Here is a 130,226-nt window from a genome sequence, read left to right as displayed (position 1 = left end):
ATAAAGTGTTCTGTACAGATAGATATCCCTGTGAAGAGGGGGAAGTACCCTGTGTTGGTGAGGTTGGGAGGGAAGGGAAGCCAAATCAGCCTAGTTCAACTACTGTTATCTGATTTATTGGAACCGTTTTAAGTTAGCATTTTTTTAAAAAGCGACATCTTCAATTTGAACACATTTTCTTTCCCACATTTACTCTTTTTTAAAAATTCTCCTTCTGTTTCTCACCCCATCTGATGGTCCAGCACTTGACTTCCATTAAAAGGCATGCTGCTTAGGGGCAATTGGTCAACTTTTTCCTTTGTGGAAGTCTTTGTCAGAGATAAATTCAGGACAGGACAAGTTGCTAGATATTTGTAATGGGAATCCCCCTTTTTCCAGGCCTACGACAACTTGCCGTGGATAGCTCGCCCCAGGACAATTCAACAATTCAATTTAATTATTTAAAATAGTTTTTTTTTAAATATATTTTTGTCATTCACATTTCATTTGTGTCTCCTTTGGCAATCCTTTCTTTAATGATTCTATTCAACTATTTCTTCAATATTAACTCTTGTCCTCTGACGAGTTGCCCATGGTGAATTGTCACATGGTGACTTCTTGTTCCATTCCGCCCTTTTCCTCCCCCATCTCCTCAAACGTATGTCCCATCACTTTTCCTTCAAAAATCCCAATTCCAGTAGAGATAATTTCTTGGAATAAACCATTATTAGGTCAGTTTTGATGAATGTGATTCAGGGTTTCCATTCATCCGATTTCCATTCATCCATTCACTCTTGGGAGCTAATCCAGCTGGCTGCTACTATTTTCTATGCGTTTAACCCCGTTTGACTTGCATCAGCATCACACACTTAAGGGATTCATATGGTTTCTCTGCGCTACAAACAACCTCGCAAGATTGTTTAGCAGTCGCGATCTTAATGTAAATGGAGAAGGGAAATATATTGCTCTTCATACCACCTCCATAATGAGCCCCAGCAATATTGCAGGTTCAGTATGAATGAATGGACACTGTGACATCTAGGGAGAATAACGTGTAAAGTTCTGCGTCCAAAACCGAGCGTTTCTCCTCTCGTTCAGATGTACCCAGGTATATGCCTCTTCGTGACAGACAGGTGGGAAACTCCAGCAGGCCCGTGTAGGGATACTGGTTGAGGAATCATCTTTGGGCTTAAGGAGCAGAAAAAGGCTCCATTCTTTTTTCCACCCTATATATAACTGACAAAATGCGCTCTGCTTTCATCTAAAAAGCTTCTCCATAATTTCAAGAGTGAAAGTGTGATTCTCCAGCCCTTATAACTAGAAAAACGGTCATTAACGTGGAATCAGAATTTGCACACAACATATGTAGGCTGAATGTTAATACCCTCAATCAACATTGCCCCATCAAATTGCAACCTTCCATCATCTGCTCAATTGTCTTTGTTCAGATTTGCTTCTGGAAGCAACACGGCTTTTTATTCCCCTAACGAGGGCTACCCCAGTTATGAAAAAAAGTGTTTGTAGCTGTTCTGTTAGGTCTATACCCTAGGATTCTTTTAGGGTTGGTGCACATCTGTATTTTGGGATGTTTTTCTATATAGGAAATGCATGGCTGAGACAAATGCAGGTACTGACAAATTGTGCATGGGCTCCAAGTTTCTGGAGTTCTCTTTCCACAAAACAGAGTAGCTATTTCACTTTTCACATTTCTCCAACTATATAGTTAGTGGACTATCTCAACCCTCTTCTTTGTAAAAAGTTCCAAAACCCCAACAAGCACCAGGGCATGGGGGGATGCTTCCTCCTTGCCCTTGAAGGGTTTATGGATGGTAGTGAAGGCCTGCTTATCTTACAAGGGAAGAAATACAATTTTCCCCACAATGGGTGGTGTTGGCAAGGGAAGGGAAAAAAGAGAAGGATGAAAATTCTGTTAAGGATGCATAGCTAAAGGTGTCCTAAGAACAACATTTCTTAGAGGAAACATTTTAGTTTGGAACAGAATTGGAGGTTTTTGTGTTATAACGTGCCAAAGAGGAACAACTAAACTATTTCCCCAAGTTTGGACACCCCTGAGCTAAACCATTGAAGTTTTAATTTGGAAATGGGATTGTTTGTGAGTATATTCTTAGCTTGGTCTATTGTGGAAACCAAGCCTTGGTCGTGGTTTCTTCTGTAAAAACGGCAGCTTTGATCATTCATTGAGAAAAGAAGAAAAGGGGGGAAAAGATAAGAGGGGAAGGAAGGGGGGGGAAAAGTATTGAAAGTACCCAGTTACCTCTTGCTCCCTCCTGGCTCTTTCGCAATACGTTTTTGAGTCAGTGTTCCTCAGGCGACTCTTCTTAATATTAGTGGCTTAAACAAACGGTACAATCAGCCACCATAGGTCTATCTATCCTTTTTTTAAAAAATATATATATATACCTCTTATTTGCTCTGTGATGGACTCCTCGCTCCAGGTTACAGCCATACAGCCGTTTCTTAAACCTTCATCTTAAGAATCAAGACATTGGGGGGGGGGGGGGATTTTTAGAACCGATGTAATTGAGGACATTTGCATTTTCATCGCTGTCCCCCTTTTCCACCAACCTCCACCTAAATCGTGTGACGGATCCTCCTGTAGACGGGGAGCTTCGCACCCACTTGGGCCTCATACAGCATTTGTTTAGGTTGACTATGGCACCTCATTTTTACAGACTGCCGCTCCAAATTCCTTCCTTCGTGAACTAACCCTTTACCACTGGTAGGATATGAGACAGCCTTGGTTAGAATATTTCTAATCCGAAAGGTACTCGATTTTTGCAGGCCACTCAGAAAGGGCTTCATTTAATCGCATACATCTTGAGTGGCTTGGTTCAGTCTTTGCCATGTCACCCATTTGTGTGTTTCCATCCAGCTGTTTCCTTTTTTTTTTCTTCTGAGCGTCGGATAAGATTCAAATGGTGAGCCTCCTACGGATGGGGGGGAGGCGCTATTCATTTGCTAATTTCAGCCATATGGATGAAAATATATATACATATTCCAAGGAATCAATGTGAAAAGGCACCATTTAGACTACGACGGCCTGAACCACATATATTTGGATCTTCTCGTGCAACAGTAATAATGTTTATAAAATAAAGCTGGTCTTTAAAAAAAAATCTTAGTGTCTGAAATGTAGTGCCAACTTCGTTCTCTCACCTTGCAGAGATTATAATTCTTGGCAACAGTGTCTACGCCCCCTTCCTTTTTTTTTTGCCTACTAGAGATCATTATAACATGGGGTACTGATTTAGGAAATGGTGAAAACATTTCAGTCCTAAATTTCTGATCTTTTGAGCGGCTAGGTCCTGCTCTAGTTCTCCCCCGCCCCACCCCCAAGCTTCCTTTTCCTCCTCCGTTTTATGAAGTTAAAGCCAATGAAGCTTGCTTGCAGTATTTTGTCCAATTGGTTTAAAGTGTTGCATCTACTGAACCCCCCCCACCTTCCCCCAATTCTGTTATGAAAGAGAAGCCTTGGAGTCTTAATAGGATGGCTGTTCAGAGGGAGGGGTAGGTTTGAGGCAGGAGGGGCCTTAATCTCCACCAGCTAGAGCTGTTATCTTCTCCTTTCACCTTCAAGGTGTGAAAGAGAGACCACTTTAGACTCCTTGGAATTCGACATAGTGTTTGGTGGTGGCAGTATGGTTTGGGGCAAAAAGATTTGGTTTTCGGACTCTCTAGTTCAGAGGTGGGGAATCATGTCCCTTTATGACTTGTAGATCTTGGCTCAGGATTCCGGGAGACATAAAATGGCCACCATCCCCCCCCCCCCCCGCTCTAGTTAGGCAACGTACTTGTGGTTGCATGCTACCTGTTGGCTTTGTCTTCTTCCATTGACAGTGTGTTAAATTCCTAATGCTGTGAAAACAAGGGCGTGTGTGATAGAAGACAAAGAGTGTGAGCGGGAAAGAGACAAGCCCTGAATAGCGGCAACCTTCCCTTTCTTTCTCCTTTCTCCTCCCACCATTTTAGCGCAAGGGGTAAGAAAAGCAGTATTGAAACATGTACTCCGTTTCTCAAGACTCCCCTTGCCCCGTTTTCCCTGTGAAAGAGAGGGCCACCTGCAGTGCTCCTTTCCTGGCATGGCTTGTTGTTGGACCAACAGCTCCTTATGTTTTAGCGCTACCAGATACTTCCTGATCTCTTTGACCCAAATTTTGAAGCCGGTCAAAGTTTAAAAAGTCAGCTCCTCTCAAACTCCAAAAGGGAGCATTTATTGCAGATTTGCTTCTGAGTGCAAGAGGGGGAGGACCTACTTGGTTTCTGTTTGTGGAGGAAAAGTGCAATGCCCTGGGAGAGATTTCTGGTCAAAGAAGGGACAATCTGGGTGTTCCAAAAAGAATGGTCATTAGTTGATTCAGGTTACATGCCAGATTAGCAGGTGGCTCTTCTCTACTTTAGAGATGAAATGTGGAATGTTTTATTTAGAGAATTGTTGGATTGGGATCCTTTCCTATCACATAGTCTTATTTCCCAACCCAGATGAACGATGGGGAGTTGCACTTGGGATGCCTGCCCAATCCCACTTTCTTGGAAAAACAAGCAAACAAACCAGTCATTAATTTATCTTGAATCTGTGAATGACCTCTGTTTCTTTCTCCGCCTGTTCTTTTCTAATTTCTGTCGCGCACGCGGGTGTGTGTATGTGTGTATATTTCCCCCCTCCCCCTAATTCCAGGGACAATCTTGATCTACATCTTGAGCAACAAAAGCAGCAAAATCAATTTTGAAATGGTGAGAAGCTAAGAAAAACAGCCCTCCAGCCCAGGGGTTTCCAGAGAATCAGAGACTCTGCGCACTGCCCCTTCCCCCGCCCCTCTGCCTGTGAGGCTGCCTGGTCCCAGCCCTTTTTAAAAAAATTTTATTTTTATCTTGCATGATAAAAAAAAAAAAAAGCAAGGTGCATGTACTAAGGAGGGGAGTCCACAATGGGTCTTCCAAACTTCAGGAACAAAGGTGCTTTCACCTCCTACAAGCGTCTGCTGTGGAGTGGCAGCCCGCTCACCTCTCCCTGATTTAGCTAATCTGCTGCTTCACGGAAGCGCCTTGCCGGTTTTTTTCTCATCACAAACAATCACAAACCCTGGGAATGTGTGGCAAGGACTGGGATTCCTGGTTCTGAAGTGATGTTTGCCCATTGCCTGGAGACTGCCTCCTTTCTTGCTCTCTTTTTAGCTATGTTTAAAGAAGAATGGTGACAAATGTTATTTATTGGCAGAAATTATTTAATATAATTTCTTTCTCTCTTTTTTTGTGAAAAAGGAATGACTTTGTTAGAACTGTCTTAATGTAAATTGGAAAGTCATCTTTAAGAAGAAGAAAAAAAAATCTTAAAAATTAAATGACAGTTGTTTGGCTCCGGTGTCATTTTTCAGAGTGCTTGAGCAATAGCTCAGAATTAAAACATTTGGTGGTTGAATTCCTTTACTTTGGCCACCTGATAAGGAAGGACTCATTGGAGAAGAGCCTCATGCTGGGAGCGATTGAGGGCAAAAGAAGAAGGGGACAACAGAGAATGAGGTGGCTGGATGGAGTCACTGAAGCAGTAGGTATGAGCTTAAATGGACTCCGGGGGATGGTAGAGGACAGGAAGGCCTGGAGGAACATTGTCCATGAGGTCACGATGGGTGAGACACGACTTAGCAACTAACAATAACATTCCTGACTTTTCCAGGTCAACAGGAAAAAGCCTTAAATATCTCACCTATTTGTTTGGGAGTCAAGCGATAAAAAAAAATTGTGATGCAGCTCAAAAATAAGTGGTTCCTAAAATAGCCAAGTGCTACATTCAGTTTTTTTAATTGTTATTATTTCAATTGGGAAGACTTGCTCAATAAAACACTCTATAAAAGTGAGGTTAGGGTCGTTTTGCAGGCAGAATGCAAGAATTTGTGATAACAAAACACGAACCTTGGAATAAGAAAGTGGCTAGACATGGTTGAGAACTCCGTACAGAAAATGCAGCATGAATGCCACCAAATCGGGGAACAGCTAAGGAACAAGGGCCGACTTAGAAGTAAAGCCACAAGTGGATGTTGAACGCCCCCTCCCATGGGGAATAAAGAGGAGCGAAAAGAGAGGGTGCAGACTCAGACAGTGAGGAGGTTGGGGAAGAACATGGGCCAGTCATGGAGTCTAGGAAAGGCTCTGATGAGGGCTCTGTGTTGAGACAGATGGGGCCAAGACCGTCCGACTGTTATAATCTGTTTTCAGAGTCGGATATCAGTGGGGCAAAAGAACAGTTGGAACCTGTTCCCAGTGTGCGCGTGCACAGAGCTGCCAGGAGAAGGGAACAGCTAAGGAACAAGGGTCGACTCGGTAGTAAAGGCACAGGTGGACTGTGAATGGCCCCTCCCATAGGGAGGAATGGAGTTTGCAGGAGACAAATTAGTTCAATTCATTGAAGATCTGTTCCTCACTTCTTGCCAAGTAATTGCTGCTACAGTGTGGCATTTTGAAGATATCGGCCTGGCAACTTTCCAAGCCTGATAAAGGTCTGTAGTTGTGAAATCTCTTGGAAGACTGTTGGCTGGCACTTTGCTGAAGAGGAATTCCCTTTAACCAAAATAAAGGTTTTATCAGGACAAGGACTCTGCTTCGTGATCTTGGGAGGCCTAGGTCTGAACAGCAGCCAATTCACCGCAGCCATCTTCCCTTGGCCAATCTGGCATAGAGATCTTGGTGCAACCAACTCACCACGGAAGAATTCCACGTGGGATAACTCAATGTGATAAATATCTGCCACCATTTCCTTGACATTATTTCCATTGACAAAAAAATGGAAGTCATATAGAGAAATAGTGGTGGATAATACCACGTTGAGTTAACTCACATGGATTGTCCTTCATCTAGTTGGCCACGCCAAGTTGTCCTAGAACCAACCCCCCCCCCCCAATCCAACAGAAACGCCAGGTTTTTGGAGTGGACATGGCAAGAAAAGAATGGTAATACTGAAAGGATCATTTTGGGGTGGCCATTGGTCACTCTTAGCACTGGATTCGTTTTTAAAAATTCTGATAAACTGAGCCACCTCAGGATCACTATATGTAAGCTGATGGAGTAGGTTATATCAGAAAATTCTACATTATTAATAATTGGCCACAGCTAAGTCTTCAGAAAATACAAATTTGACAGCTGTCAAAGCTTGGGGAGTTCTCTCACTAGTAAATTTCGGAGGGAGTTTTAGACAGTTTCATTGAAGGAGATTTTTTTGGAACTGGTTGCGATTCTCTGAAGAAGTCATCCTGAATCCAGTGGCTGAAACTGAGGGTGGAGCCGGGAAAGAAGAAATGCAAAAATTTGCTGGTGGACAAAAGTGCATTTAAAATTTGTCTGTTTCTTTAATAAATCTAAAAACCGTAAGGTACGGTATGGTCAGCCTTGTACACCATTTAAAACTGAGAAAGTGCTGAGTCATGTTACATTTATTTCTTGCCTCTTTTTCAGCCCAGTCTACTTCACAGGATTATTGTGAGGAGAAGAGGAAGCACTGCAAGCCCTCTGTTGGCTTGCTAAACAAAAGGCTGGATATAAAACCAACACTCCACTGTGTTGCAGTCTAGAAATAAGGGCATTGTCGGCAGGTGGGCTCCCCCCCACACCTCCTTAAACTGAGGAATGACACCTTCAAGGCTCAGATAAAATTGTCACACCTCTGCAAAGAAAAACAGGCAATCCTTAGGCCTAAATACAGAGAGTTGAGGTATGGGGCAAAAGGCCTGTAGCTGGAGCCTTTGCTGGGAAGGTTGGACCAATTCAGGCCAAAGTTGTGACTGAGGTAAAAGATGAAAATTGACCAGGCCTAGAAGTTCTTAAAAGGAAAACAACCCAACATTTAGTGAGGTTCCCTTCTGTAATTTAGTTCTATAATTTCTAGTTTCTATAATTTAGTTGAGAACCTTGCTTCCATATTTTAGATAGAAATCTCTTTTGCCTGTGTGGTAGAAGGCTACAGTCCTGAAATTTTAAAGGCTGGTGATTTCTTGAAGATAGGAAAGTCACATTGCAAAGAGCATCACAATTGCTTTGGATGGTGAGAAGCGCAGCCTATAAATTTAGCCTTTTTGAGGGATGCAGACTTTCCACAGTTACACCGCTAGCACCTTCGCTAAAATAAGGCCACTTTAAAGAGTTTTTAATGTTCTCCTATTTTCACTAATATTTGTGTAGCAGTTAATTGGTTTTGGCTTCGCTGTTGTGTGAAGCTAGCCATTATTTATCAACTGAGGTTTACAGCTTAGTTGGTTTACAAGTTAACAATGAAAGGTTAACCCATTTCCTATCTTTCCTATCTTCAAGAAATCACCAGCCTTTAAAATTTCAGGACTGTAGCCTTCTACCATACAGGGAAAAGAGATTTCTATCTAAAATATGGAAGCAAGGTTCTCAGCTAAATTTTAGAACCTAGAAATGATAGAACTGAATTATAGAAGGGAACCTCATTAAATGAATAGATGTGAATCCAGTTCTTGCCATTTTGGGGGAATCCAGCAACTACCTGAGGTAAATTAGCCTTAGAAAGCAAGGCTGCTTTGTGGCCACTCAAGAAGAGGGAACAGCCCAGCTGCCTTCAGCCCATGCCCAACCTTTCATGCCATTAATCCTGGTTGACTTTAGTATCTTTTAGTCATCAATAGTATATATGCAAGTTAACCAAAGACACATAGGATAATCCTGGTAATTTTAGAATAGAATAGAATAGAAAAGAATAGAATAACAGAGTTGGGAGGGACCTTGAAGCTCTTCTAGTCCAGCCTCCTGCTTAGGCAGGAAACCCTACACCACTTCAGACAAATGGATATCCAACGTCTTCTTAAAAACGTCCAGTGTTGGAACATTCACAACTTCTGGAAGCAAGTTGTTCCACTAATTAATTAATTAACTGTCAGGAAATTTCTCCTTAGTTCTAGGTTGCTTCTCTCTTTGATTAGTTTTCACCCATTGCTTCTCCTACCCTAAGGTGCTTTGGAAAATAGCTTGTCTCCCTTTCTGGCAACCCCTGAGATATTGGAACACTGCTATCATGTCCACCCTAGTCTTTCTTTTTATTAGACTAGACATACCCAGTTCCTGCAACCGTTCTTCATATGTTTTAGTCTCCAGTCCCCTAATCATCCTTGTTGCTCTTCTCTGCACTCTTTCTAGAGTCTCCACATCTTTTCTACATCGTGGCAACCAAAACTGGATGCAGTATTCCAAGTGTGGCCTTATCAAGGCCTTATAAAGTGGTATTTAGAGAGGACTTGGAAGATTTTAAATTGGGTTTGCTATATGCAGAAACACCTCTGTCGTCTCATTCCAGAACTGGAAGTGGGAAGTGGAGAGATGGGGCCTTTTAGTTTATTTTCAGCTGTCTTCTTTACTGCTAACAAAGCATACATGTTCATAAAGACACAGAAAAGGCAAAGTGCCCTGCTTATTTCTCATCCAGGGCAATGATGGGTGTGTGACAGTTCAGCCACCTTATCGAAGGGCATGGACGTGGTTATCCATCTGAGGGCTTGGTTTCCTTAGCAGTGGAAATGGTTTCCTATCACCCTTTACATTTTTTTTCCAATTGAGCAGCCATGGCATATCATGGTGAATGATGGTCTATCACAGGAGTCAGCAACCTTAAACACTCAAAGATCCACAAAGGTCCTAACCCAAACCCGTTCAATTCTGGAGCCAACTGGAAGTCCAATTCCCCCATCATAGAGTTGTCTCCTAGTGCTGCATCCTTTTTCCTCTGCTGACTGAAAATCCGGTTCCCTCACCATAGAGTCTCCTCCCTGCATGGCGTCCTTTTTCCTCTACCTGTCCTAACTTAAAGCCCTATTAACTGTGGAGCCAACTGTGACAGGAAGCCACAGCAGAGGGATGAAGGAGCCACATGCTGCTCCAGTGCCACAATTTGCCAACCCCTGGTTTTATCATTTATATCCAAGTAGGCTTGACTTTGCATAGATTCTGTGCCCCATTGTTCATTGAGAAATTGCTCGTGTGGCTTCTCTACAAACCCAGGACTGGTTTTTGTCCCCAGGCACAAAACCGGTGGTCCAAGTGATTGATTAATTGATTATGTACCACCAAGTTGTCAACTCCTAGCAACCACATACAGATTTCTCTGTGACAATCTTAATGTGGTCTTTCAGGTCTTTTGATGGTATCCCCATCGCCACTGAAACCGAGTTCCACCTTGTTCCTGGTTCATCCTTTGTTCCACCTTTCCCCATGTGGCAGGCTTCTCTAGAGAGCTAGAGCTTCGCATAACAGATGGAAAGTAGGATAAATTGAACCTGGGGCCTTGAGGTAAGTGAAATCAGTGAATAGATTACACCTGTCTAATATATTGATTTACTATCCAGAGGTCTGGCAAACCAGTAGTGGTGGCGGCGGGAGGCTCCGCCCACCCGGCCGGACGCTTCTGCGCATGCGAGCGCTCATAACACGAGTTAACCGGTAGCAAAATTAATTGAAACCCACCACTGTTACTATCTACGTCGTAGTGCCCGGGAAGATGCAAGGATGGCTGATGAGAACTTTTTTCAGGAACAGGTTTTGGCAGGTTAAGAAGATGACCTTCAGATGGTGGAGGAATTTTTTTAGTCTCAAAAAAAGCAGAAGAAAGCTAGAAGGAGACCCCACAGAGATCATTTCCAGGCGGGAAGGAGATCCCAGAGAGATCACTTCCAGGCATCTGGCTGATTACCAGAATTATCACAATTGGTGCTTCTTTCTCAGGGCAGTTCACTATTAATTCATAGGTAGCTAAAGTTACGCAAAGTCATTGGAGCTTACACAGCTATTCTTCTATTTTACCAGCAGGGGGTACTGCAGCTTTGTAGATGAAGTCTGATTATGGTTTTAACTAGATACTGTAAAGCAGCCGTTCCCAACCATTCTGGGATCAGGGACCAATTTCATGGGAGACAGTATTTCCATATATGAGGAGAGGGATGACTCTACATGCAGCCTAGATCCTGGCGTATGTGCAGAGGAAAGCTTCATTTGATCACGGGCCACTGATCTGCAGCCTGAGGGTTGGGCACTCTTGCTGTAAGGCTACTAGGATGGATTGAGGTGGTTTATTTGCATTGATTATACATGTCACTGAAATTATTAAGTAGGATAGGTTGAATTATCCCTGGTACAGGCAGAAGAAGAACATCATGGCTTCAAAATCTAAGGGACCAGTTTGGACAAAACTCAGCAGCACTTTTTTGTGCAGCTGTTGATAAAAATAGGATCACCAACATGATCGCTGACATCCTATGATGGATATGACACAAGAAGAAGTGAGTTGGTTTTTCCAACTTCCCGTATTCGCAGCCATTTTACCTGGGGGTCAAAGTCCCATCTCACCCACAGAGCTGAACCTTCAATATATATATATATATATAATTAAAAAAAAAAACGAGACAAACATCCCTGGAGGTCTTTTGCTTGAAAATGTGCATCTTTGTGATAAACCAGACAAATACTGTAACCCATGTTAAAGAATGTGCTTTTAAAAGACAGGTATATACAGCCTGTGTACAATCAAAACTGCTTTCTTGTTTTCAATACAACAGCAGAAGGAAATAAGGGAAACCTTGCCACAGATAGTCAATAGTTAATAATGTAACCCTCCAGACGTCATAGAATCCATAACTTCTGCAATGTCACAACTTCCTAGTTTGAAACTTTCCTGCTTCTTTTCAATTGTTTTCATTGTTCTGGTCTAAACTGTCTACTTCTTTCCTCATTTTGCTTTTCCACTCAGTTCAATCATGGTTTGTCATGCACTTTCTAAAACCACTGCAATTGCATGTACTGAAACAGGATTCAATTACTATATGTTATAACCGCTAGGCCTGTGATGGCGAACCTATGACATGCGCCTTATAGTCTGAAAAATACGGTAAGTATGACCACAATATGCAAAGAATGGTGCAATGGTGGCAGAACAATCAAGGAAGTTATAAAGGGCTATGTTTCAGACTTTTTCTGTTCTTGCAAACTTTTCACTGGGCAACTTTTACTTCCTAAGGCCTCCACAGAAAGTTCCAAGTCAGAGAATAAATGTCTCATTCATTCTTCATAGCCAGACATCTCCTGACGGCACAGATTCTCCTGTGTCCTTCCTCTGTGGGAATCTTAACAACAGCCCTGTAAAACTTGACACTTAGAGCCCTTTGCCAGCTAAGCAGCCCCTGGGTCTTGCTTTCTTGTCTGTTCAGCAGTTCTTGGCTCAGTCTCATTCAGCTGGTGCTGCTGACTTTGCTTGCAGTTTGCACCAAGGCTAAAGTCCAAATGAGTCGCATTACCAGTTTTGGGGAAGAAGCAGGAAACAAAAAGTTGTCCTACCAGGGAAAACACAAAGGCGTGTTTCAGATGCATCTTGGGATCGCTGCTTACCGAAGCAAATTTGAAAAGCAGTTGAAATGGGTATTTTTACAGAAAGAAAATTAAAGGTTTCCTCTCCCTGATCACCATTCCAAAATGCTTTCTGTGTTCTGGGTTCTAATCCCCTCTAACTGAAGCTTTATTTTTATTCTGCGTTTATTTTTTTCCCTAAAATCGAAACTCTGTAGCAAGAGTGGCGACGTATTTATGTTTGTTTTAACCTCTTGAGGGCTGCATTTTCTCTTCAGCTCACACTTGCGGAGACAACAGATTGTATGTCAGGCTATGCTACTTTATAATTGATGGGTTTAGCCTGTGATCCTGGCCATTGTCATAAAGGTAAAGATTCCCCTTGGACATATGTGCTAGTTGTTCCTGACTCTAGGGGGTGGTGCTCATCTCTGTTTCAAAGAAAAAGAGCCAGTGCTGTCCGAAGATGTCCCCATGGTCATGTGGCTGGCATGACTAAATGCTGAAGGCGCACGGAGCACCGTTACCTTCAAAGGTGGTTCCTATTTTTCTACTTGCATTTTTACCTGCTTTCAAACTGCTAGGTTGGCAGAAGCTGGGACAAGTAACGGGAGATCATTCCGTTACACGGCGCTAGGGATTCAAACTACCGAACTACCTTTCTGATCAACAAGCTCAGCATCTTAGCCGCTGAGCCACTGCGTCCCCTTGTCATAGTCATAGCATAAACGAAATCCGTTGCAGTTTTTAAATGTACTGCTGATAGATCAAGAAGGAAGTTACTGGGCAGATAGAAACCATGGTCTGCAGGTGGATATCCAATTCCCTGCATTTTGCATAGGCACGGCTACCTTTTTTCTCTTTTTAAAAAAAAATTCTGGAGAAGCAGAGAAGGGATAAGGAAAGGCCCATCAAAGTTTTAACAACAGGTAGTCCTCGACTTAAGACCACAACTGAGCCCAACATTACTGTTGCTAAGTGAGAAATTTGTTAAGTGAGTTTTGCCCCATTTTATGACTTTTTTCGCCAGGGTTGTTAGGTGAATCATTGCAGTTGTTATGTTAGTACAGTGGTTGTTAAGTGAATCTGGCTTCCCCATTGATTTTGCTTGTCAGAAAAAAAATGACCTCCCAGACGTTACAACCGTCATAAATATGAACCAGTTGCCAAGCATATGTATGTAAGTCACATGACCACAGGGAATGCTGCAACAGTCATAAGTGTGGAAAATGGTCATAAGTCACTTTTTTTAGTGCTGTTGTGACATTGAACAGTCACTAAACGAACATGTTGTAAATCAAGGACTACCTGTTGTGGGAAACTGAGACTTGGCAATTCTAGGTCAACTCACAAGCCAACTGAGAAGGTGAACAGGACAAGATTTCTCAACACACTGAGATGCTTTCAAAACAGTTGAAGTGCAGGGGGTTGGACTAGAAGACCTCCAAGGTCCCTTCCAACTCTGTTATTCTGTTTTCTGTTTCAGTTGGCTTTTGTCCCCATGAAACTTAAAACATGCTGCATATGTTCAAAAGGGGGGGAAATGGTCCAAAGTGCTTGGCACATGCTTAAGGATACTAGAGCTTTCATAGATAAAAACTGGTTGCAGCCTCATGACAGAAGGTCAATCAGGAAAGATTTGGACTTAGACTGTATGCCTTCTGAGCAAAACAAATATCACCTTATACAGAGATTTCCTTTGTTCTCCAACTTGCTTCTATCCCATTTCCCAACCTGCTGCAGGTCTTTTAGCATAAAGTTTAAGCAAACACCCAGCGGTTTTGTTGATCTATTCTAGATCATGGCCAGGAGGCCTCAGAGATCTGCCTTCTCATCTTACCCTCCAGTGCAAACAACTTGTTAACTAAAGGAGGACGCATCAGTCCTCATTTGCTCTTCTGAGTCCCTTTCAGTAGCTCGCACAAAGGAAACATAATTCGTCCATCTGGCTTTAGCACACTGTCTTGTCACTTGGTAACTGGTGTGTGTATGTGGGTAGCTAGGATGACACAAGAGCAAAGGAACTGAGTTCTTAGATCACTTGGCAGCCATGAAAAACCCTTTTTCCCACAGACTGGGGAATACCCGTTTTCCTTATTTATCAGTTGTGCATAATCTAATCTCTCCGAAAGCTGAAATTCCCAGGGAATAAAGCTTGCTTTTAAAAACAGGGAAAACACCCACCCTTCTTCCCATTTCATTCTCATTTAGCCAGCAATGGTCCTGGAGAATATCCCTCCTTGGTGGCTATTCTTTTCCTTTTGTTACTCTTTGGTGGGAAACAAATTTATGTGTGCTATTCTTCATATTATTGAAAAAAGGTAAACAATAATGTTAACCTCTTTTCCATTATTTTTAATTATTTTTAATTACTTCCTAATATCCATCCATCTCTCTCTCTCTAACTCACTCACTCACTCACTCTCTCTCACATATACACACACATATTAGAGAGAGGAAAGAGGGAGAGGGAGAGGGAGAGAGAGAGAGAGAGAGAGAGAGAGAATGAATATATATCCGTAATGGCACGCAGAGCCATTTCTTAGGTCACGCAAGGCATTGCCCTGTCAGCTCCAGCACGCATGCGTGCGTTGGTTAGCTGATTTTGGCCTTCATTTTTGGCCATTCCCTGAAGCCTCCGGAGGGCGGGAAAAAAAACCAATGCGCAAAACGGAAGTTTGGAAACAGACTTTGGGCGCTTTTTTCTCCCTCCAGAGTCTTCAGGAGGCTTCCCTGTATCCTAACAGAACACACAGACCCAAGGAGTTTTAGGGGTGTCTTATCTCCACAGTATTTGTTTCCAGAGATTAAGTCATCTGTGTACTAAGTTTGGTTGAAATTACTCGAGGTGTTCCAGAGTTATTCTGGAACACACATACACAAGCATGTTTATATATATATCTAGAAGATAAGATTGTATGAATATGTTAGGCACTTACAGAATTCATGAATTGTTTAAAGTGGCACAAAGCTCTGGGAATCTTTTTTTTTTTAATTTGATCATTAAAAGCCCTTATTGTTAACATTTTCTGGCAATATTCCCACCTAGGACTTCAAGGGAAAATCCAAAAGCACAATGTATGAGGAAAAAGCGGGCGTTTCATCTCCTGCATAATGTCAATGAGACATCGCAAAAAAAAAAAAAGGATAGTTACCTGGCAAGATGAACTTGGGGCGGGGAAACCATTACAGATGGTACCTTTGTGGCTAAGGTAGAGTGTTTAAGTTACGGAAATGTTGACTCCCTTACAATAAGGAAGTACAAATGAATAACTTATTATGATCAGTGACAAGAACTGTAAACACATTAAAAATAAAGTAAAAAAAGATAAAATAAGGGTAATCTTCAACTTACGACCACAATTGAGCCCAGAATTTCTGTTGCTAAGCGACACATTTGTTAATTGAGTTTGCCCCATTTTATGATTTTTCTCACTTGTTGTTAAGTGAATCATTGCATTTCTTAAGTTGGTAACATAGTTGTTAAGTGAATCTATTCCCCATTGATTTTGCTTGTCAGAAGGTTGCAAAAGGAGATCATGTGACTCTGGGATACGGCAACCATCATAAATATGGGCCAGTTGCCAAGCATCCAATTTTGATCACGTGACCAAGGGGATGCTGCAAAGGTCATAAGTGTGAAAAATGGTCATAAGACATTTTTTCCAGAGCTGTTGTAACTTTGAATGGTCACTAAAGGAACTGATGTTAAGTAGAGGACTATGGGTATTAGAATTGGAGATGGGTTCATCAATAGATTATAAATGTCTACTTAATTTGATAGGCAGCATAACAAAATTTAGCCACATTCAAAAAGACCAATCTGATAAGGGAGAATTCATGTTTGCAATCAACTTGCAAACTTTTTAAAAATAGAGAAAAATAATGATAATAATATCTTTGGGACAATCAAATAGTGCGACCCATTTAGCCTTGGAGGAAATATTTAATAAAAATATTGAATACCTGCAGCATGTTGATAAATATAAATGTGTGTGTGTGTGTGTGTGTGTGTGTGTGTGTGTATGTATGTATGTATGTATGTATGTATGTATGTTGGTCTTGTTGTATTCGGGTCTTTTCCCCATGTAAGATTGAGATTGTCTCGCAACTCACACAAGCACGAAGCTGAAAACACCAGCCTGAAATACGAGACATTGTGATCTTGGAACTTTAAAATATATTGCTCACTTAGCTTTTGTTAGCACTGCTAACGTCGTCAGAGTGTAAAAGCCATTAAAGAGATACCTGCCTTTATACAATGTTAATCAATTTGGCCATTGCGTGTGTGGGTGGGCCTATCACGCAGGTATCCTTGTATAAGGCAGGTATCTCTTTAATGGCTTTTACACTCTGATGATACAAAACAAGTCCATAAAACATAGATGTGATTTGGGAAAGATGATATGGAAGTAATGGCTATTACGTTGGAGGAGAGAGACTTGAGTTCAAATCTATGTGTAGTCTAAATCATATTGAGAATCCTTGAACCAGATGCACACTCTCAGCCAAAGCTACCCAATAGGGGAGCTGTGTGGCTAAATTGCTAGGATAGAAACAAATAGAGAAAGGAAAAGGTTGAGCGTGTGTGTGTTTATACACACATGCACGCACACACACACACTCACCACTTGTGAACGAGATGAATGGCTTTTTAAAATAAAACCCTGTTTCAAAAATTGGACACAATGCAGAATGCATAAAGATGTACTCCATGAATCTCACAGGAATCCATCAGAAAATCCTTCCAAATCTTCTTATCAAGAAGGTTTTGGCAAATTACGCACTATGCTGATTACTCAGAGTTTGGATTTTCATCTTGAGTCACCAAAATACTTTAAGAGTGATTGGCAAAGGAATCTTGTCTACAAATCATCACAGGAACCTCTGTGCATTTCATAGGGAAATATGGACTTAGTCTGAGCAGTCTGTATTTCTGTATGAAATGTGTAGTTTGAGAGCTGTTGGCAATGAAATTTAATTTCAATGTAGGCCAGTTTGTGTACATTGAAAGTGACAATAAAGTTAGTCTAAGTTCTAAGTTCAGTCATTGGCTGCAATAAGATTGTACTTTTGGTGACTTCATGGAATTTGTTTTTGTGGCTCGTATAAGATGTGATTAGATGTGATACTGATACTAAAATCCTGCTTTCCAAAGTTATGTCATTCCCCAAATCTTGCTTCCAGAACCCTGATCAAAATCTATGTAGTTTAAAGGTAACTTGTGCCAGTATTAACACCCATTTTCTTAAGTCATCTGTATCATAAAAAGGTAAAGGTTCCCCTTGCACATATGTACTAGTTGTTCCCGACTCTAGGGGGCAGTGCTCATCTCAGTTTCAAAGCATAAGAGCCAGCGCTGTCCAAAGATGTCTCTGTGGTCATGTGGCCGGCATGACCCAAGGCCAAAGGCACACAGAACGCTGTTACCTCCCCACCAAAGGTGGTTCTTATTTTTCTACTTGCATTTTTTACGTGCTTTCGAACTGCTATGTTGGCAGAAGCTGGGACAAGTAATGGGGGCTCACTCTGTTACGCCCACTGCCAGCAGTTCGATCCTGAGCAGCTGAAGGTTGACTCAGCCTTCCATCCTTCCGAGGTGGGCAAAAGAGGGCCCAAATTGTTGGGGGCAAGAGGCTGACTCTGTAAACCGTTTAGAGAGGGCTTTAAAGCACTGTGAAGCGCTATATAAATCTAAAGTCTAAGGGCTATTGCTATTATTTATGGTTGGCAAAGGACTAAGCAAGAGATTGCCAAGTGAAAACTCACTAATTTTCTTCTACTTTTTTCCCCCAATAAAAATCAGCCACGGGATACATATAATAAAAATATAATAACATTAAACATAATTATCTTCCTCATCATAATACTAATAGTTGTCATCTTGTTTATACTTCTATCTTAACATATTTTCTATTCTTTAGTCTTCCTCTTTTATTTCCAATTTCCCTCTTAGTCCTCTAACCATTGATAAAACATTTCCCATATCATTTAATATTCAGTTTGTTCTTTCTCTTTAATTATTAATGTTAATCTGTTCATTTCTGCACATTCTAATATTTTCTTGACACCTTCTCATCAATAGGAATCTCTTCATTTTTCCAATGTTGTGCAAATACAATTCTAGCTGCAGTTAATACAGGGATAATTAAATTGTTCTTTGTTAATGCTCAAAGCACTTCCTGTTATCTCAATAATCTCTGCCATAACTTGCAAAACCAGGTTGCTGAGCTCCTGTAAAGCTTGAGCTCTCCAGGAACTCATGGCTAAAATTCATTGTTCAGGTCTCAATTCCCTGTTAGTCCTTTAATTGACGTTCTTGACACCGTGGAAAGTTGACTTGGCAGTTTATATAACCTTTCCGAGACTTGTGAAGACGAGTCATATTTAAAGATCATATGAAGGCATCTATGAATTAGGCGACACGATGGCTCATTGGCTAAAACACTGAGGTCGTCGATCAGAAAGGTCAGCAGTTCGGTAGTTTGAATCCCTAGCGCCACGTAACAGAGTGAGTTCCCATTACTTGCCCCAGCTTCTCCCAACCAACAGTTCGAAAGCATGTAAAAATATGCAAGTAGAAAAATAGGAACCACCTTTGGTGGGAAGGTATCAGCGTTCCGTGCACCTTCGGTGTTTAGTCATGCCGGTCACATGACCACGAGGATGGAAAGAGCCGAGGTGGCGCAGTGGTTAAATGCAGCACTGCAGGCTACTTCAGCTGACTGCAGTTCTGCAGTTCAAATCTCACCGGCTCAGGGTTGACTCAGCCTTCCATCCTTCCGAGGTGGGTAAAATGAGGACCCGGATTGTTGTTGGGGCAATATGCTGACTCTGTAAACCACTTAGAGAGGGCTGAAAGCCCTATGAAGCGGTATATAAGTTAATTGCTATTGCTATCTTCGGACAGCGCTGGCTTTTTGGCTTTGAAACGGAGATGAGCACCGTCCTCTAGAGTCGGGAACGATTAGCACATATGTGCGAGGGGAACCTTTACCTTATGAAACTAAACCAAAAGCAGACAATAATACATGGCAGACAGCAATATATAGCCTGAAAATAAATAAATATATGGATATTTATTCACTTATTTGACTTCGATAGCCATCCATCTCAGCAAATGACCCTGGACAGCTCGCAATTCGAAACATAAAAAACATTTTAAGACAATAAAAACAGCTAAGAATTATTTAAAAAATTTTTTTAAAAAAACATTAAAACATCTAGTCTTGATGAGTTGAGTTGGGCTGGTTTGCTGCCACTCCTTTCCTCTTCCCTCTCCCCATTCAAAGGCCAGGGATCAGCTGGAGCGAGGAGACCCTAAGGGAGAAAGTACAGGGCTTGTGTAATGAGCCCTGGAAAATCATGCTGGGCCATTCGTGTTCCATTGATTCATTTGTTCCATGCACACAATCTGGCAAACTTCTCAACTGGAAGAGCAAAGTGGGTGGGTGAAAACATAGGAGGCAGCCAAGGAGGGTGGCAGTATGCTGGGAACAGATGCCTTGGAATCAATCAGTGTGACCACCTGGGCCATTTGATTCCTGCCCCCTGCTTGACCGAAAGCCTGGATTGCAATCTATTTGGGATGTATCCAGAAGTCCAGGCGAGATCTCCTGCCCATTATTAGCAGAAAGAAATGTGGTTTTTTTGTACAAAGAGGGATACGGGATCTCGCACTGAACCAGATTTCCACCAAGGGTTGCATAATTGATGCTCATGTCTTCAAGGTTGAACGAGTCTCACATATTGGGATAGGCAACCGAGGAGCTCCCTGTTGTGGCCCGCCAGTGGCCAGCAGATTTGGATAGTGAAGAGGTTGGGGAGGAACCTGGGCCAGTCCTAGAGTCTGGGGAAGGTTCGGATGAGGGCTCTGTGTCAGAGGCAGAGAGGGGGCCAGGGCTGTATGCCAGTTAGCAGCTGCCTTCAGAGTCAGACAGCAGTGAGGCAGATGAACAGCTGGAGCCTATTCCCAGTGTGCGCATGAGCAGAGTCGCCAGACAAAGGGAAGAGCTAAAGAACAGGGGTCGACTTGGGAGTAAGACCACAGGTGGATGATGAATGGTCCTTCTCAGAGGAAATAAAAAAGGAACGAAAGGGGAGTGGAGTTTGGAGGAGACCATTAGTTCGCTTAATTGGTTGGTGACTCTCCGAGGCTCTTTGCCAAGTTTTGCAGATATTGGCCTGGCAGCTCTCCAAGCCAGATAAGGTCTGTGACTGTAAATCCTCCCTTGAAAGACTTTGTTGTATGTGAATGAGGAGAATTCATAGGAAATTAATAAAAGGGTTTTTTGTCGTGACAAGGAATTTGCTTCATGCTCTTGAGAAGTCAAAGTCACAACACCCCCTGTGGCTCTATCCCCAGTCCTTGGCATAGCCCTTCCCTGGAACCCATCCGCAGAACTGATGAACATTAGCAACACAGTTTCTAACATTTTGAATAGGATGAAGCCTCTCAATTTGATTTTTTTTCTTAAAAAAAGAGAGAAATTTCTGGGATGATAAAAAAAAATATATGCATGATGCAATGTACATATATGCATGATGGTTACAGGGTCCCAGGGTCTTGCGATCCCCCTTTTTGCAATCTTCTGACAAGCAAAGTCAATAGGGGAGCCAGATTCACTCCATAATTATGTTTTCCACTTCACATCTGCAGTGACTCACTTAACAACATTGGCAGAAAGGTTGTAATATGGGACAAAATTAATGATGAACCCTCGCTTTGCAACATAAATTGTGGGCTCCATTGTGATCCTCATTCAAGGGCTACCTGTATGCACACACCCTGTTTTTGCATACCCTTGAGTGTTGTTCTGAGTGGTTTGCCAGTCATGGAGATTCTCTCTGGAGGTCTGCCTCTTTGTGTGACTCAGTTCTTGCATAACCTTCTCTGTGCCGTACACATTTGCCTTCATTGCTTTGTGCATGTGGCTGTACCGTGTTTCCCCCCAAATAAGACAGGGTCTTATTTTCTTTTGACCCCCGAAATAAGTGCTTGGCCTTATTTTTGGGGAAGTCTTATTATTTTTGAGGTACAGGAGGCAGCAAGTGTGGTCACCTCATGGCTGCTGCTGTGTTGCAATATTTTCAGGAAGGGCTTATTTTAGTGCATGCGCTCAAAAGCCCTATTGGGCTTATTATCTGGAGAGGTCTTATTGTCGGAAAACAGGATAGGTAGGTAGGTATGTATGTACGAACATTCATACATACATACATACAGAAGAGACAGGGGGAGGATGGATAGATAGATAGATAGATAGATAGATAGATAGATAGATAGATAGATAGATAGATAGATAGATAGATAGATAGATAGATGATAGATAGATAGATAGATAGATAGATAGATAGATAGATAGATAGATGATGATAGATAGATAGATAGATAGATAGATAGATAGATAGATAGATACCGTGTTTCCCTGAAAATAAGACAGGGTCTTATTTTCTTTTGACAACCCCCCCCCCAATAAGCACTTATTTTTGGGGAAGTATTATTTTTGAGGTGCAGGAGGTGGCGAGCATGGTCACCTCATGGCTGCTGCTGTTGCAATATTTTTTGGGGGGAGGGCTTATTTTTGGAGGAGGGCCTATTTTAGAGCATGTGCTCAAAAGCCCAATTGGGCTTATTATTCGGGGAGGTCTTATTTTGGGGGAAGCAGGCTAGCTGTTTCTTTGTCAGCGTCCAAAATCCAGGACAACTTTTCCAAACTCCATTGCTCTATATATCCGCCTGCCAGGCCTCCCAAATGACCGTTTTGTAATCTGGCACAATGAACTATGTGAGTCTGTGAATTTATGCAACTCCCCAGTTAATGATTTCAATGTTTTGGCTCCGTGCCTCAGTTCCTGGAACTCAGCCTCGCTCCCGCACTCTGGCCGTGTAATGCAAGAGGTTTTCTGCAGCCCCTTAGTTGATTTTAACCTGTGTGTGAAGTCCTGCAAACACGGGATATGCTGGATAGTTGCAAAACAAGCGGCTTGGTAAAGGGTCAAATGCTGCTATGAACCCTAAGCAGATGCTGTTAAGCTGTTTTTTAGCAGCCGCCTCTATCCCGACACACAGTTATGACCTCATAACTCTGAGAATAACCGGCCACCCTACATTGCTTGGAGATAGTATCCCACGCATCTGGAGGCACATATGCCTGGTTTTTTGGCCATTTTGGGAGCCATTTTCAGTCTGTTTTTGGCCTGAAAAACAGTCTGAAACGGCCTGAAAGGTGGCCTGAAAACAAGTACCCCCCCCCAAATGGCCTTTTAGCTGTTTTTCAGGTCACTTCAGGCTGTTTCTCAGGCCATTTTTCAGGCCATTTTGGGGGGGACCAAAAACAGTCTGAAAATGGCTCAAAAATGGCCTGAAAACACCCCCCAAAATGCCCTGAAAATGCCCCCAAAAATTGCCTTTTTAGGCATTTTTCAGGCCATTTTCAGGCGCTTCAGCGCCCACAAAGACCAGTTGCCCAGTGCACATGTGCACACTGGAAACCAGAAGAGCAGGTGGCAATGGCACATATGCCCACAGAGCATATGTGGGCTTCAGCGCCCACAAAGACCAGTTGCCCAGTGCACATGTGCACACTGGAAACCAGAAGAGCAGGTGGCAATGGCACATATGCCCACAGAGGGTGCTCTGCGTGCCACCTCTGGGATGTGTGCCATAGGTTCGCTATCACAGATCCATGGGGTGTTTCTACTATAAGAGCCCATGGCCTTTCTGGTTTTCTTTCAGAGTGTTCCAAATGGTTTTGCATCTCTTTGGTTGGCGAGATGCTGTACTGCAGGTTGGGGTATCCATGTTTGAAGTCAGAGAACCTGCATGGGATGGCAGCATCTTGCCCTGAGCAGCTTTTGAAGCCGACGCCTCTCTCTTAACCACAAAAGTGAATGGCTGGAGGCAGGAAAACCCATTTCCAACTTCTGTGTTACTGTAGTTCAATCAGAACAGGTCTGGAAGAGACCTTGGAGGTCGTCTAGTCCAACCCCCTGCTCAAGCACAAGATCCTACATCCGAAGGTGCTTTCTCAAGAGGCAACTCAAGAAGCTTCTTGGAGGAGAAGCGAAAAGTCTTCAAAGCAAAATCAGGATGTCCAGTTGCCTCTTGAAAAAAGCACCTTTGGGACAACCTGGATGATGGAGAAACTCCTTAGACATACAGAGTTCCTATCCCCGTGATGACGAACCTATGCACGGGTGCCATAGCTGGCATGCAGAGACCTCTCTGCTGGCACACCAGCCATCACCTCTCCCTTCAGCTCCACCGTGCATGTGCATGCGCCTCCTACCGGCCAGCTGATTTTGGGGTCTCTGCTGCACATATGCAAGGGGCAGGGCACATGCAGGAGATGTGCACGCATGTGCGGGGGGAGGGGGAACGCATTCCCCCCGCAGCCTGTTTTTGGCTCCAGGAGGCTGCAGGGAGGCCAAAGTGGGGTGTGGGGAGGTTGCGCACGCATGTACAGGGAGGCAGGGAGAGGGGGGGTCGGACATGCATGTGCGGGGTGCGCAGGGGGATCATGCACACATTGCATTATGGGTACAGGCATATGTGCGCACGCCCTGTCACGCACACGCACAGTTTTGGCACGCGATGGGGAAAAGCTTAGCTGTCACTGCCCTGCCCCATTTCAGACAAGTGGCTGCCCACTCTCTTCTTAAAAACTTCCAGTAATGGAGCACTCACAGCTTCTGGTGGCAAGCCGTTCCACTGGTTAATTGTTCTTACTGTTAATTACTCGAGGACGCAACCTAGCGACCAAAACTTTGCCTTTAAGTAAGACGTAACCGATGGAGAAGATGCCCTCCCTTAACCCTAGTTACTCTTCCTCTTCTTCCTCGCGTTACCCTGGGCTGCCGCTCTTTGGGTTGTGAGCCTAGGGGTTTCGGAGGCAGCGGACGCAACTTTCATATGGAACTGGCCGGAGTGGGAAGGGCTGGGTGACCCGGGTCCGAGCTGCCCATTTCCTCTTGCGGCTCTTGCGTTCTCACCCTCCCAGGAGGTCGTGTAAAACCTGCCCGGCCCGGCCCCGCTCCGCAAGAGCTGCGCGATCCCCGTCCCCGCCGCTGGTTTTAAAGTTGTTATTGTTTTTTCCTTCCTCCTCCTCCTCCCGCCGCGCTGCTCCTCTGAGTTGCTCCCCCTGCAGCTGGCAGCAGGGAGACCGAAGCCGCAGGCTCACACCGGCGCTTTCCGTCCGGAACAGCGGAGGTTTCCTCCGCCTCTGCGTGCCTAGCAAGCCCCGGCGCCCTCGGATTTGGCAGGGCTCCCCGCGCCCCACTCCCGGGTTTCTGGAGCACGTCGGGAAGACCACGAACCCGGCGCCCGCATTTCTTCCTTCCTTCCTCCTTCCCTCCCTTCTTCCTTCCTCCCTCCCAACTCTTTTTCCTTCATTCTTTCCTTCCTTCCTCCTTCCCTCCTTTCTTCCTTACTCCCTCCCTTCTTCCTTCCTTCCTTTCTTCTTCCCTCCTTCCCTCCCTTCTTCCTCCCTCCCTTTCCTTTTTTCCTTCTTTCCTCCCTCCTTCCCTTCTTCCTTCCTCCCTTCTTCCTCCCTTCCTTCTTCCTCCCTTCTTTCTTTCCTTGTTCCTTCCTTCCTTCCTTCCTGGAGCTGTTATCAGGCCTTCGCCAGGGCCCCCCAATTGCTCCGGCCGGAGCTCCTTTGCACCCGGGCTGGAGGGAAACCACCTGTTTGAAGTCGAGAAAGGTGCGTCGGTGAAGTCACGTGCCTCCTGACCTGGGTCAGCGTCCTTCTGAAAAGCAGTTCTTCCTGCGCCCGCGAGCCGAGAAAGGTAGGCACTTTCCTTGCCCTGAACGGGGTGGCCCCGGGCGCTGGGAAGGCACCTGAAACCCCGCCTTGAGTTACGCAAGACCAGGGAAGGGGCGACCCTTCGCTTGCTGGAAAAGGGGGGAAAGTTTCCTCCTTCCCCCATTTATGTACTATTATTTTTTGGAAGGCCATTTGAAGGGAATTAAAAATCCTGGGGATTCACCCTCCTTCCTACCGCGTCCGATTGCTTCTAACCACTCGCTAGCCGAGGTTAGAAACAGAAGCCCAGAGTAAGTTGAGTTGGAAGTGGTGGATGGGTAACATAGCTACAAATGTATTTTCTGCGATGTTTGAAAAGTATAGGCTGGATCAATTTTGCAAGCAATGTTGTGTATTCTGTAATGTGAGTGTTCTGCCGTTTTGCCTCGACGCTTTTGCTACTGTTGACTCTGTTGTCGGTTCTGTTTGCTTGGCGTTAGCTCTGTAAACAGCAAGGAGGCATTCTGCGCTCTCTTGCATGGCGAAGGCATCAACCACGCAGACATACCTATTCTTTCAATGTGGCCAAGGAAAGGGAGGAGAGGGTGGGCAGGGGCGAATATTGGAAGACGCGGTCTGTACATTTGACAGCTGAGAAGGACCTTTCTGTAACTGAAGGGAGGTGGAGCAAAGGAGGACGAATCTTTCGTTCAAACAAAGAGAGGTTGCACTTGAAATCAACTGGAAACCACGATTGTAGTCTGCCTTTTCCATAACTCAGCGGGAAATGCTGGGTTTTAGCTTGAGTTGCTAAGACTCTACTGAGGGGAACTAGATGTTTTGGCTCTGGAGAGGTTTTACTATTTGCAAGGCAGTAGAAGGTACTTCAATTATTTTGCAACCCTTCAGATCCTCACTTAGGTGAAATTAAATTCATCCACTCACTCGTGAAATTAATTCTTCTGCCTTGTACTGTACTCTTCAAACTGTTTTGTTTGTAACTTGGGTGAAAAAATAGAGAGAAATCTTTAAAGATGGCAGGAAATTGGGCTAGTTAGTTAATGTCCTAGAAGAATATATTCAAAACAAGCTTGAAATCAGGCTGATAAATAGAGACAAACACAATCTTCTGTATTTAAATACTTATACAAAAGTAACTATGTAAATTGTAATAGTTTTTTTATATGAGTCAACTGCGGAAAAGTTGATTAAACAACAACAGCATAAACACAAGTTATAACTGTGGCTTAAGTATCTCTTTGTGTTGCTTAGACCCCACTTAAGTAATTACCAATTCTGGACAGTACATTGAAGAAGGAATTTGCTGAAGTAGAATCAGAGATGAATAGGGAGGATCTGGGGAGCGAAGAAATGGAAATGTTTAGGCATGAAAAAGGATAGGATAGCACTTGCCCAATACCTGTGAGAATTTCACTAAGAAGAAAATCACAATACAGTATAGTATGCATTGTTTTAGAGTGTAGAACATGGAATTACATGATTCAATATACAGGAGAGCAAATTTCAATTAAATGTGGGAAAAATATTCAATCAGGATAATTCAGCTCCAGGAAGGTGGTAAGTTTCCTCTTCCTCTTCCTCTCCCCCGCTTCCTTCCCTGTATCCCAGACATGTCCCATAAGAATTCTAGATTATCTACTTGATAATATATATGGGAGTTGTCTGCCATCAATATTCTATTTTTCCCTGTTGTCTCATTATTAATTTTTAGACAAGTATGCAGTAGAGAGATCAGTATATCTCTCAAATTATTACCTAGCTGGAGGATCTTCTATTTGTTTTATGTCCCTAGATATGTTGGACTTCACTTCTTATAATTTGTCAGTCTGCATGGAAATGCACCAATGGTGAAATTCATTTTTTTTTTACTACCGGTTCTGGGGGGATGGCTTGGTGAGCAGGGCAGGGGAAGAATGCAGCAAAATTCCCATTCCCTTCCAATCAGCTGAGACTCAGGAGGCAGAGAATAAATGGGGCAGGGCCAGCCAGAGATGGTATTTGCCGGTCCTCTGAACTACTCAAAATTTCTGATACCGGTTCTCTAGAACCTGTCAGAACCTGCTACATTTCACCCCTGAAATGCACTTTCGATTTAACCACATGTCCTTAACATGGCTGGGATTTCTATTCCCTCTTGAAATAACACATGGCCATGTTTGCTGAGGGATCTGGAGAACCCCATACTGGGAAAATCCTTGCAAACTAGTCCAATGCTGAGATAGTGTGGATTTCCTGGGGCAAACATCACCTTGACCTCTTTTTTCCCAATGCTGATAAATTGTTCTGCACCACCAACCATTCAATCAATCAATGCCAGCAGCTGATTCTTCAAGTGCTGAATTTCTAGATTGGGGGGAGGTTCCCACACAGGTAGAGATGACACTTCCTTATTCTCTACAACTTAAGCACTGCCACACCTCCTGAACTGATTGGTTCAAAATTGGGAAAGAGTCCAGCAAGGCTGCATACTGTCGCCCTGCCTATTTAACTTATATACAGAGCACATCATGAGAAAGGCGGGGCTAGACGAATCAAAAGTTGGAATTGAGATTGCCAAGAGAAATATCAACAACCTCAGATATGCAGATAATACCACTCTAATGGCAGAAAGGGAAGAGGAACTAAACAGCCTTTTGATGCGGGTGAAGAAGGAGAGTGCAAAAGTTGGCTTCAAACTCAACATTAAGAAAACTCTGGTTTCTCTTCAGATCGTATAAATCTTTCGCCTTTTATTAAGAAAACTAAGATCATGGCATCCGGCCCTCTCAATTCCTGGCAAATAGATGCGGAAGAAATGTACGTAGTGACAGATTTTATTTTCCTGGGCTCCAAGATCACCACAGATAGGGAGTGCACCAAGAAATTAAAAGAGGCTTGCTCCTGGGGAGAAAAGCAATGGCAAATCTAGACAGCATATTAAAAAACAGAGATATCACCCTGCCAACAAAAGTGTATATAGTCAAGGCTATGGTTTTCCCAGTTGCAATGGATGGCTGTGAAAGTTGGACCATAAGGAAGGCTGAGCGCCAAAGAATTGAGGCCTTTGAACTCTGGTGCTGGAAAAGACTCCTATGAGTCCCTTGGACTGCAAGGCCATCCAACTGGTCAGTCCTAGAGGAGATCAACCCTGATTGCTCTTTAGAAGGCCAGTTCCTGAAGAGGAAACTCAAATACTTTGACTACCTAATGAGAAGGAGGGACTCCCTGGAAAAGAGCCTAATGCTGGGAATGATGGAGGGCAAAAGAAGAAGGGGACGACAGAGAATGAGGTGGCTGGATGGAGTCACCGAAACAGTTGACGTGAGCTTAAATGGACTCCAGAGGATGGTAGAGGACAGGAAGGCCTGGAGGAACGTTGTCCATGGGGTCGCAATGGATTGGACATGACTTCACAACTAAAAACAATACCTCCTGTATGTATCCTGACACCTGGAAAGGGGCCAATTGAAATACTTTAGACCTTTCATAAAAAAACCCATTCTCTACACCAGTGTTTCCCAATCTCAATACTTCAAGATATGTGGACCACAACTCCCAGAATTCCCCAACTAGCTGTGAAGCCTGCTGGCTGGGGAATTCTGGGAGATGAAGTCCACACATCTTGAATTTATTGAGTTGAGAAACGTCACTCTGGGCATTTGCAGTAAGTAACTATTTTCTCCTTCTTGCTACGTCTGTTCAGTGTTTGGAAATTATCAGCCTGTTTCAAGCTGGATCCTTCCCCCTCCCTAAACTCTTTTTTTTTAAACGATGTTCTCTTCTTTATTTTTTTTTCTTAAAGAGTCCCCCCCACCCCTTCTCCCTTCCCAGATTTTTCTGCAATTTGTCAGTGCAGCTTGTTTGCTGAAGAGGTCATGAGACTTGTCTAAAAGTGGAGCAATTTTCATGCTTTTTTCTTTCTTTCAGAGTTTGGTTTTGATTAGATGTCACAAGTCCTGCTTTTCCTTCCAAACTTTTCTCCGTGGGTGGGAGTTTTCTGATGGCTGCATTTTGCTGCCTGGCTTTCTGGGCTGCTCTGAAGAGAGAAGAACAGAAGCCTTGATCCGTCTGTTGGAAGAAATGTCCTTGTGGGTTCAGTTCCAAGTGTGGAGAAAGACACTGGAAACATGGAGGCTGTTTGGAAAGATGGTTTTTAATGGTGGACAGGACTACATGAAGCCTTGAAGATGTTGGGTGAAGGGAAAAAAAGGAAGAGATGCTGAGAGTGCCTGAGTTTTGTACCCTCATTGAGCTTTTGAATTTGAGCCTGTATTCTGATTGGTTGTCAGGCTCCCATGGGGCCATGCAGGGGCAACTCTGTAGGCTATCCTGAGTCCCAGGCTTGGTTGAGTCTTGCTGGGTGATGTAATCTTTATTTGAAAAGTTACAGCATATGCTGCACATTTTAAAAAATTTTTTTATTGATTTCTAAGACACCCCTCATGCCACTCGTGTTCTTTAGTTGATTTTGGATGACAGCTCCCCAAATTCCCAGTTGCCACATCAACAGGGAATTCTGAGAATTGCAATCCCCAAAGATCAGATGGGGAGTGTTTATCATGCTGCTGGGAATTAGCCTTGAGCTGAATCTTCATTCTGTGTCCCTTAGCTAATGGCTCTAATTATTCCCTAAAACTCAGCAACACTTTTGTCCTAAAAGTTACAGACTGGACAGACACTTGTCTGGAATGGGGTCTCCTGCTTGAGCAGGGGGTTGGACTAGAAGACCGCCAAGAACATTTCCAACTCTGTCATTCTGTTATAGTGCTAATCAGAGGTGGGACTGAAAATTTTTAGCAACCGGTTCTCTGCCCCATTGCTATGGCCGTAGGGGTGTGGCCTAGTCAGCTTCCTGCACCACGGCAAGGGGGAAGCTTTTGCCCTCTCCAGGCTTTTTCTGAGCCTCCGGGAGGGTGAAAACAGCCTCCCCTGGATGTCGGAGGCCCTCTGGAGCCAGGAAATGGGCCCATTTCCAGACCCTCCAGTACTTCTAGGAGGACTGTTTTTCACCCTCCCAGAGCCTCCATGTGAGCTCTGCACTTACCTGGCATCCAAAACGGGCCACGCAGAGACTCCTGGGAAGGGCGGGGGGTGGAGCCAGCCAGTTGTCATAACTACCGGTTCGGTGAATCAGATTGAAATGAACATCCAGTTCTCCCGAACCAGTCCAAACTGTCTGAATCCCATCCCTGTAAGGTTATACCTCCCAACGTGCTGTGATTGCAACTGCTGGGCTACTGGACAGTCTAAGTGAGCCCCAGGTTGGGAAAAGAAGTCTGTCCTGTGTCCTCAGCAAGGCTAAACATGTTGATATAGTTAAATGTCTGAATCTTTTCTCTGCCTTCCCCTCCCAAATACCTCTCTCTGGCTGTTTTGAATTGGGAACATCCAGGAAGAAGCTCCCCCCTTTTTTTCCCCAGATGAAACCTCGGTGGACAATTGTTCCCATTGCTCAAGAATTCACATCAGTGCTACAAATTGGCAAGGGGGAGAGCAGCCTTTGGGTGGGGAATGGAAATGTTTACATGGAAAGTTCAAGGGAACAACCAGTGAGTCGGTTGTAGCCAGGTAATGAAATCCAGAACCCTCCCACCCTTAAAAATGCCCCGTACCAGAAAGAAGCTTCATTAGATTAGGAGCAGGGAAAACAATGGGCAGTGGGTATATTTACTGACATTTGCTGTTGAGTAATTCCCACCCTCTCTGTAGCTCCCAACACTCGTCGATTCTGGGAAGACCAGGAATGAGCTTTGGTTCTCAGCCAGAGAGGGAGAGGAACGTGGCAGTCCGGCATGGAATTTGGCACTGGGGATTTGGCACGGAGTGATACAAAGCGTATCTGGCCAAAGTCCTTCCAAATAAAAATCTTCATAATACTGCAGAGGGAGAGGGAGAGGGAGAGGGAGAGGGAGAGGGAGGGAGGGAGGGAGGGAGAGAGAGAGAGAGAGAGAGAGAGAGAGAGAGAGAGAGAGAGAGAGAGAGAGAGAGAGAGAGAGAAACATCGCTGTTCCTCTTCTCCTTTCCCCTCCTGAGCAAAAGTTGGTTCTGTGGGCAAAAGACTTGGGGTCTGGGGTCATGCAGTGACTTTGACCTTTACTTATTAGATGTGGAGAAATGATCATACTTTATTTATTTGTTTATTTATTTGTCAACAAGTACAAGGAAAGAAGTATGAAAAATGGCACACAAATAAATGGATAAAATTAAGCAAAACAGTAGGACAGTAGGCACCCTGGTGCGCTTTTGCAGCCCCCCCCCCCTTTAGGGACTTCTTAAAAAACGTGTAAGGTCCACGGAAGACAGCTGAAGGTAAAAGGTATGAGGGGTTAGAGGAACTAACAACAGGATCAGGTAGGGTGTTCCACACATTTACTACTCTATTGCTGAAATTGTTTTTCCTGCAATCAAGATTAGAATGGATTAAATTTAGTTTGTATCTATTGATAGCCCTTGTGTTGTTGCGGTTGAAGTGAAAGTAGTCATTATCAGGTAGGACGTTATGGCAGATTATTTTGTGCTCTAAGCTGAAGTCAGAATGTAGACAGCATAGTTCAAGGTTATCCAGGCCTAAAATTTCAAGCCTGGTGGTAGAAGAAATTTTATTACAAGCAGAGGAGTTTGAGTCCTTCTTGTAAAATACCTCTGGACCCTCTCTAATGCTTTTAATGTCCGAAATTCTTGAATTCACTGAGATGGTGCTAGATTTCTGGAAGCACAGAGAGGAACCTGTCCCACTGTATATTGTGTGGAGAGGGTTTCCTCTTTTAAATTCTTGGGAGTAATTAGTAGTCAAGATCTCACCTGGAAAAACAACACGTCCCTGGTGATTGGAAAGGCCCAAGAGAGACTTCATTTCCTTAGAAGTCCTGCAAAAAAATCAGGTGGAACAACGGCTGATGACCTCTTTCTATCGGTCCATCATAGAAAGTGTCCTCACATATTGTATTATAGTATGGTATGCTGGTTTAACAGCTGCGGACAGGAAGGCACTACAGAGAGTGATCAATTCAGCACAAGAAACCATTGGTTGCCCTCTGACACCACTGGATGACATCGCCAGGTCTCATTGCTTTAGCAGAGTAAGGAAGAGACTCAGAGAGGATTCACAGCCTGGTCAGTGTCTCTTTGCACTTCTACCATCAGGCAGAAGACATCAAAGGATAGCCAGCCGGAAAAATAGGTTTAAAAATGGTTTCTATCCTTGGGCTGTCAGACTCTTAAACACAACCACAACCACTCCATGCACATGTAGAAACGTATGACTAGTTTTTCTTTTCCTTTCTTTTTCTTTTCCCCTAATTACTTGCATTGGGATTATTCTTTATACTATTTATGTTGTTTGTATCTGTTGTCATGGATTGCACCAGTGAGGCTAAAGCCAATTTCGTTGTATACATGATGTACAATGACAGTAAAGGCTCTCCTATACACATCGTGCTAAGCCATGGTTTTGTGAATATACCACCTGGAACTAGATTTACAGAGTACATGGGGATTTACAGATTTACATTACAGAATACATAGGGAAATCCTTTGAATTTAATTCCTCTTAAGAAATAATTATAAACAACAGATCCTCCTGTGTTTTCTCTTCTGCCATTCACAGGACTAAAATTACTGTATTTTTCAGATTATAAGACGCACGGGTATATAAGACGCACCAAGATTTCAAAGAGGTAAGTAAGAAAAAAAAGTTTTTGTCCTCCCCAGCCCCCAAGAGCACTTTGCAGGCTTCAACAGAGCTAGGGGAAGGCAAAAACACCCGCGTTTTTGTGAAAAAAGGATGGAGAATGGGCCATTTTTTGCATAAACAGGGGCATTTTTACCTTCTTCCAGCCCTGCTGAAGCCTGCAGAGTGCTACTGGGGGCTGGAAGATGCACCAACATTTCCATGCTCCTTTATGGGAGGAGAGGTGTGTCTTATACTCTGAAAAATATGGTATTTTTGGGAAATGTTCTTGAATTGTTTGACTAAGATGGATTTGGCAGAATGGAGGAACTGTAGCAACTCCTCTGGTGATGTCCTGCTGTCAAATAATTGTCTTGTATCTTTGATAGCTCTATGGCTTCCTCAGGTCCCTCCAGAGACCGAGAATAGCTTGTGGTCAGCCCAAATAATCCCTATTTTTGTACACCGTAGAGGAATGCAGCTCCATTGTAGAAGGCTTGGTGGTGATGATGCATTGATGGCAGTTTTCACGTTCAGCTCTGTTTAACTTGCAGTGTCAGAGAGTTGCCTGGTTCTGCAGAGCTGCCCAAGCTGGGTGATATGACAATTAACCTTCCCTGGTGTAAGAGTGACACAAAAAGCAAAACTCTTCATATGTTTGAGAGCCCATGCCCCGTTTTGGCTGGCAGGATGCTTCAGGAGGCGTCGAGTTGAAATGCTTACAAAAGTCTCAAGTGGCTAGAATGGTTTAACGAATTTGGAGTCATTTGTCTCTTAAAAGAGACATTTCAGCCTTTAGTCTCCAGATCACTGAACTGCGTCAATGTAATAGTTCCTCACTCAACTTGAATTCAGAAAGTGGCATACAGAAGCTGCCTTCCATATTTACACGGAGTTTAGTTATATATTTTGGGTCCATAACTATGTATGATTCCTAAAAACAGACCTTTAGAAATGATAGTTGGATGTAGGGCTGGTCCAAATCAGAGGTGGTGTCAAATTTCCTAAAGATGCCCTAATTGATTCATAAACATCAGTCAAGTTATCAAAACAAAACCAGTGATTTATTAGGAGCTTCATTAGGCAAGATTTGTTTGCAGTCAAGCCTGTGCTTTGTTTGATTTACTTCTGAACTTTATCCCTGTTCCTCCCCTCCCCTCAGTCTGTGTCATAGATCACATTCCCCTGCAAGATGCACCCCTTCCAAGCTGGTTGCAGTAATCTGAGATCCGACTTCGGCCGACAGTATGCGTGGAATGTACTCTGCCCACCTTGTCCCCCATGACAATGCCGGGAGTTGACAGGTGGGTTGCTCCCAGTTTGGCCCGGTTCGGCTGAACCGGTAGTGGCAGTAGCGGGAGGCTCCACCTACATGCTTGGATGCTTCTGCGCATGCACAGAAGTGTTGCACCCACAAGCGCGCAAACACAAGCAAACCGGTAGTAAACTGGTTAGCAACCCATCACTGATCCAAATGGCCTGATTCAAACATTATTGCAAACCATATTGTGGTTGGCTAGTTTTTGGCTTAGTACACTGGGCAATTCCAATGTTTATGGCTTGTAAAACTTTGCTTTAAAGCCTGTAGTGTTGTGTGGATACAGTGAGTTGTGATTTATTCATTACATCATGGCAAAAAACATAGTGAATGCATCAAATCATTTTCTTTATTTTTCCAGGCTCTTCTTTGGCTTAAAAGTAACTGGAAAAGTTGTCAGGTCTTCATTCACTTCTGCTAAGTTAGATTTTCTCAGCTTCAGAGATTTGGGTATGACAGCCAATTTACAGTCATCTGTGAATTTTGAATCTCTAAGGAAAAGTTGTGTGAATAGGTAAAATAAATAAATACATTGCAGCAATCCATTGGTCTGGTATCCTGTATCACACTTGCAGGTGAAGATTCTGTTGGGACGCGTTGCTTTTTATTTGGTTTATAAATAATATATAGTGTCTTGAGTGCTGTGCGCCTTGCCATCTTGTAATAGCATCTCCAGATCAGATTCCAAGCAGGTGGCTACCCTTGCCCCTTCTCTTCTCCTTCCTTCCCTTCTTTTTCCTTCCCTTCCCCTTCTCCTTCCTCTTCCTTGCCTTTTCCCCTTCTCCTTCCTCTTCCCTTTCACCTTCCCTCCCCCTTCTCTTCCCTTCTCTCCCCTTGCCTTCCTTTCCTTTCCCCTTCCCCTTCCCCTCCCCCTTCCTTCCCCTTCCCCCCCTCCACTTGCCTTTTTCCCTTCCCCTTCCTCTTACCTTTCACTTTCCCCTCCCTTTCTCTTCCCTTCCGTCCCATTGCCTTCTTTTCCTTTCCCCTTCCCCTTCCCCCTTCCTCCTTTTCTTCAGCTTATTTACCCTTAACCCATTTTCCCTCGCTGACCTGCCTTTCTATTAAATGTGTTCACTCCAGGGCATTGAAATGTTTGCATGTTGGCACACGTGGGCATTTAAGATCCTCAGATGCTATTCATTAAAGAAAGAACAAGGGCAAATCTAAAAACTGCGTTCTTGGTTCTTCTGGCAGGTTCCAAAGGAGGAAAGCAAGCACCCTAGTTCACTCTTGTCGACTTTGGGTTATTATACCAAGGCCAGCTCTCATGTTACCGGTGCTAATTAATACCATCCCTTTTACTACCTGCCTTGTGGAAAAGACGCATGAAGCCCTAAGACCAGGAAAAACACTTCTGAACAAGGCCACGAAGCTTTCCCAGCAGTAGAGAACTACCCTACTTAAAATTTGGAGTTTGCTTTTCCTTCCTCTACAATTAGCTTTTGAAATTACCAGCTGATGACATCCACTCCTCTGCAACCCTAGTTCAGAATTTCCAGGAAAGCTCTCACTGTCTACATGCTGTTGAATTACAGTTTGCAGTATTTCTCTCCATGGTCCATGCTGGCTGGGGATGCTGGGTGCTGTAGTCTGGCAGTACAAGGAGGGAGTGGCTGTGAGATTCTTCATTCTTGTTCTTAGATGCATTAAAATGCAACCACCTTGCCAAGAAAATGTGTCGTTATGAATCATGAATTATACTTCTTTGGAACCAACTTGGTTGTTTTTCTCCTGCCTGTCATGAGAGCAAAGGAAATACTGCTCAAACTTTTACGAGCTGAAAATCTTCCCCCATTGTTCACTATAGATCAGTGGGGAAATCTAATTTGTTTTACTACTGGTTCTGTGGCTTGGTGGGCGTGGCTTGGCGAGGTCATGTGACTGGGTGGGCATGGCTCGTGACCCGTCAAAACCGCGGTCCACTAAAGTGCGCCCAATCAAAGCACGTACGTGACGTCATCAGCAGCGCGACAAATAAAATTAAAAATAAATTAAAATAAAATTAAAATAAAATTAAAGCAAGCCGATTCACATAAAGGTAAGGGTTAGGGTTAGGTTTAGGTTTAGGGTTAGGGTTAGGTTAAGGGTTAGGGTTAGGTTTAGGGTTACGTTAAGCGTTAGGGTTAGGTTTAGGGTTAGGTTAAGGTTTAGCGTTAGGTTTAGCGTTAGGTTAAGGGTTAGGTTTAGGGTTAGGTTAAGGGTTAGGCTTAAGGTTAGGTTTAGGGTTAGGTTTGGGGGGGGTTAGGTAAGGTTTTTGCGTTAATTTTAAATTTACCGCTCACAGCGTGCCGTTTTCGTCGCGCTGTGATGACGTCACGTACGCGCTTTTGTCAAGCGCGCTTTAGTCTACCGCGGATTTGTGGTGGAACCGGCATGGCTATGTAATCATGTAACTGGGGGATCAAAAGAGAGAAATTCTTTTCATGACCTAAGCCTAAGACTGAAAATCAGGCTTGTCAGATGTAACATCTTTTCTATCCTGCTCTACGGAGTAGAGAGTTGGTCTCAGACAGAAAGCCACTGGAAGGGACTAGAAGCATTTGAAATGTGGATTTACAGGAGGCTTTTATGTATAAGCTGGGTTGACAAAATCAGAAATGAGGAGGGGATAAGCCACCGGGGAAAGCCAAGGGAAATAATCAAAACCATAAAAAAGCAAAAGTTAGAATATTTTGGATGTGTGATGCGACACCCGGAAAAATACGGTTGTCAGTGTTCCAAATAGCATCCAAAATAAAATAATAATCCGAGGCAAGAGGTTCCTCAAAATTTATTAAGAGAGCCATGTTGGCACATCTGGAAAAACCCGAATCTGAAAGCTTCCAGTTTTCCCCACCCAGTTGAAAGTTCAAGATCCTGCCCCAACACCCACAAGTTCATCACCTGGTCCAATCTTCCACTGCCATGAAAACAGATTCCTCCCATCCAGATCCGGCCAGGTGCAGAGACAAAGATGACCTTGGCTTGCTAAGAAGAATGTTGTTATAGCTACATATCACCCAACTTCATATAATCCCCCCTCCCATTTTCCCACAGTAGAAAATGTGGCAGGCCTGAAGTCCAAAAAGAAAAGATGGCTTGCAGGCATGACAACGGCATCCTTCCCTTAATCCTCCAGAGAAAGATTGAAGGCAAAGGAGGTCCAGGCAGAAGAAGAACATAATGGCTTCAAAATCTAAGGGACCGGTTTGGACAAAACTCAGCAGCACTTTTTCCCGCAGCTGTTGATAAAAATAGGATCGCCAACATCCGATGAGGGATAGGGCACAAGAAGAAGTCAATTGTCTAGCGCTTGAGATTCTATGGAAGCAATGCCCTAAGTACTTTCCTGAGAAAATTCATGAGAAACCTTGATAGAAACTTATTAATCCTAATGAGTTTGCTAACTTTGGGTAGGGTGAAGTGCAGTTCACAAAAATTGAAAGGCTATGAATTTTTAACCTGTTCAAACAACGCACACGTTGTTTTCGAAGACCAGCAGAGAGATCTGTTTGGGAATGATTACCAGTTTGGAAGTAGAATCAGCGATCCATCCACTGCCCTAGAATATTGTTCTCTGGTCAGACCATGCTCTGTCCACATGGATCAGTTAATTGGGTACCTGGTCTTCCAAGCTACATAGGAAATCCATTCTAAACAAGGATGTACACTCTGAGGTTTCTGATCCCTTTCAAAAACTGTCACTAAGTTGTAATTTTAAAGGAACAGAAGAAAAAACAACATTAAGTACATGAGGACTACTCAAGTGTCATACTAAACCAAAATTACTTTATATCTAAATATAGCAACACCTCTTGTTTCACATCTCTTCTAATAATCTTTCGTTGAAAGAGTTAATATATCAGAGTTGCTTAGATGGGTGGCATATGATAGGTAAGTAGGTATATAGGTATATATGTTTTTGTTGATTTTCACCGGTGTAGGTATGCTAGGTGTAGGTATACAACAAAACCTACATACATACATACATACATACATACATACATACATACATACATACATACATATGCTGGTCTTAGGGAGGTCTTATTTTCAGGGGAGGTCTTATTTTAGCACATGTGCTCAAAAGCCCAATTGGGCTTATTATCCAGGGAGGTCTTATTTTTGGGAAAACAGGATGGATAGCTAGATAGCTAGCTAGAGACAGACAGACAGACAGACAGACAGACAGACAGATTCTATGCCCTAGAGTTGGACCCAACTAAGAGGAAACCTTTATTTTTAATGAAAATATTAAGCATTACTGTGCTTAATATACCTTAAATAGAATATTAAGAACTGTGGTGGCACAGTGGTTAGAATGCAGTATTGCAGGCTAATTCTGCTGACTTCTGGCTGCCAGCAGTTTGGCAGTTCGATTCTGACCTGCTCAAGGTTGACTCAGCCTTCTATCCTTCCAAGGGGGGTAAAATGAGTTTGGGGAACAATATGCTGACTCTGTAAACTGCTTAGAGAAGGCTGTAAAGCCCTGTGAAGTGGTGTATAAGTCTAAAGGCTATAGCTGTTACAGTACAGCAGTTATTCTGTTTAAATAGCACGTAACAATGTAAAATTTGCCTGCTTTTAATTCAATCCAAACTTTTCCATGAAGGGTGACCATTTCATCTTCACCAGGTAACCAACAATCTAGAGGATGATACTAAACATGTGAAGACAGGACAAGTTGTCCTAACAAAAGAAATTGCAGTTCCTGGATTCTATTACATTTTGGCCCCCAAATTTACTGTTTCACTTATACTGAATATTTTCTTTTGGACTATGGCCACAGGAATTGCACAGGACAAGTGTAGGCACTTCATTTCCATAACGTTTAAGATTTCTCTGATAAAGAGAGCAAAGTTGTATGGAAATGCAAACACAGCCTACCTTTGTTCATAGCAGTAATTGTCTTCTACGCAGTAAACATGTGATTTCAGGGATGAAGATTTTATAACAGCTATTTGCACATGCATGTGTATACATTTATCGACACACAAATGCACACAGGTCAAAGTATTTTCAGAATAGAATAAAAAAAAATAGAATTGGAACAGTAGTGAAATTCAAATATTTTTACTACTCCTTCTGTAGGCATGGCTTGGTGGGCGTGGTGTGGCTTGGTGAGTATGGCAAGGGAAGGATACTGCAAAATACTCCCCATTTCCTCCCAATCAGCTGGGACTCGGGAGGCAGAGAATAGATGGAGTGGGGCCAGCCAGAGGTGGTATTTACTGATTCTCGAAACTACTGAAAATTTCCGCTACCAATGAATACCACCTCTGAATTGGGGGGGACTTTGGAGGTCTTCTAGCCCAATTCCCTGCTTAAGCAAATGACCCTAGACCATTTCAAACAAATGGCTGTTCACCCTCTTCTTAGAAACTTCCAGTGATGGAGCACTCACAACTTCTGGAGGCAAGCTGTTCCACTGGTTAATTGTTCTCACTGTCAGGAAATTTCTTCTTAGTTCCAGGTCCACCAATAACAATAGCAATAGGACTTAGACTTATATACTGCTTTAGAGTATATAAGCTTTAAAGTCCTCTCTAAGGGGTTTACAGAGTCAGCCTATTGACCCCAACAATCTAGGACCTCATTTTACCCACCTCAGAAGGATGGAAGGCTGAGTCAACCTTGAGCTTGGTGAGAATCGAACCTCCGGCTGTAGGCAGAGTTAGCCTGCAATGCTGCATTCTAATCACCAGGAAGGAAGGAAGGAAGGAAGGAAGGAAGGAAGGAAGGAAGGAAGGAAGGAAGGAAGGAAGGAAGGAAGGAAGGAAGGAAGGCAGGCAGGCAGGCAGGCAGGCAGGCAGGCAGGCAATAGCACTTAGACTTATATACCGCTTCATAGTGCTTTACAGCCCCCTCTAAACGGTTTACAGAGTCAGCCTCTTGTCTCTAACAATCTTGGTCCTCATTTTACCCACCTCGGAAGGATGGAAGGCTGAGTCAACCTTGAGCCTGGTGAGGATTGAAATTGTTCAAGCTGTTTTAACTTCAGCTGAGGCATTTTCGCCTCATAGAGTTATAAACATCTCCACCCATTTGGGTGTCAGATTTTCAGAGTTTCATCCAAGAATTTTTGTGGAAAGAAGTTAGGTGCAGCAGGAGGGAAAGATGGACCAGATAGCATTTTAAAAAGAGGAAGGCTGGAAAAGTTGGAAAAAAGACTGGTGCCAGAAAGCACTGGGGGGGGGGGACTTCACCACCAACTGATGTTTATCAGCTAGTACAATGTTTCTCAACTGAACACGTGCTCCACATATCTTTGCCAAGGGTGAGAAACACATCCTTGGCAAATACATGTGGCCTCTCCTTTAAAAAAAAAATGAGGTAGCTTTATAGAGAGAAAAATTGAATTTAGAAAGGGGATTAAGTTGCGTAGTTTACGTGTTGTTTTTCTGCATGAAATTTCCTTCTTCAGAAGATATTATTGACTGTTGCAGAGAAAATGGGGATCCCAAACTCAATCTAGAAAGAGTGCAGAGAAAAACAACAAAGATGATAAAGGATCTGGAGGCTGAACCATAAGATGAACAGTTAAGGCAGGGGTCCCCAAACCTGGCCATTAAAGACTTGTGGACTTCAACTTCCAGAATGGAGAGATTGCAAAGGAAGGGATTACAAGAGAGTAAAATATGCTGGTTGGAGAATTCTGGGAGTTGAAGTCCACAAATCCTTAAGTGGGCAAGTTTGAAGACCTCTGAGTTAAGGTAACTAGGTATGCTTACTCTAACAAAGAGAAGGACTAAGGGCGATAGTCTTCCAGTACTTGAAGGGCTATCACAGAGAAGAAGGGGATTGACTTGTTCTCCAAAGCACCTGAGGGAAGGACAAGAATGGGTGCAAGATAATTAGAGATCCAATCTGGAACTAAGGAGAAATTTCCTGACAGTGAGGACAATTAATCAAGGAGTGGGTTGCTGCCAGCGTTGCTGCTAGTTTGCTTTGCATGCATGTGCACACCATCCGAACATTGATCATGCATGCGCAGTTCAATGTAAACCATTAAAATCTAATAAAAAGCTTGCTGATGATGGCAGCAGAGACCAGGGAATGGTTCAGGGGCATGGCCAGCCTAGGTTGCTGCCAGTTCTGTGACCGAGGCCAAAATACCACTACTGGTTTGCCTGAACCAGTAACAACCCACCTCTGTTAATCAGTGGAAAGACTGACCTCCAAAAGTTCTGGGTGCTCCATCACTGGAGGTTTTGAAGAAGAGACCGGACAGCTGTTTGCCTAGTATGCTATAGGGCAGTGATGGTGAACCTTTTTGGCAATGAGTGCCGAAAAGGGAGCATGGACACAGCATCGAGTGCCAAAAAGGGAGCATTTTGTGCACGCTCATTTGGGCCGTGACAAGGAATAATAGCTGCCCAGTGGGCATGCGCGCACCAGAAAATAAACTTCTGATTTGTGGCACACACATGCACCCCAGCCAGCAAGTCTTCCAGTTACTGCTGTGCATGCACACATGCACAAAGGCCAGCTGATTGTTGTGTATGCATGCACGCCAAAAACCCAGAAGAGGAACAGGCAACGCTGCACGTGCTAGGCAACATGGCTCTGCTACTCCGGGCACGCATGTTATAGGTTTGCCATCACAGATATAGGGTCTCTTGCTTGAGCAGGGGGTTGAACTAGAAGACCTCCAAGGTCCCTTCCCATTCTATTATTCTGTATTCTGTTTTTCTTTTTTGCTCCATATAGGAAGTGGTAACTTCTGTGAAAAGGTACTTTAAGATGGGGAAATGGCAGTGGTAGGAAGAAAGATGAAAATAATATTTAATGATGCTCCATATGCTTTATTTCTAGATTAAAAGAGAACCGTCTCAGACATCTAGTTGGCTTTTTCTGACTCCCCCCCCGCCTTCAAATTCACTATTCATTTAAATTCTAATTTTCTTCTTGTAGAGGTATCACATTTCTTCTATATTTTTATGAACGTTTATACATTTACTACTACTAATAACATTTTTAATTCTGCCAAAGGATCAGGTTTGAGGCATCTTAGAAAATAACATACTTACTGTGTTTTAACTTTTGAGTCCTATAAAAGCTGGTTTTGTGACATATTTGCTAGCATTTCAAAGCTTCCTTTTGTGCTGTACCTGATTGACAGGCCTCTTTACCTCTGGATTTCACATAAATTGAGCCCTTATTTTGTTCTGTTGAACTCTTTTTCTAATAACAGCTTTGCTGGCACCAGGGGGGAAAGTCTTCATTTGGTCTTTGAGTAATTCTAGGACCCAGCAAACAACATGTCCACGCTCTCCAATCTAATTGGGAAGAACAAAGTATTATATTCTATTTTGGGTCATGTTATAAGAAAAATGTTATGTTTTGAGGATAATTGTGTTTAAATACATGTCGTGCTTGGTGATACTCTTTGTAAAACTGTTCAGCTGGGTTCATGCATTATTCTATGCCACAATGTGATTGGTTTAGTTTTGCCCAAGAACAGGGGTGTCAAATTCAATTTCATTGAGGGCTGCATCAAAGTTGTGTTTGACCTGGAGGAGCCAGGGTGGGCGTGGCCAGGGTGGGTGTGGCCAGCTTGACGTCAATCGTGTCAGGATGCCTGTGGTGGGCCAATCGTTCTACTAGCAAAAATGGGCTACCAAGCTTCGTTTTTGGCTGCAACAGCCTCCTGCAAACCTCTGCTAGTGAAAACGGAGCTTGGGGGAGCTGCGGGCAGCCCTTGTGAGCTCCGTTTTCAGCTGCAACAGCTTCCTGCAACCCTCTGCCAGTGAAAATGGAGCTTGGGAGAGCTGCGGGCAGCCCTCGTGACCTCCGTTTTCAACTGTGACAGCTTCCTGCAACCCTCTGCCAGTGAAAACGTACTTGCCGCATGCGGCCCTCCCAAGCTCTGTTTTTCACTGGCAGAGGCACTGCGGGCTAGTCCATCACTGTTTCCAGGGCAGCCCAGCAGGCCAGATCTAAACACCACATGGGCCGGATATGGCCCCTGGGCCGGATATGGTCCCTAGGCCTTGAGGTTAACACTCCTGCCTAGAATATCGTGCCATACAGGTGGACCTCAACGTAATGACCCTTCTGATGATCTTACTTTGAGATGATTTACAACCCAGAATTGGAATCAAGATAGGTTCCTCCTTTGCTCATGTGACTGAATTTTGGGCATTTGGCAACTGGGCTACAATTATTTAAAGCCATTTATCCCATAGTCATTTGACTTCATTTTATGACAGCTTTACCAAAAATTAGAATTTACTTATGGTTTTTTGGAAAGCCACTCCCATAGAAAACCATTGGTTGACTTAACAACCATTGTGTTCACTTAATGACCGCTGCAAAAAAAAGATGATAAAATGTGACAGTTCCCATTTTACAACTGTCCCAACTTACAACGGTAATGGGGAGGCTCCAATATATTGTAATTGTCAGTCAATCACTTACAGTTTAGTATGAGATCTATTGTGGCTTAGGCAAGAATTAAGCCATAAATTAAATGCAGACAAATTCTGGCAACATTTCTGTTAACTTCACGCTATTATAAAATGGTTTGTTTGATATTGATTTCAGCATTGTGTGCCTACACAATTGGGACTTATTCACAAAGCCTAGTTAAAGAAACCATGGCTTCATGCAGTGTATAAACCCGGTTCCATGTGAGACACTTTTATATAGATGACAAAGAGAGAGAGAGATCAAAGATAGACGGATGGATGGATGGACGGACAGATAGTTAGCTATGTTAGATGATAGACAGACAGAAGATAGATATAGATAGAAAGATAGGTAGGTAGGTAGGTAGGTAGGTAGATTGATAGATAGATAGATAGATAGATAGATAGATAGATAGATAGATAGATAGATAGATAATGATAGGTAGGTAGGTATGATGGATAATAGACAGAAAGACAAAAAGACAGATATAGAGTACAAGGATATAGAATATAGATGGATGGATAGGATAGATAGGACAGATATAGATATAGAAAATAGACGACAAAGAGAGAGTAGGTAGGTAGAAATAAAGATAGACAACAGATAAAAAGAGAGAGATGAAAGATAGATGACAGCCTATGCCGATGACTTAATATTTGTTCTAGAGAACCCATTAGAATCCAGCTTGAAATTAATTCAAAAATTAGAAGAATATGGTGAAGTGGCAGGACTAAAGATCAATAAAGACAAAACAAAAATGATAACCAAGAACATGACAAAAAAGCAAGAAGAGGAACTGGCAACCAGATTGCAAATAACTAAGAAAGTGAAATCTGGGTGTCGGCAAAATGTTCCATAATTAAAGATGATAATCATAATAAATTAGTGATACAAATGAAAGATTTAGAAAATTGGCAAAATATCCAGTTATCATGGGACGTATAGCAACAATTAGAGCCGAGGTGGTGCAGTGGTTAGGGTGCAGTACTGCAGACCACTTCAGCTGACTTGTTATCTGCAGTTCAGCGGTTCTAATCTCACCGGCTCAAGGTTGACTCAGCCTTCCATCCTTCCAAGGTGGGTGAAATGAGGACCCAAACTGTGGGGGTGATATGTTGACTCTGTAAACCGCTTAGAGAGGGCTGAAAGCCCTATGAAGCGGTATATAAGTCTAACTGCTATTGCTACTGCTAACAATTAAAATGAATATCTTACCAAGAATCCTATTCCTGTTGCAAGCCGCACCTATTAATCCAGGTAAAAAATTCTTTCAAGAATTAAATAAAATAACTGCTAGGTTCATTTGGCAGGGACGAAAACTGAGGATTAAACTAAAGTCAATGCAAGACAGCAAGGAGAGGGGAGGCTTAGCATTACCAAATTGTGATTTATATGCATCAGCAGTAACAATAACATTGGTGAAGGACTGGATAGAGCTAAAGGATAAAAGAATTCTGACCTTAGAAGGTCATGACCTGCAGGCAGGCTGGCATACATTCCTATGGGATGATAAAAATAAAACGCACAAATACTTTCAAAATCATTTAATCAGAAGAGCGTTATTGCAAAAATGGCTCAAAATCAAAAAAAATCCACTATGTGAAAATCCCAAATTCGCTATCACCGACAGAAAGGACTCACCCAAATTTTACAGATTGGAACAAAATCCTAAAATACAGAGACTTAATTGATAGACAGGGAAATTTAAAAACAATTGAGGAGTTGGCAGATCAGAACATGAAAGATGACTGGCTAACTTACCTCCAAATCAAAACTAAATACAATAAAGATATTAAATTATATGACATCAAAACAGAACCACACGAATTGGATAAAATTATTCAAAGCCCAGATAGAAAGATGATAGGGAGAATATATAAATTCCTCCTGAAGTATAAAATGGAAGAGGAAATTGTGAAAGAACAAATGATAAAATGGGCACAGAACTTTGGCTATAATATTGAATTAGACAAATGGAAAAAAAATTGGGGAATAAATTTAAAAATGACACTATCAGTTGCATACAAGGAAAACCAGTACAAAATGTTTTACAGATGGCACCTGGCACCAACAAGGTTAGCTAAAATTTTAACAAATACCTCCCCAAAATGCTGGAAATGCAAATCAATACATGGAACATATTACCATTTATGGTGAACCTGTGAGGAGGCAAAAATTTTTGGAAAAGGATCAAAAATTGGCTGGAGGCAATAACGGGGGTTAAAATAGAATGGAAATCTGAAGTTTTTTTTTATTAGGAATTATGTTGGTGAAATACAAAAAAGAAATCCAGTATTTAATACTACATATAATTACGGCAGCAAGGATTGCCTTTGCCTAGAAATGGAAAAACAAATTAATCCCAAGCGAAGATGAAATAATAAGAAAGATTATGGACTGTGCCGAAATGGATAAACTAACTAATTTAATCCAGGGAAAGGAAGAATCAGAATTCTACCAGATATTGGATAATGGTATAGTTGGATGGAGGAAAGAAACAAAAATCAATGAAAGAATATAACAAAACTCAAAAATAATAGTTATGAGTAAAATAAGAGGGTTAAGAATGGTAAAATCCAAATGAAATACAATAGAAGGGGAAATAATATAAAGTGAGTGGTATCGATTGATGATTACTATTATAAACAACAGGAAGTTCCTGTTCATACTGTATTGTATAAATGTGGTGTAACTCTAACTTTCGTGTGGGTGTATTTTACATGTTTGTCATTAAAAATCTTTATTAAAAAAAAGAAATAAAGATAGACAACAGATAAAAAGAGAGATATGAAAGATAGATGACAGATCGATTGATGAGATTCTATAATCTCATAGGTGTAAGCATTTACATTTTGGTGAGAATACTCCTGATTGAACGAAAGCAGCACTGTCCAACTTTGGCAACTTTAACACTTGTGAACTTCAACTCCCAGAATTCTGGAAGTGGAAGGCCACAGGTCTTAAAGTTTAAAGTCTTTAAAAGATGTTGAGACTCTAGAAAGAGTGCAGAGAAGATGATTAGAGGACTGGAGGGCAAAACATATGATAAATGGTTGCAGGAACAGGGCATGGCTAGTCTAGTGAAGAGAAGGACCAGGGGAGATATGATAGCAGTCTTCCAATATTTGAGAGGCTGCCACAGAGAGGAGTGGGTCAAGCTATTCTCCAAAACACATGAGAAGGAATAATGGATGGAAACTGAGCAAGGAGAGTTTCAACATAGAAATAAGGAGGAATTTTCTGACAATGAAAACAACCAACCCATGGAACAGAAGTTGCCTTTAGAACAGTGTTTCTCAACCTTGGCAACTTGAAGATGTCTGGACTTCAACTCCCAGAATTCCCCAGCCAGCATTCTGGGAGTTGAAGTCCAGACATCTTCAAGTTGCCAAGGTTGAGAAACACTGCTTTAGAAGTTGTGGGAGCTTCATCAATGGAGGCTTTCAAGAAGAGACTGGACTGCCATCTGGCAGATATAGTACAGGATCTCCTGCTTGGGTGCAGGTTGGACTAGATGACCTACAAGGTCCCTTCCAATTCTGTTAATCTGTTAAAAGTTGCCAAGGTTGGACACCCCTGAGCTAAAGAGTAGGACTCCAGACTGCTTGTTTCAGTTATAGCAAATTGTTTGATGAAAGGGCTTGCTCACAGTCCATATTGATACTCGCATTTCCTGGGACTTTTTCTGAGTATTACATGAGTTGTCAACAGGGCTAGGAATAAGAGCCAGCCCTTGTTTGGGTCTCCCACCAGTAGAGTCTACCAGGGCAAAGTTGACTTCTGCCAACCCCAAATCAGATTGATCTCTACCTTGTGTTGGAATTGCAGAAACCAGACAACTCATCACAATAGAAGTAAACTGAGTGTCAAATGTACAGTGTGTAAAAACCTAATCTGTGAGGGGGCCTTGATCCTCTCTGACTTTGGTAGTTTTCTTGCAGATGTCTCATTACCCAAACTAGTTAACATCATCAGTGCTTCTGATCACTGATCACTGTTGATGTTACCTAGTTTTTAGTAATGAAACGTCTTCAAGAAAACAGCCAAGCTCAGAGAGCACCAAGGACCTTTCATTTCAACCCCGAGCTACAAATATTCTCCTTTATTGGAACTCGCTCTGTGTTTTAGTCTGCAGTTTCACAAAGATAAGCTTTTTCCAGATGCAGAAATGTTGAGTTACCTTGAATTATTTTCTTTTAAATGCAGAGTTCTGCTGCATATCGCCTAGGCAGTGTACGTGCTACATTTCTACCAAATCTGGTATTTAGTTGTGTTCTTCAGCTTTTGGGAAATCTTGACTGGATTATTTTAATTTTGAAGCATTTATTTGCAACTGTAGGTTTTGGCAAAATTCATATAAAGTTGCAGCACATGGGTGTGATTTAAAAGAGGAATAGAGTGATTAATTCTTATGGACGACCTCCAATAGATTCTCAAAAACCAGAATGTTTTCTGATTTATAATGGTCAGGGCCCTACATACTTAGCAATTTTAATTTTTGTTGTTTTCCAAATGGCATTGGAGCAATTTTAAGGGGGTCTTTGATCCACAGCTGAAAAGGGGGAGGGGAAAGAGTACATGTAGGGCCCATGAGCTATTGTATGCTGTTTTATAAATAAATAAATGTTAAACAAAGAACAAAGAAGCAGCAAAGGATTAATTGTTATGAAGCTCCAAATTAGTCACTGAGCACTCCATCAATTGAGGTTTTTAAGAAGAGACTAGACAGTAACTTATCTGAGATGGTATAAGTTCTCCTGCTTGGGGGCTGGACTAGAAGACCTCCAAGGTCCCTTCCAGCTTCTATTTCATTCCATTCCACTCCATTTTTTGTGAGGGGGCGGGGTTTCAGGAGGCCAAAAATGCTGTATTCAATGTACAAGACGCATCCATATTTTCACCCTTTTTGGGGGGGGGGGAGGTGCGTCTTATACTCTGAAAAAAACAAACCTTACTTGGTTTTCTTCTCTCCTGTATAGTTTCAGCCTGTAGCTGGTGCTGTGTTTGGGATTTCTCAGTCCCACTTGGAAGTGCTGCATATTGAACCTGTTAGGTTAAAATAGAATAGAGCTGGAAGGGACCTTGGAGGTCTTCTAGTCCAGCCCCCTGCTCAAGCAGGAGAACCTATACCCAGGATGGGCAAACCTATGGCACACGTGCCGCAGGTGGCACACAGGGCCCTCTCTGTGGGCATGCGAGCTGTCGCCCCTGTTCAGCTCCACCGCGCATGCATGTGCATCTCCCACCGACAGCTGATTTTTGGGTCTGCCACGCATGCATGAGCGGTGGGGCGCATGTGGGAGATGCATGTGCATGCATGGGGCATGCACAGGGGGCTCATGCACATGCACTGGGGTGAAGTGTGTGCGGGAGGCATACACGCATGTGCAGGGGATGGGGACATGCAGAGGGGGGTCACAAGTGCATTGCATTATGGGCCTGTGCAGATGCTTTCGGCACTCACCAAAAAAAAAAGTTAGCCATCACTGACCTATAACATCTCAGACAAGGGACTGTCCAGTCTCTTCCTAAAAACCTCCATGTCAGCATTCCAAATATCCCCCAGAATTAAATCAGAGTCCAAGGCAAAGGTTGCTCTAAGTTCCAATTTATTAAGAGAGACATGTTGGCACATCTGTGGGAAACCCGAATCTGAAAGCTTCCTGGGTTTTCCACCAAGTTGAAAGTTCATGATCTTGCCCCCACACCCACAAGTCCATCACATGGTCTTCCATTGCCACACTGGCATTTCCACCCATCCACTTCCAGTCAGGTGCAGAGGTGCAGAGACAAAGGATGACCTTGGGCTACTTGAAAGGCATGTTTTATTTTGACAACCACCCATTCTACAATTCTACTCCTTACTATTCCCACTCCCAATTACCCCACTAATGAAACAGCATAGTAGAATAATAGAGTGTGTGGCAGGCCAAAGATCCTAAAAGGAATATGACTGCAGGCCTGACGCTCCAGTGATGGAGCGCCCACAATTTCTGGTGGCAAGTTGTTCCACTGGTTAATTGTCTTCACTGTTAAGCAGTTTCTCCTTAATTCCAGGCTGCTTCTCTCTTTGACTAATTTCCAACCATTGTTTCTTGTCCTGCCCTCTGGTGCTTTGGAGAATAATTTAACTCCTTTTTCTTTTTGGCAGCCTCTCAAATACAGAAATACTGCTATCATGTCACCCCTAATTCTTCTTTTCTTTAGACTAGCCAGACCCAAAACCTGCAGATGTTCTTCATATGTTTTAGTCTCCAGGCCTTTGATCATCTTAGTTACTCTTCTCTGAACTTTTTCCAAGGTCTCAACATTTTTTTTGTAGTACGCTGACCAGAATTGGTCGCGGTATTCTAGGAATTCCAACACAGCAGCCACCAAGCTACAACAACCTAACAGCCGAGGTGGCTCAGTGGTTAGAGTGTAGTACTGCAGGCTACTTCAGCTGACTGCTAGCTGCAGTTCAGCAGTTCAAATCTCATCAGGCTCAAGGTTGACTCAGCCTTCCATCCTTCTGAGGTGGATCAAACGAGGACCCAGATTGTTGGAAGCAAGAGGCTGACTGTGTAAATCGCTTAGAGAGTGCTGTAAGAGCATTATGAAGCAGTATATCAGTCTAAGTGCTATTGCTAAATGCTATTGTAATCCATTCCGTCCCTCTGCTTCCGCCCACATCAAGTTGTTAGCTCTCCGGGATGCCTGCCTCTCCCACTCGTAAACTTTGGCTTCCTCCTGTCACACCCGTGCGGATTCTCTTGACACCCTCACAAGAATTTGGGCATGCACTCCAGCAAACTGTAGCATCTTGTTTGAGGCTGAATTATTAATCTCGGATGATTTGCATAGTCACTGTTGCAACAAAAGTCAATCCCCACTTCCATCCTGGATGTGCTGGCAGACCGAACAAGGCAGTGACCTTGTTCTGGGCACGGGACTAATTGTAGAAAGGCAGCTTTGTTTGCCCAGTGCCCAGCAGTGTCAGAAACCGAGAATAGCCGAGATGCCCTGCTCCAGTAAGTCCCTGGATGAGAGGAGAAGCAAAGCTTTGCAAAGAATATAGTGTGTGCATCCTGGCTCTTCTTCCTGCAGCTCAAACCAGCCTTTATCTGAGACTTCTTCGTTCATACTTGCCATCAGAGGTGAGATGGGTGGTGATAAGGAAACTGGGAATGGGTATGATTCCATCTTCATGCATACTGCATGTAGTGTATTTTTTGGAGTATAAGACGTACCGGAGTATAAGATGCACCAAGATTTTGAAGAAGTAAATTTAGAAAAAATGGTTTTGCACTCTGCAGGCCTCCCAAACCTTCTGCACACCTCATTTTTTGTGAAAAATGGGGCATGCAGAGAGTTTGAGAGGCCTGCAAAGTGCTCCTGGGGGCGAAAATGAGCAAAAAATGGCCCATTTGTGAAAATGTCCCCATTTTTTGCCAAAAACAGGGCATGCATAGCTTTTAGGAGGCTTATAGAGTGCTCCTAGGGGTTGGGGGGCAGTGTGGATGTGGCCAGGGTGGGTGCATCCAGCTTGACATCATTCCTGTTGGGGGCACCTGTGGTGGCCCAAGCACTCTGCCAGCGAAGATGGGCTCCCGAGCTCTATTTTTGGCTGCCCGGGCCTCCTGCAACCCTCTGCTCCATTTTCACTGGCACAGGGTTGCAGCAGGCCACCACAGCCGGAAATGGACCTCAGGACCCCATTTATGCTGGCAGAGGCACCATGGGCTGGTTCTTTGCAATTTCCAGGGTGGCCCATGGATAAAGTGACCAGATTTTAAAATTGGTAAAGTGGGGCACCATTGGCGGGGGAGGGAGGGTGGGGGGGAGGGCGAGGGTGGGGTGTTCTTGATTAAAAATTTTGCTACCTGGCGCTGCGGCTGAGGTGAAGCTGCCAAAGCTCCCGCTGGAACCCCCGCCCGTGGCAGCAGCAGTGCTGCCTCCCCCTCCGCTCGGAGCACTTGAGCTGGGCATCTCATTCCCCCTGCCGCCACTGCCTCCTCCTCCGCCGTGCTTTTGAGAAGCCATGCCTTAAAACACCGGGAGGGAGGATGATGGGACCAATGACAGGGACCGGAGCAGTCGGAGGGATCCGAGGAAAGGAAGGAATGTGAAACTCCACCGAAGAGGCGACAAACTGGAGAGCCAAAACTCTCAAACCTTTGAATCCTCTCGGACCCTCGTGCACCGGTCAAGGGGGAAGCACCGGGGAGGGGAGGCTGGGGATATTGGGGGTTCGGGGCTCGTGGGAAGGAAGCCGCCTCAGAGTTGAGCAACTTCAGACTTCAACTCCCAGAATTCCCAGCCAGCAGGCGACGCATCCAGGATCCTAGGACTTGCAGTCCGCAGCCGTGGAAAGTGGCGGAGCTGCATAAAACTGAGCGACAGAAGTGGATTCCCGCAAAATGTGGAGAAATCCCTCCACAAAGCCTGCGGGGAAGGCGGTTCGCAAAGGCCACCAGGGAGGATTCCTGCCTTCCGATCAGGGTGCGGTGAGAGCGGCGCAGGGTTGCCCAGGTGGCGCAGCGAAGGCAGCGGATCGTGGGGGCTTCTGAGGCCATCGTGCTCGTGGGGACTGCCCAGCTCGCCGGCATTCAGACCCGGGCAGCCCCGCAGAGACCCTCGCGGGTGGCTCCCAAGGGGCTCCGCAAGCTGGGCTGCAACCACCGCGCTTCTGGCCGGGAAGCGGCACCCACCCACCCGTGGCTGGAGGGGATCTGGGGGTGGGGATGGGGGGAGCGGAGCACCTGCAGCCGGCCTAGTGGCGCCTCCTGAGGGAGGTCGGGAGCCGAAGGGCTCCGGCACAGGCAGAAGGCTCCCTTCCTGAGGGCTGTGGTCGCCGTTAATGCCCGCCGCCGGGTGGAAGCCATGTCGAGAATCTTCCTACTACATAAAACACCGCGAGCGCACCTTTCACGAAAGGACTGATTGGAACTGCATTACTCACTTCACCGTACAGATCCAGAGTCTTAATTTAGGGTGGAAGGCTCGTCCGCAATCTCGGTCACCCAGCTATAAGACAGTAATAGGGTGACGATCAGCGGAACGACCAACTCTGGCCAGCTCTCCCAATGGGGGGGCTACCAAGATTGTCCTGCGGCTAGTCCTGGAGAAAAGCGGAAGCTTTTGCTGCTCAATCAGGGAAGGGCACTTGGCACAACCAGTATCTCAAGGCCTTGCAGCAAAGAAAGAAAAAAAGAGCGGGGCAGAGAAACCACTGGAATCTGTAACTGTGCCTCCCATCCCCTCCAGAGCCCTGAATGAAACTAAGCCTTAATCGGATTGTGTAGAAGGGCCGTTCACTGGAATCTACTTACCGCCGGCTTCTACAAGGCCACAATTCTGCTTCTCGGAACCCCTCCCTATGACCAGCACATCACCTTCGAATTTAAGCACAGCAGCTGCCCTTCCAAGTTCCGGGCTACAAAGGTGGGGTTTAGCTGGCTGAATGTTCGGGCGGGTCCAACGGAGCTTGGGCTGAGGGAGAGGGCGGAGTATTTAAAGGCGCCGCCACTGTGTCAGGTTGCGAGAGTTCACGCAGAGTGCAGCAGCTCTTCTCTGCTGCAAAAATTGGTGTCGGACAGTATGAAACGAGACGCCCCGGCTCCTTTCGCCATACAACCCGTAAATCGTCAGATACCGATTGATCTAACTAAATTTGCCACTGGAGCTGCCACCACCCTCACTCCAGAAACATGGCGTCCACCCTTTAAAAGCGTCCGTCTGGCTTTCCGGTGAGGGGAAGGATCGTTCCGCTGTGCAACAGGGAAAAATGTCCTGTGCGCTTTGCTAATTACTTTATGTGTGCTTTGAAAAGAGGAGAGCGGGTGAAAAGCGGGACTTTTTTGAAACGCCGCGGGAGGCGGGACAAATTATTAATAATCGGGACTATCCCGCCAAAAGCGGGAGGTCTGGTCACTTTACCCATGGACCAGATCTAAGAACCCCATGGGCCGGATCTGGGCCCCGTGCCTTGAGTTTGACACCCTTATTTTGAAGCTAACCAGGGTCTATGGATTTAACTCTCTCTCTTTGGATGACAAGCTGAGCTGTAAGCTAAGAGCTGGCTCTGCTCCCCGAATGCATTAAGCTAAACGAGGTTGGCTAATTTGTGTTTCATTATGTCATCTCCCCCCCCTTTGAAAGCACAGTTCAGGGAAGATTTTGACAAGGGTGACTAATGCGCAGGTTCCTTTAAGAATGCTAAGAGTAATGATTCATTACTGTGATGTGCCGGAAAGTTGGCTAGCAACTGAGGAGTAATTACATGAAACAGAGGAAGGGAGAAACTGTCCAGCTTTTGTGCTCCTTGAGTGTCAAAAAGCGAAAAAAAGAGCAGGGATAGGATTCTTGGTTTCCTTCGATATTCTTGAGGACTAAGGGGCTGATATCACAGCAGCCTTCCAGGACTTGAGAGGCTGTCAGAGAAGAGGGTGTCAACCTATTCTCCGAAGTACCAAAGCAGGACAAAAAGTAACGGGTGGAAGAGATATTAAAGCGAGTTCCAACTTCAAAGTAAGAAGAAATTTCCTGACAATGACAACAATTAATCAGTGATGGTGAACCTGTGGCGTGCCTGCCCAAAGCCATGTCACCCGTTCCTTTTCCGGGTTTCAGGCGTGCATGCACGTGCGATGATCAGCTGGCCTTTGTGTGTGCAGCAGTGCCAGAAACTGGAAGAAGCTGGTCTTCCATTTTTCGGCATGAGCATGTGTGCCGACCAGCTGATCAGCACTTGCGCATGCCCAGCAGTAACTGGAAGGCTTGCTGACCCACGTGCAGATGCGCCCCAGGGGTGGTATTTACTTACCTTTGCTGCCAGTTCACAAATGCGAACGCGCTCGCAGGCGCAGAGCATCAAAAATGGGGCGTGATGACGTGCAGGCGGATGGGCGGAGTCTGTCACCACCGCTACCTGTTCGCTCGAATTCGTGCATACTGGCTGAATAGCACCACTGGTGCACACCAGAAACTGGAAGTTCATTTTCCCGTGAGTGCATGCTCCCTGGGCAGCTCCTGTTCCTGGTTGCATCCCAGATGAGCATGCGCACTCATGCAAAGCATGCGCATGAAGTGCTCCCTTTTCGGCACTTTTGTTTGCCATCCCTGGTATAGGATTTCCTGCTTGAGCTGATTGGAAGACCTTCAAGGTCCCTTCCAAGTCTGTTAGTCTATGTTCTATTTTGGCTAAGTGAACACATCCTCACATGCTCTGGTTTTCTGGTGGGAGGTCCTTTACAGCTAGGGAAGAGGATGTTCTGACTCAGGAGTTTCAGATAGGATGACCTCCTGATGCAGTTCAAAGCCCTTTCCGTACAACAGGTTTGTTCTCTGTTTACTCAGGTGTAAACAACTGATCAGCTGATCCTCCTGTCCAAGGTGGAAGTTTTGCACCAGACAAATTTTGATGGTGGTTGACAACTCCGGATCCGGGATGCTTCGTCGGCCAAATGTGAGTGTCTATGCTTCGCATTGCCATGGTGTTACTATTAGTGTTGATGTTGCGTAATGCGTAGCGATTCTTTGAAACAACAGGAAATATTTTCTGAGCTGATATCAGAGCTGTCGTTGGATAGAGAGTTCCCAGAGGGGCGTTGAGGCTTCTGGTAATTAAAGGCTCTGCCATAATCCAGCACTGGCCCTTCTAAGCAGGCATGTCCAGAGTCAAAAGTAGGCATTCCCATCTCAGCTTCCCATGGAAGGGATGATGATGTGTTTTGGGATGATTTGATCTCCAAAACAAAGGCGTGGGCATGTTGGAAACCCGTCTACGGCTTATTGGTGATGTCCAGGAAAAGCCTACGAAATAGGGACGGATGGATCAATAGATAACAATTTCTCTGCATTCAGGAAATCCCCCCCCACTAGAATCTGGGGCATTCCCAACCCAAAGGTCAGGAGCAGAGGGTGGGAAAGTCCTTCTAGTAGTTGTAACCAGCAGAGACAATCCTGGGATACAAAACGAAACACCACCTCAACATCGACAGTTTCCAATTTTCCAGATCGAAAATCTTTTTTTTTTTAAAGTGTTGTTTTTCCCCAACGTATAAAACATTCCATCTTTCCTTAAACAGTGTGTCATCTGGGTACCAATATCTCTGTGCCACAGCTTTCAGCATTTGCAACATCATTTACATTAATATGAATTCTCATATCTTCAAATTATAGGTGCTTGAGTGTGCAGAGATGGACAGGTTAACTATGGAATTAAAAGACAGAGGAGAAATTGAATATTATATGATTTGGGACAAATGGCTACAGAATAGATGTAAAGATTATATGTAAAGGTTATTTAAGAGTTATATTAAGGTGTGTGTGTGTGTGTGTGTGTGTGTGTGTGTGTATTTGTGTTGTGTTTTGTGTTGCATTTTTGCTGATAAATAAATGAAGGGAAAGCAGTATGCTCCCTGCCATATTTGGGCATACCAGGTGCTTTGACAAAACACAAAAAACAATGTGTGTGTGTGTCTGTGTGTATGTATGAATATTGATATAATGTAAAACTATAGACATATAAATATTGATATATTACATAATAGATAATATATAGAACAGCGATGTATATAAATGGAAAAGAAGAAAAATGAAATAACCATTATATAATTATGAGTGTTACTGATACCAGAGCACTGTAAAGATTGAAAATGTGGTGTAAATGATGAAATATGCTCAATTAAAAACATTTTAAAAATATTTCTGGTTTTAACTCAATGCCCAATTCAAATCTTGAACTTCTTTCTTTCCCTCCACTCCCTTCAGGGTTTGCCACCTGCTGAGCAGCATGTTCAGGATGGTGGAGGACATCCTTCACCTGCCTCGCGAGGGTCCAGTTTCACATCTCTTCCACATCATTCGAGGGCCGGAGTCTCCGTGGAAACCCCGGGTCTTAGGCTGGATGACTTTATTCCCTCATACCTCCAGAAGAGCCCCTCTATCCATAGTGGGAGTCTCACCTCTCCGCGGGCCACGTCCACCCCACAGAGTGAATGGAGCATCAAGTATTACAGAGTGAGTCTGCCTTCCTTGAGCCAAGCCGATGGGAAGATTGGGAGCTTATGAGTTACTTGTAGAGATTGCTTGTTCTCCAAGAAGGTCAGCCCTGCATTCAGAGGGATACAATCAAGATCACATGAAGTATTAATATCACGTTATAATGCCTTGATAAGGACACACTTGGAACACTGCATCCAGTTTTGGTCACCACGATGTAGAAAAGATGTGGAGACTCTAGAAAAAGTTCAGAGAATAACGGATGATTAGGGGACTGGAGACTAAAACATGTGAAGAACGGTTGCAGGAACTGGGTATGTCTAGTTTAATGAAAAGAAGAACTAGGGGTGACATGATAGCAGTCTTCCAATATCTCAGGGGTTGCCACAAAGAAGAGGGAGTCAAAGCACCTGAAGGTAGAACAAGAAGCAATGGGTGGAAACTAATCAAGGAGAGAAGCAACTTAGAACTGAGGAGAAATTCTCTGATAGTTAGAACAATTAATCAGTGGAACAGCTTGCCTCCAGAAGTTGTGAATGCCCCAACCCTGGAAGTCTTTAAGAAGATGTTGGATAGCCATTTGTCTGAAGTGGTGTAGGGCAGTGGTCCCCAACCTTTTTATCGCCGCGGACCAGTCAGCCTTTGATAATTTTACCGTGGCCCGCTGAGCGCGCGCAGGGGTGAGGGGGCATTGTTCGCGATGACACATTGATTGTTTATATATCACGTGCGTACCAGCGCGGGGCTCTCTTCTCTGGAGCCTTTGCGCACGGCCCAGGAGCTTTTGCGCACGGCCCAGGAGCCTTTGCGTAGCGATCATGGCCCCCGGCCGCTGCAGCGATCATAGCCCCCGGCCGCTGCGCGGCCCGGTGCCAGGTACTCCACGGCCCGGCACCGGTCCGCGGACCAGGGGTTGGGGACCACTGGTGTAGGGTTTCCTGCCTAAGCAGGGGGTTGGACTAGAAGACCTCCAAGGTCCCTTCCAACTCTGCTATTGTATTCTATTCAGGTGTTCCAAACAAGCTGTGACAATGTCAAAACCATGGTGCATGTCATCTTACCATTGCCATGATTATGTAATAATGTCGTGTGATGCAAGTGGGTAAAAATCATCTCATTTGTGTGATTGTCATCACATACATTTTGTCATCTCCCCATTTCCTCCCAGGAAAAGGCCGGGGTTTTTTGTTTCACTAAACCAAATTGTTTTCTGTAAATGATTTTTTTAAATTTTAGATTCATAGACTAGTTTCTGGGAAGTAAAGTTGTACAAAGCACTCTTTTATTTTCCCGACAACCAACTGGAGATATTGATTGTGCTGGGCTCGGATAAATTCAGGGAATTTGCTTAAACTGTACTTTGTATCCAGTTTGATTTAATTTATTGATGACTTTTTATTCATTTAATTGACTAAGTTTCAACCTAGAAATAAGGAGGAATTTTCTGACAGTGAGAGCAATCAACCCATGGAAGAGAAGTTGCCTTCAGAAGTTATGGGAGCTTCATCACTGGAAGCTTTAAAGAAGAGACTGAACTGTCATCTGTCAGAAATGGTATAGGGTCTCTTGCTTGGGCGGGGGATTGGACTAGATGTCCCTTCCAAATCTATTAACAGATTTAACAGATCTGGAAGAGTTGGAAGGGATCTTATAGGTCATCTAGTCCAACCCCCCCCCCAATCAAGCAGGAGACTCTACACCATTTCTGACAAATGGCAGTTCAATCTCTTCTTGAAAGTCTCAAGTGATGAAACCTCCACAACTTCTGAAGGCAACTTCTGTTCCATGGGTTGATTGTTCTCACTGTCAGAAAGTACCTCCTTATTTCTGGTTGAATCTCTCCTTGGTCAGTTTCCATCCATTATTTCTTATCTGGCCTTTGGTTGCTTTGAAAAATAGCTTGACCCCCTCCTCTCTGTGGCAGCCCCTCAAATATTGGAAGACTGCTCTCATATCTCCCCTGGTCCTTCTCTTCACTAGACTAGCCATGCCCAGTTCCTGCGATCATTCATCGTATGTTTTAGCCTCCAGTCCTCTAATCATCTTCTCTGCACTCTTTCTAGAGTCTCAACATCTTTTAAAGACTTTAAACTCCTGGTTGCTCTTCTCCGCACTCTTTCTAGAGTCTCAACATCTTTTTTCTAGTGTGGTGACCAAAACTGGATGCAGTACTCTAGGTGTGGCCTTACTAAGGTTTTTTTAGTTCTCTTCTGAATTCTGGAAGTTTGATGAGAAAAGGCAGACAGGGAGGACATGATTGGCTTTATAATACCAGCTCTTTTCATTCATTGGATCTGCTGACTCTTTCTCCTCCCCATATATGAAAAGATGTGAGCCAGGTTGGTCTAGTAGTTAAGGGGGCTGGAAAGCAAAAGATCATGAGTTCAAGTCCCACATTAGCCACGGATGCCAGTTGGGTGACTTTGAACCAATCATTCTCAGTTCGACCCATGTCACAGAGTTGTGGAAAAAACAGATCAAGGAAGGTGTGTTGGATATGTTCACTGAGTGAGTTATTTGTGAAAGTAATAAAGGTGGGATGTAAAAAATAATGTGTTTTCCCCCTATCAAAACTAGGGGGGGGGGGAGAAACAAAATAAGAGGGCAGATTAGATCAAGTTTAAGAGTCAAACTAAATTAATTATGCATTTTTATATATTTCTACTATCAGCTCTGAAGATAACATTTAATTAAAATTGTCCCCTCTCCCCCAGTAGAACAAGCTACTCTGTACTTGCTTAAATTAGTCTTCACAGCACAAAAATGTGCAGAGGAAGTTGTATATTTGCTCACTTTTGTTTTTTTCTTAATTGCTCCATTGCAACATTCAGGGGCTGTGGCTTGTTGATTCCAAAGAAAACAATAGAGGAAATTAGACAGAAATCTGTAATACAATAGAGCCAGTCCGGATTGATAAAATAATTTGCAAGGCAAACAATATAAATCTATTCGGAAAGATCAAAGGGCCTTGTGTTAATACCACTTCTAATGCTTTGGTAAGGCCACACTTGGAATACTGCATACAGTTTTGGTTGCCATGATGTAAAAAAAGATGTTGAGACTCTAGAAAGAGTGCAGAGAAGAGCAACCAAGATGATTAGGGGATGGGAGACTAAAATATATGAAGAACGGTTGCAGGAACAGGGTATGTCTAGTTTAATGAAAAGAAGGATTAGTGGGGACATGATAGCAGTGTTCCAAAATCTCAGGGGTTGCCACAAAAAAGAGGGAGTCAATCTATTCTCCAAAGCACCTGAGGGTAGGACAAGAAGCAATGGGTGGAAACTAATCAAGGAGAGAAACAACCTAGAACTAAGGAGAAATTTCCTGAACTTAGAACAATTAATCAGTGGAACAGCTTGCCTCCAGAAATGGTAAATGCTCCAATACTGAAAGTTTGTCTGAAATGGTGTAGGGTTCCCTGCCTGTGCCTTCCAACTCTGTTATTCTATTCTATTCTATTCTATTCTATTCTATTCTATTCCATTCCATTCCATTCCATTCCATTCCACTCCACTCCACTCCACTCCACTCCATTCCATTCCATTCCATTCTATTCTATGGAGAAAAATTGCCTTCATAAAGAATTGAAATTAACATTTGCTTTGTCCACACTATAAACGTCTAAACATTCCCTTTGGTTATCATACAGCTCACTTTATTGGGATCCAGAATGAGAAACTAGTAAAATAATGCTACATAATAGTATTTTAGTAAGTTTTTAGTAAGAATTACACTGGTAAATTTGAATTAATGCCTTATTGTTCTGAAGTGTGGGAGGCAAAAAGAAAAAGAAAACAAAAGATAGTGGAGCAAATGTTCACTCTCCCAAAATGATAAGAATAAAAGCATTTTACCAGTCCTCACTGATAAGGAACCCAATGCTGGGAACGATGGAGGGCAAAACAAGAAGGGGACGACAGAGAATGAGGTGGCTGAATGGAGTCACTGAAGCAGCTGGCGTGAACTTAAATGGACTCCAGAGGATGGTAGAGGACAGGAAGGCCTGGAGGAACATTGTCCATGAGGTCGTGATGGGTCGGACACAACTTCGCAACAAAAAACAACCACTCCTCAGCCCAATGAACTTTCCTAGGGTAAAAGATATACACAATATGGGCAGAAGGTGTGCCTCAGATTGTGATTAGCAATGTTCCTGTGATGCACCATTGAGCAATAAGAAATCTGTTCCCATTTTCACAACTGAGAAGTTTTCGAAAGAGAGCAAAAGTTGCGTACTAATGGATGCTGTTCTTTTATCCCTCCTATATATAGGTTCCCGTGATTCGCAATTGTGGGTCCAATACCCTAAATTTTGAATTCCACGATACAACTCCCCGCCGAGTGTACAATGGGATATCCCAGCCATGGAAAACAACTCAGCAGAGTTCAGGTAATACTGCGGCCAAGAATGGGTTGTGATAATAGATTTCCTTGGCAAGCGGCACAGAACACTTTGTAGTCCTCTCTGCCTTATCTTCCTGTTATCCGTTTAAATACAACTTTAGACCCACTTCTAAAGCTCAGTTAGCTTTTTGTTCCTCCTGCCAGGAGGAAGAGTTGAGAGCTTTTGATGGTCCATTTTTGGCAGCAGAGCTTTGAGTAAAAGACCATGTTTAAATTCAGCAGCGTGTCTAAAGCCAACCCTCCCATTCTCTCTCTATTGTTCCTGCCTTCCTCTTAGGGAGCATAGTCTAGTATAGCCTTTATTGTTGATGTACAAAATAAATGCAATGAAATTGGTTTTAGCCTCACTGGTGCAATTCATCAGAACAAATAAAAACAACATAAATAGTATAAAGAATAATCCCAATGCAAATAATTAGGGGAAAAGAAAAAAGAAAGAAAAGAAAGAAAAACTACTCATACGTTTCCACGTGTGTGTATGTGGAGTGATTGTGGTTGTGTTAAGATTCTGACAGCCCAAGGATAGAAACTATTTTTAAACCTAGTAATAAACCTAGTAATTAGATGGGTTAAAATGTTGATCTCTCCAACACATTCTTGATGTGGATGGAAACAGAGCAAACGCTAACACTGGTTTTGGGTTTTTTTTAATAAAAAGGATATGAAATATACAGTACAGTTAGTACTCGACTTACAACAGTTCATATAGTAACTGTTCAAAGTTATAACGGCACTGTAAAAAGTGACTTATGATCAGGGGTGGGATTCAAATAATTTAACAACCGGTTCTCTGCCCTAATGACTAGCTTGGTAGGTGTGGCTCGGTGGTCATGTGACCAGGTGGGCGTGGCTAACTCAACATCACTCACGTCGATGGGCGTTTCGACTTAGCTGTTACAATGCAATAAGGCAGGGATGAAATGCTACTGGTTCTGACCGGTTTGCTAGAACCAGTAGCAAAAAATGCTAAGGTTCGCCCAAACTGATAGTAAAAAAAACCCCACCTTTAAAAAGTGGGGGGAAAAGGTTCCGATGATAGCGCGGCACAGTCACAGTTGATTGTCACAGAAACTTTTTTTTCACTTTTTAAAGAATTTTTTACTACCTATTTGCCGGAACTGGTAGTAAAAAAAATGCTTTAAAAAGTGGTGGGGGGGAGGTTTCAACGATTGCACTGATCAGCTGTGAGCTGTGTGATTGTCAGAACCTCTTTCCCCCCCACACACTTTTTAAAGAATTTTTTTCCTGCCAATTCGGGTGAATAGGTAGGAAAAAATGCTTTGAAACATGCAAAAAACTTGGCCACACACCCCCAGTCATATGACCACCACCACCAAGCCACACCCACAGAACAGGTGGCAAAAAATAGATTTCACCACTGGAATAAGGGTTAAGCGGAGAGGCAGTTTCTGTAAGCAGGGCGATGAAGATGAGGCTAGAAACAACACCAGAATGTTTCCCTCCTGCCTTCCTTCCTTACAGGATTAGCCCTGTAAAGTGGAGAAAAACAACAAAAGGAGATTTCTTCCAACAACCGGTTCTCCCAACTGCTTAGAAAGTTAACAACTGGTACTCCCAAATAGGTACAAACCGGCTGAATCCCACCACTGGTTATGAGCATTTGTCACCCTTAATGACCATTGCCGTGATCACGGGTTTAAAATTCAGACACTTGGCAACAGGCTCAGATTTATGACGATTGCATTCCCCCAGGTTTATCTGATTCCCTTTTGCGACCTTCTGACAAGCAAAGTCAATGGGGAAGTCATATTCCCTTAACAACCGTGTTAGTAACTGGACAAATGCAGTCAATTCGCTTAACAATGGTGGCAAGATAACATAAAATGAGGCAAAACTCCCTTAACCACCACTGTCTCACTTAGCAACAGAATGTTTGGGCTCAGTTGTGGTCATAAGTCGAGGACTATCTATATATCTGAGTATTGTGAGTCCTCTAAAGTCGTCAATCTGAGAGAAGCCAGATTCACTTAAAAAACTGCCACACTAACTTAACAGCTGAAGCTGATTTACTTAACTGTGGCAAGAAAAGTTGTCAAATGTGGAAAAATTCACTGTCTCACTTAGCAACAGAAATTCTGGGCTCAATTGTGGTCGTAAGTTGAAGATTGCCTGCCCTTGGAAATCATGACACTAATAATTATCACAATCTATATTTGCTTGTCAGTGGTGTGTAGCATAGAATCACCTGCCCCATCAGAAATAGTTAGTAGAACTTATTTAGGCTACTCCATGTACCACATAATCTGTTCCCCTAATAATTCAGGCTATTTTAAATGACGTTTAAAGCCAACCCACATAAAATTGCCAAATAATGTAATTTTTGTCTGAGAACTTCAGCCACGTGATTGTTCTAAAGGTAGCATTAGTAGAGTCAATGGAGACAGGTATATGACGTAAAGCTCCATTAGATCTCCTTCTCATTATGATCTGCCTGTATCTCTTGGCAGCGAATAATTGGTACCCAACCTGGCCTGCTAAAGAAATTAGACCACTGAAAAATGAACCGGCTCATTCTCCTTACTTGGCTGGTTCAGTCAATTACCCGACTGTGAACGGCGTAGCACCACCAGGCTGGTCAGCAACCTGGACAAAAGATGGCAAGAGAAAGGAGAAACGTTGGGTGAAGTACGATGGGATCGGGCCAGTGGACGAGTCTGGGATGCCCCTTGCCTCTCGATCGGTGAGTTCTTGGAGGAACTGTAAACAGGATGGAAAACTCTACTTTTCAGTATCCTTCTTCAGTATATGGAGTTCAGGGTTGAGCTGCTAATCACATTCATGAATTCAGAGTGGGGTCTACGACAATTCACCATGGCCAACTCACCATGGGAGGGGTGAATGACAAAAATTAAAACATTATTTATTTTGAATCATTAAATTGAGTTGTTAAATTGTCCCGTGGCAAGTTAGCCGTGGCAAGTTGGTGTTCAATAAACCCTAAAGGTGAAGTAAAGGTTCCCCTCGCACATATGTGCTAGTTGTTCCTGACTCTAGAGGGTGGTGCTCATCTCCGTTTCAAAGCCGAAGAGCCAGCGCTGTCTGACGACATCTCAATGGTCATGTGGCTGGCATGACTAAAAGCCGAAAGCGCACGGAACACTGTTACCTTCCCACTAAAGGTTGTCCCTATTTTTCTACTAGCATTTTTATGTGTTTTTGAACTGCTAGATTGGCAGAAGCTGAGATAAGTAACTGGGGCTCACTGTTAAGCGGCGCTAGGGATTTGAACTGCTGAACTGCTGATCATTCTGATCGACAAGCTCAGCATCTTAACCACTAAGCTACCGCATCTTAGTGTAATGCTTTCCCTTTCATTTTCAACAGATAACATTTCTGTTTGAACTGCAATCAATACTATCCAGAGTATAGATTGTTCTCAATATAAAGTCATCTGCATCTAATTGGTCAAAATGGTGCGATGCATGTATTTCTGGGTACCAATAGAAGAGTCTATTTGCAGCACAGGGCTGTACAGCCATTGGGGCTATCTGAGCCAGGTTGTTTGCTTGCGAACATTTCATTATCCAACACATCAGTGCTAGTGAGTGTGGGGTTTGCTCCCTGTTTATATACAGTTGCTTGCCCTGTCAGGGTTGGTGGGGGTATGGTTTACTCCTCGGTAGTCCCTTAACTATTGTTTACTGCCTGATTGTTTGCTTGATCTGTTTGTCTCCTTTGATTAAGCTATTGTTTCTGCTTGATTGTTTGTCTAGTGTTAATCCCTGCTTATCTAGGTGTTGGCTACTAGAAAGGATGAGTTCTGGCCTTTTTATTTCCTATTATTTCTAAAGAATCCCAACCCTCTTCATTTTAAAAATACAATCCACTGCCAAGCTGTCACAGGTTGAGGACCTCTTGGATTAATTCCCAAACCATGAAAACCTGGGGCTGATTTGGCAAATGAATGAGAGCCATCTGTGCAGAAATGAGAGAAGAAGTGTGGCTTTCCCAATGTCCATGAATTACCACTCTAAGTATCTTTTACCATTGGCTCACGCTCGAAGCTGCTGAGATTTGTAGTTCAAATATCTCTTTAAAGCTGTAGGTTTGACACCCAGGATTTAAATTTATACAAATGTTGATCTGACATCAAGTGGTTTCCTTTTTTATATATACTGTATTTTTCAGAGTATAAGACGTACCTTTTTCCCTCAAAAAAGAGGCTGAAAATCTGGGTGCATCTTATACGCTGAATACAGCATTTTTGGCTTCCCGAAAACCTGCCCCCTTCACCCAAATGGCCATGCATTGCCTTTAGGAGGCCTTCAGAGTGCTCCTGGGGGCTGGGGAGGGCAGAAATGAGGGAAAATGGGCTGATTTTTACTAAATTCTGTCCTCCCCCCAGCCCCCAGGAGCACTCTCTAAGCCTCCTAAAGGCAATGCATGCCCTTTTTTGACAAAAAATTAGCCTGTTTTTGCTCATTTTTGCCCCCCCCAGAGCACTCTATAAGCCTCCTAAAGGCTACTCATGCCCCTTTTTTGAGGAGGGGGAATCTGGGCCGTTTTTGGGAGGTTTTCAGCATGCAAAACCTTTTTTAAAAAATTTGCCTCTTCAAAATCTTGGTGTGTCTTATAGTCTGAAAAATATGGTATATCATGTTCTTTCTTGTAGCAGCTATCAATCGGTACATCTTTACATACACGATTTTCCCTCTCAATACATTTCTATTCAGTTTCACATTTTTAACCCTCTTATTTCATTCTCTTTCACTTATCCATCATATGTTTGACTATTTACATCGGACAGACTTTGTTATTCTTCTACTAGCATGACATTTTTCCTAGATTTGTAACTCTTATCTTTTTATTATCTATTATCTATTACTATTATCGCTAATTTCAGTTTCTATCCTCCAACCTCCTGTGCCATTTTCCCCATATTAAATAATACTCCATCTCTTCCTTTCCTTGGATTTAGCTTGCCCATTTCAGCGCATTCTAGAATCTTTCGTATTATTTCATCCTCATTTGGTATCGTATTATTCTTCCATTTCTGTGTGAATGCTATTCTAGCCGCTGTGCTAATATGTAAGATTAAATATAAGGTCTCTTTATTGTATTTTGTCATTGTTATGCCTTATAAGAAAGTCTCAGGTTTCCAATCTATTTGCTTTTCTGTTATGGTTTCCAGCCAGTTTTTAATTTTTACCCAATATTTTTTGGCTGCCTCGCATGTCCACCATGTGTGGTAATATGTTCCATGTGCTTTCCCACACTTCCAACACTTTGGGGGTACGCTTGATGATATTTTTGCTAGTCTCGCGGGTGGTAGATGCCATCTATAGAACATTTTATAGAACATAGACATCAAATGGTTTCTGTGGTCTCATCAACATAAAAATACTTTCCTTGCAAAGAGTTGGCATAAAAATCTAACGCTGGGTTAATAGAGTGAAAAAAACCGAATGCTAGGTTAATATAAAACTGCAGTTTGCAAATTGAAAGCCAATCTTAAGAGTGAGTGGTCTTTTGCCCATTCACCATGACTCCCCAGGGGAATTTCTCTCTTTTTAAGTCCTTTAGCCTTGATCATAGATTTGGCATTTGCATCAAAGCTCTTGTTCCCTTACTAGGTTTGTAGCAAAGAAGGAAGCTCAAAGGGCTCCAGTTTGCAAGACACTTTACATTTGTATAACATTTACTTCATAGGTCAGTTATAGTCAGGGATGGGATTCAAATAATTTAACAACTGGTTCTCTGCCCTAATGACCAGCTGGGTAGGCATGGCTCGGTGGTCATGTGACTGGGTGGGCATGGCCAACACAACATCACTCATGTCAATGGGCTTTTTGCCTTAGCTGTTACAATATAATAAGGGTTAATCGGAGAGGCAGTTTCTGTAAGCAGGACAATCAAGATTAGACAATCAACAACACCAGAATGTTTCCTTCCTGCTTTCCTTACAGGATTAGCCCTGTAAAGTGGAAAAAAACAAAAGGAGATTTCTTCCAACAACCGGTTCTCTGAACTGCCTAGAAAATTAACAACCCGAATAGGTGCAAACTGGCTGAATCCCACTACTGAGTTATAGCCTCTATACCGCTTCAGAGTTCATCATTTACTTGCGATTTACAGAGTCAGCGTATTGTCCCCCAACAATCTGAATCCTCATTTTACGGACCTTGGAAGGATGAAATGCTAAGTCAACCTTGAGCTGGTCAGAATTGAACTTCTGGCAGTGGGCAGAGTCAGCCTGCAATACTGCATTCTAATCACTGCGCCAAAGTCTTCTTGCACTCCTCAGAGAAATTTACTTTTCCGTCATGTTACAGGATTGTTGAATTCCATGCAAAGATGTTGCCTAGTTCTTCACGGTATGTGTACTTTCATTCCCTCTTTCCTGCTACTGATTTTGTATATTTGTTTTGTATTGCAGAGTGTAGACAGTCCCAAGGACTGGTACCGCAGCATGTTCCAGCAAATGCACGGTAAACTTCCAGGTATGGGCTATCTCTTTTTTTCAAGTTTTAAAATTTTGTTTATTAAACATAAAACAATATCTACATAAACAGTGTGTTGCCCGGGGACAGTTAATTTTAAGAAATAATAATAGTAACAACAATGTTCATTACATTACTAATGTTCACGTAATAAAATAGCATTTGCTTATCCATTTTAGTGAACCTTCCTGATATAATTAATCATTCTCTTATGCTTTTAAATGTCTAACTTCTGCTTCTGCCAGTTAGCCATTGATAAAACAAATCCCATGTTAAAAAAGTACTCGGTTTCTCCCTTCTCCTTAATTTTAAGTGTTAATCTATCCATTTCTGCACATTCTATCAGGTATGGGCTTTTTCGAAGCATCCTCTTAATTTAGCAATAGCAATAACATTTAGAACACAGTGCTTTACAGCATTCTTTAAGTGGTTTACAGAGTGAGCCTCTTACCCCCAACAATCTGAGTCCTCATTTTACTGACCTTGGAAGGATGAAAGCCTCACTCAACCTTGAGCCGGTGAGAATTGAACTGCCAGCAGTCGGCAGTCAGCAGAATTAGCCTGCAGTACTGCCTTCTAATCACTGCACCACCACAGCTAATTTAGATCAGTGTATCAACCCCCAGCATGGCCAGCTGTGGAATTCTGGGAGTTGAAGTCCACAAGGTTGAGAAACAGTAATTTAGATCCGAAACCAATCTCAATCATTTTAGAATCTCTCTCCATTTGCAGTTTAAAGTAGTGTAGCGACACCCTGATAATTTCCATTTTCTCCCCTGCATGATGTTTACCTCATTTCATTCCTGGTTCACACATTAAACCACATGATTTCTTCACATTATGTACCAGGACAAAAATAGTCTTTTCCTCTTGAATCTCATATTGTTCCATCTTGTTTTCGGAGGTCTTCTAGTTCAAAACCTCCCCCCTCAGTTCAAGGCAGGTAAAGAGAATGGAATGAAATGGAGTAGAATGGAGTAGAATAGAATAGAATAGAATAGAATAGAATAGAATAGAATAGAATAGAAAATGGAATGGAGTAGAGTAGAGTAGAGTAGAATAGAAAATGGAATAGGAATAGCATAGCATAGCATAGAGTAGCATAGAATAGCATAGAATAGAAAATGGAATGGAATAGAGTTGAATAGAATAGAATAGAAAAGGGAATAGAAAGTGGAATGGAATGGAATAGAATAGAATAAAAATGGAATAGAGTACAGTAGAAAATGGATTGGGAATGGAATGGAATGGGATGGGATGGGATGGGATGGGACAGAAACAGAACAGAACAGAATTCTTTATTGGCCAAATGTGATTGGCCACACACAAGAAATTTGTCTTTGGTGCATAAGCTCTCAGTGTACATAAGGAGAATAAAATACATTCATCAAGAATAAAAAGATACAACACTTAGTCAAGGTTACTAATAAGCTATCAAATCATACTAGTAAACAATAAATACAATATAAATTGAAAGATACAAGCAACATGGTTATAGTCATAAGTGGGGAGTGTTAGATACTAGGAAGGCAGAGAAGAAGAATAGTAATACATTCTTGGTAAATTATTGACAGTGTTGTGGGAATTAGTTGTTAAGCAGAGTGATGGCATTCAGGAAAAAACTGTCCTTGTGTCTAGTTGTTCTAGTGTGCAGTGCCCGATAGCGTCATTTTGAGGGTAGGAGTTGAAACAATTTTTGTCTAGGATGTGAGGGGTCAGTAGATATCTTTACAGCCCTCTTTTTGACACATGCAGTGTACAGGTCCTCAATGGAAGGCAGGTTGGTAGCCATTGTTTTTTCTGCAGTTCTAATGATCCGTTGAAGTCTATGAAGTCTAATATTGGAAGACAGTTTTTATGTGCCCCCTCCCAATCCTTTTCTATGATAAGCTAGAGCTAGACATACCTAATTCCCTCAATCATTCATCATAAGATTTAACTTCCAGGTCCCTTATCATCTTTGTTGCTCTTCTCTGCAACTCTTTCATCTATTTCAGGGCAATAAAGCCAATAAGATTTGACAGAGGATCAGATGCAGAAAAGGCCAGGAATCTGCAGTGTGGATACAAATTTGATTATGTCTTTGTTTCCTGAAGTTGCATAGAGATACGGGTTACACTTTAACTCAATAGTGAGAAAGTGGCTGTGGAAACCATAACATGGGCACTGACTCCCTAGAGCCATGATGGCGAACCTATGGCAGGTGTGCCCGAAGTCACACACGGAGCCATGTTGCCTGGCATGCACAGCATTACCCGTTCCCCTTCTGGGTTTCTAGCACACATGCTGGCCTTTGTGCATGCAGCAGTGTTGGAAACCGGAAGAGTTGGTCTTCCGTTTTCTGGGGTGAGCATGAGTGCTAGCCAGCTAATTGGCGCCTGCGTGGCAGTAACCAGAAGGCTTACTAGCCTGTGCGCATGTGCTTGCTGGAAACCAGAAGTTCATTTTCCAGCGTGTGCATGCCCCCTGGGCAGCTCCTTTTCCTGGTTGCAGCCCATACGAGCGTCCACGAAGTATTCCCTTTTTGGCACCCGGGTGCCCTCCCCTACCCACACTCCCTTTTTGGCACTCGGTACCGAAAAGGTTCGCCCATCACTGCCCTAGAGAGATAAAAACAGCAAGGGACACAACAATTATTATGCATCCTCTAGTAGATAACAATCTCTATTCTGTACCATCTGTGAAGTTTCCAAAAGATGACCTAATTAATATTCTGGGAGTTTTTCCACATCATAATCTTATTTTGTCTGCCAAATGAAGCTTAGACCCAAAGTAAGATGCCCACTTTTTTCGCCTCCCTATTTGCACATTGGAAACACGGCTAGTTTCCTGTCACACTGCTATTCTTATAATCTGCAACTCACTCTTGAGATAGCAAACGCCCACTGCTTTTCCTCTTCATTTTCTCATCCACGATGAGTCAAAGGCATTGTGTGTGGCAGGAAACATAACCTATAGTGTGTTGTTGGAGATATAGAGCATAGGCAGTTCTTGACTGATCACCGCAATGGATCCCAGAATGTCTGTTGTTTAGTGAGACCTTTGTTAAGTGAGTTTTGTCTCATTTTACGACCTTCCTTGCCACAGTTGTTAAGTGGACCACTGCAAGCGTTAAGTTAGTAGCAGGCTGTTAAGTGAATCTGGCTTCCCCACTTAACAGATTGATTTTGCTTGTCAGAAGGCCGCAAAAGGGGATCACGTAATCCTGGGACACTGCAAGCGTCATAAATATGACTCAGTTGCTAAGTGTCTGAATGCTGATCACATGACCATGGGGATGCTACACAGAGAGAGAGAGGGGGGGGGGGAGAGAGAGAGATGTGGTGGCTCAGTGGCTAAGATGCTGAGCTTGTCTATCAGAAAGGTCGGCAGTTCGGCGGTTCAGCGGTTCGAATCCCTAGTGCTGCGTAACGGAGTGAGCTCCCGTTACTTGTCCCAGCTTCTGCCAACCTAGCAGTTCAAAAACATGTAAAACATGCAAGTAAAAAAATAGGGACCACCTTTGGTGGGAAGGTAACAATGTTTAGTCATGCTGGCCACAGGACACGGAGACATCTTTGGACAGCGCTGGCTCTTCAGCTTTGAAATAAACCTTTGGCTGAACCATCAAAACACTGGTTGGTTTTAGTCAAAATAAATCATAACTCTCAAACTGTTAAGGTGAGAATCTGTGATCTTCCTGCTACATTCCTTGATTTACATCTTACTGGGGCTTCAGTCCTCCCTAGCTCATATCTTAATTAAACTGACCGTCCTTTTGTTTGCTTTTTCCCCCTCCATATTCTTTGATAATAATAATCTGACTTTTGCATCCTCTGGTTGGTACTTAACTTAAGTAGCAACTGGAGTCAACAACTGGTATCCTTGAGCAACTAATAGGCCATGATGGGGCCATGGCTAATACCTGGTTTAGGCCTCTCGTGATTCCTTTTTTCCTTTCTGGCTAACACTCTAAATGAGGGGTGTCCAAACTTGGGAACTTTAAGACTTGTAGACTTCAACTCCTGCTGGCTGGGGAATTCTGGGAGTTGAAGTCCACAAGTCTTAAAGTTCCCAAGTTTGGACACCCCTGCTATAAATAGATCCCACCAAATTTGTCCAACCTAATAGTCCTTTAGGAGATTAATTTAATTTGGAGCTTTGCAGGGTTTTTAAACCCAGCCATTTCTTTCTGCTCAGAGCACTGCAAATTTGTAAACCATGAAGGAAAGTAGGGTAGGGAATCCGTTAGCTTTAGTCCTCTTAAATATAGAGCCCTGCTCCCATGGACTTCTCTCTTCTCTTTCAGAATCAGATCTGGATTGGGATCCCTACAAATCAAGAGGTACATATTGTTTTTCTGCTTTTGAACATGCTCCCTTGCTCTCTATTGGGAAATGTTTGGCCGTTGTATGTTGAATAAAGGATTTCCCAGGAATGGCATCGTAACAGCAATTTGTGGGGTTTTAGTATTGAGAGAAAAGGATTGTCCGTCGCATCCAGTGACAGTTTTGTCTCCTCCAGATCACGACCCTCCAGAGCTGATGAAAAAGAACCAACCTCCACAGATAACCTCAAGCAGTTCCTCCCACCAAAAGAATTGGTGAGTAGAAACATGGAAGATGTGAGTCTTCCCTTGTGACGGATGGCAACCCACCAACATACAGAAGGACAGAAAAAACCATATGAACATCAGAAATAAATATGGGATTGAATATTGTTCTGATCTAGGCTTCCTAAAAGCACGAAGCCAGCTCCTCATCCTGATAAAACCTCTTTTATTTAGGTTAAAGGGAATTCTTCTCCAGCAAAGTCCTGGCCAACAGTCTTTCACGAGATTTCACAACTACAGACCTTTATCAGGCTTGGAGAGCTGCCAGGCCGATATCTTCCAAACGCCACACTGTAGCAACAATTACTTGGCCAGAAGTCAGGAACAGATTTTCACCCTAATGGATTGAACTCATTGTTTCCTGCAAACTCTACTCCCCTTTCACTCCTCTTTATTCCATATGGGAGGGGCCATTCCAGTGGTGGGATTCAGCCAGTTCGCACTTATTCGGGAGAACCGGTTGTTAACTTTCTAAGCAGTTCGGAGAACTGGTTGTTGGAAGAAATCTCCTTTTTAATTTTTTCCCCTCTTTACAGGGCTAATCCTATAAGGAAGGCAGGAAGGAAACATTCTGGTGTTGTTTCTAGCCTAATCTTTATTGCCCTGCTTACAGAAACTGCCTCTCCGGTTAACCCTTATGACATTGTAACAGCTAAGGCGAAGTGCCCATTGACCTGAGTGACATTGAGTTGGCCATGCCCACATGGTCACATGACCACTGAGCCCCGCCTACCCAGCTGGTTATTAGGGCAGAGAACCGATTGTTAAATTATTTGAATCCCACCACTGGGCCATTCATCATCCACCTGTGGCCTTACTCCCAAGTCAACCCTTGTTCCTTAGCTGTTCCCTTCTCCTGGCAGCTCTGCACATGCACATATCAGGAACAGGCTCCAGCTGTTCTTAGGCCCCACTGATCTGATAACTGTCAGATGGCTTCATCTCTGCCTCCGACACAAAGCCCTCATCAGAGCCTTCCCCAGACTCCAGGACTGGCCCATGTTCCTCCCCAACCTCCTCACTGTCTGAGACTGCCCCCAGCTCTGCTGGCTGCTGGTGGGCCACAACAGATATAAAGATATGAGATTATGCACTTTCTTGGTATATCTACTTTACAAATGTAAGCTTATTTGTAACGCAATCCCATGCAATTATTCAGAAGTGAGGTCCATTTCAGTCAGTGGGACTTTAGTGCAAGTGAATCTGAGACTTAAATATTTTAGGGAAGTGTGAAGCATTTGGGAAGCATTCAACAAGTTTTGAGGAAAGTAAATTGTGCCCCCTGAAATATTGGAGGCATCCTTGTTCCCAAATTCTGTGTCATCTTTACTGAATTAGTGTTTTGCATCTGGCACTGGGCAATGGACTGAAAAACTAATTAGACCCTGCAAGTCTAAAATTAGTCCATTCTTGGAATAATTCATCAATTTGAATCCATGCCTATTCCAGTGCCCAACTATGACACTAGAGGGAGATGTGAGATTTTAAACATGAGACAGATTTATCTGTAAAATGTATAAATGTGCCCTTGCTGTTATCCCCACGATTTTCAGATGAATATGTGCACTACTTTGCTTGTGTTTGAAGTGCTATCAGGTGGCAATGGGAGGTCCCTGTGTGGTGGTTGCAGCTTTATTGTTTCACAACACGCAACGTCAACCACAATCTACCATTTACCAAGAAATGTGGGTGTACTGATACTCCCAGAGGATATGTAGGGAGGGAATGTAGTTGTAAAGGCACAAAAATGGCCTTCTAGACTATTGTAACAATCCTTTCCTGCTGCAGACAGTCTCTGCTAATGTGGATCTTTGCAAATACAAGACAGGAAGTTATTGGGGCCAAAGGGAGACAAGGCACATCATGCAGAGCAGAGGTGGGTTCTTACCAGTTCGCACCTATTTGGTAGAACCGGTTCGTCAAATCTACTGAACCAATTAGAAGATGTTCCACCAGTGGACCCGGAAAGCAGGCCACACCTACAGAAGAGGTTCCAAATTTTTTTGAAACCCACCACTGGTTCTTGAATATTATTATTCTACACTATCATGCTCATATTTATAAAACTCAGTGCCTCTGTGAAAGGTAAGGATGACTACTGCGTTTGTGGTGCAATCAGAACATTGCGTGTGTTGAAGTTGTTTTAACGCAAACCAAAGATGCTTTTTAAAAAACAAGTTTACATCATATTCTTATGCATGCCAGTTCTGTGTGTGAGGTAATGTAAGGTGGTTCTGACAAGTGTTGTCGGCATCTTCATATCCGGTCACATGGGCGGCAAGCCACTCCCATCCGGTCACATGGGCGGCAAGCCACTCCCACAAAGGAGGCCACACCCACAGAGTAGGTTCGAACAATTTTTGAAACCCACCACTGATGCAGAGCATTAAAAGCCGAGGTGGCGCAGTGATTAGAATGCAGTACTGTAGGCTGCTTCAGCTGACTGCTAGCTGCAGTTCAGCAGTTCGAATCTCACCAGGCTCAAGGCTGACTCAGCTTTCCATCCTTCCGAGGTGGGTGAAACAAGGACCCAGATTGTTGGGGGCAAGAGGCTGACTCTGAAGACCGCTTAGAGAGGGCTGTGAAGCACTGTGAAGCGGTATATAAGTTTAAGTGCTAAGTGATATTGAGGGTCTCCCATCTTTCTTTTGCAGGAGTAATTGGGAAACTGCAGATGCCTCCAGCAACCAGCCCAGGAGCATTTTTGATTATGAACCCGGGAAGTCGTCCATCCTTGATCATCCTACTTTGGTATGCAGACCCTTAGCTTAGTTTGTGGCAGTGTGTTCATTGATAGAACAATCAGTAGGGCCAACTACTGTATTTTTCAGAGTATAAGATGCACCTTTTTCCCTCAAAAAAGAGGCTGAAAATCTGGGTGTGTCTTATACTCTGAATACAATGTTTTTGGCCTCCTGAAACCCCACCCCCTTCACCAAAAAGGCATACATAGCCTTTAGGGGGCTTCCAGATTGCTCCTGGGGGCTGGGGAGGGCAGAAATGAGCGAAATACGGACCATTTTTTGCTCATTCCTCCCCAGCCCCCAGGAGCACTCTATGAAGAGCCAAGGTGGCGCAGTGGTTAAATGCAGCACTGCAGGCTACTGCTAGATCAGCAGGTCAGCGGTTCAAATCTCACCGGCTCAGGGTTGACTCAGCCTTCCATCCTTCCGAGGTGGGTAAAATGAGGACCCAGATTGTTGGGGGCAATATGCTGACTCTCTGTAAACCGCTTAGAGAGGCCTGAAAGGCCTATGAAGCGGTATACAAGTCTACTGCTAATAATAAGCCTCCTAAAGGCTATGCATGCCCTTTTTTGACAAAAAAGGGGACAATTTTTGTGAAAAACGGGCTGTTTTGGGGAGGTCTGCAGAGTGCAAAACCCTTTTAAAAAAAATTTGCCTCTTCAAAATCTTGGTATGTCTTATACTCCGGTGTGTCTTATACTCTGAAAAATATGGTAATGTCGGAACTAGGTCTTGTGTAGCAGCAGTCAATGGAAGTACAGTGGAATATTGAAATAGGGAAATCATGCATGTTTCTTGCAAGTAAATCTCATTGACCTCGTGAAACATTAAAGGATGCCACATGTGGTCAGAAGTTTCTGAGCTGAAACTGAATATAAGGGAAAGCAGATGTTGAACAATAGTTGTAACAGCATATGGAAAATTGGCCTCTGGAGTGGGAAGGCCCATCCTGTTTTGCATCCTCCTAATTCAAGCCCAAGGACCATTGTCCCACATGATTAATTTTTAACACATTACAAAAATATGTTGAGATTTTGGAAAAAGTGCAAAGAAGAGCAACTAAGACGATTAAAGGCCTGGAGACAATAACAGGAAGAACAGCTTCAGGAATTGGGTTTGGCTAGTCTAGGGAAAAGAAGGACTATGGGGAACATGATAGCAGTATTCCAGGATCTGAGAGGTTGCCATAAAGAGAAGGAGGTCAACGTATTCTCCAAAGCACCTGAAGGCAGGACAAGAAGCAACAGATGGAAACTAATCAAGGGGAGAAGCAACCTGAAACTAAGGAGAAACTTCCCAACAGTGAGGACAATTAACTAGTGGAAGAGTTTGCCTCCAAGAACCATGGGTGTTTTAAAGCTCTTCAGGGCATCGGACCTGGTTACCTGAGAGACTGCCTCCTGCCAATTACCTCCCAAAGACCGATTAGATTGCACAGACTAGGCCTTCTCCGGATTCCATCTGCCAGCCAATGTCGGCTGGTGACACCCCGGGGGAGAGCCTTCTCTGTTGCAGCTCCGGGCCTCTGGAACGAGCTCCCCGTGGAAATCCGGACCCTCACTACCCTTCCGGCCTTCCGCAAAGCGACTAAGACCTGGCTAAGAGCAGGTCTGGGGCTGTTGAGTTGTCCAGCCCCACTTCAGGTTTGTGACTGTTGTGTAATTTTAAACTGTTGTTTATTTTTTATATATCCCCCCTCCCTTTTATTGTAAGCCTCCCTGAGTCTCTTTGAGAGTGGGCGGCATACAAAATTTAATAAATAAATAAATAAATCACTGGAGGTTTTTAAAAAAGAGACTGGACAGTCACTTGTCTGAAATGGTATCGGGTCTCCTGCTTGAGCAGGGGGTCAGACTAGAAGACCTCCAAGGTCCCTCCCGGCTCTATTCTGATTGTCCCAAATCTGAATTGTCTCTAATTCTGCATTCTTTTCACTGAGGTTTTAATTTGCCCATTACAGGCCAAGGAACCCTTAACGCCATCTTCAGCCCGATGCCCATCACCCTCTCTGCCAATTGAGGTGAGTCCTTTCTGAAATGCAGGGGGGGGGGAAATGCACATTTAGCCTCTGGCCACGTTAAGTCAGAAGCAGCCAAGCATATGCTATCAACTTCCTTGGGAAAAAAAACAACAACTGAGGTTTGGGAGGCGAACGTAGCCAGCAAAATGGGATGGTTCTCCCAAGACGCCTGGAGTGCAGCTGTGTTTACTGGCTTCCATGGCGCAGGGTCCTTTGTTATTTCCTCCCCCCTCCTCCTCTGCCTTGAAGATTATGCTCCACGCTGCAAATAGGCTGCCAAGAACTTCAGACAAGAATGCAACAGGTCAGGGTTGAGAGCGAATGAGATACGGGGCTGTCTACGATTCTGAAAACCAGGTGCCCCTTTTTGGGGGCTAGAGTTAAGATGATGGATCCACTGTCTTTAAAAAAAACATTGGTCTGTGCCCATACAGTTCAGGAAAAACCAGTTTCCATTCTTAATTAGTAGGGAAGTGGTGGCTCGGTGGCTAAGACACTGAGCTTTTCTGTCAGAAAGGTCGGCAGTTTGGTGGTTCAAATCCCTAGCACTGCCTAATGGAGTGAGCTCCCATTACTTGTCTCAGCTTCTGCCAACCTAGCAGTTCAAAAGCACGTAAAAATGCAAGTAGAAAAATAGGTACCACCTTTGGTGGGAAGGTAACAGCGTTCCGTGTGTCTTTGGCGTTTAGTCATGACCATCACATGACCACAGAGATGTCTTCGGACAGCCCTGGCTCTTCAGCTTTGAAACGGAGATGAGCACCGCCCCCTAGAGTCAGGAACGACTATCACAATTATGCGAGGGGAAACTTTATCTTTACCTAAGATCATGGACCCACTGTCTTTTTGAAAAATTGCCTCTGCCTATACAGCTCAGGAAAAGCCAGTTTTCATTCTGAATTATGAACATTCACTTTCAAATCTACTAGGGTAGATTTAAAAAAAAATAAAATAGAGAGATTTTGAAATGTTGAATTCAGTGTTCATTATCGTGCTGCACTATCCTTGAACTAGGCATGGCATTACCCTGCGGCATTGAAGCATTATAATTTCTGTTTCTGAAATTATCAACTTCACTGTAATCTTAATTTCAGTGTAAATACAAAGCGTTCCCTCATTTACCCCAGCCGCTCCGTTTTTTTAAAAACTCCGGCTTACAATGTAATGCATAACAGATGCTAGACATGATATTGGTGCCTCCACAAACGACTTCCAGTGGGGAGACATATTCTTCTGATGCGGGGGGGGGGGGGAGACTATGAAAGACTAAAAGGATGGTTATAAATTAAAATGCTTGCAGAGGATTTAAGTTCCTGCCAATACAGATTCCACAGTAATGAACATTTTTATGGACACGTCAAATTATCCAATTCTTTCCAGGGTTAGTTTGAAAATATTTGATGCCTCCCACAATAGAGTTATGCCCTTCCTCCCTTCCTTCCTTCCTTCCTTCCTTCCTTCCTTCCTTCCTCCCTTCCTTTCATTTCTTCCTTCCTCTCTTCCTTCCTCTCTCTCGCTTACTTTCTTTTTTATTTCTTTCTAGCTTGCTTGCTTGCTTTCTCTCTCCCCCTCCTTCTTTCTTTCTTTCTCTTTTTTCTTTCTTTCTAGCTTTCTTGCTTTCTCTCTCTCCCTCTCCCCTTCCTCCCTCCCTCCTTCCCTCCATCTTTCTTTCTTTCTTTTTCTTGCTTTCTTTCTCTCTTTTTTTCTCTCTCCTTCCTTCCTTCCTTTGCTTCCTTCATCTCTCTCCATCTCTCTGTCTCTCTCTTTCTTTTTTCTTTCTTTCCAACTTGCTTGCTTGCTCTCTCTCTCTCTCCTTCTTTCCCTCCCTCCCTTCCTCTTTTTTTTTTTTTTTTTTTTTTGCTTTTGTATCAGTCTTGATTCCTAGCAACTGCCTAGACAAATCCCTACAATTTTCTTGGCAAGATTTTTGCCTTTACCCTGAGAGGGCTGGGAGAGAATATAGAATAAAATACCAGAGTTGAAAGGGACCTTGGAGGTCATCTAGTCCAACCTCCTGCTCAAGCAGGAGACCCTCCACCATTTCAGACAAATGGCTGTCCAGTCACTTCTTGAAAGCCTCCAGTGATGAAGCAGAACTGCTCCTGGTCACCTAGAAGTCCGATCTCCCAGTTTCTGGCCTGCTTCCTCTAACCATTGCACCAACTGGCTCTCAACCCCTTCCATATTGCACTTTAAACCAATAAGCAGGATTGTGTAATCCATATAATGAACAGCTGTAGCCTAACCTGATTAAATTCAAAATGAAACCACTGAAGGAAAAGGCATGTAGGTTATGCATTTAAAAAAAGGAAGGTCTCTTCCTCTGAATTCCAAAATTCGGGCATCTGTTCCATTCCAACAAAGTCCTGAGTTAACCTAAGTGGTGCTGCCAGGAAGAGAAGAAGACCTCAGCAAGGTTTTGGGAGGACCAAAGAACATTGCAAGATACTTTCCCCTATGACTCTTCTGCTCTCTCAGTCCCAAACAATGGAACTGGCATCTTTGCCCTTCCTTCCTTCCTTCCTTTCTCCCTCCCTCCCTCTCTTCTTCCTTCCTTCTTTCCTCCCTCTCTCCCTTTCTTCTACCTTTCCCTCCGTCCCTCCCTCCCACCTTTCCTTCCCTCCTGCCTTCCTTCCTTCATCCCTCGCTCCCTTTCTTCTTCCTCCCTCTCTCTCTCCCTCCCACCCTTCCTTCTTTCATTCCTTCCTTCCTTTCTCCCTCCCTCCCTTTCTTTCTTTCTTTCTTTCTTTCTTTCTTTCTTCCTGCCTCCCTCCCTCTCTCCCTCCCTTTCTTCTTCCTCCCTTCCTGTCTTCTTTCCTCCATCCCTCCCTTTCTTCTTCCTTCTTCCCTCCCTCCCTTCCTTTCTTTCTTTCTTTCTTTCTTTCTTTCTTTCTTTCTTCCTGTCTTCCTGCCTTCCTCCCTCCTTCCATTTCTTCTTCCCTCTTTCTTTCTTTCTTCCTTCCTTCCTTCCTTCCTTCCTTCCTTCCTTCCTTCCTTCCTTCCTGATTGACTGACTTCCCACTGTCACTCCCTTGGACAATGTCCCACAATTCTCCATTAAAAGTGCTCCTTTTCATAAAATCCAGTTAGCTTAATTTCCTGGGATAGGTAAAACTGACCTTTTATCAGTTTTTGCTTAACAGTCCTTCCTTTTAAAATACCCCTGTGGAAATTACAGACTTGTGTTGCGGTTAATAGTAAAAGCAAAACCATAAACAAACAAACATGCTTTAAGCTGCACCCTGACTCAATGTTTCTCCATGGAAAAACACACTGCATAGAGAAAATATTCCAGGAGGGGGATGCTGAAAACCCACTCTAGACATTTGTCTGAAGCACACTACTACTATTATTATTATACAATTGTATCACAGTGGCCAGTTGTTTCGCCGGATTTGGCATTGGTTACTAGTCGGGTTCCACCCAGGGACCTAGGATGTCGTAACGTATTTTCATAATATGCGTGCAGATCCAAGCAGTGCGGCTTTTTGCATTTGACTGATGGTGATTTTGTCAATTTTTAATTGTTTTAAATGTAATTCCAGTGCTTTTGGAATAGCACCCAGTGTGCCGATTACCACTGGAATGACCACTGCTGGTTTGTGCCATAATCGTTGAATTTTGATTTTTAAGTCCTGGTATTTCACGATTTTTTCAGATTCCTTCTCGTTGACCCTGCTATCACCTGGTATTGCGATGTCTATGATTGTAACCTTATTTTTCTCAACCAGTGTGATGTCTGGTGTATTATGCGCCAGTATTTTGTCTGTTTGTATGCGAAAATCCCACAAGATCTTGACCATCTGATTTTCGGTGACTTTTTCAGGCTGATGTTCCCACCAGTTTGTTGCTATTTTAATATTATAATTTTTGCACAAATTCCAATAGATAATTTGTGCTACTGAATTGTGCCGCAATTTATAATCAGTCTGCGCGATTTTTTACAGCAACTGAGAATGTGATCAACAGTTTCATCAGCTTCTTTGCAAAGTCTGCATTTGGCATCATCAGAGGATTTTTCGATTTTGGCCTTAATAGCATTTGTGCGGATAGCTTGTTCTTGCGCAGCCAGAACAACAACAACAACAACAACAACAACAACAACAACAACAATTTACATACTGGAATCTTTTACAAGATTGTAAGAGAGAGCATTTCCTCCTGAATGCACACCTATAACTTGCAGTTTTGCATTCCTTGTGTCTACCTCTCTTCCAATCTTTCAGTTAGAGCCTTGGGGCAGCATTCATGTGGGCGCTTTCACCGGCTGCCCTTTCCAACAAAGCGGGTATCAGGTGGATGGCATTGTGTAACTTCGATTTAAGGAGCCGTTTGGGGAGCAGGGAGTACAGACCGACTCCACCCATGCTGGCAGGGACCAGAGCCTGGCCCCTTGGCACTGCAGTGGGCACGACTCACCCTTGTCGGCATGCTTCCCTCTTGACTCATCCAGACAGCCGTGGGGTTCTTGGCTTTCTTCGCGGGGTCTCAGCAGCCCCGCAGTGACACTCTTAAAGCTGCATGTTTCTTTCTCTCTCCTCTGCCAGGAGCTTCTGGAGAAGGAACTGAAGCAGCTCAACGAAGAGTTGGACCAGGATATTAGAAACCTGGAGCAACAGGAACTTATCCGCAAGGTAAAGCTTCCCTCCCACTTCCTATTTGCTTCTTCTCCCACTGCGTGGCATAGCATAGACAATACATTCATAAAGGGAGTTTGGACTCAGAACCAATGACCTCCAGCGTGGCCTTCGGAGCCCTTCCAAATATTATTGAATATTTTTTTAAAAGGGAGGAAAGGAATGTTGTTAAATGCAAGGGTGGAATGCTGTTTTTCCAATATATTTTATTGAATTGAAATGTGAAAAACTCAGTTGTTTTTCTAGGCCTTACAAATACCAACATAGGGTTATAATGGCATTGTTAGAAACCCCCCCACCCACTCCATGATCTATGTCGCTCCCCTCTGGGAGGAGGTTTCGAAGTATTTCTAGCAGGATTACTAGATTCTGTAACAGCTTTGTTCCTTAATGCCACTCGTCTTGTAAACTCGCAGGGTCCTTTCCCCCCTGCCAAGTAGAGTAGGGTAGAGTAGTAAAATGAGAATAGAGTAGAGTAGAGTAGTAAAATGAAAATAGAGTAGAATAGAATAGAATAGTAAAATGAGAATAGAGTAGAGTAGAATGGAATAGAATAGTAAAATGAGAATAGAGTAGAATAGAATAGAATAGAAGAGTTGGAAGGGACCTTGAGGTCTTCTAGTCCAACCCAGTGCTGAGGCAGGAAACCCTACCTTGTTTCAGACAAATGGTTGTCCAATCTCTTCTTAAAGACTTCCAGTGTTGGAGCCTTCACAACTTCTGGAGGCAAGTTGTTCCACTGGTTAATTGTTCTAACTGTCAGGAAATTTCTTCTTAGTTCTAAGTTGCTTCTCCCCTTGATTAGTTTCAATGTATATTTATACATTTGAACTAGACTGTGACGTTTCCCTGTGTTGTGAGTGTGTGTGTGCGCGCATAACAGCTATCTTTTGAGAGCTGATTGCAATGACATTTCATTTTAATGTATTAGACTTAGACTAACTTTATGGCCAATTTGAATGTACACCAATCGGCATACACTAAAATGAAATTTCATTGCATACAGCTTTTTAAGGGTCTCCACCTCCAATATAGACTAAATAAACAAGACTGAACAAACAAACACATAAATAAATACAAAATTATCCATATGCCTACATATAGTATATATACGTAAGCTGATTGGTGTGCATTTAAAGTGACAGTAAAGTTTTTATTCTATTTTAGCTTAGAACCTGTGCTTTCATCTCCCTTGTGATCTTGTGCTAAGCTGGGATCCACTTGAGTCTTCCTATTGGCTCTCAGCACTTTCTAAATTGATCTGTTTCATTTCAGATTATTATTGGTTTTAGAGGACTCGCAATCCTCAGATATATAGCTAATCCTTGACTTACAACCACAGTGGAGCCTGAAATTTCTGTTGCTAAGCGAGACAGTGGTGCTTAAGGCAGCTTTGCCTCACTTTACAAAGTTTGCTGCCACTGTTGTTAAGTGAATGACTGCATTTGTCAAGTTAGTAACACGGTTGCTAAGTGAATCTGGCTTCCCCATTGACTTTGCTTGTCAGGAAGTTGCAAAAGATGATCACAGGACTCAGGAACACTGCAGCTGTCATAAATATGAAGCAGTTGCCAAACATTCTAATTTTGAATGCTGCAAAGTGTGAAAAACAGTCATAAATTATTTTTTTCCAGTGCTGTTGTAATAGCAATAGCACTTAGACTTATATACTGCTTCACAGTGCTTTACAGCCCTCTCTAAGCAGTTTATAAAGTCAGTATATTGCACCCCCAATTTTGCCCCTCATTTTATCGACTTGGAAGGATGGAAGGCTGAGTCGACCTTGAGCCAGGATTGAACTGCTGGCAGTCGGCAGAGTTTGCCTGCAATGCTGCATTCTAATCACTGGGAAGAAAGGAAAGAAGGAAGGAAGGAAAGAAGGGGTGAAATTCAGCAGGTTCTGGAGAACAAGTAGTAGAAATTTTGAGTAGTTCCGAGAACTGGTAAATACCACCTCTGATTGGCCCCAAAGTGGGGTGAGAATAGAGATTTTGCAGTATCTTCCCCCTGCCATGCCTACCAAGCCACACCCATAGTAAAAAAATTGAATTTCATCACTGAAGGAAAGTAATAGCACTCAGACTTGTATACTGCTTTAAAGTGCTTTACAGTCATCTTTAAGTGATTTACAGAGTCAGCATTTTGTCCCCCCCCCCCCAAAAAAATCTGGGTCCTCATTTTACCCACCTTGGAAAGATGGAAGGCTGAGACAACCTTGAGCTTGGTAAGGATCGAGCTCCAGACTGTGGGCAGAGTTAGCCTGCAAAGCTGCATTCTAATCAGTGGGAGGGAGGGAGGGAGGGAGGGAAGGAAGGAAATAGCACTTAGACTTATATACCACTTCGTAGTGCTTTTACAGCTTTACAGTTTTATAAAGTCAGCCTATTTGCCCCTAACAATCTGGAAAAGGACGGTGAGCCGGTGACATTTGAACTGGCAAACTGTTGCAATTCGAGGACTCCCTGTAACCATATTTTTTAAAAAAATCACATAATCTATTTCGTTGGCTGCACTTTCATGCCTTTAACAGGAGTCCACCCTAAAAGTCTCATTCTGGCATGCCTCTTCCTGAAATGATCAGCTTAACTCTGCGTGTAAAAGACTAAAGAAAAACAAACAAAGTTTTTTTAAGGACACACATAAACATAAATAGCAGTCTTAAATAAAAGGTTGACCACAGTAGCTATTCATAGCCTTCTGTTGGTCTAGTCTTCCCTTTGTGTCTCTCCACCTGTATTTGTTTAATGAAGTCAGATATTGATGTTTATTCCATATTCCACAGCTACAGCAGAGAAGGATCAGACACAATCTGATGCTGTATGTTGTATATTTTTTTATTTTAAGTTTTTTATTTTTTAATACAGCTTTACACATATTATAGAAACAGTGTTGAGTCTTTTACGTCCTCTCATTTACATAATACATTTTAACCTCATAGCTTGGTTTTCACTTTCAGCCGAATTATTTTCTTCCATTATTTTCCATTTTTTATACTCATTTTTTCTTAGTACATAAACAATATCTTCAATTGTCCCTTCAAAAATTGCACCAAATTATCATTCCCTATAGATCTATTTTACTATAAACAATAGATATCTTCTAGTTACTTTTTGACATAGAAAGCATTTCTTTCATTTTTTTCTACAATTAACAATGTATTATACTTTCTTTATTTCTTAATGAGTTGCATAACAATACCAATCATACTACTATTCCCTTTAATCTACTAACACATGTTATGTAGTATGTTTTATTGCCTATCCATTGGTATTGTCAGTCGAGGTGGTCCTTGATGGAGAACCACAATTGAATTTCTATTGCTAAGTTAAACAGTTGTTTAACTTAAGCGAGTTTGGCTTCATTTAAGACTTTTCTAGCCACAGCTGTTAAGTGAATCACTGCAGTTGTTAAATTAGTAGCAGGGTTGTTAAGTGAGTCTGGCTACCCCAATGACTTGGCTTGTCAGACGGTCGCAAAAGGAGATCACATGACCCAGGGATTCTGCAACCGTCATAAATATGAACCAATTGCCAAGTGTCTGAATTTTGATCACATGACCACGGGGATGCTGCAACAGTCATAGGTGTGAAAAACAACCTTGTCAATTTTGTTGGTGCCGTTGTAACTTCAAACAGTCACTAAATGGTGGTAAGTTGAGAACTACCTATAGTTTCTTCTAGCAACATAGGTGACATTGAATGAATAAATAGAGTAGAATAGAGTAGAATAGAATAGAATATGGAGTACAATAGAATAGAATAGATATTGGAATATAGAATAGAATAGAACAGAATAGAATAGAACAGAATAGAATAGAATTCTTTGTTGGCCAAATATGATTGGACACACAAAGAATTTGTCTTTTGTCACAACAGCACCATAAAAGTGATTTATGGTCATTTTTCCCCCTTATGACTTTTGCAGCATCCCCATAGTCACACGATCAAAATTCAGATGCTTGGCAACTGCTTCATATTTATGGCAATTGCAGAGGTCTTTTCAGACTTGTGGAAAAGCACGCCAAAAGTGGGGGGAGTGCTGGTCATGTGCGCATGCACGCTGGGGTCGTGCACATAGCATTATGGGTGTGGCACACCTGCACACGCCCCCCTGTGCTCCCCCTGCTTTTTGCACATGAGTCGAAAAAGGTTCGCCCTCACTGCCCTAGACCAAACTGTACTATTTTCTCCAGCTGTTTGCATTAATATTGCTTTGTATTCTATTGTTTTCAATTGTTTCATGCTGTACTGTATACCTCCCAGAGTTATACCAGAATTGGGCAGCCTATACATTTAATAAGTGAGTAAATTATAAATAAAACCTCTATACATGTATACAAGGGAACACAGTGGCTCAGAGGCTGACACTGAGCTTGTAGATCAGAAACATCTGCAGTTTGGCGGTTCGAATCCCTAGTGCCATGTAACGGAGTGAGCTCCTGTGACTTGTCCCAGCTTCTGCCAATAATTATCCTAAATAATAATGACTTAATTAACCCATTATTTAATTCTAGAAATTAATTCTAAAAATCTCCTAGAAATTAATTCTAGGGGACGCAGTGCCTCAGTGGCTAAGATGCTGAGCTTGTCGGTCAGAAAGGTCAGCGGTTCAAATCCCTAGCACCGCATAACTGAATGAGCTCCCGTTACTTCTCCCAGCTTCTGCCATCCTAGCATTTCGAAAGCATGTTAAAAAGGCAAGTAGAAAAATAGGTATCACCTTTGATGGGAAGGTAACAGTGTTTCGTGCACCTTTGGCATTTAGTCATGCCGGCCACATGACCACAGAGACGTCTTCGGACAGCGCTGGCTCTTCAGCTTTGAAATGGAGATGAGCATTGCCCCCTAGAGTCGGGAACGACTAATACATATGTGAGAGGGGAACATTTACATATATATATATATAGGAAGCCTTAGCAATTGGGATAATTTAGTGACATACGGGCAACAGACCAGAGGCTGACACATTGTGTGAATGTGCCTTCATGTACCTTGTTACCACATCTTTTTAGGGTTGCAACCCCATTATTCTGTAATGTCTGAAATTAAAATATTTTTTATTTGTTATTAATTTTTTCTGCTGTCCTTCTCACCATCTCAGACGGTTTTATAAATGGTGTGAAATGAAGTAGAATTAAAAATCCCTCCCAAATTAAAGCAGATAGGAAACAGGCTAGGCTGTTGTTATTTATGTATATTATTTTTATTTATTTATTAAATTTATATGCCATGCATCCAGAGGTGGTATGCTGCTAGTTTGTACCGGTTCAGGCGAAGTGGTAGTGGCGGCAGTGCTAGGCTCCATCTATCCACCCAGACATTATCAAGGACCTTCTGCGCATGCGCAGGTTTAGTGCATGCGCAGAAGGTTCAGTGCATGCCCAGATGAGTGCTCCCACTACCAAACCAGTAGTGATGAAAATAGAATGCCATCTCTGCAGTTACCAAGCAAGTCCAGGCATCTTACATTAATTATCATAAAACAATACATAAATCAATAAAAAAAACCTTAGCCACGTGATTTCTAGGTGATTTTGAGCCAATCCTCCTCTCTCAGCTCAACCCACCTCACAAGGTTGTTGTTGTGGGGGGAAATAGGAGGAGGAAGGAAGATTGTGCGCATTGGGTATCTTTGCTTCCTTGAGTTATTTGTAAAAATAATTTTAAAAGGCGGGATAGAAATAAATAAAATATAAGCAGTGAAAAGTTAGAAATATTAAAACATCAAGCATTGAAAATTAGAAACCTGAACATTAACAAAGGAAATAGAATTCAGTAACAGTACCACCCAGTTCAAAGGGACCTTGGAGGTCATCTAGTCCAATCCCCTACTCAAGCAGGAGACCCTACAGCCTTTCAGAGAAATGCTTGTTTGCAATCTTCTTAAAAACCTCCAGTGTTGGAACATAGCCGCAACATCTGCACTTAAATCTAATTAAGATTAATTCATTGTTTAATTAATAATTATTAAGAACAATTAATCTTATTAATAATTAAGATTAATTGTTCTCGCTGTCAGGAAATTTCTTCTTAAGAGTTTAGAAATGTCTCAGATTATTTTGAAAAGGGAGTTTTGTCCCTGGACATTTGATGGGATTAGTTAAAAAAAAAAAGAATTTTGCCCGTGCCTCTTCCACATACCCAGTTGGATATCCATCCTCCCTGTTCTACTTTGACCAGTTGGCCTTTAGGACCCTGCTGTGTCCTGTCTGCCCGCCTGCTTCCCCTCCCTCCCTCTGGTTTTCCCAGCACCCTGCCTGGGACTTGCTTCCCTCCCTCTCTGCCTCCCTGCCTCCCTCTCTGCTGGCCAACTATTTTGTTGCTGGCTGGTTTCCGCCCGCCACACGAATTCAGACTCTTCCCTTCTGTGTGTCAGCTCTCCTTTTTTCCCTTTCTCTACGCAGAATTCCACGGCTGGTTCCTCTTCCTGCCTCTCTTCCCTGGCCTTCCCTGCCCACTGGTGAGTATGTGGAATTGGGTGGGGTGTTGGGGTGTTGGGGGAGGATGGCACAACTGTTAGATGCTGGCATGCAGAGTGCCCAGCTTGCCACTTTCTGCTTCCTTCTTAGCTGGCAACCGGGCGGCCACACCTTGGCTGGCAAGGGTAGCGTCATCCTGAAAGTATCTTGGGCGCCTGCCTGGAGAAAAATTGCAAGAGGTGGGGGGGATGGAAAGCAAGGCCGGGCGGGCAGGGCAAGGCAAGGGGGGGGGGGTGCAAGATGCTGAAGGGAGGGGGAGGACGAGGGTAGCTTCCCATCACTAAACGGTCTCCAGATGTGTTTGACTGGGTTTCTGATCTGCAGCACATTGGAGAAAGTTTGTTATAACTGGAGGGTTGAAAGAGAAAAAGTTTGGAAGCTGGAAAGTTTTTTTTCATTCAGGAATGCTGCTCCCTTTCCCTTGCAGGGAGGGTGTGTGTGTGTGTGTGTGTGTGTGTGCGCGTGCGTGTGTGTGTGTGTGCATCCGTCCGTCCATGGGTGTAAGTGTTAAGAGAAAAGATGAGCTGAACTTTTTGCCTGCCGAATCGAAGCATCCCGCCGTGTGCCGCTTTTCAGACTCCTGCCAAAAAGAGCTTCCATGTCTCGAAGCAATGTATCTGGGAAAATTTGGAGTGGCAGAGGCAAGGAAGCAAACCGCAGGGCATAGGACTAATTGCATTAGCTGATTAGAGCAGTGAAGATCTGGCCCTAAAAAATCTAATCCAGCGTTTCTCAACCTTAGCAACTTTAAGAAGCATGGACTTCACACCCTCCTTAAGTTCACACACCCTTCTTAAGGTTGTTAAGGTTCAGAAAGCGTGAAATATTCAGTAGGGCAGAGAACTCTGTGGACTTTTTGGTCTGGAGTAGCAAGGCCATCCTTATCAGGATTCATCCTGTTTTGCACATCCTGTCTTGCACACACAGGCAGAAAAAAAGAAGCAAACAAAAATATGTTTAGGTTCATCGAAAGAGAAAACAGTCTGGCTGTCTGGGACTATGGACAGAGTGGAAGAGAAAAGATGTTGGGGAATGTGAGTCGGATTCTAACTTTTGATGGCCTTCTTGGAGAGCTGGCTGAATCTTGTCTTCTGGAGCTGGTTCTGACATGGAAGGAATTGGGAAGAATAGTGGGGAATTGTCCAGACAAGATCTCAAGAGTTTCAGAATTAATTCAGGCATGGCCTAAACTATAATACAGATGGTTTTGGTTTGGGTTGGTTTAAGTTTGGGTTGGGTTTAGGCTTGGCTTGGCTTGAGTTGAGTTTAGGCTTGAGTTGGTTTGGTTTGGTTTGGTTTAGGGTTGGTTTGGTTTGGTTTAGGGTTGGTTTGGGTTTAGGGTTGGTTTGGGTTTAGGCTTGGCTTGAGGTGAGTTGGGTTTAAGCTTGGTTTGGGTTGGGTTGGGTTGGGTTTAGGCTTGGCTTGGCTTGAGTTGAATTGGGTTTAGGCTTGGTTTGGTTTGATTTGGTTTGGTTTAGGTTTGGGTTTAGGTTTAGGTTTAGGTTTGGGTTGGGTTTAGGTTTGGCTTGAGTTGAGTTAGGTTTAGGCTTGGTTTGGGTTGGTTTGGGTTGGGTTAGGGTTGGGTTGGGTTTAGGCTTGGCTTGGCTTGGCTTGAGCTGAATTGGGTTTAGGCTTGGTTGGGTTTGGGTTTGGGTTTAGGTTTGGTTTGGGTTGCTTTGGGTTTAGGTTTGGGTTGGGTTCAACATGGTGAATGGACCCCATCATTATGGTTTGTAAACTAGGGTCTACAACTTAGCATGTTCTATAAATTAGCTCACTGTGATTTCTTCAGCCAACCAGGATTAAACAAAACATGGATCAGAACATTATTTAAACCCAGCAATGAAGAACAGAATACAGAATAACAAGGTTGGAAGGGACCTCGGAAGTCTTCTAATCCGACCTCCTCCTTGAGTTGAAGACCCTATAGCAAGGGTCTCCAACCTTGGCAACTCTAAGCCTGGAGGACTTCAAAGCTGGCTGGGGAATTCTGGGAATTGAGGTCCACCAGGCTTAAAGTTGCCAAGGTTGGAGATCCCTGCCCTATAGCCGTAATGGCGAACCTATGGCATGTATGCCACAGGTGGCATGCTGAGTCATTTCTGAGGGCACGCAAGGCATTGCCCTGTCAGCTCCAGTGTATATGCGTGCACTGGCCAGCTGATTTTCGGCCTTGATTTTTGACCATCAAGGCTGAAGGGAAGCCTCCGGAGGGAGAAAAACGGACAATCCAAAAGTCCGTTCCTAAACTTCCGATTTGCATGTTGGGTCATTTTTTGCCCTCCCCAGGCTCCTAGACAGCCTCTGGAGCCTGGGGAGGGTGAAAAACGGGCCTACCGGTCCCACTGGAAGTTGGAAAATGGGCTGTTTCTGGCCTCCAGAGTGTGGGGGGGGGGGACACGCCATTTTCGCCCTCCCGGGGCTCCAAGAAAGCCGTGTGTCCATGTGCGGGACAGCAGGGTATGTGTGTCATACGTGTATGTGCAGGGGGCATTGTGCGGGGGGGGCATTAAATTATGGGGTTTGGCACCCGAGGCAAAAACCACAATTGAGCTCAAAGTTTCTATTGCTAAGCGAGACAGTTGTTGAGTGAATTTTCCCCCATTGGACGACCTTTCTTGCCACAGTTGTTAAGTGAACCCCTACAGTTCTTAAGTTAGTGACACAGTTGTTAAGTGAATCTGGCTTCCACGTTGATCTTGCTCATCAGAAAGTCACAAAGGGGGGTCTCGTGACCCCCTGGAGACTGCAATCATCATAAATATGAGTCGGTTGCCAAGCGTCTGAATTTTGATTATGTATCTGAGGATTCTGCAATGGTCATAAGTGTGAAAAATGATCATAGGTCCCCCCTTTTTTAGTGCCATTCAATAATTCACGTCAAATGGTCACTAAATGAATGCTTATAACTCGAGGACTATCGGTATAAAAATATCGCTATATCAATTTGTACCATATCCCGAAATTGATATTTTGCAACTGCAACTCCTTTATCTCAAATATTTTCCAGATTCATTATAGCAGTGGCGGGTTCCATAGGCGGCGCCATCTTGTTTTTCGGTTCTACACATACGCAGAACAATTTTTGTCTGTCTGATAATCCTGTAAAATAATTCAAGTTGAGGGACAGTGGCTGTTCACCAAATACTCTAGGCTAAAATGTGGTTTGGTAACTACAGGTAGACCTCAACCTACAACAGTTCATTTAGTGACCAACATCACAACAGCACCGAAAAAAATGATTTATGGTCATTCCCCCCCCCCCTTATGACCTTTGCAGCATTCCCATAGTCACACGATCAAAATTCAGGCGCTTGGCAACTGGTTCATATTTATGACGGTTGCATAAATAGCAGGGGTCTTTAAGACATGTGGACTTCAACTCCCAGAATTTCCCAGCCAGCACCTGGGCAACTTTAAGACTTGTGGACTCCAACTCCCAGAATTCCTCAGTTAGCTTTGCTAGCTGAGGAATTCTGGGAGTTGAAGTCCACAAGTCTTAAAGTTGCCAAAGTTGGAGACCCTTGTCCCAAACTCATGTAATCCCCTTTTGCGACCTACTGACAAGCAATGGGGAAGCCAGATTCACTTAACAACCATGTTACTAACTTAACAACTGCAGGGGTTCACTTCAATTGTGGTCGTACGTCGAGGATTACCCGTATAGCATGGCCCAGTTGGGACAGTTATTTGGGGAATTTCTGTGTTTGCAAACCCAGGTCATTGGCCTCCTTCACTAAGCCACTTGGGCCCTACAAGGTCACTTTAAGTGCTTCATAGTTGAGCAGGAATCTGGATTTTAGATTCCTGGCCCTTTTCCTCCCCCTCTCTCCAGGACCCATCCCACAAAAACTCAATAACATCTTACGATTGTGAAAAATGAAATGCTGATACGTTCCTTGTCGAAACTGTATAGTCTCTGGGTGTGTGTACTGTATGAGTGTGTATGTAGAGGTTGGATTACACATTGTTTGTTATAGTAATGGCTTGTTGACTAATTTAGTGGCCAGGTTTATATAGCAACGCTAAGATGTACACCATAACATACAACCCACAGTGTGGCATCCATACAACTTGCTGAGCCAAAACTTAACCATCAGATTGTGGTCTTTTTTTACGGGTGACTTTGTTTTATGATGGTTCAGAAATAAAATGACTGAGCACTGAAGCTCAGCTGCTTGTCCTTCTGCCTGGTTGTATCCTTATTTGTCTTTTGCACAAAAGAGGCAAAGGATCTAAAAACTGACAGTGTTGATGCATGCCTCATCATGGGATATAAAACTCAGTGAAAGTATCTTTCTCAAGTATTTATTTCTAGGTGTGACGCCTGTTTTGAAAAACATTCAGGGCTCAAACCTTTGAGACAGTTACAAAGTGAGCAGTGAGCAGTAACGAGAAAGAGAGAGAGAGAGAGAGCGCTACAGTAGATAGATAGATACCCTGTTTCCTTGAAAATAAGATAGAGTCTTATTTTCTTTTGACCCCCAAAATAAGCGCTTGGCCTTATTTTTGGGGAGGTCTTATTATTTTTGAGGTGCAGGAGGCAGCGAGCGTGGTCAACTCATGGCTACTGCTGTGTTGAAATATTTTCGGGGAGGACTTATTTTTGGGGGAGGGATTATTTTAGCATTCAAAAGCCCAATTGGGCTTATTATCCGGGGAGGTCTTATTTTTGGGAAAACAGGGTATTTGTATACACAGAGCTGGTTTCATGAGTTGTTTACTCATTGTCTCTGCTGGCAAAAACGGAGCTCGTGAAGGCCGTGCATGTCCTCTCCAGGCTTTTCACTGTCAGAGGGTTACAGGAAGCCATTGCGGTCAAAAACAGAACCCCAATGAGTGATGTCGAGCTGTCCATGCCCACCCTGGCCATGAGCCCTCCCTCCCCTGAGGTCAAACCCAACACTGATGCAGCCCTCAATAGAATAGAGTTTGACACCCTTGAAATAAGGGATTCACAATTGAGGCAACTAGAAAAGTTCCCAATTTCAACTAAATACATTTAGGGGTAGCTTGGAGGGAAGATTATTTAGATATTGAGGATTGGGTTAGTCTAATGGTAGCTAAAATTTGGGTTACTTTGCATGGAAAGTGGTTGCTGCCCCTTTAAACATTAACATAGGGTTGTCCACATTGGCAACTTTATGACTTGTGGACTTCAACTCCCAGAATTTTCCAGCCAGTCAACTCTTAAAAGTTGCCAAGGTTGGACAATCCTGCATTAAAACATTGAAAAGGGCTAAAGTTGTACATCAACAAAATAGTTGCAGTTTGCCAGGTTCTTCTTGTTGCCTCAATGCTTCCTGTTCAGCTTGACCTTGGCTTGCTAACACAACTTCTGGGAGCCCCTGGCTTGGATGAGGACTTCAGAGAGGCCTGGTAGTTATTTGTGGAAAGAAGGAGAGCTGGAGATACAACCTGTTCAACTTCTGATCTCTGATTCCACATGGACAAGGGAAGGAGGTCTGGATCAGAGGTGGTATTCAGCAGGTTCTGACCAGTTCTGGAGAACCGGTAGTGGAAATTTTGAGTAGTTCGGAGAACCAGCAAATACCACCTCTGGCTGGCCTCGCCCCCATCAATTCTCTGCCTCCCAAGTCCCAGCTTATCGGGATGAAATGGGGATTTTGCAGTATCCTTCCCCTGCCATGCCCACCAAGCCATGCCACATCCACCAAGCCACGCCCACAGAACTGGTAATAAAAAAAATTGATTCCCACCACTGGTCTGGATGGACCAATAGAGGAGATTGGAAGCTGAGGAAGGTAGAGTCTTCCATTATTGGAAAGGATCCCTGGGAGGCGTTGTTTCTTCGTGGATTATTGATTGATTGTTTTCCCATCTCCAAGATGCAAAGGCCACTTTTCTATGTGGCGTGGTTCACCTTTTATTAAAGGGGTATGATAAGAGTAACAATAGTAACTGCACTTCACAGCCCTTTTTAAGCAGTTTACAGAGTCATTATGTTGCCTCCAACAATCTGGGTCCTCATTTTACTGACCTCAGAAGGTTGGAAGCCTGGGTCCACCTTGAGTTCCATCAGGATCGAACGTCTGGCTGTGGGCAGAGTTAGCCTGCAAAACTGCATTCTAACCACTGCGCCACCATGGCTCCTTGTATGGAGTACAAGTGGGGTTGATCCTAGTCAGATTGTAGGCATGAAATGTGCAGAGATATGATGGAGTCCAAGGTACCATATGTAAGTCAAGTGTCAGTGAGTTAGTCATTAAGCAGATCTGATTTTACTGCCTATAGTTAGCCTGCAAAACTGCATTCTAACCACTGCGCCACCATGGCTCCTTGTATGGAGTACAAGTGGGGTTGGTCCTAGTCAGATTGTAGGTATGAAATGTGCAGAGATATGATCGAGTCCAAGGTACCGTATGTAAGTCAAGTGTCAGTGAGTTAGTCATTAAGCAGATCTGATTTTACTGCCTATATTGGCTGGATTGAACTTGCTTTCACTGTGTCTCCATCTTCTCTTACTTGGCAGCCCATTGTCCACTTCTAGTGTCCATTCTTTAGCCTCGGACCACATACCAGTCAGCCCAAGAATGGAGAAAGGAAGCCCAGGTGTCACCAGGAGTACCTGGAGCAACTCTCTACCCAGGAACGGTATGGCTCATGGCTTATATGGAACAATGTGGGCATGTAATTCAATTCAACAATTCAAGGGGATGAATATACCTGTGTTTTCCTGAAAATAAGACTGGGTCTTATATTAAATTTTGCTACAAAAGACACACTAGGGCTTATTTTCCAGTTAGGGCTTATTTTCAGGAAAATATGGCACTAAATGCATCTTATTTTTGGAGTAGGGTTTATATTACAAGCATCCTGAAAAATCATGTTACAGCTTATTTTCTGATTGGATCTTATTTTTGGGGAAACAAGGTATATTCTCTGGAAAGTGAGCATGCTCTGCTGTCTTCTGTAATGGAGTGCGAATTTTGAAGAAAAGAAGCCCTAGAAAATGCTGGAGGTAAAATGGATCTTCTCAGATCTCACATAGGAAGTGTATTGTCCAGATTGGTGGAATGTTCCACGTTTTCTGGACAGAAAAGAGACTCAGTGACAATTAAATCCCATCTACGTAAGTGAACAATGAAAACTACTTTAGAATCTTCCTTATTAGGTTTCTTAAAGGTTCCCCTCACACATATGTGCTAGTCATTCCTGGCTCTAGGGGGCAGTGCCCATCTCTGTTTAAAAGCCGAAGAGCCGGCACTGTCCGAAGATGTCTCCGTGGTCATGTGGCCAGCATGACTCAATGCCGAAGGTGCACAGAACGCTGTTACCTTCCCACCAAGGTGGCCCCTATTTTTCTACTTGCATTTTTACGTGCTTTCGAACTGCTAGGTTGGCAGAAGTTGGGACAAGTAATGGGAGCTCACTCTGTTACGTAGTGCTAGGTTTCTTATTGTATGTTTTTTTAAAAAAAAATTCTGGGAACATTTATAGTATATATTCTTTCTTCATCTCCCTTCTAAAATAATGTACTATATATATATTTTTTCTCATGAGTTGCAATCTCTTTAGAGATACAGACATGGAACTTTATTTTCTTAATGATATGTCAAACTAAGAATAAGCGCCCCCCCCCTTTCCCTTTGGGCTGAAGATTGTCCCTTCCTCCACCACCTCCTCATTACAGTTTGACTCACATATTAATGCTAATATGATGCAAATTGCAGCTAAGTCAGCAAATACATGGGCAGAAACATCCAACTCTGGAAATTTGCCATAATACAGTGGGTGGTCAGCTATTTTGTTGTGTTGTGGATGATTCTTGTTATGAAAGATGAAAACACTGAAGCGTCTCCTAAAATGTTTTCCTTTGCTCCTTAATCAATATAGATTGAGCGTAGTGACACAAAAGCATTTTGAGCAGATGGATGATCTTTTTTATGCCTGGGAACCAAGTGGGTTTTTGGACAGCAATCATATGTACTCCCTTTCCGTTGCTGTTTGGGGAGCTGTAGCCAGTCCCAAGTCACTCATCTCTCAGAAAACAAATAGTAAAATTGCTCCCAATTAATCCTTTTAGTTCCAGCCAACATGCTCCCTTCCATTTCATTTTACTTCCAGTTTTCCCCTCTTTTCTGGGCCAATGAACGTACTTCCAAAGAAAGAACTGAGCCACCCACCAATCTTAATTTTGCTCACTTGGGTAGCTGTGTTGTTGTGTGTATATGTGCAAATTAAAAGAATGTGTAAAATAAGAGAAATGGGGTATGGAATAGTTTGCTCCAAGAGAAGTATTGTAGATGATTGGAGATGAATATCTCTACTCAGCATAATGTGGATTTGCTGTTTCTTGCAAAGTGTATTATTGACATTTGGTTTATATGATTGGTTGAAAGTTAGCTCTCCTTTTTCCTTACCAATTCAAAAGATTCACTCTTTCCTTTATTTTCTTCATCCAGACCCTCTGAGACTTCCTGGGCAAAGTCCTTTTCTTGATTCGTCAGAAATCCTTCTAGATAGTCCTCCCAAGAGAGACGAGAAGAAGGTGAGATGCAAATTCCACTCAAAGGAAGCAGATTGGATTGTGGTGGACTGTCAGTCTTTCTCAACTTGGCTTCTTCTAGCTCAGGTGTCTCCAACCTTGGTAGCTTTAAGACTTGGGGACTTAACTTCCAGAATTCCCCAGCATGAAGTCTACAAGTCTTAAAGTCCCCAGGTTTGGAGACCCCTTTTCTAGATACATTGGGACAACTTCTAGAACAGGGGTGTCAAACTTGATTTCATTGAGGGCCGCATCAGGGTTGTATTTGACCTTGGGGGCTGGCCAGGGGTGTGGCCAGCTTGCCGTCACTTGTGTCAGGGGCACCTGTGGTGGCCTGAGCACCGTGGCAACCGAAAATGGAGCCCATTTTCACTGGCATAAGCTCTGCAGGCTGATCCTTTACTGTGGCCAGATCTAAGCACCCTGTGGGCCGGATCCTGCCCCCGGGCCTTGAGTTTAACACTCCCGTTCTAGAATCTGAGGTGGACAACCTTTCAACATCTGAAAAATCACGAATTTTCCAACCTTTTTTTAGAAAGGTTTATTATCACGAGCCAAAGAATAACTAAGCCGCATTCGTACCCCTAGTTAATCTGCTTTAATTTTTCTGCTCTCACTGAGGAAAAAAAGTAAATTGATGGGAGATTTGCAGTCCACGTTTTTTTCTTTGCATACTTCGCCAGTTGACCGGAATACAAGTGTTCTTCTCTGTCCCTGATTGACAGGATAAACTTTTATGTCTTGGAGAGGAATTGTAAAACTTTCTTCAGGGATTTGACAATCACAAAGCCTCTCTTGCATCATTGTGTGTTTGTCAGCATATCGAGAATAGGTGAGGTTAGGGTGTGAATTAAACATTAGAAAAGAGCTTAGATTGGATTTTCTGTTGCTTAAGGTACCTCTTCCACCTTCAGTATGCTATAGGCCATACCAGCAAGCTTAATGCAGGTAGTTCTCGACTTACAACAGTTCATTTAGTGACCATTCGAAGTTATAACAGCACTGGGGAAAAATAACATCACTGTTTTTCACTCTTACGATCATTGCAGAACATGGTCACATGATCAAAATTTGGAGGCTTGGCAACTGACTCGTATTTATGACAGTTGCAACGTGATCCCCTTTTGCGACCTTCAGACAAACAAAGTCAATGGGAAAGCCAGATTCACTTAACAACTGCTTATTACTAATCGCAGTGGTTCACTGAACAATTGTGGCAAGGAAGGTCATAAAACGGAGCAGACTCACTTCACAACTGTTTCACTTAGCGACAGAAATGTCGGTCCCAGCTGTGGTTATACGCTGAGGACTACCTATAGTTGTGTCCTTGGGCTGTTTTCTCTTATGTTTTACTGTCCTGGCAAAATGCCCAGTTTCTCTTTGTAATTGAGTGCCCTTTAATTGGGTTTTGGACTCTGTGTCTGCTTTTAACTTATTTCTCTTCCCTCTGCCAGATGAAAGCTGCTCGTCTCAAATTTGACTTCCAAGCAGAATCGCCAAAGTAAGTAGCAAATATCTGGCAGCCTTTAGCAGTCGTATAATATTTTAGCCTCTTGGCGCTGTTGCCACGCTAGTAGATTGTGATTGTTGTAGCCCAGAATTGAGGCCCAAGGTCGGTCTTCAAAGCCTTTGGCATGGCCACAAGAGGTTTCTAAAAGCGGTTACTAAATTATAGCATTTGATATAATTAGATATAGCTTTCAAATATGGGACCAGACACTATGAATTATATTGACATTTAAAAACTTGTAAATGAAGTCAATTTATTTTGTTCTGCTCCAGCAACCCCTTCTTGGAGTGTGGCCCCTGGCAATGCCTATTGTAGTCAGTTGTGGCTCTTTGTCAGGAAATGGATTGTGTTGTATCACAGTGAATGAACTACAGATGCCATTTTTATTGTTGTTAAGCTGCCCAGTCACCGAGAGTGAATAGGGAGTCATATAAATGTTCTTAAATCAAAAGATGAAGATGGAGCCTAGCAAACCTGAGGAGAGAAAAAAGAAGAAAGGGAGAAGCAATGGCCAATATGAACACAGATAGATGTGTATAGAGATACTCATGAAGGTTGGCCTAAGCAACTTGGTCTCCTCCGGAATCCAAATGTTACAACCCAAAGCATCCCCCACACGTTTTTGCTGTCAGCCAGAACTGAAATCCAAAACATTCATACAGTATGAGGTAGTCTATTCACCTCAATAAAGTTTCATTTATTGGTAAGGATTGAGGTAAGGAAAATGTGACTTCTGATACTCAGGGAGGGGAAGAGATGGCCTGCACTGAGAGAGTTTGAATTGAGAAGAGTTGAGAAGAGTTTAGGAAGAGACTGGGAGCCACTTGTCCAGAATGATTCAGGGTCTCCTGCTTGACTAGAAGACCTCCAAGGTCCCTTCCAGCTTTGTCCTTCTGTTATTGCCAACTGAGCTTGCTCCTCCTCCTTACCAATCTCCTGCAAAGCCTGACTACATTCTCTTCTCACAGTCAAGCAGTGGTACATCAAAGTAGCCCCCCCTACTTACTATATGGAATCTAGCAGAAATGGTAATTCCTTTTCACATGCACGTTAGACTTACCTTTGGCAGAGTTTTGACAGCATGACCAAAGATGGGTTTCTACCAGTTTGGCTGATTTAGATAGTAACTCTGCCTGCCATGCCCCCGAACCGATTCTATCTTGTTTTTTGTTTGCTACCATTCTTAGTACTCCGCATGCACGCATAGTGGCATCAAGTGCATGCAAAGCGCGCACAGTGCATCCCTGAGTGAACTGGCAGTAGCAGCAACTGGAACCCGCCCCTGAGCATAACTATTATTATGAGATAAGCCCAGGAGCAAAACACAGCATACAGAGCCTTTAGACAGTTAATAGTGGTTTATATATAAATATATGCAGACATGCACATGGAAATAAATGCCTTACCACACAGCTACAGACACAAGGAGAGAAATGAGATACATGATGAGAAAGAGAGAAACGTCCTCTAATGGCCATCTATATATAGACACCTCACCAGAGTCTCCACCCCGCCAGAGTCATAAAGAAGCAATACCATATATTGCCGAATCATCCTCATTGCATCAGCTTACAGCTTACAGCTTACAACCTTACATCAGCTGGCAGCTATTAAATCCTCAGTTACCTGACAAATAATTTCAAATGTGACAATATTTGGATATGCCAGAATCAATATCAAAGAGGTCAAAATCCCAGCAGGATGAAGGGAGCTGAGATACTCAGCGGCTTCTATACTTTTTTCTTTGTTTGTTACCATTTAATAACCACATCCTTGAGAGTAAAATCTATGAAACCTCAGTGAGCAGAGGTACATGTCAATATATCATTAACTGATTTTGCAATACGTCTACCCTATCTTTTTTCCCCCATGATGAAATTCAATTGCATTCCTGAGTAGTTTCCCCCAATAACTACTTAATAGATACTTTTCTTCAGCAAAGTGGTTACATTAGACTATAATCTGGTATATACGAAGGTATTATGGCTAATCCATGAAAGGAAATTCCAGTGCTGTCAATAATGTTCAGATAGAATAATAATATTTAGACCCATATTATCTCTGCTAGTTTTTCTCAACTTGGTTCTTTCAGATTACAAGTGCCAGAATTTTGGGAGGACATCTCAATTTCATTAGAAATGCCATATGTGAAGTTAAAAACTTTAGAATGCAAAACATATGCTGTGATGTTGGAACATATGCCTCTAAGCTACATCTGGAATGTTTTGCCATGTTGAATGTTTAACTCTTGTTACACCATGGATTGAAAATTTAGGTAGTGCCATAGTGACCTTCTCCAAAGCACCTTAATCCAGATATACTTGATTAACCCGTTGCAACATTCTTGGTCTTATTGGATTTGACAGAGATTAACCATGTCTTCATTCACTCACTGAGCAGATTTAAGTCAGAACTGATGAAGCTTCTTGGATGAGAAGCAAAACTTCTTCTACTTACTGATCAGAACTCAGTCAGAACTGTCAGTCAGAACTAATAAAGCTTCTTGGGATGAGAAGCAAAACTTCTTCTTCCACAAGGGAAAAAAATACTTAACTTGCCTTTTTAAAAAGCACCTTTGAGACAACCATGAGATGACTGTGAATCTTTCTGTCCTGTGTTCTCAACATTTAGAAAAGATCTTCCATCTCTTTTTACAGGCCCTTCATTGTGAAAAGAGTTTAGTGTGACGTTCAGTGTGAATCCTGCCTTTCTACTCGTAACAAGTACTGAAAACAGATAACACAAGTTCAAAAACAAAACCAATATTGAAAAGTTTAGTTTTTAAAAAATAGCATTAGCTATTCAGAGGAGAAAGGCAGGACTGAAATTGAATAAACCAAATCGGGGGAGGGGGGAGGAGCCAGTGTGCTTTCCAAGTGCAACAAGATTCCTCACCCCATTCTAGATCACGTGATATTTTTCTGTGAAGCTTTGCCCAAGTCCTTCCACTCTCACTGTTTTTCTGCTTGAGTGGAGAATGTATCTTAGATAGAACACACCCCACTCTCCTCCGCAGAATATTTCCTGGAGCAGCATAGCTGGAAAAAACCACAGCTATGCTGCTCCAGGAAATATTCTACAGCATTCTTTGGACCCAACGAAAGGATCAACGCAAAAGGCTCAATTTGTCTCCATTGTGGCATTAAGCCACTAACCTGAACAGGAGGTGGCTTGTGCAAACCCAGAGAGTAAACTTGGAGAGCCGCTTCAAGGAGGTTTGCTCTGAAAAGAAATTTTTGAACAGTGATCCTTATGTTAACCTGTTTGTCTTTCAGAGAACTGACCTTACAGAAAGGTGACATTGTCTACATTCACAAAGAAATAGACAAAAACTGGCTTGAAGGAGAGCACCATGGCAGGGTGGGCATTTTCCCTGCTAATTACGTGGAGGTAAGCTTCTGGAGCCATTGGGACTTTTGGGCTGCCCAAGTCAAATTGAAATAGATTTTGTATACCTATACAGAAGAGAGATGGGACACGGTGGCTCGGTGGCTAAGACTCTAAGCTTGTCGATCAGAAAAGTTGGCAGTTTGGTGGTTTGAATCCCCAGTGCCACGTAACGGAGTGAGCTCCCGTTACTTGTCCCAGCTTCTGCCAACCTAGCAGCTCAAAAGCACATAAAAAATGCAAGTAGAAAAATATGGACCAAAACAGGACAGAATTACTTACAGACAGCTTCTTACCTCGGAAAGGGGGGTATTACAATTAAAATGTTTAGAGGTATTAAAAGAGGAGAAGGTAGTTCAAACATGGTTCCAGTATGGGCAATTACAGGCTAGGTGGAAAATAGATCAAAAAATTGGTTTTATTCAAGTTGAGGATAATCTGTTTAAACAAATAAGAGATCAAAGCTTAATGCATATAAAGAGGATATATAATGTATTAATACAGATGGATTCGGAAACAGAATTAGTTAAAGATTGTATGATAAAATGGGCTCAAAATATTGAGGAACCAATAATGTTGGATACATGGGAAAGAATCTGGGTAAGAAATGTGAAATTTACACAAGCTCAAAATCTGAGAGAAAATTTTTACAAGATGTTTTATAGATGGCATTTAGATCCTAAAAAGTTGGCTTCTATGTATCCGAATGTACAGCCTAAATGTTGGAGGTGTGGTTCTCTCGATGCTACATATTATCATATATGGTGGACCTGCCAAAAGGTTAAGGCATTTTGGATAAAAATATGGTGGGTCATGCAAAATGTTTTTAAAAGAAGGATAAAGTTTAGTCCTCAGTTATTTTTACTAGGTATATGTACTGATTTTACAGTGGTAGAGACCAATTTGACTCTGCACCTGATAACTGCAGCAAGACTGTTGGTGGCGCAATATTGGAAGAAGGAAGACTTGCCTACAATCCAAGAATGGACATTGAAAGTAACAAACTTAGCTGAAATGGCTAAAATATCGGCATATCTCAAAGATCATTCAAATGAGAGATATAAACGAGACTGGAAAAAATGGATTGACTATATACAAAATAAATACGGGACTAAGAAATTCCAGTTAGCCTATGCTTAAGATCAGAAATGATTTAAACTGTTAAAAGTCAGTTCAGTAAGAAGAAGCTAAGGTCAATCTAGAATGTCATTAATTTCTTTATTTCTTTTTTCTCAATAGATTTTAGACTGTGTTAGTTAAAAATCCATACCGTGTACGGGTTCTGGGAAGTCGGGGGGGGGGAAGGAGGAGGGGGGGTGGGGGGGTGGAGGGAGGGAGGGATACACACAACAAAAAAAATTGTACTTCAATGTCTTAATGATTGACAAATGATGACATATTTGTGTTTTTTTTTTAAAGAAAAATAAAAAAGTTGAAAAAAAAAATATGGACCATCTTTGAAAACTTTGGATGACCTCAAGGGGTACCCAAAAACTGTAGGGAGATTTCATTCGTTTTGCATCCCTGGCATATATATGCATAGCAAATGAAAGACCCTTTCATTAAGGCTTACTATTTGAATGTAGGCCTTGACCCAATTGCATTTAACCATGGTTCAATTATTCCTATGTCTACCATTAGCGTGGAGACAAAGTCAGAGCACCAGTAGTAGCTGTGGTGAGTGTTGTGAGATACAGACGTTTCCCTCCTCCTTAGTTGTTCAGGTGTTTCTCAGCCTTGATCCTCTTCCTTAGTATTGTATTTACTCTCTTGCTTCTTTCTGGATCTGTTTCAGGTCATTTGCATATGTTGCTTTCTTGCACATTGTTTTGACCTGTTGTTGTTAGTTGCGAAGTCGTGTCCAACCCATCACGACCCCATGGACCACGTTCCTCCAGGCCTTCCTGTCCTCTACCATCCTCTGGAGTCCATTTAAGCCCATGCCTACTGCTTCAGCGACTCCATCCAGCCACCTCATTCTCTGTCATCCCCTTCTTCTTTTGCTCTCCATCTTTCCCAGCATGAGGCTCTTCTCCAGGGAGTCCTTCTTCCTTCTCATTAGGTGGCCAAAGTATTTGAGTTTCCTCTTCAGGATCTGGCCTTCTAAAGAGCAGTCAGGGTTGACGTCCTCTAGGACTGACTGGTTGGATAGCCTTGTTTTGACTTGAGAGTTGCTCAAATGGGTAAGGGAGGGGAGGAAGACAACCCAGCCAACACAAATCCAGTTAAAGTCCCAAACTCAGACTCTCTGCCTTCCTGCTTCAGTGACCTGATTGGTGACTGATTTCCCCACCCCCGGCTAGAGAGATGATGAAAGGGAATGGGAGAAAAACAAATCTTACCTATAATGAGATAAGGCAAATCAGGTCGACAGAATCAGCAGATGCCATAGAGGCATGTGAAAGATTGGCAAAGAGGGCAGCCAACATTATGCATTATCAGGCCCAAGAAACCAGAGCTACTCAGGAATAGCTTAAGGCAGCAATTTTATCGACGTCTACCTATATTACAGGAATCTCCCCAGACTGTTTACCTTCCTCTGGGAATGATCAAATAAGGTTTCATGGATCTTGAAGGGTGGCCAGGTTTATGTCTTTTGGACTCAAGGCTGGTTCTCCACTTGACCCCTCCTTCCAGCCTAGTTGGAAGTTTCCCAGCATCTGTGCCACCACTGTTTTGTGCTGATTCCAGGATGGGTGGACAGCACCTTAATATGAGGTGATGGGTCTCTTTTTAGACATCCATATTAGGAGCTGAAGAAAGGAAGGAGAAAGAAGGGGTTGTATGTGGGAGCAAATGCTGTTCCGTGAACTAGGAAAGCAGAAGGGAACTCTTTCTGGGTCAGAGCCAGAGGTGGTATTCTACCAGTTTGGACCAGTTCGCCCGAACCAGTAGTGGAAATTGCGGGTGGCCCCGCCCACCTGCCTCAGCTCTATGGCATCCCATTTAGGCACTTTTTAAAGCCAAAGTGCATGAGCAGAAGGCTGAGTGCATGCGCGGACACACGCATGCACACTCACATCTGCGAACCAGTAGGGAAGGTAAGTGAATGCCATCCCTGGTCAGAGCATTGATTTACCTTGTTTGCAACAACTAGTAGCTTCTCTCCAAGGGTTCAGACAAGTTTTTGCACTCGGCCTAATCAAGAGTTGCTAGAGAACATCTGAAAACAGGGCCTTTTGCACACATAGTATTTCTATTGCCTCTGAGTAGGTCTACCTAGATGGGATGAGATTTTAAGCAGTAGCCAACAGCTTCAAAGAGGAGAAATGTTTTTCAGCTGTGGTTTTTTAAAAAAAGATAGCTGTGTATGGATTCTGTGAAACTGGAGAAACCGAAGGAAGAAATAATCAGTTGGCAGTTTGTTCCGGTGTTCTTTCCACAGGCAGTTCTTGACTTATGACCAGTCACTTAGTGACTGTTTGAAGTTACGACAGACCTCCACAAGACAACTTACGATTCGGAGTTCTAACGGTCCCCCCGCCCTGTGGTCACATAACCAGCATTTTGGGCCCTCAGCATTTATTCTGTTTGTAGCATCTTGTGGTCATGTGGCTGCAATTTACAATGCTTTTTGCAGGAAAGAGGCAATTACTTCTGATTTCTGGCAAAAAAAAACCACCCCATCTATTGCAGATAATGGATTCATTTAATCATTGTGGCATTTGCTTAACTATCACAGGGTTTACTTTTCAACCGCCACATCAGTTTAATAATTGCTGCAACATGGTTATAAAAGTAGGTGCGATCATGTACTTCTGGATTCAATTACAGTTGTAAGTCAAGGACTACCTTGACTTACAACTGTAGGGCTCAGACAACATGTGGCATCTAATGTCCTAGCATCTTTAAAGGCTGCTATTAGTATCAGCTAATTAAGAAAAGAGGTGTTGTCCTGACATTTTGTTTGTTTGTTTGTCAAACATGTACAAGAGAACAAGTATGGGTATGAACATAAACATGAACCAAGGAAGTAAATACAGTGTCAGGCCTGCAGCCGGTTCTTTTTAGGATCTTTGGCCTGCCACACACTCTCTCTTTCTTTACTATGATGTTTCATTAGTGGAGAAATGGGAGGGGGAATAGTAAGGTGTAGAATGTGTTGTTTTCAAAATAAAAAATTCCTTTCTAGAAATCAAGGTCATTCTTTGTCTCTGCACCTCTGCACCTGGCCGGAAGTGGATGGGTAGAAATGCCAGCATGGCAGAGGAAGATTGGACCATGTGATGGGCTTGTGGGTATGGGGACAAGATCATGAACTTCCAACTGGGTGGAAAACCTAGGAAGCTTTCAGATGCGGGTTCCCACAGATGCACCAACATGCCTCTCTTAACAAATTGGAACTTTGAGGAAAGCTTTGCCTTGGACTCTGATTGAATTCTGGGTGATATTTGGAATGCTGACATACAGATAAATGGGGATGGTAGGACAGGGATGGTAGACACGCTGGTACGCTTATGCACGCCCCCTTTATGGACCTGTTAGGAATGGTGTGAAGTCCATGGTAGACAGTTTAAGGTTGAAGCTGTGGAGGTTAGAAGATGTAACAAGGGAGTCAGGTAGAGCATTCCAGGCGTTGACCACTCTGTTACTGAAGTTGTATTTTCTGCAATCGAGTTTGGAGCGGTTTACCTTGAGTTTGCAGGTGGGGCGGGTCCAGCTTGTCCAAGCCCAAAATTTCAAGCCCGGTGGCATAGGAAAAAAACATTCAGGGAGAGAATCAGACTAGGCCCATGCACAGATGTCATGCACTCTTGTCCTGCACCGATGACAAGAGTGTGGCATACACAAGCATTTTCCTCCTTTCATTGTCAATGAGGTGTCCCAGTAAAGGTGTTTGGTGCTCAGTTGTGCTCTTTCTTTAGGAACCTGTATTCCAGATTAAAGCCATAACCCTGTTGTGCTGCTGCTTCATTTCTCAATGCAGGTTCTGCCTCCAACCGAAATCCCCAAGCCCATCAAAGTGCCCTCCATCCAAGTCTTGGAGTATGGGGAAGCAGTGGCCCAGTACAACTTCAAAGGAGACCTGGCAGTAGAGCTGTCCTTCCGAAAGGTATCGAAGTCCACACATTAGCAGAAACATACATTCTTGCTCAGAGTGGAACTAGCAACAAAAAGGCTTCAGACCCTCCTTCTGTGGCTCGTCTGGGCCCCAGGCCAATTCATTCCTCTCCAGCAGATGTGGGGTTTGGTTGGCTGCCTCTGCTTCCAGTCATATTTTTAGTGCCTCTAGGAAAAAATGCAAGCCGCACCTCCTGTGGTGATGGAACAATGTCGTAAATAATGTCATTCTGCCACTTTTGAACATCAGCGCTGAAACCTGCCATCTGAAAAGAGGCTGGGTTGAACAGAGCCAATAGCACAGCTGGCTTTGCTGAGTTTTGATCATCCTGAAGCATCTTATCACTCTTGCCAAACTCTCCACCAAAAGAAAAAAAATATTTTGCTAAAGATAAAGAGAGAAAGATGAGCCTGGCAGATGGTTTGGGTTGCTGTACAGCTTTCCTGTGCATTTATCAATCTGTTTTTGGTGGGCAGGGATATTAGAGAAGGGAGCTCCAATCATCTGGGGATTACAATTCCCTTTTGTTGCTTTGTTTGGCTGAGATCAATTGGGCACTGAACTTGCTCCGTTTAAATGCTTTGCTCTGAATTCATGTTTCATTGAAAAAGAGACATAGCAATTAGTAGCTTCTGTAGAAAGAACAGAAGACATGGATTTGCAAAATCAAGTTGGTTGTTTAGTTGCTGAACAAATGTTCTGCTCCACAGAACTTAGGATTTTATAAACCTTAAGAATATTTATAACAATAATATTTGAGAGGGGCATTCTCTTCCCCACAGTTGGGGATCTGGGCCACTGTTGACCTTTCGGAGAAAAGAAAACATGGTGAAAAAAATCAATGACTAAACGGAGTAAATAGCAATAGCACTTAGACTTATATCCCACTTCACAATACTTCACAGCCCTCTCTAAGTGGCTTACAGAGTCTGCCTATTTGCCCCCAACAATCTGGGTCCTCATTTTACCCACCTCAGAAGGATGGAAGGATGAGTCAACCTTGAGCCAGGTGAGATTTGAACTGCCAAATTGCAGGCAGCCGGCAGTCAGCAGACGTAGCCTGCAGTACTGCATTCTAACCAGTAGTGGGATCCTCCCAGTTTAACAACCGGCTCGGTGATTGCGGAATTTGCGCGCGTGCACAGTTCGAAGAAATCTTCACTTCTGGGTTTCTTCGGAGGGGTAACACAGCTGATTCGTGCTGCTCTGCCATGCGAATCAGCTGAAAAGATAAAGGTAGGAAAATAGCGTGGGTGGGAAGGTGGGCCCATCTGATCGTCGGGGCGAACAAGTTCACTCCCAGCTGATTAGCGGAGCTATCGGTTCACCCGAACTGGTCCGAACCCCACCCCTGATTCTAACCACGGCGCCACCATGATGAAAGAAAATGTGGTGAAAAAGTACATAAATAAATGGATAAATAAATAAACTGGTTGTAGTTACTCAGCCAGTCAAGAGGCTATAGAGACAAGTATGGTAGGGCAACAGGTGGCCTGGTTCATAGATCTTTCAGATATTTCATTCAGGATGTTGTGTGAATTAAGGAGTCGTCATTGCTTTAATGTTGCACACCACCCAGAGTTACTGCTGCAAGAGGCTATTCCCATCCTACATCCCATATCCCACTGTGGATATGGGAGGAGGCCGTAGAAATGCACATATACACACACATGCACACACAAACAAATAAATATCAAGATGAGCCCATTGTGCCTGGAACAAGCTGGGTGGCCTTTAGCTTCAAAGTGGTTGTTGAGAAGGACGGACAATCTCTGCTTGGGTGTGTATTTCAGCCTCGGGACTCTCCTTACCTACTCCCACGGTATGCTAACTTTTGTTTTGTTTTCTCTGTCACCAGGGTGAACGTATCTGCCTCGTCCGTCAGGTAGACGAGAACTGGTATGAAGGTCGCATCTCTGGCACAAACCGCCAGGGTATTTTCCCCGCCAACTATGTCCAGGTGGCGAAAGAGCCCAGGGTGAAGAATTCGGAGGAATATCCTCCCTCCCCGGGCCTCCCAGCCCATGCCAGCTCATCCCCCCAGGCACATGCACCCGGTCTGGCCAGTAGGTGGCATTCTGAGACTTCCCCTTCAAGCATGCCAAGCACTCTGGCATCAGACCTGCTCTCCTTTTCTTCCTCCTTCTCCTCCTCCTCTGCCCCCTCTGGATTCACATTTCCCGTCTCTCCAAAATTTGAAAACCCTGAGATACCAACTCACAGGATCCAGGATGCAGCCAGAGCTGGCACTTTCAGCCCCCAGAGTCAAAGCCCAGGAAAAATGCCCAGTGGTAGCCCCCAGTCTCCCACATCTGTTCAGATGATGGACACACCACGACCTCTTCCTCCTGTATTGACTTCCCAAGCACGGACTTCCATTCCGCCACAGGTGAGATGCTGTTCTCCCCCGCCTCCCCATTCCTCATGTATGGTGTAAGACAGTGTTTTTCAACCTTTTTTGTGCAAAGGCACACTTTTTTCATGAAAAAAATCACGAGGCACACCGCCATTAGAAAATGTTAAAAAAATTTAACTCTGTGCCTATATTGACTATATATAAAGTAATTCTCCCACGGCACACCTTACACTATGTCACGGCACACTAGTGTGCCACGGCACAGTGGTTGAAAAACACTGGTGTAAGAGACCGAGCATAATTTCTTATCCCAGGGCTTAAATATAATAAGGGGCTGTTTGCTGGCCTGTGTCCCTCCTTTCATCTACAGGCAGTCACTTAGCATTCTCCTCTGAATTACAAAAGCAGGCTTACCGCTTTCATAATGCGGGGCGTGCATACAAAATAACAATGCAATATAAAAAAAGGGATGGGGCTGGCAAGGCGCCACTGTGCCACTGCTGGCATCACTCGGAGTTTCCCTTATTCCTTCTCTGTGGATCCCACTGTCACAGGTTTAATTCGTTGCAATGGTGGAAATTTCCTTGATACAGCATCACTTTAGACCAGTGGCGAAATTCAATATTTTTTACTACTGGTTCTGTGGGCATGGCTTGGTGGGCATGGTGTGGCTTGGTGAGCCTGGCAGGGGAAGGATAGTGCAAAATTTCCATTCCCACCCTACTCTGGGGCCAGCCAGAGGTGGTGTTTGCTGGTTCTTCAAACTACTCAAAATTTCCGCTACTGGTTCTCCAGAATCTGTCAGAACCTGCTGGAGTTCATTCCTTCTTTAGACCAGCGGTCACCAAGTGGTGGTCCGCGAGAAAATTTTGGTGGTCCGCAGAAAAATCTTTGCATTTTTTATATTGCACTAAATCAGGGATCCTCAAGCTACGGCCCCTGGGCCAGATAGGGCCCACCAAAAGAATTAATCCTGCTTACTGACGGGATGGGGTCCTTCAGGCGCTTAGCTTGGCTGCCTATTTAGTAACTCCAGCCCTTCTCTCCCTCCCTGGGAGTCCAGGCGCTTCAGTGAGCGACGCTCAAAACTGTCAGCCGGAGTTTGCAGTGGGGCGATCTAGCGCCCTGGCTGGCTACAGGACAAATATTCATTCTTGGCCATATTTGAGATTCTTAGCTGCAATGGACAGCAAAGCTAGGGTGGACCCTGGACGCTTCTCTCCACTAATAGGTGGCCAAGCTAAGTGGACCCCATCCCATCACTAATTCATATTAGTAATCCGTGGAATTTAAAATTAAGAAATTAGTGGTCCCTGAGGTCCAAAAGATTGGTGACTCCTGCTTTAGACCATGTGGGAAATTAATATCCTGTTGCAGGGCTTGCCAAAACAACGGGAAGAGAAAACAAAAACCAGCACAACAACTCTTAGCAGGGGACAAAGTTTGCATTCCTTTTGGTGGACGTGGGTGTGAGCTTTTGCCCTCGGAAAGCCTCAGAAATATATATTTATATATATTATGAAATACATATCTATATATATTTATATATTTCAGGGGTTTAAATCCCTAGCGCTGCATGTGCCAGGCTTTCTATGCCTGCCCCCAAAACTTTGCTCCTAAATAATAATGACTTAATTAGCCCATTATTTAATTCTAGAAATTAATTCTAGAAATCCCCTAGAAATTAATTCTAGGGGACGCGGTGGCTCAGTGGCTAGGATGCTGAGCTTGTCAATCAGAAAGGTTGGTGGTTCAAATCCCTAGCGCCGTGTAACTGAGTGAGCTCCCATTACTTGTCCCAGCTTCTGCCATCCTAGCAGTTTGAAAGCATGTAAAAATGCAAGTAGAAAAATAGGGACCACCTTTGAAAACTTTGGATGACCTCAAGGGGTACCCAAAAACTGTAGGGAGATTTCATTCATTTTGCATCCTGTTCATACACACTATAATCCCTATTGTGTATGAACAAGATTGGTTCTGAATATCATCCATATTAATCCAATTCACAATAACTGTATTAGTAAACTTTATCACATTTATCAAATTTAAGCAATCCTCATTATATTGTTCAAACCTACTGTATATAAGCAAGAAATTACCTCTTAATTACCAATTACCTCCTCGCGACCTATTAGATCACACAGATTAGGCCTCCTCCGAGTTCCATCCGCCAGTAAGTGTCGACTGGCAACTACGCGGAGGAGAGCCTTTTCAGTAGTAGCTCCGACCCTTTGGAACGATCTCCCCGTGGAGATTCGTACCCTCACCACCCTCCAGACCTTCCGCACAGCCCTCAAGATCTGGCTATCCCGTCAGGCCTGGGGTTAAAGATTATAATCCATCCCCACCCGAATGATGAATGTTGCTTCTATTTTTAATTATGTATTGTTTTATATGTCATTGTGTGTATTCCCTACCCCATAAGTTGTAAGCCGCCCTGAGTCCCCTCAGGGAAAAGGGCGGCCTATAAATAAACTTATCTAATAATAATCTAATCTATCTAATAAAATGCCGTGTGCTGGGTTCTCATCGTACTTCCTTTTTCTTGCTCTTGTGACTTGCAGAATTCCGCCCTCGAGACAATATTTTCCCCAACCTCAAAGCTGCAGAGCCCCCCACTAGCCGCCCGAGACCCCCCCTCTGGCATCCAGTGGACTCCGTAAGTTAAGCAGATTCGCAGTGACGGGGAAGGGAGAGCTGGGCTTTGGCTGGCAGCTGGCCAGCCCTACCGTCCCTGTGAAGTGACCCATAGGGAGGGGAGGAAGGAGGGGGGCTGTAGACAACCCCCCAGAGTGCCAGGCTTGCACAGTCTTTGGATTGTTCAAAACAAGGGGCCCTTTTTCAGCGGGGCCTGCTCAGCGCTAGGCGAATAGAAGCCGCCGCTGTGGGCTTCACCGATGCCAAGCATTACAAATGCCTGCTTGGAAGGCTGAGGACAGCTCAAGGTTTCCAAGCTGCAGGGAGAGTGTGTGTCTCGCCACCTCTTTCCCCCCACCCCGAATATTTGGGGAGGGGGGGCAGGCAGATTGCTCGCCTCTGCACATTTCTTTTCCACACATGAAACACAGTGTGGCCTCTCTCATCTGTTCTGCCTGCAGAAGGAAGGGACTTAAAGTTTATTTTGTCTGTGGAGATTCTCAGTCCTCCAGGTCACAATTGTCCCAAAGGTGCTTTTTTTCCATGAGTCAACTGGACTTTCTGGTTTTTTTTTTTTTCTTTTGAAGGCGTTTTGCTTCTCATCCAAGAAGCTTCCTCAGGTCTTTTTTGGAAGGCGCACAAAATTTCTCTTGTTACTTTACACAGCATTAGACGTCTTGTAAGACAAAATGAGTGGAGTATAAACTTGATGAAGGATGAATTTGCAAGCCAAATATTGTATGGGTTTATCCATTTCTTTGGAAGCAAGTTCCACCAAGTCTACTCACAGATAATTCCAGTAGAAATCGACAGGATAGTGGGGAATGGAAGGATTTAGATCCAGATGTCTGCAAGGGGGGTAAATCCTTACATTCCCCACTACCCTTCAGAGCTGAAGAAGCTTCTTGGATGAGAACTGAAATGTCTTCAGAGAAAAAATCAAGAAAGTCCATTTGTCTCCAGAAAAAGCACCTTTGGGATTCCCTTAGGGGGAAAAAATCTTTTTTAATTGGAGTATAGGGAAAAAACTAGTATGTACGCACACAGGTAATCTTTGACTTATGACCATAATATTGTAAGTCGTTATGGTTGTAAAGCAGGTTACCACCTGACTGACTCCATTTTATGATCTTTTCTTTTTTCATGGTGATCATTAAAGCGAACACTGCAGCTCTTAATCACCAAAATGCAGCCACGTTGGGGTGGAGGGATGGCTATCAGAACTTTGGAACTGGGTTGTAGGTACAGTAGTACCTTGGTACTCATCTTTAATTCGGAAAGCATGATGAGGACTAGAAATGAAGAATACCAAACAAATATTTCCCATATAGAATAATATATTGGGTCACAAAGCAGTTGACACTGAAAAGTTCTAGCTTGTATGTCAAGTACTAAACAAACGATGAATACCAGGAGAAAAATGTTCACGTCAAAACATGTCGAGTACCAAATTTGATGAGTTTCAAAGCAGTTGAGTACCACGGTATCACTTTACTTTCGGGGAAGTGTTGTAGTTCAAATGGTCACTGAGCAACCTGTCATAAGTTAAGGACTACTTGTATGCTGTTAAATAAACGAGGAGGAGACGTCCTCACCCATAGCTTGTGTGTGGCAGGTACCAGGCTATCTACCAGTACCGACCTCAGAATGAAGATGAATTGGAACTTCAGGAAGGTGACCGGGTCGACGTTATGCAGCAGTGTGATGATGGCTGGTTTGTGGGTAGGTCTAAAGTTGTGGAGATGGGCACTTCAAAGCAGGGCTGTGGCAGGTTTTAATAACTTGCAATTTCTTCCACACCTTGAGTTGCCTTTGGAGTCAGAGGCTGCCCTCCCAAAGGAGTGGGCAGGACTGGCATAAAATCTAAAATTGATTTACATTCCAGTTGGATTAAATGTAGACATAATGCATGTGGTTATACTCCAGGGATGGGTTTTCTTCATAGTAAGATATGAGTAACCTCTGAGGGTTTCTAGGGCTGTATCCAAGGCTTTTGAGGTCGATGCGTATCCTCTAGCCTCAGGTGAGGCACCTCTGCCTTATTTAACAGAATAACAAAGTTGGAAGGGACCTTGGAGGTCTTCTAGTCCAATCCCCTGCTCAAGGAGGAGACCATATACCATTTCAGACAAATGCTTCACCAATCTCAGTGTTGGAGGTGGAGAAGATCTAGGTTAAACCTTTGAAGGATTGCCACTGGCCAACTCTGCATTTAGTTTTAATTGAAGGCATCTGAAGAATAGTATTAAAACATAGGTGTGGGCCAGTAGTACTATGTGACAGTCTAAAAAAGAGAGAGCTGTAAACAAATTGGTGCTCCTCATTACTAGGCTGCCTATTCCTGATCCAGGATCTGAATGAATGGAGATCTCCCGTCACCTGGATCATGCCCTGAGTAGCAATACTACCACACAGGAAACCACTAAAATAGAGTCTTTTATTGTTAATAACATCTTTTATTTCATTTTCATTTTCCTTTATACAATCACTTAAATACTGTGCAGTTGAAAAAGCAATAAACAACTCATAACACTTCTATCCTTCATACACCCTTCCTTCTACCCCTCCAACTTTCATTTCTCCCCTCCAACAATCCCCTCTTCTACTTCCCCTCCCCCTCAACCATTCCTTTCTCCCCTTCCCACCATCTCACCCTCCTTACATTCCCTTCTCACTCCCTCTTAATTCCTCCCTCTTCTTTCCCTCTACTCCCCACTTCGGTGTATTTCTACTATTCATTGGTCTATTCGTTTTGTAATTTACACTAAAATTATAGGAAAAGAGAAAAAAAAAGGAAAAGGAAAAGAAAAAAAAAGAAAGAAAAAGAAGCAACAGTATCCAAGTGCATTCATTGTTTTAAAAATTGAGTCTGTTTCCACCCTCCCCCCTCCCCCCCATGAACCCCCCTCCCTGACCCCCTTCCGACTTCCCAGATCCCATTCCCGACATCATTCTTTATCAAGCAAAGTCTGGAGTATATTGAAACCAGATAGATTAAAAGTTAAAAAATAATAAAAAATAAAAAGGAAAAAATAAAGGAAAAAAAGAAAAGAATAATTAAAAAATAAAAGGGGGAACCCCGCCCAAAAAAGAGAAATCAATAAACTCTCTACCTTAAACTCAGCTTCCCATCATTATTAACACTTAAGCAATGTGCATCATTCCTAATCTCAATTAATTTATTACTTGCAGGATTTCAAACTATGTTGAAACCAAGTGAGTTAATCAAATAAAATTCTACTCTAGCTAGGGACCTTATCTCCTTATCTAAATATATATCCATTTCCAAACCTTTAATATATCCCTTTTACCTCTTTCTCTATAAAGCAACTTAAACACCTCAAATATTTCTCTCGGTTTCTGTTCCAGCTCCTCTCATCCTGCCTCTACCCGTGTCAATATATATATTTTGTTATCATCCGTACTCCTCCCATATTTGCTCCGCCTTCCTTCAAGCTCCCTAAGTATATTCTTCCACACATTATATTCAAATAAGAATTACTATAAAAATCAGCTTACTTTCTGGCTCAAAATAAACTCTAATTAAACCTTCACTACCCTCCCATCTGTGCCACCCTTCCCAGCTCGATTCAACCTAAACCACAATCCGGAAGCATCACAATCTCCGCCTTCCTCACCCAAGAGAATAAAACATAAACATTTTGTATAAAAGTTCAAAGTTGTCCATCAAGTCTTTTTTTTTTTTTAAAGTCCCATACAATATAATTTCCGAGGAGATCAACATCATTTCTTACAGCCCTAATGTCTCTTGATCGGTATACCACTATGCCATTTTCTTCAAGACAGAGTCACAGAGTATTATTCGAGTTAAGATTAAGCAGATGCTTTGGAAGCATAATTAAGTCCTTGTTCTCTGCTCTGCTGCGCTGCCGAAGGGGAAAAACGATAGCTCCCGCCTTGTAGTTGTGTGATTGGTTGTTTCCCATCTGCTTCTCCTTGTCTTTGTCCAGGTCCGGGTAATTCAGGAAGTCCCGCCTTTAAAATCTTATAATAAAAGTCTCGAGCTTCACAAGCTGAATTAAGGCGATGTTTTTGATCGTCAAGTGTGACTGTAATGCCAAATGGCGCCTCCCATCTGTACTGTATCTGATTATCTCTAAGTTCTTTAGTTAAAAAAGCATAGTCTCTCCTGGCTTTTAACATCTGGGATGGCACCTCTTTAAAAATGATCAAGTCCTGTCCAGAGGATTCTTTTGTAGCAAAATATATAACCACATCTCTCGGCAGCTGTCTCTGTTTTGCTGTCCACGAACTATGGCGGTAAATTTTTTGAATCTGCCAATCAAAGTTGAGTCCCGGACCTCCCACCACACGACTGAAAGCCTCAAAAAAGGTCTGCTTCAAATTCTCCTGTTCGTTTTCACGCAATCCCCTAACTCTTATTGCAAACGCAGTCTTTTTATAATTTGTCATGACAAGTTGTCTCTCTGCCTTATCAACTTCCTGTTGCAACTTTTCGATTTTGGATGTCAGATTAGAATTGGCTTTTTCCAAAAGTTCCAATTTATCCTCCATTCCTGCAATATAGTCTGTCATCACAGTTATAACCCCGATGGTATCCTCCTTTGTTTGAGCAATCTTGGCATCAAGTTTATCACATAATTCCGAAATAAATTGCATTATTTCCTCTCTAAATTCCCTGAGAGTATCAAAAAGAAATTCTTTCGTTAACAAGTCTCCAGTAGGGGGCGTAGAAGGCAAAGACTGTGGCTTTATAGCGATTACTTGGGATGTATTGTTAAAAAAACATTTAGAATTAGAATGTTTTGACTTGGGAGCCATTATAAAAGAACAAAAGCGAACAAACAAAGTCTTTGAGCACCTTGATTTAAAATAAAATACTTTGAGTAGACTTTGGCAATTAGTAAAGAGAGGTCTTCAGGAAAACCGGGCTGGTTAAATATATCAACTGTGAAGGCTATAAAATCGCCATTTTGAAAAACAGTTAAACAAAGGAGTTTTTGGTAAGCTTGAAGCTGGTATTTTAAATAGTAATAAACAAAAAAAAATTTCAGGAATGGTCGCTGCTCGGACCGACTTTACTTAAATACATTTTATTTATTTCATTTTCATTTTCATTTTATACAATCACTTATATACTGTGCGTAAAAAAAAGAGAAAAAAAAAAACCCCAACATGACACTTCATTCCCCCATACACCCTCTCTTCTCCCCCTCCAACTTTCATTTCACCCCTCCAGCATTCCCCTCTTCTACTTCCCTTCCCCCTCAGACATCTCCCCCTCCCTCCATCTCACCCTCCTTACATTCCCTCTCACTCCCTCTTTACTTCTCCCTCCTCTTTCCCTCTTCTCCTCGCTTTGGTGTATCCATACATTTCAGTTTGTTTGTTTTTTTAAAAAAAAAAATAAAAGAGAAAAAGAAAAAAAGAAAAAAGAAAAACGAGCCGCAGTATACAAGTGAATTCTTATTGTTCTAAGAATTGAAACTGTAATTCCACCCTCCCCCCTCCCCCCTATAATCCCCCCTCCCTAACCCCCTTACGGCTTCGCAGGTCCCATACCCGGCATAATTCTTTAACAAGCATTTGAGTATAATAAGGCCAGCTAACTTTAAAATTAAAAAATAAAATAAAAGTAAAGCCAAAGAAAAAAAGAGAATAGTAAAAAATACAAAATAAAAAAAAACACACACACACACAAAAAGAAAGGAGAAACAAGAAGGGTCAATAAACCCACTACATTAACACAGCTTCCCATTATCTGTAAATCTTAAACAATGTAGCTCATTCCAAATTTCGGTTATTTTACTACTTGCAGGGTTTCAAACTGTATTAGAGCCAGGTAAGTTGATCAATTAGGATTCCCCAACTAAAAGTCTCATTGCTTTGTCTATCTATTCAGACCTTTAATTTATCTCTTTTTTATCCGAATATCCAAACCTTTCTATAAAACCATTAAACTCAAGTACTTCTTTCATTTTTCATTTCCAACACCTCCCTTTCTATCCTTACCCACCTCCACATGTAAATTTTTTTACCTTCCACCCTGCCTTTATCCATATCCACATATATATTTTATCCGCATCCATTGCTCCTCCCATATTTACTCCACTTTCCTGAAGACTCTCCGACCAATCTTTCTTGACCTTATATTGAAATAGCAACTCAAACAAACATCAGCTTGCATTCTAGCCCCAGGTAGTCTAATTAAGCTTTCGCTACCCTTCCCTCTCCCACGCGCCTCCCAACTCCGTTCGTCCCAGACCACAACTCAAAAAGATCGCAATCTCCGCTCTCCTCGCCTAGGAAAATAATTCATGCGCAATTTGAGTTAGAGTTCAGACAAATCTTATATACAATATGTGTCCACAATCAGCAACGCTTCTTTCAGTCTCCATGTCTCATCATCGATATACAACTTTTCCATTTTATCCCAGACGGAAATCATAAAGCTTTAAGAACATCGCTAAGTCTTTATTCTTTAGTCTTCTGCCCTTCCGGAAGAGGAAAGCAACACCCTCCGCCTTGTAGCCACGTGTCTCGCTGTTTGTCTTCTCCTTCTCCTTGTCTCTCTCCAGGTCCGGATGAATCAGGAAGTCCCGCCTTCAGGGTCTCGTAGTAAAATTCTCGGGCTTCACAGACAGAATTAATGCGGTGTTTTTGGTTGCCAAATGTAACTGTAATACCAGCTGGGACTTCCCATTTGTATGGAATCTGAGAATTTCTGAGTTCTTCGGTTAAGAAAGCGTACTCTCTCCTTGTTCTTAATATTTGAGATGGTATCTCTTTAAAAACAATCAAGTCCTGTCCATCAATTCTCAACCTCTTGCTGTAAAGCCTCTGTATTATCTCATTTCTGGATTCCCTTGTGGTAAAGTATATAATTATGTCCCTCGGAAGCTGTCGCTGTTTTGCTACCCACGAATTCTGGCGGTAAATTCTTTGAATCTGCCAATCAAAGTTAAATCCCGGACTTCCCACCAAGCGGCTGAAAGCCTCAAAGAAGATCTGTTTCAAATTCTCCTGTTGGTTTTCACGCAATCCTCTAACTCTTATTGCAAAGGCAGTCTTATTATAATTTATCATGACAAGTTGTTTTTGAGCATTTTCAATTTCCTGTTGTAACGTTTGAATTTTGGATATCAAATTAAGGTTAGTTTCTTCCAAAAGTTCCAATTTGTCCTCCGTTTCAGCAATATAATCTGTCATGACTGTCATTACTCCGATCATATCCTTCTTTGCCTGAGCAATTTTAGCATCAAATTGATCATATAAATCCGATATCAGTTGATTAATTTCCTGTCTGAAATCATTAAGCGTTTTGAGAAGAAATTCTTGTGTTAACAAATCTCCCGTGGAGGGTGTAGGAGGCAAGGGTAGCGGCTTCATAGCAGTTTTTGGAGATATGTTATTAAGGAAGCGCTTCTGTTTAGATTTGGGAGCCATTCCAGAGTAAAAATAAAAGACAAGCAATCAAGCGAGCCAAAAATCAAAGTCTCTGCTCCCCTCAGTTAATCTTTTAGCAATTAGTACGGAGAAGCCTTCAGGAGGGTAGGGCTGACTAAGTACGTCACATCAAACACAAAAGCTACGAGATCGCCATCTTGTGACGCAGCTAAAAAAGAAAGGGAGCCTTTTGCGAAATTGAAGCTGGTATTTTAGATAGTAATAGAAGAAATTCCTCAGGAATGGTCCCCACCCGGATTGACTTTTAAATAGCTTAGCTTTGTCCTGGGGGGGGGGGGCAATCTGCCTAGGGCTGCAAAAAAGGCAGCGCGGAAAACTGGCCGGAGTAAAGGCTCAGCTAATGTTGAACCTCTTCTCCATTCACAGCAAAAAAAAGCTATGAATTACAAAGAGATCCTAACGACTGACCTTCTCCCTGCCCCTTTCTGCCAGAAAGGGGAGATATCTATAGATCTTATAAGATATACGAACCAGAATCCTGACAGGAGCTTCGTTGAGCTCCCGACGGCGGCAGGCTCCTCCCCCCGAAGCCCTCTGCTCGGACCGACTTTAAATAGCTTAGATTTGTTCGGAGGGGGGAGGACGACCTGCCTAGAGCTGAAAAAAAAAACAGCTGAGAAGATCTGGCTGGAGTAAAAAAAAAAAGCTCAGCTTTTGTTGAACCTCTTCTCCATTCACAGCAAAAGAAAAGGCTGTGAATTACAAAGAGATCCTAACGACTGAGCTCCTCCCTGCCCCTTTCTGCCTGAAAGGGGAGATATCTATTGATCTTTTAGATATACAGACCAGAACTCTGAGGGGAGCCCCGTTGAGCCCCCGGCGACGACAGGCTCCCCCCCGGAAGTCCTAAAATAGAGTCTTTTATTTATTTAGCATATGGCATCTACAGAGGTCATGCCACCACTGATATACAACCCTAATAAAACCCATTATACATACAAACCCAAATATAAATTCAAAGAAAACATCAGCAAATCAATCAATTTTTATTATATAAAGAGCCACGGAGGCGCAGTGGTTAGAGTACAGTACTGCAGGCTACTTCTCCTGACTGCCGACTGCCTGCAATTTGGCAGTTCGAATCTCACCAGGCTCAAGAATGACTCAGCCTTCCGTCCTTCTGAGGTCGGTAAAATGAAGACCCAGATTGTTGGAGGCAAGAGGCTGATTCTGTAAAACACTTAGGGAGGGCTGCAAAAGCACTGTGAAGCTGGGTATAAGTCTAAGTGCTAATGCTGTTATAGTAAAAGACCAAAAAAGCAATTTATCTATCCACTATTTTATATATACATGCATATTTTGTATACACATACATATAGATATATATACACACACATACACACACATATATGTGTGTGTATGCATGTGTGTACACACACACACACACACCTATATATATCGCTGTGTGTGTGTGTGTGTGTGTGTGTGTGTACTGGAACGCCTCAAGCAATTTCAACCAAACTTGGTACACATTTCTTACCCTCTGGAAATAAATACAGTGGGAGTAAAACACCCCTAACACTCCTCAGGGTGTGTGTTCTGCTAAGATACAGCCTGTTGTGCCTTACAATGGCTTCTACCGTACTGCCTTAAAATGTCTTCTACTGTGCAGCACAGTAGAGTCGCCATGGTATCGGCTTCATAGTACTCCACAAGAGGGCTCCCTCTGATAAGGGGGGGAAATCCAAATTAATTAGAAATTAAGGTGGTATCACTTTTCTTGACGCTTCTGGAGGCACAGGGAAAACATTTGGAACTAATTTAATTGTCACCAAAATTAGGGCTTTTCATATATATATATATGTGTGTGTGTGTGTGTGCGCGCACGTGCATACATACATACATACATACATACATACATACATACATACATACATATATAAAGTACTGGTATATGGTCAATATAGATGGAGGGAGGAATATTGTCAAAAACTTTGAAGTACAAGAGATAGCAGAGTGAGATATTGTCTTCTTTAGAGATCTTTTTTTTTTCAATTTCAAGAGGCTGGTCCAGAATCTTCCAAGAAAAAAAAACCCTTTGAACTTTGAACCTCTATTCCCGAGATGGCGAAGCAATGGCCACAGGTGGCACACAGAGCCATATTTGCTGCCAGATCAGCCCCTCAGCTCCGGCGTGCATGCGCGTGCCAGCCAGCTGATTTTCGCCTTTCCGTAGGGTCGGAGGAGGCCGTTTTCACTCTCCCCAGGCTTCCAGAAAGCCTCCGGAGCCTGGGGAGGGGTTGTTCACACATGCGTGTGGGTGGTGGTGGTGTTTGTGTGCGCATGTGCATGCGCAGGTAGGTGGGGAGGATTGAATTGGTATGGGTGCATGCGCGCAATTTTGGCCCGCCATAAGAAAAAGGTTTGCCATCACTTCTCTATTCTTCCTTCATGGGTCTCTTCTGCATTTGTTTCCCCCTCTGTACTAGGGGTCTCTAGGAGGACGCAGAAATTTGGAACCTTCCCTGGGAATTACGTTGCTCCCGTGTGACCAGCAGCCTCTCCCCTCCCTGCAACTCTACCAGAACCTTCTGCTCCTAGGAATCTTGCCTTTCTTGGAGAAGGGCCCACCATCAATGGACACGAAAGAAAAGTGTCAGACATGGTCTGAAAACTAACATGGGCCACACCGAGATACGTCTTGTTTGCCAGCTGGAGTCTGTATCCCGTGACTTGTTCTCTTTTCACTTCTGCACCTTGGCTTCTTCGGAGGAGGAGACGATGACAGCCTACATTCTTTTCCCAGTATTTATGAAGTGTCACTCATTCCAGCATTCCCATGACAGATGTGGGTTGGAGCAGAGTGTATTGCACTGGCCTCTCATTTCTCTTAATCTGGGATTCCATATTTTTTGCCAGTTCTTATAACAAAATTGGAAGCTGGAGATGAGCAGTCCCTACTGTTGAGCCCTACACTAATTCTTCCTGCCAGAAAAAAGCCATTTTTTCTTGAAAGTACCATTGTTGGAAGGCTTGATCTATAACCAAAAATCCCCACACAACAGTTGAGCTGACCGGATTACCTGAGTACACAACCTGGGTGTGTGCCTCATAGCAATCCCTGGGCCTTTCCATCAGGAGATTGTGCCAGGGGTGAAATCCAGCAGGTTCCGACAGGTTCTGGAGAACCAGTAACGGAATTTTTGAGTAGTTTGGAGAACCGGCAAATGCCACCCCTGGCTAGTCCCAGATTGGGGTGGGAATGGAGATTTTGCAGTATCCTTCCCCTGCCACGCCCACCAAGCCACGCCCACCAAGCCACATCACAGCCACCACCCCAAACCACACCCACAAAGCTGGTAGTAAAAAAAAAAATGAATTTCACCACTGAGTTGTGCTTTTTACTTAATGTCTGTGACCGAGATTCTCAGTCATCTCAGTCATGGTTGTCTCCAAGGTGTTTTTTTTTCCAAAAAGGCAACTGGACTTTCTTGGTGTTTTTTCCCCCCCATGAAGACGTTTTGCTTTTTCCTCCACGAAGCTTCTTCAATTCTGACTGAATTTACTTAATTGCAGGCAGATAAGCTGGAGAGTTACCAGCATTAACATTTCTACATCTTGCCTAATCTCTCTCAAAGGCTTTGTTGCTGAACTTTGATCTAAATAACTCTTCCATACAAAGACAGCGTGTAGAACTTTGGTCTAAATAACTTAAGAACTGTCCTCTTTCATGCTCAGCCCTGCAGGCAGATGCACTTTCTGTTGTTTTCGGTTGACACAAGCTAAGAGCAATCGGTTGAAGAGTGAACAGAATACTTGGGGCTTTTCCTGCCTCGCCCACAGAGTATGAGCTATCCTCCCCTTCCTGCTTGAAAGGTTCAATCAAAATTTTGAGTTACAGGCACTCCTTGACTTAACGACCGCAAAATGAAGAGCCCCAAATTTCTGGTTGTCAAGAGAAAAAGTTGCTAAGTGAGGGTTGCCCCATTTTACGACCTTTCCTGCCCCCGTTGTAAAAGGGAATCACTGCAGTCAGTCACACGGTTGTTCAATGAATCAGGCTCCCCCATCGACTTTGCTTGTCAGGAGGTGGCAAAAGAGGGGTCGCATGACCCTGGACACCGCCACCGTCGTATGTATGAATCATTTGCCAAGCGTCTGAATTTTGATCGTGTGATCAGGTGGCAATAGTTTTAAGTGTGAAAAACAGTCCAAAGTCACTTTTTTCAGTGTGATCATAACTTTGAAGAGTCATTAAACAAACAGTTGTAAGTGGAAGACGACTTGTATTTACGATAAGGGATTAAAATATTGTTTCCGATGATGCTCACCTCATATTTAAAAAAGCACTCCCAATTCCATCACCACAATTTGCATTAAGGTCCATGTGGTTCCCAAATTTTTCTCCAAAATCTCATTCCTGCCTCCAGAAGCAGAAGTAAGTAAGTAAACATTGTTGGTGGCACCTCCTGTCATAGATAATGGTGGTCTTCATATCAAATGTTTCTTATTTTCGGTCTTCGTCTCCCGACTCTTCCCAATCCAGCAATTTCTTTCACCTATAGACACAGCAGCCAAGATACAGGAAACATCTAGAGATGGATATTTCTCCACGCCCTTTTGTTCAGATTACCAAGGTTATTGATTACATCCCGAGGGATGAAACATTGAGCCAAAAAGGAAGGGATGGAGATGGTTTGTGTGTCAGGATACTGACATTATGCCTCTTCCATCTTCAGTGTCCTTTCGCAGTGCTATTGTGTGGATAGACACAATCTCAGGTCAAAACTTGCAATTTGGGACCTGTCCAATATCAGCCTGTTTCTCTTCCTGGGGTTAAAAATAGAAATTGTCCTTACCTAGCCTAGGGACACGGTGGCTCAATGGCTAAGACACTGAGCTTGTTGATCAGAAGGTTGGCAGTTTGAATCCCTAGCGCCGCGTAATGGAGGGAGCTCTCGTTACTTGTCCCAGCTTCTGTTTGAAAGCATGTAGAAAATGCAAGTTGAAAAATAGGGACCACCTTTGGTGGGAAGGTAACAGTGTTCCATGCTCCATCGGGGTCTAGTCATGCCAACCACATGACCAGGAAGACGTCTTCGGACAGCGCTGGCTCTTTGGCTTTGAAATGGAGATGAGTACTACCCCCTAGAGTTGGGAACGACTAGCACATATGTGCAAGGGGTACCTTTACCTTTAAATAACAGCCTGGCATATGGCAGATTTGGGCCCAGTATCCTACCTCAGTAGACTGTGTGTTGAGAATGCTATTCACCACATTTTTATGCTCAGCAATGCTCTACTGATGCAGAGTGATAAAAAGGTAATGTAGGCTGGCTTTGGTCTGTGTGTGAATGGTGCTATGCGTGTCTTCTCAGCTGGTGCACCAATCACCCAGAATCCTGGCTAGCTTGCTCAGATTGAGTGGAGGAAAACAGACCCTGGGTGGGTCTGTCTGTCAGTCCTGGGAAAGCTGCTCATTTGTGAAGGAGAGACTGAAGTGGCAAGCAAGCTTTCTTATGGGAAATATTATCTTGCCCACAATCACAAACGTATTTGTAAGCAGCCGTTGGGTTTTCCTGGTTCGAAAGCTACCGATTAGGCCTCTGAAATAAAAAAAATTGGGGGGGGGGGTCCCTGGCCTGACCCGTTTTACAGGATGTGTTTTCCTGAAACTGCCTAGCTTCACTACAGTTGTTCGAAAGGGTGTTTAGCTGTTAATTCTGGAAAAAGAGCTCTGTATCTACAATTGTCCGTGTGGCTTGTCCTGCCAATAAAATCCTCACCAAAACTGCCGTCCAGTGTGGCGTTTTCTTGCCTTTGAATACGCAGAGTTTCATGAGCCCACAAAGACAGGGAGTGGTTATGCCACAAATCCTGAGGAAATGGTTGTCTAATGTGTGTGTATGTTGTGGCCCGCCAGCAGCCAGCAGAGCTGGCATAGATTTGGACAGTGCTGCTGTAGCTTCGACCAGTTGCTAAATGATTATTCTGACCTAGGCTTTCCCAAAAAGCAGGAGGCAGGCAAAACCCCTTTTATTAAACGAATGTGAATTCTTCTCATTCACATTCAGCAAACAGTTTTTCACAGGAATATTTATGACTACAGACCTTATCTATCTTGGAAACCTGCCATGTAAATATTTCCCAAATGAGGTGCTGTGCAAGGGGAGACTAGGCACAGAGTCTCTGAGATTCACGGACAGATCTTCACACTCCTGAAACGAATCTAATGACTGAATGAACGAATTGTTTCCTGCAAAAAGTCCACTCCCCTTTCGCTCCTCTTTTATTACCTATGAGAGAGGCCAATCACCTTCCACCTGTGACTTTACTCTGAGTTGTTCTTTTCTTTTGGCAGCTCTGTGCATGTGCACACTTGGAACAGGCTCTAGCTGTTCCTCTGCCTCACTGCTGTCTACCTCTGCAGGCACCTGATCACTGACAGGAAGCCTCGGCCCTATCTCTGCCTCCGGCGCAGAGTCCTCATCCGAGTCTTCCTCAGCCTCCAGGACTGGCCCATGCTCCTCCCCAACCTCCTCATTGTCCGACTCTGCTGCCAGCTCTGCTGGCTGCTGGCGGGCCACAACAATGATTGGGTTGTAAGTTGAGGGCTACTTGTAAGCTGGATTCCCTGTGTCAGGTGCCAACATGAAATTTCTCTTCACCTCTCACTTGGGTTTGAGACAGGAGAGCTGAAATATCCTTATCAACAAGGGATGAGAACAAATTTCTGTCCCTTAGATCTTTGAAAGCCATTCAAGGAAGCCATTCAAGGTTTTATGATCAAACTGCCACATTATCTCCCAAGGCTGACCAAACATCTCTTTTGCACAATCAAAAGGCTGGGAAGCAGAAATTCTGCCACAAGATATATCAATATTGCAGTTAATAACAAGAGTAAAGATCACTGTAATATTATCTGAACTCCCCACCCCCACCTTTGTCCTGTTTCAAGTATACAGAGTGTGCAGAGAAACACATTTTGGAAAAATGAATGTTTTTCTGAGAAAGAAATTAAATAGGAACAGGTAAACGTGAAAAGAGGAAAGGAAAAAAATATATCAGTATTTATGTTGCATTATTATCAGCAACTGATTCTTTCCCTGCCCCTTTAAAGACAGGCTGATGTGTCCTTGAGAGGAATGGAAAAATGGTCTCCTGTTCCTTATTGAATTCCAATTAGGACGGCAAATGCATAGCAAACTGAGCTGAGTCAGGGGTGGGATTGAAAAATATTAGCAACCAGTTTTCTGCCCAGTTGCTGGGTAGGTGTGGCCATGTGGGACGTGGCCTAATTGGCCTCCTGCACCATGGTGGAGGGGGCGTTTTCACCCTCCCTAGGCTCCAAAGGCCTAGGAGGGCGAAAATGGCCTCCCCCGGACTCCGGAGGCCGGAAACAGGCCCCTTTCTGTAACTTCTGGGAGGCCCATTTTTCACCCTCCCAGATCCTCTGTGTTGGCCCTGCACTTACCTGGCATGATGAACGGGCCATGTGGAGACTCCTGGGAGGGAGGGGAGGGGCGGGGCCAGCCAGCACTTGCAACTATCGGTTCAGGGAACCAGATGTAGAATTAGCATCCGGTTTGCCAGAACCGGTCCAAACCGGCTGAATCCTACCCTTGGAGCCGACCCTCTCAAATGCTCCTTCCTTTTTCAAATGTGTATTTTCTTTCTCCTCTGTAGTTTTCCAGAATGAAAGCAAATGACTCCTCTTTAGGTTTCGTCAATCTGATGTCTTCCCTGATCCCAAACAAAACCAGAGCCTTGTTTTTTCCCAACAGCAGAACGTACACGCAAGCGTAGCACACAAATAGCCAGAACAACACACCTGGGCTTGGCTGCCTTTCTTTGAGCTGATGTCCTTGTCGCCAGAGTCCTTGTCGCTGCTGAGTTTTCCAGATCTTTATTGACCAACTCTAAGACACAGATGAGGGTTGACTTTAGCCCCAAACAATTTGCCTTCCGTTGCCTACATGTCCTTCTTCCTCCCCATTTTACTCCAGTCCCTATTCAGAGAGGTGGTCTGCTCTATTTCTGAGAGTACTAATTAAGAACGGCAATTTGCCTGCCCCACACAAAGAAATGTGTCTATTCCTTTGTTTAGGAGCCGAGGTGGTGCAATGGTTAGAGTGCAGTACTGTAGGCTACTTCTGCTGGCTGCAATTTGGCAGATCGAATCATACCAGGTTCAAGGTTGACTCAACCTTCCATTCTTCCAGGGTGGGTAAAATGAGGTCCCAGATTGTTGCGGTGCAAAAGATTGAGTCTGTAAATCGCTTAGAGTGGGTTGTAAAGCACTGTAAAGTGGTATATGTCTAAGTGCCATTACTATTGTCCTTCCTTCCTTCTTTTCTCCTAAAGTTTGGCACAGTCTTCCATTCTTCCAAGGTGGGTAAAATGAGGTCCCAGATTGTTGTGGTGCAAAAGGTTGACTCTATAAACTGCTTAGAGAGAGCTGTAAAGCACTACGAAGCGGTATATAAGTCTAAGTGCTATGGCTATTTCTCAGAAATGTCCATGCTAACCTATAAAATTCAATTAACCAATACACCTTTCCATACCATGTTTCCCCAAAAATAAGGCAGGGTTTTATTTTCTTTTGACCCCCAAAATAAGCACTTGGCCTTTTTTTCAGGGAGGTCTTATTATTTTTGAGGTGCAGGAGGCAGCGAACGTGGTCACCTCATGACTCCTGATGTATTGCCATGTTTCTGGGGAGGGCTTATTTTCAGGGAAGGGTGTCAACTCATAAAGTTGCCATAGTGAGGAAACGGGGGAGAGCGCATTCCATGCCTATCTTTGGCTAGAGTCAGATCTCATATTACTACAGCAGGCTTTTGAGAGGTGCACCTCGTTGGAGAATGTGATTTATGACACAGACTGTGGGGAGGGAAGGAACAGGGGTAAAGTTCAGCCATAATTCAAAAGAGGCTTAGATCTGACTGCAATAGGGTATTGCCAAAATGGTGCTGCTAATAAATGACAGGTTTTCTTTTGAAACTTGGCTCAAGGCTCATGAATCAATTAGGGCATCTTTCGGAAACCTGACAGAGGGCTTATTTTAGCCCATGGACTCAAAACCCCAATTGGGCTTATTATCCGGGGAGGTCTTATTTTCAGGGAAACAGGGTGGATCCCTCAGCTGAATTTTGCCATATATGTCCTTGCATGTTCATTTTGCAAAAAAATAAAGCAAGAGATTTTTGTTTAATTGGAAAGCAGTTCCGTTCTGAGGCAGAGTGACTGGCCCAAATACACAAGCTGGCTTTCACGGCTAAGGTAGAATTAGAACTCATAGCCTCCTAGTTACCAACCTGGAGCCTTCACCACTAAACCAAACTTGATTGTAGATTACTGTAAAAGTGAAAGTGGTTGAGTTCTCCTGCTATCATTAAATGGAGACATCTACGCTTTGATGTGTAGAAACCTTATATTTGTGCTGTGATTGTGTTTACAGATACGCGTGCGCGTTCAACTTTTTGAATCAGATCCTATATCTTTGCTTCTTTTAAACAGAAAGCTGCAACTTTAAACATTCTTCCTTGGAAGAAAATCCCATTGAAAACAGATCTTTAAATGTTAATATGATCAGCATATGCTTTTTCTATTTGAAAATTTCAAAACATTTCAATCCATGGAATTTTTAACTTAGCTCTTTTACCGTCATCAGTTCTCCTGGTTGGAAGTTGGTCATTCCAGGTTAATTTCCAAACATACATAAACAAACTGTGCAAATGTTAAAGTCCACACACATTTGTTTTCCTACACTTAAAATGCTGCAATGTGATTTATTTTCAGCAGATAAAAATCAGTTTTGCAAAGGACACCACTAATGTCACTTCAAGCCCTTGCATTTGCAATAGGAAACTACAGTATGAGACTGCAGCTTGTGCTAAAGAAAAATCCTGTTATGCTTTATAGTAAACACCTACACTCTTTTAAAAGGATTTTTTAAATAAAATCCTTTTACTATCTGAAACTTGTTGGTAATCCTACATCTTAGGCATAATGGATTTCAGAGTGAGGGAATCAAACAGCTATAATGAGATATACACGTTAAATTTGTAACACCCAAGCATTTCAGCATTACAGTAAGTGATTAAATTTAGTAAGAGACAAAATACATTCTTTGTCCTTTCTCTACTTCAATCTTTTGGGTAATTTCTAAAGCTGCATTGCTGAAAGCTTATAAGGAAGTAAGGACCATTAATAACCTTCAACAATACCTTAGTCCTGTGATGGTGAACCTAAGGCATGTGTGCCACAGGTGACACAGAGAGCCCTCTCTGCGGGGACGCCAGCCGTCGCCCCAGCCCAGCTCCACCACACGTATGCATGACTCCTCCATACCTCCTTCAGGCAGAGCCATAGGAGAAATTGTCCCTCATTACATCATCACCCAGCAAGGCTCAACCAAGCTTGGGACTCAAAAGGCAACCTACAAGGTTACTCCTGCATGGCCCCATGGGAGTCTGAGAACCAATCAGAATACAAGCTCAGATTCAAAAGCTCAGAGAGGGCATAAAACCCAGGCACTCTCAGCATCTCTTCCCTTTTTTGCCCAGGGCTTCAAGCCATGTGGTCCTGTCCACTATTAAACCATCTTTCCAAGCAGTCTCCATGTTTCCAATGTCTTTCTCCCCACTTGGAACTGAACCCAGAGGGACATTTTCTTCCAACATGACCAAAGTTACAGCACTTAGGCTCACTTGCACTTATGTCTTTCACAGCTACTTTGCACGATCAAAATTCAGCTGCTGGACAATTGGCCTGTGTTTTTGAGTGTTGCAGTGTTCCAGACTCACATTGGCAACCTTCCCAGGCAGCTTCCAACAAGCAAAACCAAAGGGGGGGGAAGCCCGATTTGCTTAATGACCACATGGTTTATTTAACTGCAGGGATTCACTTAACTGGCAAAGTCCTAAATTTTGGCATGCGTCACCCGAAGACCTGTCTTGCTTCAAAACAAAAATGTTGTTCTCAATGGTGGCTGTAATTTGAGGACTACCTGAATAATACATCTGGAAAGTATGCAGCTTGTAGGATTTCTCCTTCTTCTTGTGCCCTATCCCTCATCGGACCTTGGCGATCCTATTTTGATCAACAGCCGCATGGAAAAGTGCTGCTGAGTTTTGACCAAACCGGTCCCTTAGATTTTAAAGCCATGATGTTCTTCTTCTGCCTGGACCTCCTTTGCCTTCAATCTTTCCTTGGAGGATTAAGTGAAGGATGCTGTATTTTTATGGGTGTCGCATCACATGTCCGAAATATTCTAACACTCGCTTTTTAATGGCTTTGATGATTTCCCTTGGCTTTCCCATGCCGCTTATTCCTTCCTAATTTCTGATTTTGTCAACCCAACTTACATATAACAGCCACCTGTCAATCACATTTCAAATGCTTCTAGTCCAGCGTTTCTCAACCTTTGCAACTTGAAGATGTGTGGACTTCAACTCCCAGAATTCCCCATCCAGCTTTGGGGAAGGTTGAGAAACACCGTTCTAGTCCCTTCCAGTGGCTTTCTGTCCGAGACCAACTCTCCACTCCGTAGAGCAGGATAGAAAAGATGGAGCATCTGACAAGCTTGATTTTCAA

General features: G+C 43.2%; 1 protein-coding gene across 5 annotated transcripts; it reads left to right on the top strand.

Moving 5' to 3' along the window:
• The first annotated feature begins 24,862 nt into the window (after positions 1-24,862).
• SORBS3 (sorbin and SH3 domain containing 3) lies at positions 24,863-121,257 on the top strand. Of its 5 annotated transcripts, none has more exons than XM_032229608.1 (22): positions 24,863-25,119; positions 33,908-34,049; positions 54,791-54,899; positions 56,207-56,455; positions 60,713-60,830; positions 63,313-63,545; positions 67,242-67,305; positions 71,594-71,629; positions 71,809-71,887; positions 74,551-74,647; positions 76,604-76,663; positions 81,211-81,297; positions 87,704-87,759; positions 94,272-94,393; positions 96,205-96,290; positions 97,742-97,788; positions 101,073-101,187; positions 106,112-106,237; positions 108,105-108,635; positions 111,167-111,261; positions 112,855-112,961; positions 121,118-121,257. In XM_032229608.1, exons 3-22 carry the CDS (start codon positions 54,855-54,857, stop codon positions 121,177-121,179), a joined length of 2,415 nt encoding a protein of 804 aa, XP_032085499.1. In that variant the 5' UTR covers positions 24,863-25,119; positions 33,908-34,049; positions 54,791-54,854; the 3' UTR covers positions 121,180-121,257. The 5 variants fall into 5 exon arrangements, with proteins under 5 accessions (XP_032085499.1, XP_032085498.1, XP_032085501.1 ...); XM_032229610.1 differs by lacking the exon at positions 24,863-25,119 and adding an exon at positions 25,142-25,387; XM_032229612.1 differs by lacking the exon at positions 24,863-25,119 and adding an exon at positions 32,707-32,752.
• Positions 121,258-130,226: the final 8,969 nt, after the last annotated feature.

This window comes from Thamnophis elegans, chromosome 13, assembly GCF_009769535.1.
Source record: "Thamnophis elegans isolate rThaEle1 chromosome 13, rThaEle1.pri, whole genome shotgun sequence".
Lineage (NCBI taxonomy): Eukaryota > Metazoa > Chordata > Lepidosauria > Squamata > Colubridae > Thamnophis > Thamnophis elegans.
The sequence above is the reverse complement of the archived record's forward strand: the minus strand, read 5'-3'. Positions and strand labels throughout refer to the sequence as shown.

Excerpts from the sequence above, each read along its gene's own strand:
- SORBS3 (XM_032229607.1), top strand. The coding sequence starts at position 54,855 with ATGGTGGTTGACAACTCCGGATCCGGGATGCTTCGTCGGCCAAAT. Across the intron at positions 67,306-71,593 it reads AATGCACGGTAAACTTCCAG|AATCAGATCTGGATTGGGAT; the intron begins GTATGGGCTATC and ends CTTCTCTTTCAG. Across the intron at positions 96,291-97,741 it reads CCAAGAGAGACGAGAAGAAG|ATGAAAGCTGCTCGTCTCAA; the intron begins GTGAGATGCAAA and ends TCCCTCTGCCAG.